The following is a 144,179-nucleotide window of genomic DNA, read 5'->3' on the forward strand; positions in this document are numbered from 1 at the left end:
AAAGTACCAGTGGAGTGGAAAAATAAGTTGCCTCTATAATGAAGCTATTATCATACATATATGATTTATGACACCAAAAGTCTTCCAAAGTTTGCGAATTGATAGATATGATCGAAATAGTATTTATCGCAGAGAGATTCCAGAGCCATTTTGAGAGACAATGAGGAAGCCAGTCACGTGATCGCGTAACGTCCTTACCCATCAACAACAATGCTAATCAAGCACACTTTGTGAGAGCCAACAATGATTACATTGGGAACATTTCTGATTCAGGACCTTATATTTTTGAGCCCGAATACAAAGAGGATGAGCATTAAGTTTTAGAAGCCGACTGCTACCTGGATGCAGGGTTATTGCGACACTAGCATTCACAGCTTTGCTAGGTGCTAAACGTACAAACTAACCATATTAAACCATAAAAACAAAAACTTACTGTAATTCTCCACTCTCGCTAGGATGTCGACCAACGGGACGCTCACATGCTATCGTTTAGATGAACATTCAATCACAATCCTGACAAAGAAAAAGTTGCCGGAACCATTGCCACCTGTGTCTTCTACCAGGTGAACCGAAGGTGCCATCAGGACCACATCATCTGCAAACAGCAGTGACGCAACCTTTATCCCCCCGAGACGTATACCCTCTCCGCCATGGCCATGACTCCGCCTAGAAATCCTGTCCATGAAAATCACAAACAGGATAGGTGACAGAGCGCAGCCCTGGCGGAGACCAACCCCCACTGGAAACGGATCCGACTTACATCCAAGCACCCGGACACAACTCTCGCTTTGGTTGTACAGAGATTGGATGGCCCTCAGCAGGGTTCCCCTCACTCCGTACTCCCTCAGCACCTCCCACAAGATCTCCCGAGGGACGCGGTCATACGCCTTCTCCAAATCCACAAAACATATGTAGACTGGATAGGCATACTCCCAGGCCCTCTCCAGGATTCCCGCAAGCGTAAAGAGTTGGTCAGTTGTTCCACGACCAGGACGGAATCCACATTGCTCCTCTTGAATCTGAGGTTCGACTATCGGCCGGACCCTCCTTTCCAGTACCTTGGCGTAAACTTTCCCAGGGAGGCTGAGTAGTGTGATACCCCTGTAATTAGCACACACCCTCTGGTCCCCCTTTTTGAAAAGGGCAACCACCACCCCAGTCTGCCACTCCCTCGGCACTGTCCCAGACTTCCACGCAATGTTGAAAAGGCGTATCAACCAAGACAGCCCATCAACACCCAGAGCCTTCAGCATTTCTGGACGGATCTCGTCAACCCCCGGAGCTTTGCCACTGTGGAGTTGTCTAACTACCTCAGTGACTTCACTCCGAGAGATCGACGTCGATCCCCCATCATCCTCAGGCCCTGCTCCTATCAGGGAGGGTGTGTCTGATGTATTTGGGTTCAGGAGTTCCTCAAAGTGCTCTTTCCAACGCCCTACGACTTCCTCACTTGAAGTCAGCAAAGTCCCATCCTTGCCGTACACAGCTTGGATGGTTCCCTGCTTCCCCCTCCTGAGGTGCCGTATGGTCTGCCAGAACAGCTTTGGTTCCGCCCGATAGTCCTTCTCCATGGATTCCCCGAATTGCTCCCACACCCTCTGCTTAGCCTCGTCCACAGCCACGGCCGCTGCCCTTCGGGCCCGTCGGTACCTTACAACTGCCTCCGGAGTCCCCTGGGATAACATACCCCGGTAGGACTCCTTCTTCAGTCGGACGGCTTCCCTGACCACCACTGTCCACCAGGGTGTTCGAGGGTTACCGCCCCTTGAGGCACCTAAGACCTTCTGGCCACAGCTCGCAGCTGCAGCTTTAGCAATAGAGGCTTTGAACATTGCCCATTCATGTTCAATGACCCCAACCTCCACAGGGATGGCAGAGAAGTCCCGCCGGAGGTGGGAGTTGAAGTCCTTCCGGACAGAGGACTCCTCCAAACGTTCCCAGTTCACCCGCACTACACGCTTGGGTTTGCCAGGTCTGTCCAGAGGTTTCCCCCGCCATCTAACCCAACTCACCACCAGATGGTGATCAGTTGACAGTTCAGCCCCTCTCTTCACCCGAGTGTCCAAAACATACGGCCTCAGATCAGCTGATACGATTACAAAATCGATCATTGATCTTTGGCCTAGGGTGCTCTGGTACCAGGTACACCTATGAGCATCCTTATGCTTGAACATGGTGTTTGTTATCGCAAGTCCGTGACTAGCACAGAAGTCCAATAACAATCCACCACTCAGGTTCAGATCAGGGAGACCGTTCCTCCCAATCACGCCAGTCCAAGTATCACTGTCATTGCCCACGTGCGCGTTGAAGTCCCCCAGCAAGACTATGGAATCCCCTGCCGGCGCCCCATACAGGACCCCATGCAAGGTATCCAAGAAGGCTGACTACTCTGAACTCCTGTTTGGTGCGTATGCACAAACAACAGTCAGAGTTTTCCCCCCTCCAACCCTACGGCGAAGGGAGGCGACCCTCTTGTCCACTGGGGTGAACTCCAACGTACAGGCACTCAGCCAGGGACTTGTGAGTATCCCCACACCCGCCTGTGCCCTCACACCCTGAGCAACTCCAGAAGTGAACAAGGTCAATCCCTTGTCCAGGAGTGTGGTTTCAGAGCCCTTGCTATGCGTAGAGGTAAGCCCCACCAGATCCAACCGGTAGCGCTCCACCTCTTGCACCAGCTCAGGCTCCTTCCCCACCAGCGTAGAGACGTTCCACGTCCCGAAAGTCAGCCTCTGCTGCCCCGAATTGGTCCGTCTGGAGCCTCCACTTTCACTGCCATCCACTTGGCAGCGCACCCAACCCCACTGGTTCCGACCGCGGGTGGTGGGCCCACGTGGCAGAGAAGATGGTGTGTCCACGTAGCTTCTTCGGGCTGTGCCCGGTCGGGCTCCGTGGCAAGCCCGGCCACCAGGCGCTCGCTGACGAGCCCTACCTCCGGGCCTAGCTCCGGAGGAGGGCCCCGGGCTTCCTCCGGGCCGGGTAACGCATCCTCTTTTAGTGTAGTTCATGGGGGGTATCGTAATCCTGATGGGGGGGGCATTCGGGTGCTACACCTTGCCCAAGGGTGACCCGGAACTATGTAAGGCAGGGGCGTTCAACTCCCTGAGGCTTAATACAAGCCCACATACCTAGTTTGAATTTAGATTTTCAGTACTAAGTAAATATATACCGCTATACAAGCTGTACACTGACTACTTTAAAGTATATCCAACTTTAATTTCTATGGTATTTTTGGGTGACTGCTTTGATTTTTGGTGATTGCTGTGATGTGGAGAAGCGGTAGGAATAGATAAGCTGTGCTTCTTCCTACTCTTCTTTGCACATGTTGAATTGTATAACTATGTTAACACGCGAATGTGCGGCAATGTAAGTTTGTATGCTATTCAAAACAAAACAAACAAATAGTATTGTCTCTTGAGAATTTATACTATAATGTATGTTATCGTGAAACGTGAGGTACTCACATTTGTGAGGTATTGCACATATACAGTGCATCTGGAAAGTATTCCCAGCGCTTCATTTTTTACACATTTTGTTATGTAACAGCCTTATTCCAAAATGGGAAAACAATTATTTTTGTCCTCAAAATTCTACATACAATACCTCATAATGACAATGCGAAAAAAAATATTTTTTTTTTTTACAAACTTTAGCGAATAAAAAAAAAAAATCACTTATACATAAGTATTCACAGTTTTTGCTCAAAACTTTGTTGATGCACCTGTGGCAGCAATGACAGTCTCAAGTATTTTTGAAGAATCAATTCCATTTTGTAATAAGGCTATATATATATATCTCCTCTCTGAGCTGCCACCTTACCGTGGTAGAGGAGTTTGCGTGTCCCAATGATCCTAGGAGCTATGTTGTCCGGGGGCTTTATGCCCCCTGGTAGGGTCTCCCAAGACAAACTGGTCCTAGGTGAGGGATCAGACAAAGAGCAGCTCGAAGACCTCAATGAGAAACAAAAACTATGGACCCAGATTTCCCTCGCCCGGACGCGGGTCACCGGGGACCCCCTCTGGAGCCAGGCCCGGAGGTGGGGCACGATGGCGAGCGCCTGGTGGCCGGGCCTGTCCCCATGGGGCCCGGCCGGGCACAGCCCGAAGAGGCAACGTGGGTTCCCCCTCCAATGGGCTCACCACCCATAGCAGGGGTCATAGAGGTCGGGTGCGATGTGAGCTGGGCGGAAGCCGAAGGCAGGGCACTTGGCGGTCCGATCCTCGGCTACAGAAGCTAGCTCTTGGGACGTGGAACGTCACCTCGCTGGGGGGGAAGGAGCCTGAGCTAGTGCGCGAGGTGGAGAAGTTCCGACTAGACATAGTCGGACTCACTTTGACGCACAGCAGGGGCTCTGGAACCAGTTCTCTCGAGAGGGGCTGGACTCTCTTCTACTCTGGCGTTGCCGGCAGTGAGAGGCGACGGGCTGGGGTGGCAATTCTTGTTGCCCCCCGGCTCAGAGCCTGCATGTTGGAGTTCAACCCGGTGGACGAGAGGGTAGCTTCCCTCCGCCATCGGGTGGGGGAACGGGTCCTGACTGTGGTTTGCGCTTACGCGCCAAACCGCAGCTCGGAGTACCCACCCTTTTTGGATTCACTCGAGGGAGTACTTGAGAGTGCTCCCCCGGGTGATTCCCTCGTTCTACTGGGGGACTTCAACGCTCATGTTGGCAGCGACAGTGAAACCTGGAAAGGCGTGATTGGGAAGAATGGCTGCCCAGATCTGAACCCGAGCGGTGTTTTGTTATTGGACTTTTGTGCCCGTCACAGATTGTCCATAACGAACACCATGTTCAAACATAAGGGTGTCCATATGTGCACTTGGCACCAGGACACCCTAGGCCGCAGTTCCATGATCGACTTTGTAGTTGTGTCGTCGGATTTGCGGCCTCATGTTTTGGACACTCGGGTGAAGAGAGGGGCGGAGCTTTCTACCGATCACCACCTGGTGGTGAGTTGGCTGCGATGGTGGGGGAGGATGCCGGACAGACCTGACAGGCCCAAACGCATTGTGAGGGTTTGCTGGGAACGTCTGGCAGGGTCTCCTGTCAGAGAGAGTTTCAATTCCCACCTCCGGAAGAACTTTGAACATGACACGAGGGAGGTGCTGGACATTGAGTCCAAATGGACCATGTTCCGCACCTCTATTGTCGAGACGGCTGATTGGAGCTGTGGCCGCAAGGTAGTTGGTGCCTGTCGTGGCGGTAATCCTAGAACCCGTTGGTGGACACCGGCGGTGAGGGATGCCGTCAAGCTGAAGAAGGAGTCCTATCGGGTTCTTTTGGCTCATAGGACTCCTGAGGCAGCGGACAGGTACCGACAGGCCAAGCGGTGTGCGGCTTCGGCGGTCGCGGAGGCAAAAACTCGGACATGGGAGGAGTTCGGGGAAGTCATGGAAAACGATCACTTTAATATCCATATGAATACCCCATCGGACCCTCAGTGCGTGGCGCTCCAAACCATAATTGATAGCTGTGGTCTTACACAAATAATACATGAACCCACGCATCGCAACGGTAATACAATAGATCTAGTGCTTGTCAGGGGTGTCACCACCTCCAAAGTTATGATACTTCCATATACTAAAGTAATGTCCGATCATTACCTTATAAAATTTGAAGTTTTGACTCTTTGTCAACAAGCTAATAATAATAATAACTGCTATAGCGGCCGCAACATTAATGCTGCCACAACGATGACTCTTGCTGACCTACTGCCTTCGGTAATGGCACCATTCCCAAATTATGTCGGCTCTATTGATAACCTCACTAACAACTTTGACGATGCCTTGCGCGAAATTATTGATAGTATAGCACCGCTAAAGCAAAAAAGGGCCCCTAAAAGGCGCACCCCATGGTTTACAGAAGAAATTAGAGCTCATAAATTATCATGTAGAAAACTGGAACGCAAATGGCGCGCGACTAAACTTGAGGTTTTCCATCAAGCATGGAGTGATAGTTTAATAACTTATAAACGCATGCTTACCTTAGCTAAAGCTAAATACTACTCAAATCTCATCCGCCTCAACAAAAACGATCCTAAATTTCTGTTTAGTACAGTAGCATCGCTAACCCAACAAGGGACTCCTCCCAGTAGCTCCACCCACTCGGCAGATGATTTTATGAATTTCTTTAATAAGAAAATTGAACTCATTAGAAAGGAGATTAAAGACAACGCATCCCAGCTACAACTGGGTTCTATTAACACAAATACGACTGTATATACGACGGACACTGCCCTCCAAAATAGTCTCTCTATTTTTGATGAAATAACATTAGAGGAATTATTACAGCGTGTAAGTGGGATAAAACAAACAACATGTTTACTTGACCCACTTCCTGGGAAACTTATCAAGGAACTGTTTGTATTATTAGGTCCATCAGTGTTAAATATTATAAACTTATCACTTTCCTCCGGCACTGTTCCCCTAGCATTCAAAAAAGCGGTTATTCATCCTCTGCTCAAAAGACCTAACCTCGATCCTGACCTCATGGTAAACTACCGACCGGTCTCCCACCTTCCGTTTATTTCTAAAATTCTCGAAAAAATTGTTGCACAGCAGCTAAATGAACACTTAGTGACTAACAATCTCTGTGAACCTTTTCAATCCGGTTTCAGGGCAAATCACTCTACGGAGACAGCCCTCGCAAAAATGACTAATGATCTATTGCTAACGATGGATTCTGATGCGTCATCTATGTTGCTGCTTCTTGATCTTAGCGCCGCTTTCGATACCGTCGATCATAATATTTTATTAGAGCGTATCAAAACACGTATTGGTATGTCAGACTTAGCCTTGTCTTGGTTTAACTCTTATCTTACTGACAGGATGCAGTGCGTCTCCCATAACAATGTGACCTCGGACTATGTCAAGGTAACGTGCGGAGTTCCCCAGGGTTCGGTTCTTGGCCCTGCACTCTTTAGTATTTACATGCTGCCGCTGGGTGACATCATACGCAAGTACGGTGTTAGCTTTCACTGTTATGCTGATGACACTCAACTCTACATGCCCCTAAAGCCGACCAACACGCCGGACTGTAGTCAGCTGGAGGCGTGTCTTAATGAAATTAAACAATGGATGTCCGCTAACTTTTTGCAACTCAACGCTAAGAAAACGGAAATGCTGATTATCGGTCCTGCTAGACACCAACATCTATTTAATAATACCACCTTAACATTTGACAACCAAACAATTAAACAAGGAGACTCGGTAAAGAATCTGGGTATTATCTTCGACCCAACTCTCTCGTTTGAGTCACACATTAAGAGTGTTACTAAAACGGCCTTCTTTCATCTCCGTAATATCGCTAAAATTCGTTCCATCTTGTCCACTAGCGACGCTGAGATCATTATTCATGCGTTCGTTACGTCTCGTCTCGATTACTGTAACGTTTTATTTTCGGGCCTCCCTATGTCTAGCATTAAAAGATTACAGTTGGTACAAAATGCGGCTGCAAGGCTTCTGACAAAAACAAGAAAGTTTGATCATATTACGCCTATACTGGCTCACTTGCACTGGCTTCCTGTGCACTTAAGATGCGACTTTAAGGTTTTACTACTTACGTATAAAATATTACACGGTTTAGCTCCAGCCTATCTCGCCGATTGTATTGTACCATATGTCCCGACAAGAAATCTGCGTTCAAAGAACTCCGGCTTATTAGTGATTCCCAGAGCCAAAAAAAAGTCTGCGGGCTATAGAGCGTTTTCTATTCGGGCTCCAGTACTCTGGAATGCCCTCCCGGTAACAGTTAGAGATGCTACCTCAGTAGAAGCATTTAAGTCCCATCTTAAAACTCATTTGTATAATCTAGCCTTTAAATAGACCCCCCCTTTTTTAGACCAGTTGATCTGCCGTTTCTTTTCTTCTCTCCTCTTCTCCCCTGTCCCTTGCGAGGGGGAGTTGCATAGGACCGGTGGCCATGGATGAAGTGCTGGCTGTCCAAAGCCGGGACCCCGGGTGGACCACTAGCCTGTGCATCGGTTGGGGACATCTCTGCGCTGCTGACCCGTCTCCGCTCGGGATGGTTTCCTGTTGGCCCCGCTGTGGACTGGACTCCCGCTGATGTGTTGGATCCACTGTGGATTGGACTTTCACAATGTTATGTCAGACCCACTCGACATCTGTTGCTTTCGGTCTCCCCTAGAGGGGGGGGGTTACCCACATATGCGGTCCTCTCCAAGGTTTCTCATAGTCATTCACCGACGTCCCACTGGGGTGAGTTTTTCCTTGCCCGTATGTGGGCTCTGTACCGAGGATGTCGTTGTGGCTTGTACAGCCCTTTGAGACACTTGTGATTTAGGGCTATATAAATAAACATTGATTGATTGATTGATTGATGGAAAACGACTTCCGGACGGCTTCGAAGCGATTCTGGACCACCATCCGCCGCCTCAGGAAGGGGAAGCAGTGCACTATCAACACCGTGTACGGTGAGGATGGTGTTCTGCTGACCTCGACTGCGGATGTTGTGGATCGGTGGGGGGAATACTTCGAAGACCTCCTCAATCCCACCAACACGTCTTCCTATGAGGAAGCAGTGCCTGGGGAATCTGTGGTGGGCTCTCCTATTTCTGGGGCTGAGGTTGCTGAGGTAGCTAAAAAGCTCCTCGGTGGCAAGGCCCCGGGGGTGGATGAGATCTGCCCGGAGTTCCTTAAGGCTCTGGATGCTGTGGGGCTGTCTTGGTTGACAAGACTCTGCAGCATCGCGGGGGCGGTACCTCTGGATTGGCAGACCGGGGTCGGTGGTTCCTCTCTTTAAGAAGGGGAACCGGAGGGTGTGTTCTAACTATCGTGGGATCACACTCCTCAATCTTCCCGGTAAGTTCTATTCAGGTGTGCTGGAGAGGAGGCTACGCCGGATAGTCGAGCCTCGGATTCAGGAGGAACAGTGTGGTTTTCATCCTGGTCGTGGAACTGTGGACCAGCTCTATACTCTCGGCAGGGTCCTTGAGGGTGCATGGGAGTTTGCCCAACCAGTCTACATGTGTTTTGTGGACTTGGAGAAGGCAGGGAAATCCTGTGGGGAGTGCTCAGAGAGTATGGGGTATCGGACTGTCTGCTTGTGGCGGTCCGCTCCCTGTATGATCAGTGCCAGAGTTTGGTCAGCATTGCCGGCAGTAAGTCGGACACGTTTCCAGTGAGAGTTGGACTCCGCCAAGGCTGCCCTTTGTCACCGATTCTGTTCATAACTTTTATGGACAGAATTTCTAGGCGCAGTCAAGGCGTTGAGGGGATCTGGTTTGGTGGCTGCAGGATTAGGTCTCTGCTTTTTGCAGATGATGTGGTCCTGATGGCTTCATCTGGCCAGGATCTTCAGCTCTCGCTGGATCGGTTCGCAGCTGAGTGTGAAGCGACTGGGATGAGAATCAGCACTTCCAAGTCCGAATCCATGGTTCTCGCCCGGAAAAGGGTGGAGTGCCATCTCCGGGTTGCGGAGGAGACCCTGCTCCAAGTGGAGGAGTTCAAGTACCTCGGAGTCTTGTTCACGAGTGAGGGAAGAGTGGATCGTGAGATCGACAGGCGGATCGGTGCGGCGTCTTCAGTAATGCGGACGCTGTATCGATCCGTTGTGGTGAAGAAGGAGCTGAGCCGGAAGGCAAAGCTCTCAATTTACCGGTCGATCTACGTTCCCATCCTCGCCTATGGTCATGAGCTTTGGGTTATGACCGAAAGGACAAGATCACGGGTACAAGCGGCCGAAATGAGTTTCCTCCGCCGGGTGGCGGGGCTCTCCCTTAGAGATAGGGTGAGAAGCTCTGCCATCCGGGGGGAGCTCAAAGTAAAGCCGCTGCTCCTCCACATCGAGAGGAGCCAGATGAGGTGGTTCGGGCATCTGGTCAGGATGCCACCCGAACGCCTCCCTAGGGAGGTGTTTAGGGCACGTCCGACCGGTAGGAGACCACGGGGAAGACCCAGGACAGGTTGGGAAGACTATGTCTCCCAACTGGCCTGGGAACGCCTCGGGATCCCCCGGGAGGAGCTGGACGAAGTGGCTGGGGAGAGGGAAGTCTGGGCTTCCCTGCTTAAGCTGCTGCCCCCGCGACCCGACCTCGGATAAGCGGAAGAAGATGGATGGATGGATATATATATATATATATATATATATATATATATATATATATATATATATATATATATATATATATATATATATATATATATATATATATATAATAAACCCAGAAATTAGCTCAGGGTCATAGGTCATTTAAATTTAAAAAAACGTTAGCCATCTGGCTTTTTGATACATGCTAGATGCAGTAAATTACTGCCTATTGGTATTGTATGCAGCTCTATATGTCAGTGTTATTAATCTCATCAGTATATTTGGCCATGTTTGCTGCATGAGACAAACATTCAGTATGTACAGCAATGTAATATGCACTCATTTCACTGAAAGCTCAACAATATGGTCCAGGACAGGTGAAGGAAAGGTGAGATGCTGGACCGCAGGTGGCGGCCACATGATACTCCTGACAGGCTGAACAAAAAATTACATCTTAAAAGTGTGTCATAGTCTAAGGTGTCTTCAGGTGGCAAAGTGTCCCCTTATTTTTTTTAAAAACCTTTAAAGTCAGAGATTACCAGTCAGTGACTGGGCTCATTGAAAACATGTTTCTTGTCATTAAGTGATGTTTCAAAGCTGGCCTTCATCGCTTCACTTTTCAACTCAACTGTTGTCACATTGTGGCGCCTCTCCTTTGCATGTCACACATACTGTAGCTCTAATGCACTGTGATCACCTCCCTCATTGCTGCCTTACTAGACCGCCTACAGTGTGCCAGAGGGGCGGGCGACACTCTGGTTTCAATAGGGACAAGATGGCGGAGAGTCAAGAATGGGGGGACAGCAGATTTAAATTTTACTCTCTCAGCTGGATGCTTTGTCACGAGCAGTGCCTCTGGTCAAATAAGTAAACATGGAAGAAAACAAATGGGCTCTCATTTATTGTCCTATACTATAAAATGATTCCTTTGGAGAGCGACAATCATTTCTTCAGGAGTAGTGACTTCAGGAGAGTTTGCATGTTTTTCAGTATAGACCAGGGGTCCCCAAACTACGGCCCGCGGGAAGTCCCAAATTTTAAAAAAATAAATAAATAAATACTTTTATTTTTTTTTATTTTTTTTTTATTTTTTAAAATCTGTCCTTTCTATTCCATTTTCTACCGCTTGTTACTCTCGGTGTCTCCTAGCTACTCAGGCAAATCATATTGTCTAAAAATGCATTTTCCCATCGATAACGTGACATCATCGCGCTCGGAATACACACACATATATATATATATATATATATATATATATATATATATATATATATATATATATATATATATATATATATATATATATATATACAGCTCCGGCCCCCGGCCAAATTTTTTTAATCCAATGCGGCCCCCGAGTCAAAAAGTTTGGGGACCCCTGTATAGACTACAATGTGAAAGAAAATACTGATATGTAAAACAAAGATTACCAATCTTTTCTATAGGTTTTAATATGTTCTCGCAAAAAATGATGTATCATTTAGAAATGAAAGAGGCTAATTAAATTAAATTAAATTAAATTAAAATAATATCTAACAGGGTATTTACTTATATCCTCCTTTATTAGGTAAACTGGAGTGAATTGTACATTGAACCATGCTAATGGACTCCAACTAGCTGATACTTATAGTAAGTGTAATTAAAATTTTAATATAAAAAATTAATGTAGTTTAATTTCACCAACTAAAATTATGAAGTATAATTTAAAGGTACAACAATGGGTTTGGTTGTTTTTTATTTAGAAAATTATTCAAGTAAATTGAAAATATATTAGATTTACTTGAATCCCTTTAAAGTTCCATCCATCCATCCATTTTCTACCGCTTATTCCCTTTGGGGTCGCGGGGGGCGCTGGAGCCTATCTCAGCTTCAATCGGGCGGAAGGCGGGGTACACCCTGGACAAGTCGCCACTTCATCGCAAACCCTTTAAAGTTAACCATGCCATATTGGGAAAATTAGGATGACCTTTATTTAAATTGTAAACATAATTTAAATCTACTTTAATTTCATCAATCAAAATAACATATTCATATTTAAAGATGAATAAATAGGTACTTTAATTGACATTTTTAGAAAATTGTTCAATCTGAATAAATTTACATTTACAAATGTTATCTTATTTTATAATTAAACTTAATTTGATTTAATGTAATTTAATTTAAAGCTTTATTGATAGTGTCTTATTATACATTTGTTTTTTATAAGTATAATTGTAACATTATTGTTCATTGAGACAATATACTTTTAAAAATCCTATTTAGCTAGGATAAAAGGGAATGGGAATGACTTAATTCAAGTTTAAAATGTCAGCCTGGTCTGAAGGCGTTTTCAATTTGCAGAACATTGTAAATAGTACTGATCACAGATAGATCAAGAAAAAAATCAATGTAAAGGCTAAAAACCAGGAACCATGACAAATTGAAGGAGCTGTGTGAAAACGCCTGACTATATTTGTGGCATTTCATGACCATGTAGTGCAAAGGAAGAGGTCTTAAAATTACAATAATCCCAGAGAGGAGAAGAACATGATGTCAGAGTTTGACGCTCGTCCCAGTTGGCCTACAAAAGTTATAATGGAAGCATTCAGAATTCCATTTGAAAATCCAACCACATGCTATAATTTGTTGATAGAAACCCAAATGCACACACCACACAGCCAGCTTCCCTGAAAGTGTGTGTGTGTGTGCGTGCATGCGTGCGTGTGTGTGTGTGTGCGTGTGTATGTGTGTGAGTGTGCGTGTGTGTGTGTGTGTGTGTGTGTGTGTGTGTGTGCGTGTGCGTGCGTGTGTGTGTTGGACGTGATGATGAGTGAAGCGTGGCAGCAGAGCACAGTGATGACTTCAGCGCTGCAATCTTAAAGAGCCCGACTGCATGATCAGCATAAGCGGCTCACAGCTGGTGTCTGCAGAAAGGGGAGGGGTCGGCCGGAGATGGCTGGGATGGTGGGTTCGCTGCCATGGCGACGGATTGGGGAGGAAGTAAACAGATGTCCACCTGCTGGTAAGACAGGCCAAGGGTGCTAAGAGCCAGGTGGACATCCATGGACACAAGCTCTAGTGAACTTAAAGGCCAACTGAAATGATTTTTTTTTATTTAAACGGGAATAGCAGATCCATTCTATGTGTCATACCTGATCATTTCGCGATATTGCCATATTTTAGCTGAAATGATTTAGTAGAGAAAATCGACGATAAAGTTTGCAACTTTTGCTCGCTGATAAAAAAAAAGCTGTGCCCCTATCGGAAGTAGCGTGACGTCACAAGCGGTAGTGCTGCTCACAATTCCCCGTTGTTTACAATGGAGCGAGAGATATTTGGAGCGAGAAAGCGACGATTACCCCATTAATTTGAGCGAGGATGAAAGATTTGTGGATGCGGAACGTTAGAGTGACGGACTAGAATGCAGTTCAAGATATATATTTTTTCGCTCTTACCGTAACTTAGGTACAAGCTGGCTCATTGGATTCCACACTCTCTCCTTTTTCTATTGTGGATCACGGATTTGTATTTTAAACTACTTCGGATACTATATCCTCTTGAAAATGAGAGTCGAGAAGGCGAAATGGACATTCAGTGACTTTTATCTCCACGACAATACATCGACGAAGCTCTTTAGCATGAGCTAACGTGATAGCATCTGTCTCAAATGCAGATAGAAACTAAATAAATAAATACCTGACTGGAAGGATAGACAGAAGTTCAACAATACTACTATCAGGAGACACCGAACCAAACACTGGACATGTAAATACACGGTTAATGTGTATTCCACGCCTGTCGAAGCCTAGCAATGCTGTTGCTAACGACGCTAACTTAGCAACGGGAGCTCGTCAGAGCTATGATAAAAACATTAGCGCTCCACCTACGCCAGCCAGCCCTCCTCTGCTCATCAACACCCGTGCTCACCTGCGTTCCAGCGATCGACGATGCGTTCGGCGGCCCGGAGACGTAGGAAGTCAAGGTGAGGTCGCCTGCGCTAGTGTCTGCTATCCAACAAAGTCCTCCTTGTTGTGTTGCTACAGCCAGCCATAATACACCGATCCCACCCACAACGTTCTTCTTTGCAGCCTCCATTGTTCATTAAACAAATTGCAAAAGATTCACCAACACAGATGTCCAGAATACTGTGGAATTATGAAATGAAAACAGAGCTTTGTGTATAGGATTTTTCGGGCTCCGAATACTTCCCTTATCCTCGTGACGTCACACGCATACGTCAGCATAATAAAACGTTTTCAAGCGGAAGTGTGGCGGGAAATTTAAAATTGCACTTTATAAGTTAACCCGGCCGTATTGGCATGTGTTGCAATGATAAGATTTCATCATTGATATATAAACTATCAGACTGCGTGGTCGGTAGTAGTGGGTTTCAGTAGGCCTTTAAACACAATATGAATGTTTTTGTTGGTAAACATGGTGGCACCAAACCAACACATCTCAAACATGATCCTAATAGTCCCTTCGTGTTTGCTCCAGGCTGACCTCATGACAGTGAAGATGATGCGCCGGGAAAGCTTCCATCTCAGCAGTCCCAACGTATTTATCATTGTCTCCCTTAAAGCCTGATTCAGCATTCTTGCGGAGTCACGCTAGCAGCGGTCTCGAGGAATCAGACGCAAGCAGCGCCGCTGGATTGAATCCCCTCAGCTAACTGGCCGGCTGGCACGAAAATGGCCAGGAAAGTGACGGCGGCGTTGTGGCATCCATCAACACTCAGTGTCAGCGAAACCTTAAAGAAAGCTCCGGAAAAGCAGCTGCTGGGAGGTTCACTTACATGCTGGCACTGACTTTAAGTAGCAGACTTTTCAAAAAATGTTTTGCAGAAAGACCTCTCACAGTTTATTGAAACCAGACTGACTAGAACTTGTTTTGTTGTAGTAGTTTTGATGCAGTTCTGCCTAGCAACATACCTCCACAAAGGCCAAATTCTATCAGCACTGTACTGACTTCAGAATCAGAATCAGAATCAGAAGTACTTTATTAATCCCCTTCCTGTGGATGAATTCTCATTAAGACCCATTCTTGCTTGGCTCTCAACGAAGACGCTCACATTTCCCTTCCTCTCCGTTATCTCGTCTCGTTTTTTCTTGTCTTAATTTTCTAAGAGCCTCTCTTTTGCACTGTTCTAAATCCAAACATGGAATTGATAAAATGGTCCCTCAACTCAATTGACAATATCTTCTTTAAGAGAAGCACAGGTCCAGGGGAACCGGCTTGTCGTGATGGGTCGTTCGCATCGATGTCAGAATTGAATCGCAAGTTGGATAACATCTCGGAGAAGCTTTCCGCATCGCAAGGTGACATTATGATCAATTTGACAGCCAGAATGGACACACACACACACACACACACACACACACACACACACACACACACACACACACACACACACACACATTATGTATGTCTGCACTTGAACAGGTTTGTGCTGAAAATTACATTTTACTGTACTTTTTACGTGCAACTATAAAGTTATATTCTATTCTGTTCTTATGTAAATATATCGTACTATTTTTCAGTAATTTTAACTACGTCTCAGCTGTCCGACAATATGTTGCCCAAAATCTAGCCTTCAATATGGACAGTCAGTAAGATAGTAACTTTTCATTTTGTGTGTCTGTAGCTTTATTGCTAATAAGCAGAGTGTGTAAATACAAGCAGTGCAATTTTTGCACCATAACCACTTTTTGACTTAAAGGTGCCATATGTATGTCATTTCATGTCATTTCATCATAAAATGGCCCTGATATGTCTAAAGGCATTAATAAATCATGTTGTTTTCAAATAGCTTTATAACTGATAACAGTAGTTCAGCCAGGATATGCTCATTTAAAATTTAGATTTACAGCCCTGAAATCTTGTTATTGTTTTCATTTCGATGCCCCGCCCTCCACCGTTAGACCAAATAGAAAGTCTGTGAGTGTGTCACATCCAGGTTGCGAGTTACGCATCGCCACCTTCATCTGGCGACTGCCACTGGTAAAGTTACTAAACATGTAAGAACTAAGTACATTTATAAGGCGTCGTTAGGATTCTCAACTTATTCATGACAAAGCCAGGAAGGAGGATTTGTATCGTGGATTCCTTTGAACGATGCAGACGATTGAAGGCGGAGAAGATTTTTTCATCAGATGCCAAATTTGCTCATTTCCTCCTTGATAGGTAAGTCAGGCATTTACATTTTCTTATTACTTGTAATAAATGGACATGGACATTTTGTGTGTAAACTATATTGTCCAATACAGTCTATGATCTTGTCTAACAAAGCTAGTATGCTCGTGCAATGAATGCCCGGTCAATGACACATCGACGGGGGAAATATATGCCGGTTAGCCTGTATGTCGATGTGTCATCCAACTGAAAGGGAAAAGTATATTTGCGACAAATAAAACCTACGTGGATATGTGTAGTGTCAGTGCCTATTTCGTTTTCAATATGCAGATATGCTGAGGAAAGGTGGTTCCAACATTAGCACGGCTAATTGTGGTTTCAATGTGCATCAAACACATATGGGGTAGTATTTGCTTGGTACAATATAATGCATTACATGTAATGATTTTCTACTTTGTGTATTGACATGGTAGTAGGCTATATGATTTATGTGTAACGTGGTTTTTGCATAACGTGGGTTGGCTCATAGAATCACACTCTGCACCGAAAGATGGTGATTGATTGATTGAGTTTAGTTTATTTCGAACATGAACACACTTACAGTATAATACATCACACATCATTTCATATCATTTCTCCTGCATCATGTCCGAAAAGGAGTAGGAAGAAGCAAAGCTTATTTAATCCTAGCCCTTTCCCACTTCAGAGCATTTACAAATACATATGTTCATTTACTGTCTTCTTTTTGGAACACAATTACATCAGTGAATGATTAATACAGCAGTTATTGCAATATATGATTAACTTAGTCATGATAAACATACTGAGATGAAGAATATCCCATTTTTCTCAGGTATTTCTCATAATTCTTCTTCCTTGTACTTTGTAAGCACAATTAATTTGAACAACCTCTTAAACTGAATCATATCAGTACATTGTTTAACTTGTGTGCTTAATCCATTCCATAATTTAATTCCACATACTGATATGCTGAAGGTCTTAAATGTTGTATGTGCATACAAATGTTTAAAGTTAGTTTTTCCTCTAAGGTTATATTTCTCCTCTTTAGTTTAGGAGAATTGTTGTACAATATTGGGTAGCAGGTTATAGTTTGCTTTGTACATAATTTTAGCTGTTTACAATTTTACCAAATCGTTGAATTTCAATATTTTTGATTCAATAAATAAAGTGCTTTTATGTTCTCTATATCCAACATTATGTATTAGTCTAACTGATCTTTTTTGTAACACGGTTAGTAAATGAAGTGCATATTTGTAGTTATTTCCCCATATTCCTGCACAATAATCAAATCAAATCAAATCAACTTTATTTATAAAGCACATTTAAAATTTACCATAGGGGTAGCCAAAGTGTTGTACAATTGCCAGGTTAAAAGATAGTACGAGAACCGAGCAAACACAACACAACACAAACAGAACACGATAAAAAAAATAAATAAATAAAATATAAAAACATAAAAACAGGTTCACAGCAAGTGTATTATGGGGCGCCATTGCAGGATGGATATCACTCAGTGTTAAAAGCCAAGAGAGATTTAAAAATAGGAAGAGAGGAGGCTTGTCTAACACTCAGAGGTAGGTCGTTCCAGAGCTTGGGAGCAGCAGCAGCGAAAGCTCTGTCACCTCTAAGCTTCAACCTTGTGTCCGGGACCGTCAGTAGCAGCTGATCGGCTGATCTTAGGGATCGGGTGGGGCAGTAAGGCTGAAGGAGGTCGGAGAGATATGTTGGCGCGAGGTTGTTTAGACATTTAAAAACAAATAAAAGGAGTAGTAATGCACAGGGAGCCAGTGAAGGGACGCTAATATAGGGGTGATGTGCTCACGTCTGCGGGTCTGTGTTAGCAGACGAGCAGCAGAGTTCTGCACGAGCTGCAGGTGGGCGAGGGAGGCCTGGCTAATGCCTACATACAGGGCATTGCAGTAGTCTAAACGAGTCGAGATAAAGGCGTGGATTAATTTCTCGAGATCATGTCCTGATAGAAGCGGTTTCAATTTCGCTATTTGGCGTAATTGATAAAAGCTTTTTTGTACGACGCTGCTGATTTGTTTAAAATCTGAGTCGAACTTTACCCCCATGTTTGTGACACAGTCGCTGAGATACGGGGTCAGAGTGCAGAGGTCAACGTTGGGGGACGGGGAGCGACTTGGACCGAACAACATAACAATAACTCAGATATGGTAACACTGGCGAGTAGTATGGAGTGATTTTTGGTCCAAAACATATTTTGCTTTGTTCATTATTGAAACATTCCTTGCCACCTTATGTTGCATATTTTTATATGAGATCTCCAGTTAATATTTTCATATATTATTACACCCAAAAATCTAGTCTCTTTTACCCTTTCAAAGTCTACTCCGTCTATTTGTATTTGTGTATGATGCTCTTTTGATGTGCGTAAATGGAAGAGAATGCGTCAGGTTGGATGCAACATGGGGTTATGCTGAACAAAATGAGGCTGTAATTTTACATTTAGCCTTGGCTTACCATCAAAGTAGGCCTATGGGATATATAATATATTATATTATATATAATTATTTCAATGGTGGTCTGTGCAGTCAAACTAGACATTTTAGAAGGTTAATGCCAACAATCTGTCCCGACTTGCTGCGTGACTTTACAAATACATTTGGCTAACTGACTTTAGTAAAATGTGGCATAATTATTTACTAAACCATCTTGCAAGAAGCATAAACAAAAGAAACCTACAGCGTAGGACTCGTCGATTGCCATTTGAAGTTCCTTGGAGTAGAATTCGGATTTGGCTGCTTATCTGGCAACCTCAGTCAGGGAGAGAGGGAGGGGACTCCAGAAGTTTGACCGTCATTGCAGTACCATTTCTGGCCACATTACTACTTATGGCACCTTTAAACACTGTACTGTAACTGTGCACTTATGCAGACTTAATATAAACTATATTAACTCTTTCAGGCATATTGTTAATTTAAACTCATTTTGGGAACTGGTTTTTGTACTGCAAATTAAAGGAGAACTGCACTTTTTTTGGAATTTGGCCTATCATTCACAATCATTATGAAAGACATGACGATGGAAGTTATTTTTTTGCCCTCTAAATATTATAAATGCGATCAAAAGTCAGCTTACAATGGAGCCTATAAAGCACTTAATAAACATCCAAACACCTCCATTGATGTTTTATATACAGTACATGATGTAAGTATATATGTAATGTAGTAATGGGCACATGTAATAACATTTAATAGTTCAGTATTTTGATCATTTTAAGCATACGCGGTGCATTAATTTAAAAAACGCATCACAACGTTTGCTTTTTTTTCTCTCCATCACTGATTACTACTCACTGCAGACTTCATAAGAGCCAACAAACATAATAAACCATCACTTACAGTACAATTTCTGCTGTCATTAGGATGCCGACTGCTGCGTTGTTCATATATTGCCATTTAAATGAAGACTGACACTAATCCTTGAAAAGAAACGGGGTGGGGACAAGGGGGTACCAAGCGTCTCTCATACTCATTTAATGCAATATAGCAGTGGTTCTTAAACTTTTTCCACCAAGTACCACCTAAGAAAACACTTGGCTGTCCAAGTACCACCATAATGACTGCAGCACACTGAGCCTAAATATTCATTCAAAACAAGGCAGAGGTTTTATTTACCACATATATTTAATATTTTAGGCCAATTTCACACAGTTTCAACAGTAACACTGTGTTTTGAATTTTTATTCAAGTGATTGTTTGGCATGCCACTAGATGGAGCCCAAGTACCATGATTGCACTGCAATATAGTAATGCTGCCTGAGGCTGAGCCAATCAGTGGCCACAATACTGAACAATGCGCTCTGATTGGTTTGGTCTCTTTTAGTAACCACTACTGCAGCAGTATTGATATGATTAGTTCATTTAGTCATTATGCTTCAAAAAGCTCAATATAGGCCAAAAATGTTGGGGAGGAAAGTCAGTGATGTGGTGAAGCCGCAATATTTGAAGCGCGATGTGCATGGCGAGAGATGACTGTACTGTTCATCCTTCCTGGTCACCATCAATGAAAACCATAACAGGAAGTGGCTGTGACATGGTTCTTGATTTCTGCATGAAAGATGTTCAGGTTGAACGTGTGTCGTAAGGACAGCCGTACATAAAGCCTCATCAGTTACCATGGAAGCCTATTCACAGTCAGGAAAAATCCTTGAGAGGATTATTGTGAGCATGATCAGCGGCAGGAAAAGCAGGAGGCAACAAAAGGATGAGGTCATGTGATGAGTAGTTAGTCAGGAAGCTTCCTGCATGATAACCTTGGTCAGCATCATTCACATGTCGGCTGAATCACAAGAGTGTGTCACACTCTTTTTCTATTTTTTTATTACATTGTTCTCCATCATTCCCAGAATGCTGAGTGAGTCAACCCAACTGTGTTAGCACGTGGGAGGTTTAAAACATGGCGGATGAGGGCTATAACAGGAGGATTGTAGGTGGGTGGCGGATACTTAAGAGGAGGATCACAAAAAAACAGTAAATCATGACCAGACTTTTTTTTTTCTTTCTGTCTGCTCTTTTAAATCACCATGAAGCAAGAAGCTTTGTCTGCCGGGAGGATTTTCTAATGAGGGGCTTTTTGGAGGAGGATGACAGGCCGCTTTGCCTGTCCTGTCCATGAGGAGGAGCGTTTCAAAGAAATGAACATGGTGCTCTCTGTGGAAACTAGTGCTACACTGCCACCCCCCTAGTCCCGAGCCCCGCTGGCATCTTGGCAGCACCATTAGGGCGTACAAGTCTGAAACTCTCATTATGTGAAGCACATTGAAAACCTCTAATTTAGGCTCCAAAATGAAACTAAACTGGGCTAAACGCACGTTGTACTCGATACTAAGACCCACCTTCATTTGTGGAGCAAATGCTCTATATCCATTATGCTTATAAATATTCAGCCTTTACAAATACACCAAAAAATATATAGACACAAGACCACAATGTATGCCACTGGGCATTGACTAGCTTTCTCTGTGTTGGGTTATTTTCAGTGTACAGTAAACTGACACTGTGATAGAAGCTGTACACTGACTACTCTAAAGAATGTCATACAAGAAAGATATCAGATATAATCACCACTGAGAATAGTAACATTAAATTATAAAAAATTGCAATACAGTATGAATAATCATAATATACTAAATAGGATGAAAGCTATCTCCTTGTCTTTATAGTCAAGTTCAGGCGTGTCATACTTATTTTCATCGTGGGCCAAATCACAGTTATGGGTGCCCCCAGAGGGCCGTAACAGTGAACAATATATGAATATAAATGTATAAGGATTACAAAATTGCCTACGCATTTGATTATTATTTTTTTTATGTACATTGTAAAAAAAAACACTTTAGATCTTACTGTTAAAAAAACTAGCAGCTCAGTCACCAGAAAATATTTGTATGAATATTTGTGAAAATATATATACATTTTGTGTGTATTTTTTGTACTGCATATTACTGCAAATAGAATTTTAAAATGGGTACCACTTTAGTTTTTACAGTAAATTCCGGCAACTGAGCTGCCGGTTTTTACTGTGAAATCCACGGTTGTTGTTTTCATACTGTATTACTGTAAATGGAAAAACGGGGCCAAAGTCTATTTTATGGTAAATTTATGGATAACTTGTTTTGAAATCATAAGTCAAGCAGCTATTTAGGAATGTATCTTTATTTGAGCAAAACACATATTTTGCAAAATATGATAATATATTATTTTGTTGCATTATTAGATAATATTAAAGTTTTAAACAAGTACAATTATATGCACTACATGTATTTTTTTATGTCAAAATGGAAAGAACAAATATATGTAGTAAGAAAATATAAATAACTTTATTAATGCATATTATTTCCAGGCTTTCGCGGGCCACATAAAATGAAGTGGTGGGCCACATTTGAGTCGGACACATGTGGTCTAGTAGCTATTTACCAAGATGGACAAAAATGTGTAAATAATGTCAAACAAGCTGTATATCATAATAATCATAATACATGGGATTTAGGTTATATTGTAAATATAACATATCAGTAATACCCTAGAAAAAAATACAATTGACCTGCAGTTATAATCTAACAAAATAGAAGTCTGTTATACTCATAAAATACCACTGTTTTGTGTCTTTCACACAATGACTACAAAACAGCAAGAAAACATCCTGTAGTATTTTATGAGTATGCTTGATGACAGAGAAGTGACGATGGAACACTGCCATCTGCTGGAGTTTCAGCGCATTGCACCAACAGCAACTATTTCCAACTCTCCAACGGACTCTGTGCCCATGCTAATGATATAAATGCAGATGAAACGTCTAATCATTTAAGGCCATCATATAATGCAATTTAATCGGATAAACTACATATTTTTAAACGTGTGTATCTATTTTCGTCACTTTGTTATTATGAGTTGCCTGACTTTGCCGTTTTAGCGCGTGCTTATTCCGAACATCCCTTTAACTTTTTTCAAAATAAAAGAGTAAGTGGATAAATAGTTTTTGGAATATAATAACATATTCATACTGGATGATTTAAAAGAGTGCATCACTCTATGGTTCACAATGTGTTCTAATATTAGGTTTAACCGAGATTTAAAAATAGTTGTGTAGCTTTTATAATGCTCTTAATTTGTAAACAAACACATACCGGATGTCTTGAGTTCAGCCTTCAGCGCGTGGGACTCACTAAAAAGCGGCCAGTGTATGTCAAGTGATGGCATGGTAGAATTCGCTTTCACACACAGACAGGTCCAGCTTCAGTTCATTTCCCACTAGTGACGGTCCACGGCGGTGTGTGAGGAGGCAATCATGTCCGTGGACGACGTGTACGTGCTGCGACCCTTCAAGCTCATCGCTCTGCTGTGCGTCTTCTTGGCTTTGTGTCTGGACTTGGTGGCTCTGCTCAGTCCAGCCTGGGTTACCGCCGACCACTTTTCTCTGTCTTTGTGGGAGTCATGCTCTCAGTCCGAGGCCAGGCAGCCTGAAGAGGACTCTTCGTGGAGCTGCTTCTCCACCCTCACTTCCGGTCAGAAATATTTCACTATTATTCTTTTGCCTACTCTTCTATCATTTCCCCTTCGTATGTGACTCCTGCGGTGTACTTTGCAGATTATTTTTTTTCACTTTCAAAGCATCCTAAATATGTAAATATTACTTTAGAAATAAATACACATACATTCTATATATACATTAGGTCTGTTACTGGAATAATTCATCAAAGTTATGTTGGTATTGCCTAATTCAAGGATTTTAATGTTTGTTGTTGACATACCAGCACACATAAGACGGCACCAAATGTAGTACTTCAACATCTATCCATCCATCCATTTTATACCGCTTGTCCCTTTCGGGGTCGCGGGGGCTTCAACATATATACCTTAAAAAATATATAAGTTCCTTTTTTTTTTTTTGTCTTCCCATATTAAATAATTATATTTATTTCTATTAAAAAAAATCCCAAATATTTTTTATTTCCTTTTATAGCTTATATTGTAGTTTCTTAGCCATAACTTAAAGAAACCTCATCACTGTAATATTGCATTATTTTTCACTTTGTTTTAACAGTTGAAGTTCCATCCCCATAATAAAACATAAATCATGTTTCTAAAACCACAAATTATTTCCATTTATTTTGATTTTGATTTTTAATGGTTTTATTTTTAATGCTGATTTATATTACATTCTTAAATGTGTTTTTTAAGGGTTGGGTATAAAATATATAAATACAAGGTTGTATATATGTATGTGTGTGTGTGTATGTGTATGTATGTATAGGTATGTAATCATACCTAATTACTATTACTACTAAACACTATTGTGTTTATTTTGAATAACACTATTTTAATGATTTATATTATTTTTAATGCTGATTTATATTGCATTCTCAAATGTGTTTTTTAAGGGTTGGATATAAAATATATACATATAAGGTTTTAGTGTTAGAGTGTCCTCCCTGTTTGGCACTCAGCATCAAGGGTTGGAATTGGGGGTTAAATCACCAAAAGTGATTCCCGGCGTGGCCACCGCTGCTGCTCACTGCTCCCCTCACCTCCCAGGGGGTGATCAAGGGTGATGGGTCAAATGCAGAGTAATTTCGCCACACCTAGTGTGTGTGGGACAATCATTGGTACTTTAACTTTAACTTAATATATATATATATATATATATATATATATATATATATATATATATATATATATATATATATATATATATATATCATACATGTACATACATACTAATAAACATATATACATACATATGTATATACATACATATATAAATATAAGGTTATATATATTCTGGGTATATCCATCCATCCATTTTCTACCGCTTATTCCCTTCGGGGTCGCGGGGGGCGCTGGAGCCTATCTCAGCTACAATCGGGCGGAAGGCGGGGTACACCCTGGACAAGTCGCCACCTCATCGCAGGGCTGTACTGGGTATGTGTATATATATATATATATATATATATATATATATATATATATATATATATATATATATATATATATATATATATATATATACATACATATATATATATATATATATATATATATATATATATATATATATATATATATATATATATATATATATATATATATATATATATATATATATATATATATATACATATATATATATATATATATATATATATATATATATATATATATATATATATATATATATATATATATATAATACTAGGGCTGTCTATTTTACAAAAACATCTTACGGTACATTAAACATAAGTTTCTTATTGCAATTTAGTCCTTAAATGAAATAGTGAACATACTAGACAACTTGTCTTTTAGTAGTAAGTAAGCAAACAAAGGCTCCTAATTTGTCTGCTGACGTATGCAGTAACATATTGTGTCATTTCTCATTCTATTGTTTTGTCAAAATTATAAAGGACAAGCTGTAAACATTGATTATTAATCTACTTGTTCATTTACTGTTAATATCTGGTTATTTTCCGTTTCAACGTGTTCTATCTACACTTCTGTTAAAATGTAATAATCACTTATTCTTATGTTGTTAGATACTTTACATTAGTTTTGGATGATACCACACATTTAGGTATCAATCTGATGCCAAGTAGTTACAGGGTCATACATTGGTCATAATTTAAGTTCTCATGTGTCCAAGGACGTATTTTCTGAGTTTATGAATATAATATGAATTTATAAGAAAAAACATTTTCTGACGATAAAACATATTGATGTTATCATAGTAGTATCGACTAGATACGCTCTTGTACTTGGTATCATTACAGTGGATGTCATGTGTAGATCCACCCATGTTTGTTTACATTGTGACGCCGGTGAGCTATCGTATCCTCCTACGGTGTGTAGTGAAGCATGCTTAGCTATTCCTTGTCCTGCAGGGATGATACTTGTAAGAAACATACTTTATTTGTCCCCATGGAGGCGAGAATTAGTGATTTAGAAGTAGCTAAAACACTGCCGACTGCAGCTGGACTTTAGCCGCTAGCTAGCTAGCCATGTCTTAAAGCATCTCTTCCTGAGGGCGTTTCAGTGTTATAGCTTCACCTTTATCGTCAGTTTTTAAGACAAAATGCGCCCATTCTCCCTTTTCTGTCTACACACTGTGTCTGCTTGTAAGTACTCCGTGATTGTGCGCTGCTGAACATGCTCCTAAAACCAGCAATGTCACGACGTGACGACGCGCCGTCATGCCTGTAAAAAAAAAAAATATATGGTGAACCGGTAATTTTCAAACAGAGTATAGTACCGTTTTTGATTCATTAGTACCGGAATACTATACTAGTTCCGGTATACTGTACAACCCCAATACATACATTATCATACACACATACATGTACATAGGGATGATACTCGAAACCGGTTTTCCCGGTTGTTCGATAAGAAAAGAACAGAGTCCTCGGACTCGCATCCCCTTTTGAGAACCGGTACCCGTTATCGAGACCACTATAGTAAAGAAAAAGAGTTGGTTCTTTATTCGAATCCCTCGGAACGAATCCCGTCCCGTGACGGGACGTCACGTAGCTCTGTCATTAGGCGCAGATAGGGAAAGCAGGAAAAACAATAGAACGCGCTCCAAGGTGTAATAAAGTTCAAAACAAAAGGTATAATCCAATGAATAACTTTACTGAGAGATTTGAGCAGGGTACAAACACATGACGAACACTTTTACGACCAACCGGAAACATAGCAACCAGGCTAGCAACGCACCTCCTTCACGGCAGCTGTCGCAACTTAAAGCAACCGCAGCACATAGTACATATATATGACATCTCCCTTTTTTAACTTTTGTTTTTCTTTCCTTGTAAACAAAACAAAATCACACTTATGTGTTGTCTGTCTAATTATAAATAATGCAGACAAGGCGTGTTGGCTGATTTCTTGACGTTTACTTTCACAGCGTGCTCATAACCTCATTCTCAGCTGCCGGTGGTGACATGCAACACTTTTCGGGGCTGCGCGCATGCTCGTCAATCCCGTTGCATGCTGGGTAGTGTAGTTGTTATTTTCCCTAGCTCATAACATCACATCTTTTCCCCTATAAAGAAAGATTTTAACTCAATAAAGTGTATTTCTTTTTTTAGCTTTAACTTTTAATTTTTTAGCATTGTAACCACATTTGCAAACAACTTTTCTCTTCATAGAATTTTCTTTCAATAAAGAAATAAAGTGCAAAAATTTCAAAGCATCATAGCAAACAGTTATGTCAAATAGCAGCAGAAGTGCACTTTTTGGAGAGCTGTATTATTTTAAGTTGTGTGCCCAAGGGACTGATTTTATTTAACACTCTATTATTATTTATACACCTATAGTGATCAAAGAGACAGGTTGTTTTTGGGTTAATGTATATATTTGTTTTTTTTTAAAATCCCACTTAATATACAGTACTTTGGGTTACAACAGTCAATATTTATTTATTTTATTTTATTTTTTTAGGGGGGTAACAGTCAATATTTATTTATTTATTAGATTTTATTTTTTTCTTATACAATAAAAGTGAGCTTTTGTTAAACCAAATATTGTGTGTTTTTTCCATATACAACAACCTATCTGGACTCGATAAGAGAATCGATAAGAGAATCGATAAGGAATCGGTTCGATAAGAGGATTCGATAATAGGCTCGAACTCGATAATTTCTTATCAAACATCATCCCTACATGTACATACATATAAACATATATATGTGTGTGTGTGTGTGTGTGTGTGTGTGTGTGTGTGTGTGTGTGTGTGTGTGTGTGTGTGTGTGTGTGTGTGTGTGTGTGTGTGTGTGTGTGTGTGTGTGTGTGTGTGTGTGTGTGTGTGTGTGTGTGTGTGTGTGTGTGTGTGTGTGTGTGTGTGTGTGTGTGTGTGTGTGTGTGATATCAGTATGAATAATACCTAAATACCGGAATACTATTGTTTTAAATGTTTTTTCTCTTTAGTTTTTACAAGCTACGTGCCATCCCTACCCCTATAAGAAAACAAAACAATGTCAATATTTCTAAAAACGAAAAAATTTTGAGTATTTTAATGATTTTCTTGATAAATTGTTTTTTTAATATTACATACTCAAAGTTGTGCTTTTTGGGTTGGATATAAAATAATTAAATATGAATTAATACAATACAATACCCTAGGTAATCAAATATTACCATACATTAAGAAAACGTTTTTTAAAATAAAAGAGAACATCCCAATTATGTCAATATTCCAAATGTGTAATAATATCACAGTAAAATATATTTAGTTTCACATTTTTAGATTAAGAGTACATATAAATTATGTCAGTATAACAAAAAATACATGTTTACATCAATTTCACATGTTTATCAGGCAATTAATCCTGATATGTCAACAGAAGGCTTCTGTATGGGCTTCTTGTTTTAGGATGCTAAAATGCTCTTAATATCACACCATTAAGCGAGAGAGCCTTAAATTATCATTACAGTCCCCGCATGATGAGAAATATTAGTTTTCTCAATATAACGTGTTAGTCCTTTTAGTGTGTCTTTTGTTATTGTAGGCTTGACGCACATTAGCAATGAGGTGTAAGACAGGACATGAGTGTGAAAAGCATCAATGATGATCTACTGTATGTAGTGACGAAGAACCAACAATCATGTGAGCAACAATATAAATATTAGGTTTTATTGTCTATTGGGAGGGAAAGGCATCCCTTCTGTGTTTGAACCCCCCATCCCGTCCCACACACACAAGAGCTGACACGTGCACATTTGCTGCAAGGTGTGAGCCCAGCAGGTTGAAAGGTCACATGACTACTTTGTTTACATTCTGCTACGTGTCATATGGTCAAGTGCGTTACTTTACAACGACCACTTTTTTTTAGCATGCAGGAAGGTAATTTAGTAATTTACAGATTTATAATGGACCAGAGTGGGTTTAATCTGCAAGATGTTTGCATGCGCACGCACACACACACTAGCCACAAAGAATGTAGAGGAAACAAGGCTTTGGCCCACGCTCTCATGTAGTGGAATGTGTGGGACTGAATGGGAGGTAGGTTTGTTGCTTTTGAGTGTCTGCAGATCTCATTAAAACAACAGTGTCGGGTTGGGGTCAGAGTTGACCAAAAGGCAGCAGCATACAGTATGTGCAAGCCCCACTCGTAAAGGCAAAAAAATAAAAGTCCCCACATTTCATTCCTTTTTAGAACTCTGTTTCCTCTCTGGCAGACACAAAAGAATAGAATGCACGTCATTGATGTTGTATTATTATGACCTTAGAAATATTAGCTGCTGGTGAGAGGGTGTGGATCAAAATTCAAATCACATGATGTGCTAAAGCTGCAAGCAAGAATACCTCCTGAAGGATAAGCCTTATTATTCAAATGCTGTGTTATCAGGGATTCCTTTCTCCCTGCCTCGTGACATATGAAGCTCACTGTTGTTCAGCTCATCCAATGCAAATGTGTCTTTAGAGCGTCTCCTTTCTCCTGACAATGACAAGTGTGGGGGGTAACCACAATACAAAGCAGGCAGGAAAGAAGGAAAGCGAGCTATCCAAACGAGAATCATCATTTCTTATGTAAATTAAAGTGCACTTTATAGACCAAGGAAGTGAAAATGAAATTAAAAAGGGGGATTGGAGAACATTTGTGAGGTCAAAGGTCATTGTATTAAAACATTCCAGAGGTGTTTGATGGGGATAAGATCAAGTTCTTCCTCATTAAACTACACCAGTTGATTTAGCCTGGAACAGAGAAGCCACTTTCCTTAAATTCTGTTCACACAGTGTTTTGTTCTGGCTAGAGATGTCCGATAATATCGGCCGATAAATGCTTTAAAATGTAATATCGGAAATTATCGGTATCGGTTTCAAAAAGTAAAATTCATGACTTTTTAAAACGCCGCTGTACGGAGCGGTACATATCCGGTAAAACACGGACGTAGGGAGCAGTACAGAGCAGTTGCGTCTTCCAGTCAGCAGCCCCTCCTCTCTCCCCTCTCCCCTCTCCCACACACAACACAAGAGTTGACGAATGCAGCATGAGATGTTTACTGGCGACGCTTGATGACCTCATCAAACCGCCGCGAACGGCGCATAACAACAACAAGAGTGTGTTGTTGCCGGTGCTGTAGCCGTGGCTAACAAGCGAGCTCGCTCGGTGACTAACTAACGACACCATGTCTATGGTTTGGGAATATTTTAACGTGTGTCTGACGGATAAAAAACTGGCAATTTGCAATGACTGCAAAAAGTTGGTTATGCGAGGAAGAACCAAGACGTCTTCCTTTAATACGAGCAATTTGATCTCCCACCTCTTCAAGATTCATAAGGAGATACACGATGAATACAAGCGGAAGATGGATGAAAAGCAAACACCGAAAGCAGCTTGCAGTGAACGGAGGTGCCCTGTCTCAACGCAGCATTTCAGAAGCTCTGGCTGACTGCTAAGCCACTTCAACCACTCACCACTAGCTTGCAGCACATTTGTGTTACTTATACAAATACGTTAGAGCAGGGCAGATTGAGCCCAGTTTATAATTTCCTGTTATACAGTATGCCAGGCAGTCTACTAAAGGAGGACTATGTTATTGTTTACTTTATTACTCTAGTATATTCTGGACTGAAGCTGTGTGCCTTCATTGTTTTTGTGGCTGTTGTTTTGAGGCATGTTTGGAAAAAAAAAAAAAAAAAAAAATGCACTTTGTGAAAGTCAAAGTATAGTATTTCCCATAGTTGTAGTGGGTATCAAGATTATCTCAGGGAGAGCATGTCCCTAATTCCAAGATGCTGTTTTGAGGCATGTTGAAAAAAATAATGCACTTTGTGACTTCAATAATAAATATGGCAGTGCCATGTTGGCACTTTTTTCCATAACTTGAGTTGAAGTTGTTCTCTTATTTTGGAAAACCTTGTTACTTTGTTTAATGCATCCAGCGGGGCATCACAACAAAATTAGGCATAATAATGTGTTAATTCCACAACTATATATATATATATCGGTATCGGTTGATATCGGAATCGGTATATAAGAGTTGGACAATATCGGAATATCGGATATCGGCAAAAAAGCCATTATCGGACATCTCTAGTTCTGGCTCAATATATCATATTATTGATTAATTTACTGATTAAGTGTTGTCCATCCATGCATTTTCTACCGCTTGTCCCTTTCGAGGGGTGCTGGAGCCTATCCCGGGCGGAAGGCGGGGTACACCCTGGACAAGTCGCCACCTCATCGCAGGGTAAATGGTAAATGGGTTTTACTTGTATAGTGCTTTTATACCTTCAAGGTATCCCCATTCACACACACATTCACACACTGATGGCGGGAGCTGCCATGCAAGGCCCTAACCACGACCCATCAGGAGCAAGGGTGAAATGTCTTGCCCAAGGACACAACGGACGTGACTAGGATGGTTGAAGCCGGGGATCAAACCAGGAACCCTCAGGTTGCTGCACGCTCTCCCAACCGGGCCAAAGCAGATGGACAACATTCACACTCACATTTTCACAATAGGGCCAATTTGGTGTTGCCACTCAACCTATCCCCAGGTGCATGTCTGTCCCCTTATTTGTGTTCATACTGCATACATCTAAACAGCATGTGCAGTTTACCCCTCACATTTCAGCAACCATTGTTAGGTCTGGGCCGATAACAAATTTTGCTCAATGATATATTGATCTACAAATTATTACTGATGCACAATATTATTGCCATTATTTTTGCCCGCACAATAAGTACAGGCATGTATCTAGTCGATGCTACTATGATTACGTCGATATTTTTTGGTATCACAACATCTTCTTTCATTTAAAAAAAAATTATATTATGTTTATAAACTCAGGAAATACATCCCTGGACACATGAGGACTTTGAATATGACCAATGTATGATCCTGTAACTACTTGGTATCGGATTGATACCCAAATTTGTGGTATCATCCAAAACTAATGTAAAGTATCAAACAGCAGAAGAATAAGTGATTATTACATTTTAACTGAAGTGTAGATATAACCTGTTAAAAGAGAAAGTAAGCAGATATTAACAGTAAATGAATAAGTAGATTAATAATTAATTGTCTACCACTTGTCCTTAATAATGTTGACAAAATAATAGAATGGAAAATGACACAATATGTTACTGCATACGTCAGCAGACAAATTAGGAGCCTTTGTTTGTTTACTTACTACTAAAAGACAAGTTGTCTGGTATGTTCACTATTTTATTTAAGGACTTAACTGCAAAAATAAACATATGTTTAATGTACCCTAAGATTTTTTGTTAAAATAAAGCCAATAATGCAATTTTTTTGTGGTCCCCTTTATTTAGAAAAGTACCGAAATAATTTTAGTACCGATAATGGTACCAAAATATTGGTATCGTTACAACACTAATATATATATATTAAATATTTGGATAGAATTTTATTCAACAAAACCAGTTTTCTTATACATAATTAGGGCTGCAACAACTAATCGATTATAAAAATAGTTGGCGATTAATTTAGTCATCGATTCGTTGGATCTATGCTATGCGCATGCGCAGAGGCAATTATTTTTTTTAATTTATTTTTCTTTATTTTTAATTTTTTTTATAAACCTTTATTTATAAACTGCAACATGTACAAACAGCTGAGAAACAATAATCAAAATAAGTATGGTGCCAGTATGCTGTTTTTTTCAATAAAATACTGGAAAGGATATAAATGTAGTTTGTCTCTTTTATCCGATCATTAATCGATTAATCGAAGTAATAATCGACAGATTAATCGATTATCAAATTAATCGTTAGTTGCAGCCCTATACATAACATAGAAAATTATAAGAGCTGTTCATCTATTTTTGGAGGAATCATAGGACTGGCACCCAATGTTATTAAAAATAATTGATTTTGAATCGACAATTGTTTTGAATCGAGAATCGATAATGAAATTAATCTTGAGGTGCCTAAAGATTCACAGCCCTACTATACCCTGCTGTTCCTTCTTCATTAGGAGTTCTACTTCATTTTAATTTCATTACACTTAATGCATTGACTGTCACGTTAATAAAGGCTTTAGTTTTAGCCCTAAATCAGCATGATATTTTATGGAAAAACTGCATATGCATAGAGAACAATGTGGGAGTCCACCAACGGCCTGTGTTCAACTTTGGAGATGGCAGACATTTATGAGGTGAAAGTGTTGACTGTAAAATGACTTCAGCGGCCACAAACCACAAGGAGTCAGCATTATGTAATATGCAATTCCACATCCAAAAAGAAATGAGACTTTTTTTATGAAGTCATCTCCATGATGTGGTGCAGGTCGTGCTTTGATGAACTAATGTTATTTATGTGTCGTCCTGCAGACTGGCAGATTGCCACCTTGGTGCTGCTGGTGGTTGGCGCCGTGGCGACCCTGGTGGCCTTTCTGGTGGGGCTCATTTCGCTGTGCCACGGCACGCAGAGAAAGCACTACCGCACGGTGGCCGTGTTCCTCTTCACTGCAGGTCAGTCTGCTCTACTTCCTGCCTGTCACATTCTTTTCTCCTCTGATTATGGAGAAACCGAGAGGCGGCAAGCACGCCCTCACCAGAACCACAAGCGTTTCCATACAGACAGGCTTTTATTCCTTCCAGAGCTCCTAAGAAACGAAGGAAAGAAGCGGCAGCTCGTTTCTTCTGTGGTGAGCAGCCCAGAGGCCCGCTCGGTCCGCGGGCCAAGAAAAAGGCAGCCGCAGAATTTTGTAGCAGAACCAACACAAGTGAAGTCACATTATAGAGGGGAAATGGTGACAACAATATCCATACTTCAATATTGTTATTAAAACACAAGGTTGTTGTTTGTGAAGGTTGGTAGAAACAGACTGGTAGCTTTGTGCTTATTTGGCTTGAGCTAAAGTTGGAACACCAACCACTTACTGTACATACTGTACAGCCACTTGACTTGTGCCACTTTCCATACTGATACTGTTGCTTTATTTGTTACATGGGACAATGCACAGTAATGAACATATACAATGTAAACGTGCCAGATTGGAACCAAAGGTTAATTGCCGTCTGTAGTCCTCAGCAGGTGATGGTAAACAACAAGGTCCATAAAAAACAGAAAAGTAAGACAGCATCAACATCAGGCATTATCAGTACAATAAAGTACACAAACTCAGATATAGTAATACAAAAATAAAAATAAAATGAAGACCCATATAAAACTGTAGGTCCTTGGTGTAAGTAGCTCTTACACGTGCACTAGAATAAACAGAATTTTTTATATTTCCAATTTGAAATGTACCCTGATGGTGCGTTCAAAGACTCATGGATGTTCTGAAACACCCAAATAATAAGGCATCTTGGAAGTCACAATTTGTTCCAGATTTTTCATTTAATTCTTTTTTCATTCACTTAATATAAAATAAAAATAACTGATACAACAAGTCATGAATGAAAAGAAGTAGAAATAAGTATAAACTTATAATACCTAATGTCTTATAATACTTATTACAGACCAACAGTTTGATTATAATGTGCATCTTAGTTGTAGTTTCCATTACCAAATAGGAAAGTGTTGATATCGCCATGTAAAATCGCTAATGCTAGTCAGTAACATGTATATGGCAAATCCAATGTAAGGCACTTTGAAAAGTGGAGCCTTACTTTTGAGCACTATCTATCAGGCATGCTTTGATGGCATGCTTTGATGACAGGAAATACACCTGTTTTCCCGCAAAGTGTTTGAGCCGGTGTTGAGTATGCAACCGAATGCGAGGTCATGCGCAACAAAGGTATCCAAATATAATACCTTTTGATTTTAGTTGAATGGAAGTCCATTTTTTTTTCAAAATATGTTGATTGAATTGTAAATTTGACTACTTAAGTCACTTAAGGTCAGCAAGTTCAGTTCAAAACTTTGGAGACAAACATTTTTGCCGCAAATTCCTAAAAACACTGGAGTGCTCCTGTTGTAAGGAGGAACTTGGACCACTGTTAACACTTTGGCAAATCCTTGCATTGACATTTTAACCTTGCTAGCAACGTGGGTACAAACTTGTGATTTACATAACTGAGGTGTTCCTCAAGGCACCCCTTTATAAGTTTTCTTCCTTTTGGCAGTTGAAAAAATTGTTGTTATGTGATTTGTGTAACTAAGGTGCTGTAGCTTGTTTACTTCAAATCCAGTCAGTAGTCTATCGTTCACCTTTTTGTGTGATATCAGTGGTGTTCCTCAAGGTTCTATTTTAAGTGCCTCTTTTTTTCATTATTTGGGCTATTCAACTGGTGGGCCGCGAATTCAGTTGAAAAAACTTGTGATAGACATATGATTAAAAACACTAATGTGCTGTCATAGGGATGATCTTTGACTAGCTTTTGTCCTCCTGTAACTCTGACAAAATAAATACAGTAGACAAAAATCCATTGTCTACTGTAGAGGACGCTGGTTCTTAGAAATATGCAAGATAAGCTCAATAGTAAAGGGACAAGTCCGCAAAAAATGGAAAAGATGTCAAATTGTTGTAATGATGGTGACAGTTTGACCCTGGAACTGATTATTTATACTTCCCATATTTCCCATGGAGTAAAAAAAAATCTAATTTGCGACATATATAGCAACCAGTGACATTTGTTCGCCGCGTGTGACACGGATGTAGCAAAAGTCAAGCGGAAATGTGTTTAATGCAAGGAATACTTTTGAATGTCATTTTTAGGGAGGTTTGTGAGGAATCTTTGTCCTTGTTTTCTCTATAAAAACATGCAGCATGAAAGGCCCAGTGTGTGCAGTGGACTTAATGGCTGCACCACTGCCTGCTAGCCATTTACTGAAAAGCATGGCAAGCCACTGTTATTCTTTCCTGCGTGTAATTGCTCCAAGAGCAGAGCAGAGCAGGAGCATGTTGGACCCCCGTTCAATGCCCCTCAGCAGGCCTGTGTGGTATTTATTTTCTGTCCAGAAATATGACCTCAGCTCGGTCTGGGCTCCATCAACACGGCCGCATTCTTGTGGGCTGCCGCTCCAATATGGGAGGAAGGAAAGGCGGGGGGGAGAAGTCGCACTGAAGTCCTCAAGATCCGCACAGCCTTTACTGAAGGAAAATGACTCACACGATGATTGAAGCTTCCTTCTGTGTCGAGGTCCAGCGTCCTTACTGTCTGCTCATATAAACACTGCGCAGGATATGCAAATACAGTATATGTTCGACCACCACCATGAAATTTTGTGGAGTAGAGACACACGCTAAAGAAAATCATTTTGGTGCAAGTCTGTATACAAATGCAGATAAGAGATGGGTGCATTTTTTTTCTTTGTTCCCCATTGCTCAAAAATATGCATTTACACCCCAGCACATTTGCAATGTTCTCATTTTTAAATAGTAAATAATGAGTTGTTTTTATAGTAACTTAAATGGAGAGTGGTTTGATGGCACTATCTGCAGAAGAAAAGGAGTGTTGCACCTTTGAATCCAAGTGAATTCACTCAATATGTTCTTGAGTGGAGATGCTTTGTTGTGTAACTGCATGTTTTTAAGTACAGTGGAACCTCAATTTACGAGCTTAATTGGTTCTTGAACAGGGTGCGTTAATCGAAAAGTTGGTAGAGTAAAGCACATTTCTCCATAAGAAACAATGTAACTATGAATATTGGGTTCCAGCCTCGACAAAAGTCCACATTTTAGTGAATTTCCGTGCACTTTGAACATTAAATATTAAACAAACATAACAAGGAGGTGATGGATCGATGTTCTCTTTATTAACAAGTCAAAAAACAACAACGGCAAACTAAACTGTCCTGTATGCGTTGCTCTGCTAACACACGCACACATAAAAAAGTCCCTTTGGTGCCCTCGGAAATTACAAAAATCCGTAACTTTAACAACCATATTGCTACAATAATAAACATTTAAAGAAGTACAATCCACTTGCATTTACATTGGCAAATAAGGAGCTGAAGAGAAAAAAGCAGACAGAGTGGGAGAGCGTAGGGGGTCGGGGGAGGGGTTGTGTGTTTGTGTGTGTGTTTTCTTATTAGGCCCCTTGTACACTACCCTGGATAACCCCGGCTAAGGTTATCCAGGGTAAATCCCGCCTAACCTTATCCTTGTCCACACACACACAATGGTTGTTTAAGACCCCCTCCCCCCCTCCGTCAGCCGGCGCAACGCGACCTAGTACGCATGCGCGGAAAATGCGCACGTCATAGTCACCTCCAGTGTTGCTTTGTGTGCAAGTTCTTAAATTTAACTTATCTGAATAATATCCAGTGTTGTGGTATTTCAATTAATTGGAATCCAGTGTGCTGTGGGGCCCTATTGTAGTGAATCACACCTGAGCCATCATAAATTAATCAAATCTTTCATGGACACGTGAAAGTAAACAATGTGATAAAGAACATTTTACAACAATCAATCTAGGGATCTAGATATCTGGTCAGGAGACTCCTCACTCTTTTGCCTTCACCTTCATTGTCCATTCCTTTTTGGTGACTTTATATACTCTGGACCTAGACTTTGAGTCCGCGACATACATGGCGGACAATAACTGATACAGTCTGCTTTGCCAGTCCAAAAGCATTTGCCGTTTTTTGTAGTCTTCACTCAACGGCCAGGTAATACAAAGCACACGCTACCTTTTTTATCACATCCACGGGAGCTCGCATTCTCGTTGTCTCTCCTTCGACAAATGGACAACGTTTTTCGGTAAGTAGAATCACAGCTGACCTGGACATTCGAAAGTTCTCTTGCTGTCTGAGAAGTGTTGTATCCCAAATAGCTGCAATCGCTTTCTCCTAAGGTATTTATGTGTGATTTCCACAAGCGTCTGTACATGTAGAAGAAGGAGAAACACAGGCATGTCTAGATGACTCGCCTTCATATTTCCAGTGGTTAGCTCCGAGTTACGAAACCGCTTAATTATGAAGCTGGCTGTGGCGCGTTCTTTCTGATGTCATTTCCTGTGTGGGGTCACAGTCTTTCTGGCATCACTTCCTCTCCGAACACAGTTTGTAAACGATCAATGAGTCCATACAAAGCTAAGAGCCGGAGATTCAAGAAATACGCGACGCACTTACCCGTGTAAAAAAATTTCCGAGGAGGGGGACCTTAAACGCTGATGTAGTGTGGCTGAAACGGGGCTTAGGCTAAATAATTATTCGTTTAAGGGGTTAAACGACTTAGTGAGGCACTGCTGAATAAGAGGTAGTCTTTTCCTCCGCTGTGAAATAAATCTGCTATGGCATCTTTTCCCAAAAAGTCCGGTCTTGTCACAATTAAAACTTGCTGTGGTACGAAGCCTACTTGGCTGATTCTTCCATATTATTTGCGAGCGCCATTAATGTACTCTTTTTCTTACGCGACACTTACTGAGTGGCCATAACAATTCATTACATTAAGCTCATGATGCGGACACGTTAGTTACTGGATGCTTTCTAATAGGCATGTGCCTTGGAGAGTTTGTATGTGTAAGTAATAGGCAACTATAACTTTCTGATACTAGTTTATATTGACAAACGTGCTGTTTTAGGCTGCAATATTTTTAAACTAAGCACACTTACTACGTTTGTCTAGCTTGTGCGCTATTGTGTGCGTAGCTGTTGTGTAGTAGCCAATAGCCTCCCATGTTTACCTTTTGCAAATGACATCACCAGAAAAGACCATCCTATGTGTGCTTATTGGAAGACATTTAGATGTTACTATCCCGTTTTACTCAAGTAAACACGCTGCAGGACTGTTTTTTGAGTTGCAAGCTGACATAATCCGATACTTGTTTGTTTGCTGATATCACGCCGATATTTAGCATTAATATAAGATCTGCCTTTTTCTGTCATTGTTTTTGATAAAATTTCATGACATCCAATGACCACACAAGTTAAATAATAGGATTATACATGGTTTCTTCACTAGGAAAGGTGTTAATTTAAGAATGTACTTGTTATTTATGGTTGGAGTTTGTATCTGTGTGCAAATGGAATACTTGCATTAAGTTTATACAAACATCTTTAAAAGTTATTTATTTAAATAATCCAATTTGTGTATGCTTTGGCATTGGAATGTACATTTTATGTAATCTACAAATGTATCTAATTTGTGTCTTTTGTCCACCCAGTTGTGCTGCAGGCCTGCGCCTTGGTCTTGTACCCCATCAAGTTCATCGACGGGACGGTCCTGCAGACGTATCACGAGTTCAACTGGGGCTACGGCCTGGGCTGGGGAGCGACCATCTTCATGCTGGGCGGAGGAGTCCTCTTCTGCTTGCGGACGGACATATACGAGGACGCCATGTACTGACCTGGCAGCCTCTCTCTCCACACACACACACACACACACACACACACACACACACACACACACACACACACACACACACACACACACAACTCTAACTGTACATAGAACTCTCTTGGTTATTTTTAGTCAGACAGCGAAGACCCTAAACTAGGCCAGGCCTGTTTGTATAGAGCCCCCTCTCACTACTGCCCCAACACCTCACTCGGTATCGGAGGGAGTTTTCTGAATGAGCACGAGTTGCTGGACCTTTCCACCGCATGGTGACCTACATGGCTGTCCATTGTCGGACAAACAGAGGACGGTCTCCTGAACATTTAAAGGCACCGCTGTGTTATTCCTGTAGCGTTTCGTCATGGCACCACTATCCTCTAACATATATTTACTAAGTGAGCTTTCATATATGCTGGATATTTATAGTTGGTCTCATATAATGTAAATGTGTAAAAAGTGTTTCTACATGAAGGACGTTCTTAAATAAATTTTTAAAAGGTGACGTTTTTGATTGTTGTATCCTGACACCTGAGGGTAAAAAAAACCAACAACTCTGACCTTTGACCTACATGTAAAAAAAGCATGAGTGCCGCCCCCACCTCTTGGCACATTTGTCATTCACTAGTACACAGTCTTGTCTTCATTTGCTGTGTTTATGTTACCGAGGCTGCATGTTTCGTGTCGCACGTCGTCAGCCTGGTGTGAAAGCTTCCACCCCTGCAGCAGCTGCTCGCAGAACCTCTGCAGCTGTGAAAACTGACCACTTGGATTTTCACACGAGAATGAAAACTCACTGGGAAGATCCCAAATGTCTTCCAGTGTGCAGTGATGCTGCATTTTAATGCAAATGGTACTCGGGGGGCTTTTTTAGCGGTTTTCTTATAACAGCAAGCTGAAACGTGAGCTGGTGGTTGCATAACAGGAACGCTCGCTGTGCAATTTTTGGGGAATTAGGAAAATAGAATTTGGCTAGGATTACTTCAAGTTCAAGTTATATTTTTATTCGGACATTTAAACATTTGACAGATAAAGAGAAGACGTGTTTAATATAGATAGTCTGAAATGGAATAAGCAGAAACTAATGCTTATTAAACCTATCCCAGTGTATTTACAAAACAAAAACAGAAAAAACTACCAATGTCTTATGCATGCAGTTGTACATTTTTTTGTTGTTCCCTTCATCACAAAATAATAGTATATGAAAAAGCTCCACCATATTAATTTGACATCCTTAGCATCGATTCTCAACATACTTTTTCATAATTGATATCTTCAAAAAATGTTGACATTGTATTGAAGTGTTACAGTCTTTTAACTCTTGGTCCAACTTATTCCATACATGAATCCCAACAAAAGACACACAATGCTACTTTGCACTTTTAAACATTTATTTCTTTAGGAATTCATAAACAGTCTAATTTTTTTTAACAATCCCTGAATATAGACTAGTAACTTGTTATTGTTTGTTATACATAAATTGTGCTGTCTTAAAGTCGACCAAATATTTAATGCTTTTGATTTAATTAAAGACCAATTTGTATGTGTCCTGTGCGCCACTTTAGAATTTATATATTTCCAAAAGTAAGAACTGCACTGAATCATACTGAGAGCTGTTTTAATATGCAATATTGGTTATTCAATTGAGTATTTCAATTCAAAAAGGGAATATTCTATAAAGCTTTACTATAGACACAGTGAGATATTTTAAGATGCATTTCTTTCTTGGTTTTTTTAATAATAATAAAGCCTACAGCGGATTTTAAGAAAATTCAGTATCTCATGCAATTTGAAAAATTGTTAATGTTTAATAATTTCAACTACGGTATTAGTTTGCGCTCTGTAGAAATATAAATATTGTTTTATCATTTTTTTATTAGTTAATTTTAATATAATTAATAGTAATTATATAGTACATGATGTCCGATAATATCGGTCTGCCGATATTATCGGCCGATAAATGTTTAAAATGTAATATCGGAATATATCGGTATCGTTTTTTTTATTATCAGTATCGTTGTTGTTTTTTTATTGTTGTTTTTTTTTTTATTAAATCCACATAAAAAACACAAGATACACTTACAATTAGTGCACCAACCCAAAAAACCTCCCTCCCCCATTTACACTCATTCACACTCATTCACACAAAAGGGTTGTTTCTTTCTGTTATTAATATTCTGGTTCCTACATTATATATCAATATATATCAATACAGTCTGCAAGGGATACAGTCCGTAAGCACACATGATAATGCGTGCTGCTGGTCCACTAATAATACTAACCTTTAACAGTTAATTTTACAAATTTTCATTAATTACTAGTTTCTATGTAACTGTTTTTATATTGTTTTACTTTCTTTTTTATTCAAGAAAATGTTTTTAATTTATTTATCTTATTTTATTTGATTCATTTTTTTAAAAAGTACCTTATCTTCACCATACCTGGTTGTCCAAATTAGGCATAATAATGTGTTAATTCCACGACTGTATATATCGGTTGATATCGGTATCGGTTGATATTGGTATCGGTAATTAAAGAGTTGGACAATATCGGCATATCGGATATCGGCAAAAAGCCATTATCGGACATCCCTATAGTACATATATAACACCATTTATTTAAACATGTCTAATATATTCACCAATTACAATAAAGTATGTGTATTTTTTGTGTTTCATTTTAAAAAGTGAAAATTTGATTATTGTATCGGTTTAGTTTATTTGCTTAATCTTTGTTCCGTTTTTCCACCACTGCAATAATACATATATTGCTTAAACAATAAAAAAAAAATGGGCTTGAATGAATGTTTCATAACTATGACGTGACCAAGAATTGCATGGTAACAATTCATGTTTTGACACTAGTTACGCTCGTCTGCCCTCTAGTGGTCAGTATATATACTGCATCATGCTTTTGAGAAATGAAAGGCCTACTGAAATGAATTTTTTCTATTTAAACGGGGATAGCAGATCTATTCTATGTGTCATACTTGATCATTTCGCGATATTGCCATATTTTTGCTGAAAGGATTTAGTATAGAACAACGACGATAAAGATTGCAACTTTTGGTATCTGATAAAAAAAAGGCTTGCCCCTACCGGAAGTAGCGTGACGTAGTCAATTGAACATATACGCAAATTTCCCTATTGTTTACAATGATGGCCGCATGAAGTGAGAGAGATTCGGACCGAGAAAGCGACAATTTCCCCATTAATGTGAGCGAGGATGAAAGATTTGTGGATGAGTAAAGTGCAAGTGAAGGACTAGTGGGGAGTTGAAGCTATTCAGATAGGGAAGATGCTGTGAGAGCCGGGGGTGACCTGATATTCAGCTGGGAATGACTACAACAGTAAATAAACACAAGACATATATATACTCTATTAGCCACAACACAGCCAGGCTTATATTTAATATGCCACAAATTAATCCTGCATAAAAACACCTGCGTGTTTGTTACGCTACCTCCTAGCTCCTCTGCTAGCTCCTAGCTCCATAGAACACGCCAATACAATTCAAACACCTGATCAACACACACAATCACTCAGCCCAAAAGACCGTTCACCTAACCCAAGGTTCATAAAGCTTATATATTTTAAAAAAGTTACGTACATACGCAAAAAAAAGTTGCGCACATACGGTCAAGCGATCAAATGTTTAGAAGCCAAAGCTGCATACTCACAGTAGCACGTCTGCGTCTTTGTCATCCAAATCAAAGTAATCCTGGTAAGAGTCTGTGTTGTCCCAGTTCTCTACAGGCGTCTGTGTATCGAAGTCAAAAGTCCTCCTGGTTAGAGTCTCTGTTATCCGAGTTCTTCCATCTTGACTGCATCTTTCGGGAATGTAAACAAAGAAGCGCCGGCTGTGTACTGTTGTTGCTGACTACGTTCGAAAAATACGTCCATTTCGCACCGACAACTTTCGTCTTTGCTTGCTCAGCTTCCTTCTCCATAATGCAATGAACATGATTGCAACAGATTCACGAACACAGATGTCCAGAATACTGTGGAATTATGAAATGAAAACAGAGCTTTTTCGTATTGGCTTCAATGTGGAAGGCATACCCGTGTTCGCCGGGCTACGTCACGCGCATACGTCATCCTCAGAGGCGTTTCGAACCGGAAGTTTAGCGGCAAATTTAAAATGTCACTTTATAAGTTAACCCGGCCGTATTGGCATGTGTTATAATGTTAAGATTTCATCATTGATATATAAACTATCAGACTGCGTGGTCGGTAGTAGTGGGTTTCAGTAGGCCTTGAAGGTAGCATGTTAGCCAGTGCTTCGTTTGTTTGATTGTATTTTTAAAGTTATTTTTCCGGCAGGAAGATACGAGTTTCAACAAATATTCAGTGATATTAACAGCTGATTTATGTCATACTTGCCAATAGGGATGTCCGATAATGGCTTTTTGCCGATATCCGATATTCCGATATTGTCCAACTCTTTAATTATCGATACCGATATCAACCGATACCGATATCAACCGATATATACAGTCGTGGAATTAACACATTCTTATGTCTAATTTGGACAACCAGGTATGGTGAAGATAAGGTACTTTTAAAAAAAATATATAAAATAAAATAAGATAAATAAATTAAAAACATTTTCTTGAATAAAAAAGAAAGTAAAACAATATAAAAACAGTTACATAGAAACTAGTAATTAATGAAAATGAGTAACATTAACTGTTAAAGGTTAGTACTATTAGTGGACCAGCAGCACGCACAATCATGTGTGCTTACGGACTGTATCCCTGCAGACTGTATTGATATATATTGATATATAATGTAGAAACCAGAATATTAATAACAGAAAGAAACAACCCTTTTGTATGAATGAGGAGGGAGTTTGTTTGGGTTGGTGCATTAATTGTAAGTGTATCTTGTGTTTTTTATGTTGATTTAATTAAAAAAAAAATTTTTTTAAAAACAAAACGATACCGATAATTAAAAAAACGATACCGATAATTTCCGATATTACATTTTAACGCATTTATCCCTACTTGCCAACCTTGAGACCTCCAAATTCGGGAGATTGGGGGGGTTTGAGGTGGGCGGGGTCGGGGTGGGCGGGGCCGGGGGCGGGGTTAAGGAGGGGGGAGTATATTTATAGCTAGAATTCACTGAAATTTAAGTATTTCTTATATATATATATATATATATATATATATATATATATATATATATATATATATATATATATATATATATATATATGTATATATATATATATATATATATATACATATATATATATATATATATATATATATATATATATTGTCACGACTTGGTCCTTGGCGTGGATTGTTTTTCCGTGGTGCGAAGCAACTTAACTGGACATGACGTGCAGGTGAGGACATGTTTTAATATTTAAACTCAAAAGGCTCAAAAGGGTATAAACAAAAGGCGCTCACAGAGGAGGTAACAAACTTGGCTATGAAACAAAAGACATGCACTTGGGCATAAAAACTATAAACATTAAATCAAAACTTACTTGGCATGAGATGAAACAAGAACTATGGTAAACAGGTGCAGAGCATAAATTTGTGTGGAGAAGGTGTGATGTCGCCAGGACGAACAACAGAAACAGAAAAGCTTATATAGTGACATGATAAGTGAAAACAGGTGCGTGACTAACCGTGAACAGGTGCGTGACATGACAATGTGAACCAGGTGAAACTAATGGTTGCTATGGTGACAAACAAAACAAGGAAGTGAAACCAGGAACTAAGGAAGTGTCCAAAAAACAAAACAGCACATGGCCAAACAAAAACATGAACACAGACATGACATATATATATATATATATATATATATATATATATATATATATATATATATATATATATATATATATATATATATATATATATATGAAATAAATACTTGACTTTCAGTGAATTCTAGCTAAATATATATATATATATATGTATTATATATATATATATATATATATATATATATATATATATATATATATATGTATTATATATATATATATATATATATATATATATATATATATATATATATATATATATATATATATATATATATATATAAAATACATATATATATATATTTATATATATATATATATATATATATATATATATATATATATATATATATATATATATATATATATATATATATATATATATATATATATATATATATATATATATATATATAAATAAAATAAATACTTGAATTTCAGTGTTCATTTATTTACACATATACTCACATAACACTCCTCTCTACTCATTGTTGTATTTGAAAGTGCAATGCTTTGCAGCCAGTAGCACAGCCTTTGAAGGAGCATAGGTATGGGCAGTGTAATATTCTGGGTTGGAGTCAATAACCAGGCGAGGTGACGAAGTTACGTCTCTTTACTTCATACTTCAGAACCGACTCCCACACTTGCATTAAAGATGTGCTATTTGGATTTACACTGTATGAAAAAACATTTGAAAAGGAATTTTAAGATATCCACAACCCGAATACATACATTTTATGTATTAGGGTTGTGGATATCTTTGTCATCCATGGATCTTTTCCGGTTTCAGACTGTTGCGTTAACAAGATGTGGGAATTTTTACTTCTCCAAATGACTACAGTTCTTTATTGTCGTGATAATACGACTTTGCCCGTATTTGAACATGTTTTTCTTAATACGAATACAATTTCATTTTAAGACATATAAAGTGTTTAAAACGTTTATTAGACATTGATTCATGTATTCGGATTAGAGCGCTTTATTCTTCACGCCTATGAATCTTTTCCGGGTTTAGACTTTTGTGTTTACGTTTGTTTGGAAATTTTCAATTTCACCTTTACTTTATTCTCCTGATATTAACATTCCTCCCCGGTGTATGTTATCATTTTTCTTAATACTAATACAGTTTAATGGCAAGACATCTCAAATTGATTACATACATGTTTATTAGAGTTTATTAAATAAGATATAATGTGTTTTATCATTTTTTTGGTCAAATTAGCATTAAGATATATAATTTCGAATATAGAGCTTCTATACATAGTGGTATATTAACCATATTTAAACTTAAAAAAAACATCTATATGTGGCATGTACATTGGGTGCTGGCTGTATACATGTCTATAATATTTTGATTATAGGACATCTCTAATAAATCAACTAGAATTTTTTTTATAAGGACATGGTTATTTCAACACAAACAAGCAGCTTTAAGTACTTTGATCACAGCAGGTTAAAAATTGAAGATATTTGACTCCTGCTACAAGCATAATTTACATAAAAAGAGATGGGTTTTTTTTCCAAGGTGTAATAAATCTTTCGTAGAACATTCCAGCCCCTGGGGACAGTAACCAGTCGGGCCCTGCGACCTTTCACCCTGCAGGGACAGATTCCAGTTACTGAGCCTGGGGGACGATGAAAAACTCTGCAGGGGAGAAATAAAAAAAAACAACTAATAAATCTACTATGCAGGTGATGCACACCGACATACTGTATATGATGTCCGTTGGGATACATGGTGGTTGTCTTCGAGCATGCATTTCTAGTAGTTGTAGACTAACACAAGCAGGGGATATCCTGCATCTCGCCTGAACAGAAGAAAGTATGGATGACGTTGATGCTGAGTCAGCGTGTGTGCAAACCTGGAAGTGCTGCAGGTCTTCTTGCGGTCTTCACAAGCAGGCGTCCTCATAGATGTCAGCATGCAGCGACGTGTTGTGCAAAGTAACACCTGAGCTATACATTACCAGCGCTCCTTCTATCTTCTATCAAGTGTGGCTCCACCAAAATTACACATTAACCTGAAACATGTCTCTTACCTTGCTATCATGTTTTTTTGGGGGTTTTTTTTGTCCTCTTGCAATCTCCACAGTGCTCCACTTTCCACAAGGATTGGGAAAAACAAGCCAAATGATAAAGAAAAGCAGCAACTGTGCTCCACTAAAAACATTTTGTTATATTTTGTTATAAACAAGTAAATAAAAGAATAGACGCATGCATGCATGTTGACAGTAACAATGCATTGATAAATGTGGGAAGCAGACAGGTGGTTACACAGCAGGTGACCTCGGTGCTAGGAATCAAACATCATGCAACAGATGTAAATATTCCCAAGGTAAAAGCAATGTAAAAGAAAAAAGACTCTGAAATCAGTTGAAGTGCATCATAAATTAAATGTAAAATATTATTATGACTGAATTAGACAAGACGAGGGAGAAAGAAAGAAAAAAGTGTTTATTTTGACATGAGGGCAACGGGCACATTTATATTTTCACAAATGCCCTTTTTCCCTACTAGTTGCATCAGGGTTTCTGCAGGAATCCATCCATCCATCCATTTCTACCGCTTGTCCCTTTTTTGGGGTTGTGGGGGGTGCTGGAGCCTATCTCAGCTGCATTCGGGCGGAAGGCAGGGTACACCCTGGACGAGTCGCCACCTCATCACAGGGCCAACACTCTCACATTCACACACTAGGGCCAATTTAGTGTTGCCAATCAACCTATCCCCAGGTGCATGTCTTTGGAGGTGGGAGGAAGCCGGAGTACCCGGAGGGAACCCACGCAGTCACGGGGAGAACATGCAAACTCTGCACAGAAAGATCCAGAGCCCGGGATTGAACTCAGGACCTTCGTATTGTGAGGCAGATGCACTAACCCCTCTCCCACCGTGCTGCCCTCTGCAGGAATCAGTCAATCTAATTTAGTGCAACCTAAAACCCTTTTAATGCCCATGTCGTACTGTAGATCGTTGTGTAATATTAGGGGGTTTCTAAGTTTTTTGCCTCAGGGGCAATATTGGGTTAAAACGGGGGTCAGCAACCCGTGGCTCTCGAGCCGCATGCGGCTCTTTAGTGCCGCCCTAGTGGGTCCAAGGAGCATTTTTTTTTAAGTATTGAAAATTGGAAAAGATGGGGGGTAAATTATTCTTTTGTTTTAGTTTGTTTTTTGTTTGAGGACAAAAATGAAACAAACCTTCCCAATTGTTAGAAAGCCCACTGTTTAACATGTTTGTGTGTATGCTTCACTGAGGAGAGTATTTGGTGAACATCGTTTTGTCCTACTAATTTCGGCGGTTCTTGAACTCACCATAGTGTGGACTGTGACGCAACAGTTTGTTTACATGTAAAATCTTCCACTCCTTCTTTGTCTCATTTTGTCCACCAAACGTTTTATGCTGTGCGTGAATGCACAAAGGTGCACTTTGTTGATGTTATTGACTTGTGTGGAGTGCTAATCAGGCATATTTGGTCAGTGCATGACTGCAAGCTAATCAATGCTAACATGCTATTTAGGCTAGCTGTATGTACATATTGCATCATTATGCCTCATTTGTAGGTATATTTGAGCAAATTTTATTTACTTAAATTGTATCCTATTTGTATATAATTTTGTTTTGCCTCGTCTCATGACACATTATCTGTATGTAATATTGACTGCATTTCAGTTTGTGTGCCATGTTGTTCCAGACCACAGCAAACATTACCTCGCTTCTCAAAGATTGTAATAAATCTATTCAAAGAAGATAGTTTGCTGTTTCCTTTAACTTGGACACACACATCTATAACTTTGGCCATTAAAAGCCAATATTTTCCAGGAGTTATCTCAACTTCTGAGTAGCCTCTGATTTACTAATGGTTTCTAATGTTGTAAAAAGGTGTAAAATAAATATTACATTTCAAAATTTCTGTCAACGAAGATTTGCTTCAGCCTGCGATACATAGTCATTTTGATAGTAGGCTATTATAGCTAACATAGGCACTTATATAATGTGTTGCCTTCATTATAACACTTATATACGGCTTTTCATTTTTTGCGGCTCCAGACAGATTATTTTTTGGTATTTTTGGTCAAATATGACTTTTTCAGCATTTTGGGTTGCCAACCCCTGGGTTAAAAGAATTTGGCCGAGTAAATATTAAACATCTTGAAGTGAAGTTTTTTTTCCCCAATTTAAAAAACACTGGTTTGTTTTGTTGTTGTTTTTATTGCCAATTGCAATCGTATGAATTGTTAAAGCCTCTGGCCATCATATTATTGCTTTATAAAGCCATTAAAGGCGTTAATCTGGGCAAAATCCATTTAAAGATGTTTAATGCTTTTTAATGACCCGCGGGAACCCTGTGCATGTTTATAAGATACAGCCAATTGGACAGGTGTGTTTATTTTTTAACAATTGCACGTATTTGTGTGTGTAAGGTAGCTCCTCTTCTCCTGAGTCGCTGCATGCAACAAGGTGAAAATGTGGTCCAAACATGCACCTCTGATTGTTTCCTGTGCTATTATTAGTCTGACAAATACACCACATGGTGGCGCTGTTATTAAACCCCGAAATTTGACCCCAATAAATTGGATTGACTTGAAATGTCTCACGCAGCTCAACAGTGCTAAAAAAAACACCCACTGCGACTTTAGGGCATGTGTATATATATATATATATATATATATATATATATATATATATATATATATATATATATATATATATATATATATATATATATATATATATATATATATATATATATATATATATATATATATATATATATATATATATATATATACGTGTTTTAAGCGCACATTAACATAGATTCAACACACTGTAGTGTTGTTCATAAATGGCACTAGCATGGACACGCTACTCACTCTACATTGCAGTTTCAAAGTAAAAACATAAAACAACTATATTATTGTAAGCATTTATGATTGCTAGCGATTGGCGCTCTACTGTAGTTGCGATTAGCTCTGTAGTTGTCAGCTACCGATTTGCGGAGCAGTTGCCAGCTAACGATAACGCTCTAGTTGCCAGATAGTGATTAGCGCGTCAGTTGCCAGCTAGCGATTAGCGTGTCAGTTGCCAGCAAGTGGTTCGTGCTATAGTTGTCAAGCAGCGATTAGTGTGCTAGTTGCTAGCGATTAGCATTCTAGTTGTCACGGCCCGAGCGCACCTCAGTGCGCATTCATGCGTGCGCTGCGCTGAGCGCACCTCCGGGAGTGCGCCGGGCGCGAGTCAGTCCGGCTACAGCAAGCAGCTGCAATCAATCACCAGCAATCAGCGCACCTGTCACTGATCCGAGGACCTGCTTTCATAAGCCTGCACAACCTGCTATCCCGGGCCAGAACGTAGTTTCCTGTTTTGTACAGTAAGCCAACTCGTATCAAGCTCTATGCTCTCCCTCTCTGTGTTTTCTCCTCCTCCGTGTTTCATTGTGCGTTGTCCTGTGTCGTGTCGTTCCAGCAGCAAACCTCCGTTCCCGTGTCACGAGCTGTGTGTCTCGTCTTCCCGCGTTCCCTCTGCTAATTCACACACACAGTCGCACCATACACTTTTGGATTAGTCACACTTCATTCTCTTGTTCATTAATATTATTATTTATATATATATATATATATATATATATATATATATATATATATATATATATATATATATATATATATATATATATATATATATATATATATATATATATATATATATAGCAGTGGCGTGCGGTGAGGTTAATGTCAGGTGAGGCACGGACTTCATCACAGTCAGATTTACAAACATATGAACCCTAAAGAGTATCTTATTCACCATTTGATTGGCAGCAGTTAACGGGTTATGTTTAAAAGCTCATACCAGCATTCTTCCCTGCTTGGCACTCAGCATCAAGGGTTGGAATTGGGGGTTAAATCACCAAAAATTATTCCCAGGCACGGCTCCGCTGCTGCCCACTGCTCCCCTCACCTCCCAGGGGGTGAACAAGGGGATGGGTCAAATGCAGAGGACAAATTTCACCACACCTAGTGTGTGTGTGACAATCATTGCTACTTTAACTTAACTTTAACTTTACACTTACAAATTGTAGCACACAAAAAAGCACATTTAATTAAAAAAAAAACGTTATTATGGTTTTACCTTTACTTATAAGTGCGGGGACAGTGGTGTTCCTGTTGGAAGAGTCGTGAATGAATGAAATATGAAATCCGCGCTGCATTCTGCAGGTGTACCTAATGTTGTGTCCCTGTTCACGGCTCCTCCGGCGCGCCGCGCGAGCATTGTTGTTTTTGCACTTTTTGGCTTCTTGTTAAGTGACTTTTTTTGGGTGGATTCGGTCTTGCACGTGGAGGGTTTGGGTGTGGGCTTTGGTTGGTGTGGCGCTCCCGTCGGGCGGTGCATTCTGCGGTGGAGGTGCTTGGCACCAGGAGGCGGGGTTATGAGACGAGCCTCCAGTTTTATGATCGCTCAGCACAAGAAATACGTTACACACATACAGTTGTTGACAAAATACACTGTACATTATATACCTCAGCTAACTAAACTATGGAAATGTATAATATAATTCATATAGCAATACGGTCTCACTGCACAGCAGGCCAGCAGTTAGCCGAGTCATTGCGCACAATCCATGTTGAGGCACAACTGGGTGACGTGCCTCAACTGGCTGCTGATCACCGCACCGTCTCTTCTCAGTATTTGAACGGCAAATGTGAAAATAAAAATAAAAATAATCTAAAACTGGTGAAGTTAAATGGAAAATAGCTTTAGTATAATCACTGGATACATATAACAATTTAATTAATTTTTTTTCTTTTTACTTTTTTTTTTCTTTCTTTTCTTTCTTTCCACTTTCTTTCTAGTGACTGCACGCCACTGATATATAGTGTATATATATAAATAAATAGAACTTAAACAACGCCCCTCCTGTCTGTGCCGTCTCCTTCCTCCTGTACACATAACACTAGTTTCCAGATAGCGATTAGTGCTTTAGTTGCCAGCTAGTGATTAGTGCACCAGTTGCCAGCTAACGATTAACGCTCCTGTTGTCAGCGTGGCAGTTGCCGGCTAGCGAATAGGGCGCCAGTTTCCAGCTAGCAATTAGTGCTGTAGTTGTCAGCTCGCGATTAGCGCTACAGTTGCCAGCTAGTGATTAGGGCTCTAGTTGACAGCTAGCGATTAGTGTGGCAGTTGCCAGCGAGCGTATAGGGCACCAGTTGCGAGCTAGAAATTAGCGCTATTTACTTTGCACACTAGTTGCCAGCTAATTGCTGAGTAGTGCACCAGTTGCCAGCCAGCGATTAGCACGCTATTTTCCAGCTAGCTATTAGTGGCACTACTGCTAATATTTGCACAATAACAAGATATTTTTATAACCATTTCAATACATAACAAAAAGTAGAGGGTCCCCACACCCTTGCTCCCTCATATTGGGGGTCCTTGACCTGGACAACGTTGAAGACTCTTGCTGTAGGGTGTTTTTTCCAATTAGCTTGTAATTTGTAACACACCTTAAGGGGACTGATAAGAACTCGTTTGTAAAGTTTGAGCAAGATTGGGTGGAAAACCACGAATGACATCAAGCAAAATACATTTGCAGTTGCAACAAGTAACAGAGACTCATGGGGTTTAATTTGAAATTGTATTATTTACATGGTGAAACACATGATTAGAAAATGTTTTTTTTTTTGCATTATGATATTCCTTTTACATGTTGTATGTCCTCAGGTCTTGGTCAAAAAAGTGTCATCGTGGAAAGACAATTGACAAAGGAAAATTAATTATAAGAAGCACACTTACAGAGAACATGTCAGTGTTTTTTGTGGGTTTTTTTCATGTCTTGTACCTTTTTAATATGTCCGTAACATGTCTTGTCACTCCACTTACTCCAGAAGCTTCCCTCTGCACAATATGTGTGCAACTTACAGCGAACTTTGAAGCAGTTTCTTTCTTCGCCAGAAGTAGGAAAAGTCTGGCTTGTAAGCATGGTGGAAATCCGCTCCTAATAACAGAAATAATGAATATTTTAATAAAATTATGTTCAGGTGAGCTTTTTAAGACAAATGGGATATTAGTATTATTTGTTATGGTTATTTCATTTTCTATTGTTGTTGTATATATTTTTGTTAAACCATGCGTCCATTCCTTTTTTTATAATGCTTAACATTAGGGTCATGGGTAAGCTGGAGGCTATCCCAGCTATATATACATATATACACATGTATATACTACACACACGCACACACACACACAAATTTATATATATATATATATATATATATATATATATATATATATATACACACATGTATATATATACGCACACACACACTTATAGTGAATTAGTGCATATAAACTTTTGTTCAATTAAATTTAAAAAGGTAACTTTTTATTTAGAATATATTATATTTGGTATAATCCCTCATGGAAATGATAAATTCTAGTAAAAAAAAATAAAAAATCTAATTTTATTCAATTAAATAAAACATTGTTACTTTTTATATATAACATATTATACTCTTTACAATTTACAAACTCTCATGGAAATTTTAAATGTAGAAATAAACAATCTATATCCGTCAAATTGTATTAATTAAATTTAAAATTGTGACTTTTTACAAATTATATATATATTTTATACTTATTATAGTAATTTCCTCATGGAAATTAGAAATTCAGCAATATAAAAAAACATATATTCTGGCAAAAAAACGAATATATAAATATACATACATACAACAGTACATACATACATACATACATACATACATACATACATACATACATACATACATACATTTAAATATCAAATTTGATCAATTAAATAGATTTGTTTTACTTTTTATGTATGTTATACTCATCACAATCCCTCGTGTAAATGATAAAGCTAGTTAAAAATAAATAAATAAATAAAATGTTATTCAATTAAATAAAAAAAGGTTACTTTTTAAAATTAATTGTATTTTAAGGACTCAAAACACACACACAAAAATGTATATTTTAATATTATTTATTTGTTTATTTATATTTATAACTGCAAACTAATAGCTTATTCTTATTCTAATAAAAATATGTTAAATATACATTTTGGTACAGTGCATTTGGAAAGTATTCACAGCGCTTCATTTTTTCTACATTTTGTTATGTTACAGCCTTATTCCAAAATTGAATACATTCATTTTTGTCCTCAAAATTCTTCAGCCAATACCCCATAATAACGATGTGAATTTGTTATGTTTTTTTTTATTTTAAAAAATGTATTCAAAATAAAAACAAATAATTAAAAAAAACACTCATAAGTATTCACAGCATTTGCTCAATACTTTGTTGATGCACCTTTGACAGCAATTACAGCCTCAAGCCTTTTGGAATACAATGCCACAAGCTTGGCACACCTATCTTTGGGCAGTTTCACCCATTCCACTTTGCCCATTTCTCTTTTGAGCACCGCTCAAGCTCCATTAGATTGGATGGGAAGCATTGGTTTTCATCCAGGATGTCTCTGTATATTGCCACATACATCTTTCCCTCTATCCTGACTAGTCTCCTGCCACTGAAAAACATCCCTGCCATGCCACCATCATGCTTCACTGTCGGGATGGTAACGGCCTGGTGATGAGCGGTGCCTGGTTTCCTCCAAACATGATGCCTGGCATTCACGCCAAAGAGTACAATTTTTGTCTCATCAGACCAGAGAATTTTGTTTCACACAGCTGGGTTTGGCTCCAGCACCCACCGTGACCGCGAAAGGGACAAGCGGTAGAAAATGGATGGATGGATGGTCTGAGAGTCTTTCAGGTGCATTTTGGCAAACTTTTTACTAAGACATGGCTTCCATCTTGCCACTATACAATACAGGCCTGATTGGTGGTTTGCTGCAGAGATGGTTGTCCTTCTGGAAGGTTCTACTTTCTCCACAGAGGAATGCTGTAGCTCTGACAGAGTAACCATGGGGTTCTTGGTCACCTCCCCGTCTAGACTAAGATGAATGCAGCAATGTACAGAGACATCCTGGATGAAAACCAACGCTTCCCATCCAACCTGATAGAGCTTGAGAGGTGCTGCAAAGAGGAATGGGCGAAACTGCCCAAAGATAGGTGTGCCAAGCTTGTTTAAAGATTAAGATTAAAGTACCAATGATTGTCACACACACACTAGATGTGGTGAAATTTGTCCTCTGCATTTGTCCCATCCCCTTGGGGAGCAGTGGGCAGCAGCGGCGCCGCGCCCGGGAATCATTTTGGTGATTTAACCCCCAACTCCAACCCTTTGTTGCTAAGTGCCAAGCAGGGAGGTTATGGGTCCCATTTTTATAGTCTTTGGTATGACTCGGCTGGGATTTGAACTCCAACCTACCGATCTGGCATCAAATTAAACAATACTCAAGGCTCTTGAGCAAAGGGTCTGAATACTTATGTACATGTGATTTTGTTTCTTAATTTTAATACATTTGCAAAAAAAAAAATTTCAAATCGTCATATTGGGGTATTTATTGTGTGGAGATTTTTTAGGAAAAAAAAGATTTGTTTTTCTTCCATGTTTTAATAAGGCTGTGACATAACAAAATATGGGAAAAGTGAAGCACCATGAATACTTTCCGTATGCACTATATTTTAAGTAAATAGTCCTAAAAATGATCTTCCTGCCGTTTTGTGGCTACTACTGCTACAGTATAAAATGATTTTTCCCAGCCGGTGGCGCTGTCCTCTGTCATCTACTGTAAAGTAATCCCATTCAAAACAAGCTGGTGTGAGGAGGTCAGAGGGCATGATGGCAGCATGGTGCTTTACTTTGGATATTAACATACCGATTCATATTTCCCGCCAGGATTCACTCTGGTGTGTTCCAACTCATATTCCAGGCAGTGTTCAGGAACTTTTCCATGAGGTTTATTCCAGGTCAACTTGAGTGGAGTGTGTGAAAGCAGGTGTGGCTTGTCGGCAGGATCAGGCTTCACTAACAAAGACACAACGATGATATCGACGAGGCAATAAAGCACATGAACACAACACAAGAATAGGATCAGAAAATGTTGTCGTGTTACCATAGTTTTGGATTTGTATGGAAATATATGTAGGCTTCAAGGGGCCTTTGGGTGAGGAGCCGTTGACACATAAATTGACATCAGTAAATAGTGGGAGAGGTCTTTTTGTGAAGTTGCATCCACTTCTAACTCCATTTGTAGCGATGTAATCAGGACACTCTTCTGTCTTCTCCAGTTCTGTGTGCCTATCAAGGTCAACATTAGCTTTTATAAATGATGTATTAATGACATACATACAAAATATAATCTTTGATCACTTCTATTTCACAAATTGTCCAGGTATTTTAGGCATTTTAAATCACAAAATTGTACTAATCATAACGTTTCCGATTTATTGTTGGAAATAATTAAGCCATTATTAAGCAACATGCTGCTATATTTGCAATCCGTTAATTTACGATTTACACAACGTGCCAACTTCACTGATTTTGTACATACATACATACATTTAAATATCAACTAAGATCAATTAAATATATTTGTTTTACTTTTTATATATGTTATACTCATCACAATCCCTCATGTAAATGATCAAGCTAGTTAAAAATAAAGAAATAAATGAATAACATTTTATTCAATTAAATTAAAAATAGTTACTTTTTAAAAATTAATTGTATTTTAAGGCCTCAAAACACACAAGCAATATTGATATTTTTTATTTGTTTATTTATATTTATAACCGCAAACTAATAGCTTAAAAGTATTCTAATGAAAATACACTACCGTTCAAAAGTTTGGGGTCACCCAAACAATTTTGTGGAATAGCCTTCATTTCTAAGAACAAGAATAGACTGTCAAGTTTCAGATGAAAGTTCTCTTTTTCTGGCCATTTTGAGCGTTTAATTGACCCCACAAATGTGATGCTCCAGAAACTCAATCTGCTCAAAGGAAGGTCAGTTTTGTAGCTTCTGTAACGAGCTAAACTGTTTTCAGATGTGTGAACATGATTGCACAAGGGTTTTCTAATCATCAATTAGCCTTCTGAGCCAATGAGCAAACACATTGTACCATTAGAACACTGGAGTGATAGAAATGGGCCTCTATACACCTATTAAAGATTAAAGTACCAATGTGTCCTCTGCATTTGACCCATCCCCTTGGGGAGCAGTGGGCAGCGGCGCCGCGCCCAGGAATCATTTTGGTGATTTAAACCCCAACTCCAACCCTTTGTTGCTGAGTGCCAAGCAGGGAGGTTATGGGTCCCATTTTTATAGTCTTTGGTATGACTCGGCTGGGATTTGAACTCCAACCTACCGATCTCAGGGCGGACACTCTAACCACTAGGCCACTGAGATGCTATGTAGATATTGCACCAAAAACCAGACATTTGCAGCTAGAATAGTCATTTACCACATTAGCAATGTATAGAGTGTATTTCTTTAAAGTTAAGACTAGTTTAAAGTTATCTTAATTGAAAAGTACAGTGCTTTTCCTTAAAAAATAAGGACATTTCAATGTGACCCCAAACTTTTGAACGGTAATGTATATTAAATATACATTTTTGTACAGTGCATCCAGAAAGTATTCACAGCGCTTAATTGTTTCCACATTTTGTTATGTTACAGCCTTATTCCAAAATCGTATACGTTCATTTTTGTCCTCAAAATTCTTCAGCCAATACCCCATAATAACGATGTGAATGTGTTATGTTTTTTTTAATTTTGAAAAATGTAATAAAATAAAAATAAATAATTGAAAAAACACTCCTCAGTATTCATAGCATTTGCTCAATACTTTGTTGATGCAACATGCTGCTATATTTGTCTTGACTAATCGCTGTACAGTAAATGTTTACTTTCACTATCGTATGTAAGGTGTACTGTGATTTTAAAGATAACATTGACAACGCCGCTCTTTTTCTAAAAGACAAAGTCTAAGACAAAACAATATTTTTTTGTAAAATCATGTTCAAAAGCATACACCCGTGAAATCATATTTCAGTCATCAAAGAAGTCCTTTAGTGCCCCCTGTTGGGTTGCTTCGAAAATTGCTTGTATTCAGACACGTGACTTCTTCCCGGAAGTGAAAAAAAGTGGTGGTCAACCAAGCTAAGATGCAAGCAGCGCGCAAACTATACAAAATAGGCTTAAATCTTCCTGCAAAAAGCAGATACGAGCAAAAAAAAATCAAACCATGCAATGGAAGAGATCCCTATACTTTAACAGAAAAAGATTGGTCGAGTGATATCGAGGATTACGTTGTCCTTGGTCAAACGAGTGTGCTCCAGACGGCATTCTACACCACAAAACAGATGGAAACTTGGAAAAGCATGGAGGTCTACAACTTCTTTGTGTTTGGCTGGGTCAAGGAAATTAGTATCAAGATTCTCCCGATTAAATATGCATCGTTTTTGCATTTCATGTTTGTTGCTGTTGCAGGCGCCGTTTACGTGTAGCTAAAGGCTAAATGGCACCGAGTCCCCATTGAGAACTGCTCTTGACCATTACGCGTATTCATTGGGCGGGACGTGAGCCTGACGTGACGTCGGAAACATCCCAGCAATAAGACGCCCTCTTTTTTTCCCGATTCCACAATCAGGATTTCAATTTTTTAAATATTATTTTATTATAATAAAGTTATCTTTAAAAAATATACATATACAATAATATTTTTATTTTAGGAACAATTATGTATAAAATAATTACTAGTACTATTAACTTATGTATGTTCTTAAATATGTTATCGTGAAAAAATACTATATAATAAACTTATTTTAGAGTCAATGCAGTGTGTTTAGACATATACAAACATAGTATTCACAATTCGCTTTTTATGTTTTATTGAACTTTTATATTTTAAAAAAAATAGTCTCATATTAGTCAATGCATCATATAAAATCTATATAAATTAGTATTCACTATTAACTTTGTGTTTTCGAATGTGTCATCATAATAAAAGTATCTTTAAAAAAATACATATCAATCAATCAATCAATCAATGTTTATTTATATAGCCCTAAATCACAAGTGTCTCAAAGGGCTGTAATAGTTATATGTTATGTTAATATGTTATCTTGAAAAAATACTATATAATAAACTTATTTTAGAGTCAATGCAGTGTGTTTAGACATATACAAACATAGTATTCACAATTCACTTTTTATGTTTTATTGAATTTTTATATAAAACTTTTTTTTTTCAAAAATACTATATAATAGTCTCATATTAGAGTCAATGCATCATATAAAATCTATATAAATTAGTATTCACTAATAACTTTGTGTTTTCGAATGTGTCATCATAATAAAATTATCTTTAAAAAAATACATATAATAGTTATATGTTATGTTAATATGTTATCTTGAAAAAATATTATTTAATAAACTTATTTTGGAATCAATGCAGTGTGTTTAGACATATACAAACATAGTATTCACAATTCACTTTTTATGTTTTATTGAATTTTTATATACTTTTTTTTTCAAAAATACTATATAATAGTCTCATATTAGAGTCAATGCATCATATAAAATCTATATAAATTAGTATTCACTATTAACTTTGTGTTTTCGAATGTATCATCATAATAAAATTATCTTTAAAAAAATACATATAATAGTTTTATATTAGGATTAAACCAGCAGGCACAAGACATTTACATTAATGTTGATTATACATCCATCCATACATCCATCCATCCATTTTTCTACCGCTTGTCCCTTTCGGGGTCACGGGGAGTGCTGGAGCCTATCTCAGCTGCATTCGGGAGGAAGGCGGGGTACACCCTGGACAAGTTGCCACCTCATCACATGGCCAACACAGATAGACAGACAATTCACACTCACATTCACACACTAGGGCCAATTTAGTGTTGCCAATCAACCTATCCCCAGGTGCATGTCTTGGGAGGTGGGGGGAAGCCGGAGTACCCGGGAGGGAACCCACGCAGTCACGGGGAGAACATGCAAACTCCACACAGAAAGATCCCGAGCCCGGGATTGAACTCAGGACCTTCGTATTGTGAGGCACATGCACTAACCCCTGTTGCACCGTGCTGCCCGATTATACATACATGTCATTTAAAACTGACTTTGAAGTAACATTGCACAATAGTTGTATTTGTAAATTGAGACAACGTTGATGTCTAACGTGGGACGGCGTGGCGAAGTCGGTAGAGTGGCCGTGCCAGCAATCGGAGGGTTGCTGGTTCCTAGGGTTCAATCCCCACCTTCTACCATCCTAGTCATGTCTGTTGTGTCCTTGGGCAAGACACTTCACCCTTGCTCCTGATGGCTGCTGGTTAGTGCCTTGCATGGCAGCTCCCGCCATCAGTGTGTGAATGTGTGTGTGAATGGGTGAATGTGGAAATACTGTCAAAGTGCTTTGAGTACCTTGAAGGTAGAAAAGCGCTATACAAGTATAACCCATTTATCATTTATTTATTTAACGTTGGACCCACATTGTTCGTTGGGAAATGACCAAATTTCAATGGTCAAATCAACATCACAACCTGACATTGAATAAACATAGTCAAAAAGCATGTTGTTCCAATGTTGTATTTGTGTTGTAGAATATTTTTTGGGAAATTACTTAAATTCAATGGTCAAATAAACGTCAGAACCCAACATTGATTCAACGTCGTCAAAAAGCATGTTGCTTCAATGTTATGTTTGAGTTGCTCAACGCAAGGACCTAATTCAACAAGTTCTCAACATTGTTTTAATGTCTTGTGCCTGCTGGGAATGCAGTATATATTATGTACCATAAAATAGTATTAACTATAGTTTTTTTTATGTTTTATAATTTTATTATCACATTTCACTTCCAGTCAATTGGAGAAGATGCACAGAAAAAGGCTCCGCTTTTGCTACCGGGATTTTTTGATACATTTGAAGATTTTGTTGACCACTGAATAGTGATCGCAGCCACAGAAGAGTTACCTGCCATCTTCGAACAGATTTTGGTCCGGTGAGAGGCATTGATTCGCTTAAATAAGGCGAGTTGGAAGAGCCGTTAGCCTCAAGCCAACGACCCCCACCGCAAATCAAAGCGGTTGCCCTGCAACCAGAAGCTACGGCTAGTTTTTTAAAGCTGTTTTAAAGTGCTTCCGACGACACAGAGTGATTGACAGGTTGACACCTCAAATTGATCTCTGAATGGCGCAAAGTACAAATTGTTTGAATAAACAAGTTAAACGTTCCGCAAGTCGCTAAAGAAGCAACTGCCGTTAGAGAGCTGGTATGAGAGGCACTGACGTCAGTCAGCTGCTAAAAGCAAAACTCAAATCCCAAAACCTTTGGTGTCAGCTGAACCAAATGAGTCTCTGGACACAGGACAAGATGGGAAGCAAGACTTGATGCTACAACAAATAGTTGATGACATATAAAATGCAAGATTAGATCACAAGGTACAGAGAGTAATATTAGAACACAAAGAAGAACTAGAAAGAGTAACAAGAGAACTTAAGGAATACCTGAGAAAAGCAACATCAGAATACAAAGAAGGTCTGAGAAATTTGCAGAGAAAAAAACTGAGTCTGCAAACTCAGAATAATAAAACAAGAAGGAATTTTCAGGAATTGTGTCAAAAGGTGGAGATTTTTCAAGATAAAATGATTGCAATGTAACGAGACAACAACGTGCTGATTCATATCATAGATTAAATGAATCAGGATAAATGAATGAATGATATCATCATAACAGGGCACCAAATTAAACCAAGATCCTACGCGAAAGCTGTGACTAATGAAGGAGAACCAGATGGCATGGATGTTGCCTCAGCAGAAGAGCAAGTGGTCAATTTTTTGCATTTAAAGGAAATTTAAGTCGACATTGATACCATCAAAACATGCATCCCACTGAATGGAAGAAACAACAATACCACTCCAGTCATCCTCCAAAATTGGAGGACATGATTCCAGAACCAGTTTCAACTGAGAACTTCAATGACGCATTAGCTATAAATCCCAACCCAATGTTCCTCACGAAAGTGACAAGAGGAAATAGTTTTTATAATAGTTAAAGGAACTGTTTACCCCCAATAGTGACAATAAGGTTTCAGAAGTTGCGTATTGGACTCACCAGTAATAAAGATATAACTGTAAGCTGCTTGGAGATGTGATGTTTCTTTTCCATGTACAGATCATATTCTCCATGTTATAAAACACACACCTAAAATTCTTCACTCCACTGCCCTGCAGACCTGTTAAAAAAGCAGCGATGACCCTTAAATGAGCATCTACGCCAACATCGTGTTGATCACACTAACCTGTGCTTTGAGAATTCTGCACCAGTTCTGTGTAGTTAGCGCTCCGCACCCAAGTGTTATTAGTGCAGTGTCCACCCAGCAAGGTGTACACTCTCACCCGGATGTCGTTCATCAGATCAAACTGGTCACTGTACGTCCTGTGGATTGTCTTAATAACCTGGGGGAAAAGAGCAGCTTCAAAGAAAACTCCCATGCAACAAGTCCTCCATCTGTTATTGTTACTCACAGTCCAACTTTGTACACGTATGTTGTGGTACTCCAACTGGTAACGTATAGGACATTCCTGCATATCAATTAAACTGGCTGGGAGACTCCATGTAATCTCCAGATATCCCAGATGTCCACGATCTATGAGTTGAATCTCCTCAGGCGGATCAACTATCAAAAAAAATGACATTTAGATGCTTGCAGATGAAAGAATGTGTTAGGTAACCAACCTTGAATTCCACTGCAATACACCTCCATCATGCAGAATGTTAAAAGCAGTATCTCTTTACTAGCAGTCAGCATTTTTACCTGCATACATCTGAAAAACACCAATTTACACACATGTGAATATTCCTGAAAAAAAAAAAGTCTCTAACATACTTACATGAGTGTGTCAAGTGAGCAAATGAGATTCAAGCTTGCTGGGTGGAGTTGTTGACTTCTTTCTAAATGGCAGGAGGGAGGGATGAATCCTCATCAATCCTCCTTTAGAAAAGGGAGAGTCTGTTGTTACTAAGGTAACCACCACGAGGGGTTACGCTAATTACACAGGCTATTGTGATAATAACAACAAACAAACATATTGGAGAGGAGCAGCCAAAAACTAAACATTGGATTCACAGACTACTCTAAAGAAAATCCAAGAATAATCTATATAATAATCCAAAAATTTAACTTCATTAATAGAGCACTTTTCATAACACAGGCAAGTTGCAACACAAAGTGCTTTCTTTACACAAGCAAAAACAAAAGATGAGCACGCACACTACATTACAACCCTTGGCAAACAGTATGAAATCATTTTAGAGGAAGTTTATTCAGTTTTTTTATTTTGTAGATAACAGACATGAGAGAGAACAGAACGGGGATCCCTACTTATAGATATGCATTTTGTTTTCAATTAACTGGTCCTATAGTACTTTGTTATTTTGCAATACTAAGATATTTGCAAGCTATCCTAAGTATTTGTATGATTATAATGGTATCATTATTAATGTTTTATTTCAAAATGTACAATTTCAAAGGTACAATGAGGAGGGTGGCTCTGCCACTGCCATTTATAAACTACAACACAGGCTGTTGGATCAATGGCAATGTCAAGCAGTCAACACTTTACTGAAATAGCACATTTTTAAACAGGCAAGTTGCAACACAAAATGCTTTACACAAATCTAAAAGAAAAAAGATCCACACATACAGTGCATATTTACACGCATGCATGCACACGCACACGCCGCACTTTTGACAATAATAAGACATGCCATGTCACTGAGGATTGAGCAATAAACCACCTTTTTAACTAAAAATTAATATCCTCTAAAAAATAACAACTTTTTAAATACATGTTTTAATATATGTATACTATATATGTAGTATAAATATACACAAAATACTGCAATTTTATAGATCTATGGATATGTACTGTATATGAATATACACACACACACACACATACATATATATATGTATATATATATACATACAGTATATATATATACATACAGTATATATATATATATATATATATATATATATATATATATATATATATATATATATATATATATATATATATATATATATATATACAGTATATACTATTTAATTTGTATAAATATATAATATCATTTAAATAATTAATTAATGAACAAATAAAAACATAAAATAGTAAGTTGAAAGAGAAGCAATTAATAAAATTAAATCACAACCCCATACGCAGTACTTCTGTGGAACCCCTAATGGGTCGCGGAACCCCTGTTGAAGACCTCGGACCTAAGTGTGTAACGTGTATTTTAGACACACAAGAGAGGCAAAATGTTACACAAAAAACCCCAAATAGATTGAGCAAAGAATTTATTTTGTCAGTGTCATATTTTTTGTAAGAAACAGCAGGGATTTATACAGATGATATTTACAGAGCATTTGTCATTATTACATGCACACATGTACTATTTCTTTAAAAAGGCGTAAATATACAGCACATAATTGTAACCCCCTGGCAGTGTCTGTCTGCTGTTGTGATTCTTCTTCTTTTGTTTTTACTGTGAGTCACTCATCAGAATGAGTTCATGAACATAACACTTCCACATTGAGCACCTCACAGCTGTTGATGTGCAGCAGTGAATGATGAAAATGCTAACAAAATAAAATCAAGGAGTTTTCTTTTTTCTAATCTTCACTACTTGCTGGAGCTTGTTCACTTTAGTGTATACTAATTTTATGGCAGGCCGCAACAAATAAATGAGTGTCTGGTAAAACCAATCCTCGAGCATGTTTGAGGTCCTAGAACTGCATGTGTGATATTAGCGGTAAAACAAATCAGCAAACTTACATTTTACACCTTTATTGCCGCACACAGACATATTGAAGGCCTTTTTGTTTATTAAACCAAAATCAATCCAATATAAAATAATGTATGCTAACCCGGCAGGCACAAGACATCGATACTTTGTTGATTATGCATACATGTTTTTTTAAACTGAAAAATAGTTGTATTTATAAATTGAGACAACGTTGATGTCCAACATTGGATCCACGTTGTTGGTTGAGAAATGACCAAATTTCAATGGTCAAATCAACGTCTCAACCTGACATTGAATAAACATTGTCAAAAAGCATGTTGTTTCAACGTTGTATTTGTGTTGTAGAATATTGATTGGGAAATGACCAAAATTCAATGGTCAAATCAACATCAGAAACCAACATTGATTAAACTTTGTCAAAAAGCATGTTGTTCTAATGTTATGTTGGAGTTGCTCAACGTCAGGACCTAATTCAACAAGTTCTCAACGTTGTTTTAATGTCTTGTGCCTGCTAGGAAGCTGTTAAATATATATATTTTTAAAAATCACAGATTTTATCTTGGTGCTATAAAGCAGGTAAAACATTAGTTTTCTTTTAACATAGTCAACATTTTAACTTTTGACTCATAACCTATTTTTTTCATTTCAGAGTGGGCTTGATAATGTTTTGATGCGTTTATATCTATTTTCTAGTCATGATATACATATGTCAGCAAATGGAATGGGCTGAACATTGAGTAACCAGTCGGTTCCCATCTCTGGCAAGCAGTGATTGTTATCAGCAGTGTCAACCTTATCAGCAATGCTGATTTGTGGGGGATTTGTGGAAGTCAAAGCATGTGACATCTGAGGTAGTCTGCACATTGGATTCATTTCTTTTCTCTCCCTCTTCATCTAATTACATTTTGTTGTTCACTAAGATTGCTAACATGAATGCAACCTTTGATTGTTGCATAAAGAAATTTGTAAATGCTGATTAAATAAAACATCAAAAAGGACAAGATATGGACAATTTTTATACATTATACGTAAAATGCAAATTAAAGGTAAAAATGTTTTAACGCAACATTTTTTCTAATGATGTGAGTCAAATAATTAGAGGAAGCAGACAAAGTAGTACATTCAAATATGAGCTGGAGAAAAGTGTAAATAAAGAACTTCAGAATTAAATATTGCTGTTAAAAAAATGTTTCAATAACAGTAATTCAAAACAAACTATTAAAAATAGAAGAACATGACATTTCAATTCTAAAGGGACAATTAGGTTGCAAAGAGGCACGTATTCAAATTAGATAGGCTCACTTGTACTCATAATGCATTTTAAAATGATGCTTTCTTACTTGTGTATTTGTGAATCGTACTCGAACTATGTCCTATCACTCAACCACCAAAAATAACAGGCCTGTTGTTCAAAAGAACATCGCCTAAACGGTGTAACCTGCAATTGTGCAGAAGTTATTCACGTAAGCTCCCATGGAGTTTCCAACTTTGAATCATTCCAAAGATTTTGCAATGGAGGTAATTTCCACGTAAAACTAGTCATCATGTAAGCAGCACTAGAGGTACCCGAATCCAAATCCACACGTCACTAAAAGGAAACAAGGCAGACCGTGTAATTACCTAAATCAAAGGCATACTTGGGCCTTTTTACAAAACATGCCGTATAATTAGCCAGGTTGAGTGACAGCATCACAACAGTGTTCAGTCACACACTACAGGAGGTAACACTGTATTTTTGCTCTAATGGGAGGGCGTGAGGGAAGAATAAAAAATGTACTACCGACCTGATAGGTCAGGAAGAGATGATACAGTATTATCTGCTCACAGATGCTACCTGGTGGTTGTTTGAGCACGCTGCAGCCAGTGCTGGATAGTGCCACTTATTGATGATTCAGCTACAAACAGGATTCTCACAGAAAAAAAATGAAGTGTTGCCTACCGTAATCACCCAAAGTTGTGTATTTAAGATGCAAACATGAGGACACCCCTCACATTTCAGCTCAAGGGACAATACTATGTAACAATTGAGTGGAAATGGGAGACCCATTGATATCGAGCACTGCCTTAATTCTTTTGGGCATAGAGCTGCAAAGGCCGTCTATATAGGTTGCACGCAGGCTACTCTAAAGTTGTCTCAAGATAAATTGGTTATGAGCTCTCATGACAGTTTGGATTTTATTATAAGTTTCCTGTAATATATTCCTTATTTCCATTTTCCCTTTGTTTTCCTCACCTGTTCCAATCAGATGAAAAGGGTGTACCCGGCTGTCAATCAAGAAGCTTCCTATGCCAGCCCCTTTTCTTCTGTGCTCTTCCCTGCAGCACTATTTTTGTTATGTGTTCCCTAACTAAATATTTTTACCTGCACTTTGCCTGTTGTCTCTGCATTCTGGGCCCAGACCAAGAACACCCATATTAGCAGAACTGTCCCTTGGCAGGATCGAATACACATGTTGGGGTGTACTCAACTTTGTGAGATACTGAAACTATATGAAGGGAAGGGAGAAACATATCACAAACATTTGGCAGTAAAAACCCAGTAAATGTTATAAGAAAACTGCATTGTGGCAACAATCATGATCAGTCACACAAATAACACATAGGTAGAAAAACAACTCACTGAGACGGCGCATGCAGCACAGCCAAATTGTGCTTTTTGAAAGCATCCAAAGCAAAAAAAACAAAAAAAACCCACCCAAACTGACTTGTGTCTAGTGTGGCAAAGTATAAAAAGTGTAGAAAAATGTAAATAAATGTAAAAAAATGCTGTTAAACCAACCCCCAGTGGGCTACATGTCATCACAGTGGTCATATACGGTAAGATTTGTACACCAGTTCGGAAAAGGTTGGCAATGGCATGACTTCAACACCAACTGCGGTCGTCATGCATTTGAAAGGCAAAGTTTGATAACAGTAGAGCGCTCAGCTTGGCAGAGAAGTTAGCTGTGTGGAGTAAAAAGGGTGCACAGTCGGGACCTGGCGCAAAGAGAACTGCTCGTGGGCGGGCACTTGTGGGGGCTCACTGAGCACCGAAAGAGGGACCCACTGACTTGTCCAAATTAGTCCCAGTGGTGCACCCAAGTAGGAAGAAATCAAAACTGTGATGGACAGGAGCGCGTCTGACATCATACACAGCGAGAGAATTTCACCTTCCACTGTTTCAGTCAGGCACACAAGCAGACGCCTAAAGACCCATGGGCCACCGGGTCAAGAGAGGGTTTTCTCATGGGGGTGGAGGTGGGGGTTAAGCAGCTGACAGTTGCGTGGGCTTCATGGCGGGGAGATCCAGCAGAGCCTGCACGGTCTCGCCCACCTTCACCAGGCCACGCTCTTCCAGGATGTGATGGGGAAGACACAGCTTGTCCTGCCGGAGCAGACCACCAGGCCAACCATAAAAATTTGAATCATATTTTGTCATTATATTTGATCGATTCGTGCAATGCTGCAATTGCTACTGTCCTGTATACTAGAATAGAATAGAATAGAATGGAATAGAAAGTACTTTATTGATCCCTGGGGGAAATTCAGCACCACAGTTCGCGCACAATAAACACTGAACACCTAGGTATTTTTTACATGTGAATAATATAAAAACAATATTCTATGTAGTGTTGCTGCTACTGGATCCTTCATTTCAATGAGGGCACACAAATAAATGTAATTGAATCTATTGCAGAAACCAGTTTGTGATTGGCTCGTTTTGGAAAATAAAGGTTGACCCTAAATGAGCAAAATGCTGCAAGACAATGGACACCTTGCTCTTCAAGGTGTTTTGTGCACCTTGGTTTGATGGACTTATTCATGGAAATTGAGATAGATGTGGCCCAAAAAGGCTAAAAGCAAAATAATCTGGAGAATTACTTTCACATGTGGTCAAAGATATTTGGCCTAAAATATGCATGAATCAGCGAAAAAGACGAGATTCTGTATGTTATTACCTGTGGGACTCCCATTTTCTTACAGGCATCCAAGAAGTTCTCCACATTCCTACGACATTTAGCCATGCTGAGCTTCGGCTGGTCAGGGCAATAAACAGAAAAAGGATCAACACAAATATACAAAGAGCATTATTATGACAGGTTTTATGAATTAAAAAAAAAAGCTCCTCACCACTGCAGGTGACGGCACATGGATGCTGGCCACAGAGCGAGGACAAATGTGATTGGCTAAATGACAGAGAACCACTCCGTCCATCAGGGCGCCCCCAACATCGTCGGGAAGCAACACCTTCAGTCTGGACTCAATGTTCTGCACGAGAGCGTTTTAAGACATTTCAAATAGTTGTACGCTTTCACAATATATTGCTAAAGTAAGAAGTGTGTCAAAAATGTTACAATATGTTTATTATTGGGCTGTTACATGCTGTTCTGGTTTTCCACCGAAACAGTTAATTTTGCACTAAATCATAATTGATTCAGTTTTACATGAATGGAATTACTCAGTGTTCCCAGTGATTGTGAGTAATTAAAACAATGCAAGCTATTAGCCATCATGGCCTGTTCGTTAATTGTCCAGCACAACACTTAACAGTCCATCTAGGATTTGACTGGCTTTTTTGTGTGATTGTTGCAGCCTAAAATGCCTGAATTCAGTTCAGGAATTTGTTATTAATGTTTTGAAGTGTTCCTTGTATCTTTAATGTCATGGCCTGTCACACCAGGTCGTGCCTTATTTTGAGTTTGTTAGTGTTTTTCTGTATGTAGTGTTTTAGTTCCTGTCTTGTGCTCTTATTTTGGTGGCATTCCTGCAGCGACTTTACTTCGACCTTTTGAGCGCTGCCATACACGCTTGTTTACTGTTCAATTAAGATTATTTAAATGGGGCGGCTGTTTCGTTTTCTTGTTGAGACTTTGTTTGTCATCTTTGATTGTTTATATACAGATGTTTATCTGTCTCTGCTCCACACTTTTCGTAAGTCTTTGCTGTCCTCCAGCATTCTGATTGTTTTGCATAGCTTTCCTTGTGCTTTGGTGCCTGTCCTAACAACACTTGTCCATTGTTTATTTGAGCCTCAGATTATTTCTTTCTGCATCAATTATAGCCGTCATGCGACCCGAGCGTTACATTTAACCTAAACAAAGCTCAGGATTGTAGCAAAAAATTAGAGATGTCCGATAATATCGGCCTGCCAATATTATCGGCCGATAAATGCGTTAAAATGTAATATCGGAAATTATCGGTATCGTTTTTTTTATTATCGGTATCGGTTTTTTATTTTTATTTTTTTTTATTAAATCAACATAAAAAACACAAGATACACTTACAATTAGTGCACCAACCCAAAAAACCTCCCTCCCCCATTTACACTCATTCACACAAAAGGGTTGTTTCTTTCTGTTATTAATATTTTAGTTCCTACCATATATATCAATATATATCAATACAGTCTGCAAGGGATACAGTCCGTAAGCACACATGATTGTGCGTGCTGCTGGTCCACTAATAGTATTAACCTTTAACAGTAAATTTTACTCATTTTCATTAATTACTAGTTTCTATGTAACTGTTTTTATATTGTTTTACTTTCTTTTTTATTCAAGAAAATGTTTTTAATTTATTTATCTTATTTTATTAATTTTTTTAAAAAGTACCTTATCTTCACCATACCTATTGTCCAAATTAGGCATAATAATGTGTTAATTCCATGACTGCATATATCGGTTGATATCGGTATCGGTTGATATCGGTATCGGTAATTAAAGAGTTGGACAATCTCGGAATATCGGATATCGGCAAAAAGCCATTATCGGACATCCCTACAAAAAATTTAATAAAAATACTGTATTGACGTTTTACTTTTTTTATACCACTTAAAAGTAGACAATAGATGACAGTAAAAGTACATAGTCAGAGCTCATTGTCAAATTACTGACCTGTGTAAATGAATTTAAGGCTTCCTTATTGTCCGCTGTCTGCTCTGTCGTCCACAAATGCAGACATTCTCAATGTTATGTTACGCTTAAAAGCATTTGTCCATCTTTTTTTTTTTTTTTTTCCAAATATTTTTATTGAATTTTGCAGACAATACAGCATGATGGATCATGGCAACAGCAAATTGGAGTATCTGCACAATTTTTCAATATATAACATAATAAACCCCATTCCTTACAATACCCACCCACTTAATGCATTTGTCCATCTTAAACGTTCATTTATATTCCAACACATTTACCCCCGCAGGTTAAGAGCGTTTGTCAACTGTTGCGAGTGATCTATAGCGGTAATTCTTGTTGGTAACTGAGACATGATGAGAGATTATCATCACACTTCAACATCTCTAACAGGTAAAGGCTGCTTCCTTGCTCGATCAGCATTGCAATTGAAAACATGTTCTTAATAAAATCATTGTTGAATAAATACAATACATGTATTGTAATGCCACTGTGTTGGTCAGGGGTCCCCAAACTTTTTGACTCGGGGGCCGCATTGGGTTAAAACAATTTGGCCGGGGGCCGGGCTGTATATGTATATATATATATATATATATATATATATATATATATATATATATATATATATATATATATATATATATATATATATATATATATATATATATATATATATATATATATATATATACATATATATATATATATATATATATATATAGCGCACTTTCCGCGGGCGCGATGATGTCACGTTATCGATGAGAAAAATGCATTTTTGGACAATATGATTTGCCTCAGCGGCTAGGAGACACCGTGAGTAGCAAGCGGTACAAAGTAGATAAGAAAAATAATAATAATTTAAATTTAAAAAAAAAAAAAAAACATTTTTTTTATCTTTTTTTTTTATACTTGGGACTTCCCGCGGGCCTGATTTTGGACTCTAGCGGGCCGGATTCGGCCCGCGGGCCGTAGTTTGGGGACCCCTGGTGTTGGTACTGTAAATGTGTATATGTTTATATACTACCTTACCCAGAAGGGTTAGCGCTATAGAAATAGGTCTGAGGAAAGACGACAATAGTGCCGTTTGAGCAATAAAAGCTATGTTTACACTGCAGGGTCGATGTCCAATTCTGATTTTTTTGTTAAATCCAATCTTTTTATGTGGCCATTCATATTACCAAAAAAGGGATTTTATTTGTAAATGCAATCCGACGTGCATGCGGACATGACATCGCACGCACTGCAGCGTTTTCGGAAGTAAAAATGGCTTCAGCTCCAGTTGGTCTCAGTACTGGCGCATTCGTGGCAATTTCAAGGGTTTTGTGCAATCAAAGTCAACATTTTCTGAAATGAATTATTGCGTGTAGAAGATTAAGAAGGAAGTATTTTGGCTTTTGCAGTTTTGCAGGATACTTGCTTTGATGTCTCCTAGAAGAGCATGTCTGTGGGCCAGCAGTTGGAGAGAGGAATGGTGGAACTTTCACGTGAGTTCATAAAACATATTTTCACCTGTTTTCTGCTATGTTGTCAAGTGTTTATTTTGTAACCGTCTATTTTGCCGAATGATTGTGACGCTCATCGCTTTTTGATGACGTTCTGTTTGGATGAATGCAACCTCAGCACAGGAGCATTCATATTGAGGACGCATCACATATACATCCAATTTATTTCCACATACGAAAGAGGCATGGGTGGGATGTGGAACATTCATAATTGCCCTGTTTGCACTGACATGAAAAAATCCGAAACAGGTCGCATATGGGCAAAAAAAATCGGAATTGACCTGCAGTGTGAATGAAGCATAAGAATTAATATATTGTTACAGGTTACTGTACCTGCTTAATCTACACAATAAACAACAAGTTTTAATTAGACATTTGACGTGCGCCTTTGAGCACTGCTTAGACTTAAATTTGATTGGCAAATAAAACGATGATTGGCCAAAATAAACAGGGAAGTTGCGGGCATTGGGCAAATTTGCGAGGTCATGGATTATTCTTGGGGATTGGTAGAATTTTTGTGAATTGGCGCAATTAATTCCTGGAGCGACTGGTTTAAGGTGTTGGAAAGCGAGGATTACGCAACGTACTGTCACACAGCTACAATAACCACTTTCATCCATATCACGGCACCAAAGAAACAGTGGTCATGCCGCAAAGTCCAGTGCTGCACTCGAACCAGGGCGCACAAATCCCTACTGATAGGGCGTAATTTAAGCAGTGCTTGCCAATGAGCGAAATGCAATCACTGCCTGTGAACTCATTGACCAGCACAACACTGGTTTACACAACGTATAGTCGCACGACCGTGCTAACTGGCGTCCATTAGTTAGTAGGGACTACATTTAGTGCAAAATATTATTATATTGACATGTGGTATGGTTTATTTGTGCTTAACAAGTTCCATTAAAGAACATGACGTGATTACACAATGCTCATTAAGGAACATGACGTGATTACACAATGCTAAAGTTGCAAAACTTCTAGGACATTTTCCACACTTGTGTTGCTCACCACTGGATGTGTTGTACTTAATAGTATGTTAGAAATGATCTACGACCATTTGGAATGGCTTCACTTGCACAACATTCTCCTGAATTTGGCTTGTGAGTGACGCAATTTGAGAAAACCAAAAAAGACGACAACTTTTTAATGAAAGCGTGTTGTGGGACAACCTGTCGTAGGAGGCCTATCTGCTCAATCTCTTCTCTTAAATGCTCCATCTTTCTCCTCATGGTGAAGCTGGGCTCCGTCGAGCTGAACTCCTGATGACCTCCTCGGGTGAAGGCTGCCGGCATAAATAACGGGTTAAGTCAGGAGTTATAAAAAACCTTGCCAGCAATAAAACTGTGTTTTCTGGCAAAGGCTTTCAAATAAACAGTTCTAAATCAGGATTGTTAAAGTACAAACAAGGTTGATCAAACAAATAATCCCACTGTTGTTAACTGGAAAGTGTTGGGTTGGGTAATTTTCCTGCAGAAACCTCCACCCTTGCAGGGAACGCCACCTAGGCATGATTTCATGACCCAAGCATGTGTAGGAAAATAATATATTCCCAACTAAAATGTTCTTAGTACATCAAGTACAGCAACTGCGTTACCTGATCGTGGCTTGAGTCCAAAAACGGTGAGAGTGCTGCTGAAATCAGAGTTACGCAAGCTCTCCTGCAGATAAAACATGTGAAGTCAGACACTAATTAGAGCTTCATCATAATGACAAAGTTGTAGAAAATGTTACAATTGAGAGGCCAGTCCCTGACTAACACACACCTCACAGTTGTCATTTCCGCAGCAGCTTTTCCGAGCACTCTGGCATTTGTACTGTCAAAACAGACATACAGTATGTGAAATATGATATACCTATTATTGTCGAAAAACATTACTTATCCTGTTTGTACGTAGCAAGATAACAAAAAAGAAGGTTACATTTGTATACTTTTCTTGACATTACAGAAACGTTTTCAGTGTTCAGTGAATAACGCATGAATCCTGATGACTAGAGTTGGCCTGTGGCATAGACACTCTATACCAGTGGTCTCAGACCAGCGGGCCATTTGCGGTCCGCAGGCCCACATTTTGTGGCCCTCGTGCACCCTCAGCGGCTAATAGTTAGATACATTAGCATGAATTCCACTACAGACACATACAAAAACGGTGCAAACACAAAAATGACAGCACCACAAACACACATTGGGCAACACAAAGGCAACTTCCTGTAAGCAAGCTGAAGTGTGTCTGACCATCTTGTGGGGAACTCAACAATGTCAAAATATAATATTTTCACATTCAATTTAAAATTTATAATGACTTAAGGCCTAATATAGATGAGGGTCACTAAAGCTGCTGGTAGAAGTATTTACCAAATGTAGTCTTGTGGTCTGAAGGGAATACTTTTTATAGCCTCGCCCAGACTAGCACCAGCGGCCCAATGGTAAATTGAGTTTGAGACTCCTGGTCAATAAAGTTGTTTAAGGGCAACAACTACTGGAGGGGCATATGATCATGGGCTGGTCTTTTGTAAAGATTTTGAAGATATAAACCCATCAGTTATAAAATAGGACGTCATAAAATCAAAGAAAAATTAATTTTGCTGTCAAAGTTTAGTAATAAAGTTGTTTGAATTAAACTAGGAATGTGAAACACTAAAAACACATTTGACACATTTGGCAGTAAATAGGCCATATACCGCTATACAAGTTGTACACTGACTACTCTTAAGTATATCCAAGTTTATTTTGGGTAGTGTGTGAACATGTAATCAAAACCTTGCTGAAAGTTTGACAGCTGTGCTCTTGTGAGAGGAAGAAGATATATTTTATGAGCGACTGTGAGTGAAGCGTATCATGTTTTCATTCAACCTTTTGTTGATGAGACAAGACAGAATAACACTAAAATAACTTCACTAATTTTCATGCAAGGACAAGTTAGAACAGACTTGGAAACCATGTCAGGTGGTGTTTCTTGGAAGTACCTTGAGATAATCTTTTCTCAGGTATTTGTTCCTCTTACGATCTTCATTTTGATTGAGAACAGGCGGGACCAATGGCCATTTGGACTCAGAGTCCGATTGATCTGTTTTCAGGTTGCCGTCGAAAGAGCAGGACGACGAGGGCTGGGTGAAAAAAGAGGACATGTAAGGGTGTAGACGCATGCCTGTCTGCACAAGTCACACACACGTAAAGTATACAAACACACACACGTAAAGTATACAAACACACACATGTATAATAAGTAGGTTGTTTTAAAAAGAAAGGAGTTGTACCTGTCCACTAAGTACTGATGTGTCACTTCTTCCCTCATCCAAGGAAGCACTGTAATAAAAACATAGGGGTTTGCCTCTATGCACTTTAATATCACTAAGCAACCAACATAAATAAACTGTGCGTGATAAAATTCAATTATCCATTTTTGACAGCTTCTTGGGCGAACTAGAGCCTATCCCAGCTGACGTTGGTTACCGGTCAATCGCAAGTCACTGCATGTAATCCGGCCTGTGTGTGTGTGTGTGTATATATATATATATATATATATATATATATATATATGTTACAGTATATATATATATATATATATATATATATATATATATATATATATATATATATATATATATATATATATATATATATATATATATATATATATGTGCTTGTTGATTTTTGTTGATATGTTGATTGGAGCTGAGATAGGCTCCAGCACCCCCCGCAACCCCGAAAGGGACAAGCGGTAGAAAATGAATGGATAGATGTGGGTTTTTTATAGTATCCACAAACTTCAATGGGCCGGTTGTACTATGTGTGACCATGTTTGTTGAATTTTTGAACTGGTTGATTTCTTTTTTTTTCTGCACCATGACTAGGGAAGGTTGTTTGGATTGGGTCATAAAAATGAATGCTGTGCTTCGTTTACTAGGAAGTATAATTAATGGCAAAGTGACTTCCTTTAGCCACCCGATGGCGACAAAATGTTGGTGATCAGACCACTGAATATTTATATACGATATAGATTGTTTATTTAACTCGTGCCGCCTCGCGGGCCAAAGAGAAGATGCCGGCAGAGCCGTGGTTTGGATACTCCTGAATTAGAGCATGGGTTTCCAAAGTACGGGCAGCAGCTAGTTTTTTATTAGCCTGTGACACATTTTAAGACAAAATAAACACACCCCAAATTAAAACACTACACGAAAAAGCCTAAGGACAAATCCATCCAGCCATCCATTTTCTACTGCTTGTCCCTTTCGATTCGCGGGGGGTGCTGGAGCCTATCTCAGCTGCATTCGGGTGGAAGGCGAGGTACACCCTGGACAAGTCGCCATTTCATCGCAGGGCCAACACAGATAGACAATACAACATTCACACTCACAAACTGGCTTAAATTCTCCCAAAAATCTGACCTGAAAACAAAAATGGCCAATAACTAGGGTTGTGCCGATTGATCGGCCACCGATCAATATCGGACGATTTTCATGAAAAAGTATGTGATCGCCATTGACGATTAATGCCTTTCAATGGAGATCACAAAAGCCGATCCCCTCTGGCTAATATTGTATTTATTTTGAGTCTCACGGTTGACAAGGTAGCAGCTAATTGTGGAGTAGGGTTGCCAACCGTCCCTTGAAGAACGAAATCGTCCCGTATTTAGAAACGAAAGTATGCGTACCGTACTGAGCTGTCAAGGGACGCACTTTGTCCCGACTTTTTTTACCGTGAACATTTTAAAAAGTGTTTAAAATATCAATAGATTATTTAGAACGACAACAACTTCATAACAGTCTGCTACAGTCTAAGCCAATGGATGCCAGAGTGACTGATCGCTCACCTGTCAAACTTAGTGGCCCTCGCTTTTCTTGTGTCACTCAACAATGCTGCTTTTGTTGTTAGTATAATAATGTTTTTTCTCGAAACACTAGTTGTGTATCAAATTTTTTTAACATAAACATAATGTGTCCAGCTTAATAATAGATTTATAATAATATTTGCTTCCAGGCTTGGGTATTTTTTTTAAGTGTTTAATTCTGACATTAATCTTCTATTTAATGATAAGCTATAGCACACAGCCAATAACCACACTGTTTGTGAGGAGAGCTCATTCATAAATAAAGCACAATTGAAATGTTATATTAATAAAACACTAATATCTCACTTCTCTTTTTGTCAAAGTATAGTTCTCATACAGATCAAAATGTTGGAGACCTGCACTATCATAAAGCTGCACTCTGAATTTATAATGGGAGAAACTGCTGTTATAGTAAGATGTAAATGTTTTCTGTTGATTTTGTTATTTTACATAAAAAGGTATTTATTGAACAATTTGTTTCCCATGTATTCGTATTACTCCAAAAAAAATTCCGCTTGCAGTCAAATTATATGTGTGTCATAATGAGTCATCAGGTAATGTAATCCACAAAGGTTGAATGGAAGCAACCCTGAAACATCTTCAAACAACAAGAGTTCCATTCAAGCTTTGGGGACAGTATAAAACTTCTTTAACACAAACAAAAACTGCCAAAATAAATTGGATAGACAAGCCCTGCAAGGTGTCCTTTATTATATATATATTTTTTTTTTGGTGGAGACACTCCTCTAAATAATAATTACAGCCGTTACGGCAAATAAACTGCATTTCTTAGTACCTTATGTATCATTATCAAGTATTAGGACGAGGCTAAACATGTTACACACTAAGAACAAGCAGGAACAGGCATGCTAGCAAAGCTAGCTATCTGCTAAACTAGCTTGAAACAACCGAAGAAACAAGTGCTTAGTAAAGTTTAGGAAGTGTAGATGGAAGCACGTTGCAGCTAAACGCAAGCAGCTATTAACAGAAAATTAACAAGTAGATTAATACGAGTCTAGAGATAATATAACAACAGCTGTTGGTGTGTCAGCATTGTTACAGCCAGAAGTACACAACAAGTAAGGGGGGGCGGATCCATCCATAAATCGTTAGTGTCAACCTTAAGTGTAATAATCTGTTCCCTGTGTTCTTGTTTTTTGTATGTGCTTGTTTGTCTCATTAGCTGGTGTGAATTTCTTTTTGGAGATTAATAAATGTTCTATCTATCTATCTATCTATCTATCTATCTATCTACCTGTCTGCCCCTGTGTCTTGCCCTGGTTTCCTCCAATCACCCCTCTCCTCGTGTGTCTAGTCCAGGTGTATTCAGTTGGCCAATTTAGGGCCTGATTTACTAGGATCTAAATAGCAAGCGCTAAACAACAGCATGTGCAAACAATAAAATAGCGTGTACTATTATTGAGCGCGTTGCGTGTGATCTACTAAAACTGCGTGTACAATTCATACCTGGTGCAGACCGCCTTATTTATATGAGGATTTTGGCGTGTACTATGCGGCCAGGGCTTTCACCACGGAGACACTCACGTCATTTACTGCACTTTCATGTTATCATGTGGATTTTGCTGTTTTCAAACAAGCAGCAGACATGTTTTATGGGCATTTCAGAAACCAGCGGTCCTGACTCCTGCGGTGCATCTATAATGGAACCCACTTTTTTTTCCCAGTGCGCTCTTGGGAGTTGGTTGCGCCACTGACTGTTGAGTAAAATTGGCTCAGATCCGAGCCGAGGATCTCGTTGAGGTTTGTGCAGCCCTTTGAGGCATTTGTGATCAAGGGCTATATAAATCAACTTTGACTGATTGATTGATAAAATCATGATTTTATTGAGGTTTGGGGGACCCCCATAAAACCTCCTCAGCCCCAAGCCTCCCCTTAGGTTAAAGTGGCCCTGGTCGTTACTGAGCATGTGCAGGACATTAATTACAGTATATACTGCATCAACGCACCTGCGAGGCTGAAGAGGAGGCCTGGCTTTGCTGCTGGAGCTCCCAGAGTGACTTAGGAACCTGCACACACAAGCAAATAAAGTACATTAAAGTGTAATAACAACACGTGACATGCATTTACATGTAATATTCAGAAGCAAATACAATCTGTTCTTTTTTTGTATGGCACAATGTTATCTTTAATTGCAGCTATCCACGTGGCGAATGGCTCAAAAGAAAGCCTCTTTGTCTACCTGTGCGCCCGACCTGTCACTCTGCGACGATGGATGAGACTTTCAGCTCTGCAAATTAAGGAGCGTCGTCTAGAAGCGAAATGTGAGAGCAGGAGGAAGGGAAAGAGAAGATGAAGGCCAAACTGCTGCCAAGTGATATAAAGCTGATAAGAATTTGATTTGTTAGTGCTTAGCAGAGGTGGAAAAGGATCGGCGGGAAGTACGCTATACTGTACGCATGACGACGTGTCACGGAGAATGCACATGTCCTACCTGTTCTGCTGCTCCTGCTGCAGAAGTTGAACTGCAATCTTCCTCAGATCCAGCACCTCCTTCAGCTCGTCATCCTCCTCCTCAAGGAGCTGCTCCTTGTCTGAGCTATAAAATAACCACAAAGGATGCAAAGGAGAACAGTGTCTTAGTTTATTTAAATAGTATAATATTAATAATAAAGACTAAGCCTAAGTAAAACTTTATATAGCACTTATTTACCACCACCGTCTCTTGCCTCACCTTTGACTGTACCTGACTAATATAAGGGCCATTCTACCCAATCAATGCTATCACAAAATAAAATGTGTAAATGCATGATAAAACTACTGTATATCTTTTTTTAATCTAGTAAGTGCATATTTAATAAATACTATTAAAATAAATAAACACAACATAAATATAGGTAAAATTAATACAAGTAATTATTATTATACTATTTAAATTAACTAAGATGTATGTATGTATGTATTGTCTTGTATTTTTTTTTTTTTTTAATAACAACATTTTAAATGCCTAAATATAACTTTATATAGCACCTATTTACCACCACCGTCTTTTGCCTCACCTTTGCCTGTCCCTGACTAATATATAGGCCATTCTATACCCAATCAATGCTATCACAAAATAATATGTGTAAATACATGATAAAATTACTGTATATATTTTTTAAATCAAGTTAAGTGCATATTTAATAAATACCAATAGGATCAATAAATACAACATACATAAAGGTAAAAATAATACAAGTAATTGAAAACAAATAAAAAATACAAGACAATACATATTTGAAAAATACAATTTTAAAAATTTGCTTTCACACAAGCTTCCAATATAAAATATAATCTTTTAAAGGGGAACTGCACTTGTTTGGGCGTTTTGCTTATCATCCACAATCCCTATGTGAGACAAGAATACGCATGTATTTTTCTCTTTCTTTTAAATCGCAAAAAAAGGCTAAAAAGAGTTGGGTAACAATGCAGGGAATGGGAATTCGATTTATTCTGCCTAAGAAGCGCTTGAAAAAAGATCCCAAAACCTCTATTTTGTATACACACTGTAAGTATATATGTAATGTAGTAACAGGCACATTCATATTACCATGTAATATTTACATTATGTTGCTGATTTTTAAGGGGAAGTGCACTTTTTGGGGAATTTTGCCTATCATTCACAATCCTTATGTAAGACAAGAATACATATGCTTTTCTTTTTTTAATGCATTCTAAATAGTAAATACATAATATCATAAGCCTGCGTACAATAGAGCCTATTGTAGTCGCTGTATTCCACCTATCAAAACCTTTAAAAAAACATCCAAACACCTCCATTAAGGTTTTACAGTATATATATATGCTGTAGGTCAGAGGTGTCCAAATATTTTCCAGCAAGGGCCACATAGAGAAAAATTGAAGGATGCGAGGGCCACTTTTATAAATTTTGTATATGAAAAATACTCAAACCAAAACAATGTAGGTGAACATATGCTAACATTTTGAAAAACACTTCTACATCTTAGCTTTGTGTTATACATAACAAAGCAATAAAATCATTCATGATTATTTTAATAATGATTTCATTTGTATTTATGTTAACTGTGCTCTAAAGTAAGCTTGTATTTACTAATATTGCTATTAGACCGTCAACTGAAACGCTTTTGAGGGCTTTAGTACACTCAAAAACATATCATGTGTCACACATGGAAATCATCAAAGACCTCATACAGTAAGACGCTCAGGTTGTTGGCCATTTTGGTTTACAGCTCCCATTTTTGGGGGATTTGGTCCCGTTGAATTTTTCATTGTTTTTTTTGTTCTAATTTGACTGATTTAGTTTTTTGTTGTAATTTGGGGCCTGTTTAGTTTGTCTATACAACATGTCGCGGGCCAATAAAAATTGTGTTGTGGGCCGCAAATGGCCCCCGGCCCTACTGAAACACTCTTATAAACACTACTGAAATGCTCTTACATATACTACTGAAACACTCTTATAAACACTACTGAAACACTCTTATAAACACTACTGAAATACTCTTACATACACTACTGAAACACTCTTATAAACACTGCTGAAACACTCTTATAAACACTACTGAAATACTCTTACATACACTACTGAAATACTCTTACATACACTACTGAAACACTCTTACATACACTACTGAAACACTCTTATAAACACTACTGAAATACTCTTACATACACTACTGAAACACTCTTATAAACACTACTGAAACACTCTTATAAACACTACTGAAACACTCTTACATACACTACTGGAACACTCTTATAAACACTACTGAAATGTTTTTGTCTCACGCACATACACACACACACACCTGGAATTATTTTTCACTAGTATGTATAAACGGATTTCACCTGTGTGTGTGTGTGCTTTTTACACGTGTGTGTGTAAGGGACAACAATTTCAGTAGTATGTGTGCAAAGATTTCAGTTATGTGTATGAGCGCATCTTACCATTGTGTATACGAGCATTTTACCACTATGTGTAAGAGCATCTTACTAGTGTGTGTGTAATCCCCGCCCCTTTTCAGACAAGTTTATTTTTATTTTTTTTAAAGCCAAGTTGTGGACAAAATGTCTGCCGACAAGCAGCTTAACCGCGGCGGGAGCTCCACTTCATAATTTGAGGGCTTCAGCGGAGAATATCAGAACACTTTCAATGCAACAAGGGTCGGGCTTCCGCCATGGGTCTCCGCCGCAGGACGCGGCACCTGAGCGGCCACACAGCGGTGCCTTTCTCCTCCCGACAGCCAAGCAGCCTCGAGCACTCGTTCCATTGCGAGTTTGCACCGCACACATGCAACGTTTCAGTTCATGGACATCGGGGCAAAAGGAGGAAAAGGTAGTTAGACATTATTTATTTCTAAATGATTGTTGAATCACACGAAATGTAAGACAACATGGCATTGTAGTGAGCTACAATGGTAACATGTCGAAATGTGAGTCACGTCGTGTTACGTCAGTAGCTAATCATATACTAATGATAATGGATTGCATTTATTAAGCGCTTATCATCGACTAGATAAGGGGTCCCCAAACTACGGCCCGCGGGCCGGTTACGGCCCTCCAAAGTCCAACATCCGGCCCGCTGGGAAAAACAATTTTTTTGTATTATTATTTTCAATCTGTCTTTTCTAATATAATCCATTTTTTGGTGTTCCCTAGCCGCTCAGGCAAATCATATTGTCTACAAATGCATTTCCCTGTATGACTTATATTGTCTTAGCTGTTTTCATGTGATCTGATTGTTACATTCTTATTTCAGAGTCACCACACAGCTGCATGACCATTTCAACAAGGACGGAATAAACAACCTCTGGATTCATGGAACTTCTTTGCACACAAATATATTAATTGGAATATTCAATAATTGTCCCTTACACACACGTGTAAAAAGCACACACACACACAGGTGAAATCCGTTTATACATACTAGTGAAAAATAATTCCGTGTGTGTGTGTGTGTGTGTGTGTGTGTGTGTGTGTGTGTGTGTGTGTGTGTGTGTGTGTGTGTGTGTGTGTGTGTGTGTGTGTGTGTGTGTGTGTGTGTGTGTGTGCGTGAGACAAAAACATTTCAGTAGTGTTTATAAGAGTGTTCCAGTAGTGTATGTAAGAGTGTTCCAGTAGTGTTTATAAGAGTGTTTCAGTAGTGTTTATAAGAGTGTTTCAGTAGTGTTTATAAGAGTGTTTCAGTAGTGTATGTAAGAGTATTTCAGTAGTGTTTATTAGAGTGTTTCAGTAGTGTATGTAAGAGTGTTTCAGTAGTGTATGTAAGAGTGTTTCAGTAGTGTATGTAAAAGTATTTCAGTAGTGTTTATAAGAGTGTTTCAGTAGTGTTTATAAGAGTGTTTCAGTAGTGTATGTAAGAGTATTTCAGTAGTGTTTATAAGAGTGTTTCAGTAGTGTTTATACGAGTGTTTCAGTAGTATATGTAAGAGCATTTCAGTAGTGTTTATAAGAGTGTTTCAGTAGGGTGTGTGAGAGAAAAAGATTTCAGTTGTTTATGTGAGAGCATTTCAGTAGTATATGTAAGAGCATTTCAGTAGTGTTTATAAGAGTGTTTCAGTAGGGTGTGTGAGAGAAAAAGATTTCAGTTGTTTATGTGAGAGCATTTCAGTAGTGTATGTAAGAGCATTTCAGTAGTGTATGTAAGAGGTCATTCTGAATAATGTCCCTAACGGCCCCTCATAAGAAGCAGAGCTTATTTAATTCTACCCCATTTCCTTTACATAGCAGTTGCTAAAACTTTTGTTCACTTCCTGTTCTCAATTTATTCACAATATACTCCATAAATAATAACATTAAAAATAAACAAATAATTATTAGTGAAGTAAGTTATATTTCATGAGAGGTGAGATAAATAAGATTATCTAGAAAATGAATGGATGGATGAAATAAATTCAGAATGTTTATCATGGTTCTTCTTCTTTGTACTTTGTAAACACTTTAAGTTTGAAGAGTTTCTTGAAGTGGATTATATTTTAGTACATTGTTTGATTTATTTGCTTAATCCATTCCATAATTTAATTCCACATACTGATATACTGAAGGTCTTAAGTGTTGTACGTGCATACAAACGTTTAAAATTCAATTTTTTCTAACATTATATTTCTCCTCTTTTTGTTGAGAAGAATTGTTGTATATTCTTGGGTAGTAGATTGTAGTTTGCTTTGTGCATAATTCACTATGTCGTGGAATTTCAGTATTTTCAATTCAATGAATAAAGGGTTTGTATGTTCTCTATATCCAACATTATGTATTATTCTAACTGATCTTTTTTGTAACACCATTAATGAATGACGTGTACTTTTGTAGTTATTTCCCCATATTTCTGCACAATAACTCAGATATGGTAACACTAGCGAGCAGTAGAGAATATGGAGTGATTTTTGGTACAGAACATGTTTTGCTTTATTAATTATTGACGTGTTTCTTGCCACTTTATGTTGTATATTTTTCATATGAGATTTCCAGTTCACTTTATCATCAATTTATTAAAGTCATATTTATAATTACTTTTAATATTTATTTTGCTCATTTTAAGCATACGCGGTGCATTAATTTTAAAAAACGCATCACAACGTTTGATTTTGTTTTTAACAACATCACTGATTACTATTCACTGCAGACTTCATTAGAGCCAACAAACAAAATAAAACAGCACTTACTCTATAATGTCTGCTCTCAGTAGGATGCCGATTGATACAATCTTGTTAATGTCCCGTTTAGATAAAAAATTACTTATAATCCTCACCAAGAAAAGTGGGGTGTAACCATGCAAGTTTTCTTGTCGTTCTTGCCATTCTTGGATCTAAATTGGCTGTCAAAGTTGACCAACTTGTCAGAATACGTCCTCATTCTTCTACTATCCTTGTGAGAGACATGATTTATGATCTACAATAAACTTCCACCAGCAAGGAAGCAGTTTACCACTCGATCATGTCAACAAGGCACACAAGCGTGTGATCACAGCGCCACTAAAAATAGTTTGCCTGTGTTAGCGCTTATAATAACAATATCACTAATACTTGGTTAATATTCAAGTCACGAAATGTAAATGGAGTATTGTTGACGTTTTTTATTTATTGGGTTTTATGGGCAGAATAAAGGACCTCCAAATTGCTCCAATGTAAGCAGACTTTTATTTAGGTTTAGTTACAAGTTGGAATGCATTAAAAAAAAGACATCCGTCGTCATGTCTTTCATGATGATTGTGAACGGAAAAATTCCAAAAAAGTGCAATTCCCCTTAAGCATTACCGAAACTTCTTTCCTGGGCGCCATACTTGCCAACCTTGAGACCTCCGATTTCGGGAGGTGGGGGTGGGAGGCGTGGTCGGGCGGGGGCGTGGTTGGGAGTGGGGGGCGGTTGGGGGCGTGTTTAAGAGGGGAGGAGTATATTTACAGCTAGAATTCACCAAGTCAAGTATTTCATATATTTATATATATATATATATATATATATATATATATATATATATATATATATATATATATATATATATATATATATATATATATATATATATATATATATATATATATATATATATATATTTACATCCTGAAAATATGCAAACAAAACTGTGTTTAGATAATTGATACTTCAAACTTGCATAAATAAATCTTAAGGAATATAACATAACTTGGCTTCTGAGAGCTTCAAAATGTAATGAATAAAATGCTAAAGTTGTTGATAAACAAGCAATTATTTTAATAATTAAATATGGTCATTTTAAATGAATTATTATGATCATTTAAAATTAATTATTTCAAATATGTTTATTTTAATGTATAATTCTATGGCTGGATGTAATAAGGATTCAGAAAAAATACAAATAAAAATACAATTAATTTTGATGTTTTTTGCAAAATATAGTAAAAATGTATTTAGTTTTTTTTTTTTAAAATTAATAAATATATGTATTTTTAGGTAAGATAAACATAATAATACAATTTATCTCTAGTCTGGATGATTTAGTTCTTGTCACCCTGTTGTCCTCCCGTCTCTTCCCCAAGGATGGCTCCATGAGCTGGGTAAATGCCTGGAGATGCCCTATACGTCAACAACACGGTCGGCGGCCCGTCGGTGCGCAGCTCGTACATCGCCACCCTCTACTTCACCCTCAGCAGCCTGACCAGCGTCGGCTTTGGCAACGTGTGCGCCAACACGGACGCCGAGAAGATCTTCTCCATCTGCACCATGCTCATCGGCGGTATGCCGGACGCCTCGTATGGAATAACGTGATTGGGCAGGCACGCTGTTTATATTGTGGGAAAGCGGACGTGAAAAAAGGCTGTCCTCACTCAGGTCCGCATGGAGCTGGAAGCCACGCCCCCTCCAGCTCCGGCTGAAAATCGGGAGATTTTCGGCAGAATATTTGTCCCGGGAGGTTTTCGGGAGAGGCGCTGAATTTCGGGGGTCTCCCATAAAATTCGGGAGGGTTGGCGAGTATGCTGGGCGCGTTGAATTCACAGAGCTGCGTTCCATTTGTTGAGAGCCATATTGTTTCAGATTGGTAGTATGTGGATTTTTTAAGTTGGCCAACTTTCTGGCTTGGTGCCACAACCATCTACAATAAAGATGAGATGTATGATTTATAATCCAGGATTAATTTACACTAACTAAAAGGCAATATAGAAGAAGCAGAAGCAGCTCAAGTTCCTTCTTCTTCTTCTTTAGTTAATGGCGGGTTGTAACCAACATTATTAACAGCTCGAGCTAGCTAGTAGCGACTAGCTGGCTACAAACAATGTCGCTTTAGCTTGGTTATTATACAGGTGACGGCATGTAAATGGAACATTGTTAGCATTTTTTGAATGTTTTTCGAAGGCTTTACAGGCAGAATAGATCGTATACCCATTACCTGCATTTTTAGTCGCCTCGTACTGGCAGTTTTTGTTTTGTTTTGTTTTTTTCACAATTAACACACATAAAAAGGAAAGACATACGTATGCATTCTTGTCACGCATAGGGATTGTGCAACTCCCCTCCTCCTATTTTTAGTCCAGTTACTCCATTGAATCTTCTTAATTTTAGTAATTTTTGTATAAAAATGAATGTTGATATTTCTATTTGGCTGGAACGGATTATTTTGATTTGCATTATTTCTTAAGGGAAAATAGGCTTCGGTATTTGTACTATTAGCTTTCAATGGGGCTCTTTTGGAAACCAAACATAAAACAAATTAACAATATACTTGTCAAATAAAATACTGATCAAATTTTTTTTTTTAAATATATATATATATAAAAAAGCACAAAAATAATGGAAGATACAATTTCCTTTTGTCTGTCATATGTAACAAGTATACAACTATTTTGCAACACATTTTGGAAATACATGTATATATATATTTTTTCATTTAATGCCCTTACTGTACTATGTTCAAATTCCATAACAGTTTCTTACCCTGACTCCTCTTTCCAGCTCTCTTTGTCTTTGCTTGAATGAGATAAGTTAAGAACTTTTTCCAGTTCCTGAAACACACAATGGAAGCTCCTAAAATTACAGTGGACTTTCATGTTTGTCAGTAGTAGTAGTAGATGAAAATAATGTCATATTTTGCTTACCTTAATACACGACACATGACAGTTCTGCTGTCCGTCACACTCTGACAGAGCAGGATCCTCATCGGGGTTGGGTTCTATAAAGTCATACAGATCCTGATCTGATAGAGGGAGGAAGCAGCCGCGATGACCACATTAACCATCACATGTATTTTTTTTTTATAAGGCACTTCAGTCAATAATCCCCCTGTCGCTGTTATTGCGTTCAAAGTGGGGGTAATCGGATACTTATTGTTGGTAACCTTTGCAAGAGTCCATTTTGGAAAGGAGTGAGAGGGCGTCGGCGCGGGCTGTTTCAGACACCTGAGAATGGAGGCTGACGGTGTCGTCATCTGAAGGCTACAAGGGGAGATGATATGTGAGCTAGTAGGTAAATACTGTATGAATGTCACCTTGAAATTATTCATTTGTATCACAATTGTGTCATATTGTGTTCATATATACAATGCATCCGATAGGATTGACAGCGCTTCACTTTTTCCACATTTTGTTATGTTACAGCCTTATTCCAAAATGCAATAAATACATTTTTGTCCTCAAAGTACAGTACCCCGTAATGACAATGTCAAAATGTTTGTTTTAATTTTGAAAATGTATCCAAAAAAAACAACAGCTAAGAGATCACATGTACATAAGTGTTCACAGCATTTTCTCAATACTTTGTTGATGCACCTTTGGCAGCAACTACAGCCTCAAGGCTTTTTGAATACGGTGTCACAAGCTTGGCACACCTATCTTTGGGCAGTTTCGCCCATTCCTTTTTGCAGCATCTCTCAAGCTCCATCAGGTTGGATGGGAAGCGTTGGTTTTCATCCAGGATGTCTCTGTACATTGCTGCATTCATCGTTCTCTCTATCCTGTCTAGTCTCCCAGTTTCTGCCACAAACATCCCCACAGCATGATGCTGCCACCACCATGCTTCACTGTAGGGATGGTATTGGCCTGGTGATGAGCGGTGCCTGGCATTCACGCCGAAGAGTTAAATCTTTGTCTCATCAGATCAGAGAATTTTGTTTCTCAAAAAATGATTTGAGAGTCTTTATTTATTTATTTTTTACTAAAAATCGGCTTCCGTCTGGCCACAGTACCATACAGGCCTGATTGGTGGTATGCTGCAGAGATGGTTGTCCTTCTGGGAGGTTCTCCACTCTCCACAGAGGAATGCTGTAGCTCTGACAGAGTGACTATCGGATTATTGGTCACCTCCCTGACTAGACTAAGATGAATGCAGCAATATACAGAGACATCCTGGATGAAAACCAACGCTTCCCATCCAACCTGATGGAGCTTGAGAGGTGCTGCAAAGAGGAATGGGCGAAACTGACAAAAATAGGTGTGCCAAGCTTGTGGCATCGTATTCAAAAAGACTTGAGGCTGTAATTGCTGCCAAAGCTGCATCAACAAAGTATTCAGCAAAGGCTGTGAATATTTATGTACATATGTTTTCTTAGTTTATTTTTAATAAATTTGCAAATATAAAATTATGCATTATGGTGTATTGTGTGTAGAATTTTGAGGACAAAAATTATCTTATTCAATTTTGGAATAAGGCTGTAACATAACAAAATATGGAAAAAGTGAAGCGCTGTAAATGCTGACCGGATGCACTGTATCTTTTATGTACAGTCACTGGGCTGTACAATCTAATGAAATTCAACACAATAGCTTATTTCACTTACAAAGAGAATAATGTGACTACAACTATAAGAGAGAAGTGTTAATTATTGTGGTTGTAGATTCATATTGAGGGCTGTTTTTATAGCTATTTGCCTTATGGACCATTCCACCGAATCAGTGCTATCTGCTTGTTGTAAGTGTAATTTTGTATTTTTTTTAACTCTAAATCTGATAATATACATATTGGACCTATTCAAAATGTGTATTGTTGTATCTCAGGCAACTTTATTTTATATCTCTACAAGGTTCATATGCCAAAAATTTTTAGTAACAGTAAATGATAAATGGGTTATACTTGTATAGCGCTTTTCTACCTTCAAGGTACTCAAAGCGCTTTGACAGTATTTCCACATTCACCCATTCACATACTGATGGCAGGAGCTGCCATGCAAGGCGCTAACCAGCAGCCATCAGGAGCAAGGGTGAAGTGTCTTGCCCAAGGACACAACGGACGTGACTAGGATGGTAGAAGGTGGGGATTGAACCCCAGTAACCAGCAACCCTCCGATTGCTGGCACCGCCACTCTACCAACTTCGCCACGCCGTCCCTGTAGTGTGTTGTTAGCATAAAAATGGCAAATACATAAAGTATAGTCACATGGAATTTATGTTAATAGCATGTTGACACTAAACACATTAGAGTAAATAAAAAACAGTGTTGGAGCCTATCTATATTATTTATTTATTAATTGTTTTGACAATGAAATCAAATAATGCCAATAATGATGTTGATGAATTATTGGATGTTTTAGATGAATTGTGATTGACTGATTGTTTTCAGCTGCTCACGCTCCTCCTGGTGAGCCACTTCCTCCTCCTATAATTAAGAAGACAGGATAGCTGGCTGCCCTTTTTGTCTGTCTATCATGTTGAAGGAGTGAGGAATGAAACTGTTTATTTACCGCTAAACAAGTTATTTTGATTATGTTGAAATCAACCACGGAGAATATGTTTTGTTTGTGAAAAAAAAATTATGATCATTTGGAATCTTGACATATCTCCGCGAGTGCTTATTAAGGAATTTACTGAGTCATAAACCTCCTCCTCAGGACTACTCTGCTATCTTTATTTTTATTTTTTCGAACTTTTTTGGAACGCAAGAGTAGCCGTAACAAAAAGTGTTTTGAAAACAAACAAATAACATAGAAAAATGTGTTTCAACAAGTAACACAAATATGTGAAAAAATATTTCAAGGATTTAAATTATTATAGTTAATGGGAAAGCAACATTTTAGGGGGCGGGGACAGGCAAAAAACACTAGGGGGTTTCCATCCATCCATCCATCCATTTTCTACCGCTTGTCCCTTTTGGGGTCGCACCAATTTGTTTAAATTAATCTTCTTCAAATATGCAATCAGATCAATGTGCAGGACACTTTGATGATATAATATATCTATATCACAATTAATTTTATTACATTTTATTTCCTGCCACGGGTGGAACAGCCCTTACATACTGTAGCTACTTGAGATACAATGCAGTGCAGTTTTATACCATTAAAAACTACAATCTTAACAATACCTACTGTACAGTATATAACAGTGTCAGTCAAAACTGAGAAATGTTATACAGTAGGGATGTGCCGTATGTGGTCGCCATTGCCGATTCATGCCTTTACATTTTATTTTCACAAACACAATCCCTTCTGGCTGACACTGTATTTATTTTTAGTACCCCGGCTGACCAGCGGCTAGCAGCTAATTAAATGTCTTCATACACCGTGTGGAGCCACTCTACTAAGTTAATAATAATCACCTCCATTATGGCAAACATACTGCATGTCTTTGTATCTTACATTTCATTTTCACTGGAGAACGAGGCTAAACATGTTAGACACTGTGAGCTAGCCAGGAGCAGGCAAGATATCTTTAAACAACACCAAGAAATAGGTGCTTAATAAAGTTACGGAAGTTTAGATGGAACCACGTTGCAGCAGAAAGTAAGCAGCTATTAACAGGAAATTAACAAGTCGATTGATAAGAGTATAGAGAGATGATAATACAACATCAACTGGTACGTAAGAGGAGGGCAGATCGATCCATAAATTGGTGGTGTCGATACCAGTATCAGTAAATGATCGATTTTAGAGTCAGTGGTTAGTCAATAGTTTTCCATCCATCCCTCCATTTTCTACCGCTTGTCCCTTTTGGGGTCGCGGGGGGTGCTGGAACCTATCTCAGCTGCATTCGGGCGGAAGGCGGGGTACACCCTGGACAAGTCGCCACCTCATCACAGGACCAACACAGATAGACGGACAACATTCACTCTCACATTCACACACTAGGGCCTATTTAGTGTTGCCAATCAACCTATCCCCAGGTGCATGTCTTTGGAGGTGGGGGGAAGCCGGAGTACCCGGAGGGAACCCACGCAGTCACAGGGAGAACATGCAAACTCCACACAGAAAGATCCTGAGCCTGGGATTGAACTCAGGACCTTCGTATTGTGAGGCACATGCACTAACCCCTGTTCCACCATGCTGCCCAGTCAATAGTTTTATTTTCTCAAAATAACTTTTTTGTTTTTGTTTTGTTTACAAACTCAGGCACTTTGAGGGCAAAAACCAAACAATTTAAATGAGCAGTAGATGGTGGTTTTTGTTTTGTTAAGGTATTGATTAATTAGTTTTGCTCAAAACATTTTATGTAATAAAAGAGAATAAAGTAATAATAATAATTATATTAATAATAATTTTGTGATATTGTTCAACTGTCAATACGGTGTAACTCCTCAAAATGTAAAATGAATGATTCCAGCTATGTATTTAATTGACCTCTGACCTCTGTTGTAGACAGCCTCTTGTCACCATTGTCACTCCCAATTCCAGAGTCGGGCCCATGGTTCTTACTCGGATAAAAGTCTTCCATGCTTAAAACATTTGGGAGAAAAATGACATCATTCGGTGGAGATAGGACATGAAGTCATGTATTTATTGTTTAGTAGTACCTGTCTGTTAGCGGCTGAGGAAGACAGCGTTTGCTGAGGGAGGGAAGGTCCAGGGTGTCTGGCTTCTTATCTAACCTGCATGCTTGGATGTTCAGGTACTTAAAAATGTGCACTTTGCCTTTGAGGCAAATCTGGAACACACAAAACCCGTATGCATTCATCTGTCCGCTAGAGGGAGCCATTGGACTTAATAGAGACTAACCTGTGCTGGAGGAGACTGCATAGGATTGTTCTCTAGGATGATGTGCTGCAGTTGCCTGAGTTTCCTGTAAACTGCTGGAATCTCTGTGATCTTATTGCAGGAGAAGTCGAGGCGAATGAGAGGCAGGTCGGCTAATTCTGTAAGCACAAAAGTTGTTTTTGTGTAACGATGTACTGTATGTATAATAGATGCAACCGGTCATGTAGCTGCAGTGTGTGGGGATCACTTTTTAATTTTTTTATTTCTATTTACAGAACTACCACAAAATTACGCATATTGCTAAATCTATACCTCTCTGGTAGTGTCAATCAATCAAAACTGTCTGATTACAGTGTATAGTCATAATTAACTCAAACACTGACTTGATCTCCCGCCCTAATAAGTTCTCCTCAAGTCAAATTTTGTGAAAAAGAACAATTTCTCTCACTATAGACTCAATGTGTCCAACTTAAGGCCCGAGGGCCAGATATGGCCTGCCACAATGCGCCAGACTTTAGACGGCTCAGTTCTCTCTCCAGCGCTGTTATTGCTATTGTTTATATTTACTCCTTTTTGTAGAAAAAATGCTAATCATGAATTCTAGTCACCTCACTTTATTCAGACATCTTTAGAATAAAATAATCTGGGAGGACTCTTCCCTGCAAAAAAATAGGGTCCCAAAATGTCATAATAATGAACTAAAGCAGTACAGTAATTTAAAAATTAGCTCTGAATATGTGCTTGTTCTACCATCTCGTGTCTACTTTTAAGTCTGTGCGGTATAAAACGAATAAAAAATCAATACAGTTTTTGTTTTCCAATTTTTGTTGAAATCCTGGGCTTTTTGAGGTTAAGGTTACAAAAAACACTTTGATACTTTGAAACAAACATTTATAGCAAATTCATAAAATCAAAAGCTGATTCAATGGTTTTGAAAAAGAACAATGCAACTTTTTTGAAAACATTGCCGCAAATTCAGGCATTTTAGACCGCAACGATCACAAAATAGAAAGCGAAATCCTTCAGGGGACTGAATAATATTGTTAATCACCGCACTTTACTCAGCGGGGGGAGGTGTGTTGTTAGAAAGACCCGACTGCCTACTGTGGTGCAACAAAGTTTTAATTTTGAAGGCCTGGCTTTACTTTACGGGATATAGAATCTGCTTTTGCTGCTCCGGCAAAACCAAAGATATATTATTTTAATGAGAAAGGGCTAGGTGCCGGGAAAGAAGGAAAAATGCGCTGGTTTCCCAGAGAAAATTAGTTCAAAGGTATGGTCAAGAGTGATGCACTCACCTTCAGGAAGCATCTGCAGACAGTTTTTCCTGATGTTCAGTTCTCGTAAGGCTTGCAGACGCCCCACCTGGACAGGCAGCACCTGTATCTCATTACAGCTGACATCCTGCAGGAGGAAATGGAACGAAGGTGAAGCATTGAAGCAGACAAACAGTATTGGTTTACCAAGCTCAGACAGAAAAGCTGCCTACTAGTTCCATCAGTTCTTTGGCTTTGCCGATCTCTTCAGGGATGGACACCAGCTTATTGTTGCTCACGAGCAGAACTTTGAGGGGGAGGTTGAACAGGTGCTTGGGCAAAACGGAAATTAGATTCCGGCTGAAAAAACAGAAAAAGGTACAAAATACATTTAGAAAAAGCTTAAGGCTTGATCTACCAAGATCCAAGTAACACGCGCTAAATGGTGTGTGCAAACTATGAAATTGTGTATACTATCAGTGGCCGTGTGATCAACTAAGACTGTGTGTACAATTAATAACAAGTGAAAAAGTGGTGTAGGCCTTCCTATTTAAATGAGGATTTGGCGTGTATACCAGCTGTCACCATGAGACACTCATTTCCCTCTACATTTACGGCATCATTTGGTCCAACCTGTGCACTTTGTTATGTTGTTAACATTAAGAACACAAATAAAATATTTATTGGCAAACTTTTTACTACTTTACCAATCTCGAGAACAGACCTACTCTAAGCTCACTGGAGGTTCGCTCTGGAAGGCGATGGGGTGTTGTGATGGTCCATGTAGAATGATCCAAAGGCGAGGAAATGCATATTGCAAGAATTGTTTTCATTAAAAAACAAAAACATTAAAAAAACACACCAACATGAATCAATGGAATTTGTTTTAATCAGCCCCGCATGTCACCGTAGCTTTAAAATTATAAAATGTCAGTGCCAAATAGACAATTTGATTAATATTTTCATTTCTGACAGTCCAAATATGTTGACACACATCTAGAGGGAATATTCTCTCTCTCTATTTTTGTGTAGTCACCTCCTTTATTGCAGCCATTTTATGCCTAACTGTGCCAGTTTACGCAAATATTTCAAACGTGCTAAGTATAGATAGACGCAAAACAGCGGCCGCAGAAAAGTTTTAGTCTTAAAAAAATCACATTTTGAGTGTTAAATTATTGTATATACTTGCATCTCCTGCTCCCAGTGTTGTTGGCATTCTGATAATCGGCATATATTCTGCATACATGAAAACTAACACACTATCTATTTTACTCATTTAAGAGACACAATCCTATCAACTTTACACGTGTTTTGATACACACAAATCTTTAGCCCAGTGCATAAACTACATTTTTACAAAATACCAGCAAAAAAGTGGACCCTGTTTATAAACCCTAATTGTTTTGTATCATTATACAAAGTGTGGTGTGAGCACCTGATGTCAAGATAACTCAGCATCTGCAGGTTGATGATGGCTTCTGGGATGCACTTGATACAGTTGTGATAGAGGTTGAGGGATTCAAGCGGGGCGAAGAGACAGACTTCTGGCGGGACTTCTGAAAGACGATTCTTGGACAGATCTGCGGAGAAGACACAAAATATGCAATGGGACACCTGGTCTTCATGACGCATTAAGAAAGTGAAAATAGGAAATATACCAAGGTGGTTGAAACATTGGTGGCTTATTGAAATGTCTCAGGGAATTTTAGAGAGAACATTTGTTGATTGTGTTGCACTCTTGCTAACAAAAAGGGTCATAAAATGTCCAAAAATAAAAGGAATTACTATGTTGACCCAGTCTTTACAATACATTAATTTATCTGCAGCGACCCACCACACATAAATATCGACCGCCACAATTACATTTGGCGGCACCAGTTACACTGCACAAAGGAACAGGATCTAGCTGTGAACAACAATAAAAACAAAAAGTTAACACATAAAGATCACACAATGTAACATACTTTTTCTAATGCGCCACACGGACATAAAAAACAACGCATACACAAAACTACATACTGCAAGGCATGCTGGGTAACACACTGTATTCTTTTATGATAAAGAGGTTCATTTAGCCTACTAATGTGTATTTATAAATAGTTGATTTATATAGGCTAGTAAGGTAAAGTTTTGTACCTGACAAGTGTCAACAGGGACGAGGGAGCCTACCAACTATCCCACACCTGGGACACAGTCCTGCAGGGCCGCCCCCGGCCGTTTGGTGGACATCCGGACGACAGGGGGCGCCCCGCCCTACCCCCGACGCACACCAGGGGACACCGCCATCCCACCACCTCAGGTGGGATGGAACAATCCATATAACACGTCACAGATGACGTCACACTAACATCACGTGACACCTCTGAGGAAGGCTGCAGAAGCAAGATAGCCGAAACTTGTCAGGTACAAAACTTTACCTTACTAGCCTATATAAATCAACTATTTATAAATACACTGTATTCTTTCCCAAAATGCTACACTTTATTTAGCATTTTGATTTGAAATGTTTAGGTCTTATACAGCAGTGGTCCCCAACCCCCGGGTTGGTACCGATTGGTACCGGGCTGCACAAGAAATTAAAAAAAAAACCAAAAAAAAGTTGGGTTTTTTTTGTTGTTTTTTTATTGTATCGATTATCGCTTTCCGCCAGTGTTTTGTTTTGTTTATATTTGCCGCGTCAAATTTCCGTCCCCGTTTATTGCGTTTTTATTTTGATTCGCCAAAAGTTTTATCAATGACAACTACTGCCTCAGTTTGCACTCGGACAAATTTACCGCGAGGGGCTGTCAAAATAAAGACTTCATAGTAAACACTAGGGCTGTAAATCTTTGGGTGTCCCACGATTCGATTCAAAATCGATTCTAGGGGTCACGATTCGATTCAAAATCGATTTTTTTTTTCAATTCAACACGATTCTCGATTCAAAAACGACTTTTTTTCTTTCTTTTTTTTTATTTAATTTTTTTTTTTTTTTAATGAAAACAATACACAACAGTACCATTATAATGCAATACAATTTAATTTTGGAGTTCTGAACTTGTAATTTCTTGCAGTGTTTATTAAGTGGTAATATGTCACATTTGTCCCAATTAACTTTATACCCTGATAAACAGCCATATTCAGTGATGACGTTATTGATATAAAGAAGAGAGGAGTTAACATGTGACAGGTAGAGAATTATGTCGTCACAATACATCGATAGCTTACTATACTGAGAGCCAATTTTTATACCATGAATATTATTTTCACTTCTTATTTTTGCAGCTAAGGGTTCAATAACCAAATTAAATAATAATCCAGATGCAGGACATCCCTGTTTTACTCCTCTTTTTAACAAAAAAGGTTCTGAAATATGATTATTGGTTTTGACTGATGCCATGGGCCTTGTATAAAGCATCTTAATCCATTGTATGAAATTATCTCCAAATCCAAATTTACGTAATGTGCAAAACATAAATGAGCAGTTTATGCGGTCGAATGCCTTCTCCGCATCAACAGTACATACTGCTGTGGGATAAGGGAGACTTCTAGCATAGTAAATAACATTAAACAATTTCCTTGTATTGTCTGAAGATTGTCAACCTTGCATGAAGCCAGTTTGGTCAGTATGAATTAATTTTCCAATTACATTTGATAATCGTGTGGCTAAGATTTTTGCCAAGATTCAAAAGGATTCTCTATTCATTCAATACATAGGATTTCAGCAGGATCTACCCCAGTCTGCTGACATGCAAGCAGAGTAGTAGATTTTTGTAAAAAGCTTTTATAATTGTAGAGGACAATGTTTTATCAACTGATTGCAATAATGTACATTTGTTTTAACTATTAAATGAACCAAAAATATGACTTATTTTATCTTTGTGAAAATATTGGACACAGTGTGTTGTCAAGTTTATGAGATGCGATGCAAGTGTAAGCCACTCTGACACTATTGTTCTTTTTTTTTTTTTTTAATAAATGTCTAATGATAATGTCAATGAGGGATTTTTAATAACTGCTATGTTGAAATTGAAACTAATATTGATACTGTTGTTGATAATATTCATTTTTGTTTCACTACTTTTGGTTTGTTCTGTGTCGTGTTTGTGTCTCCTCTCAATTGCTCTGTTTATTGCAGTTCTGAGTGTTGCTGGGTCGGGTTTGGTTTTGGAATTGGATTGCACACTGCGATGAAGCGGCGACTTGTCCAGGGTGTACCCCGCCTTCCGCCCGATTGTAGCTGAGATAGGCTCCAGCGCCCCCCGCGACCCCGAAGGGAATAGGCGGTAGAAAATGGATGGATGGATGTTATGGTATTGCTGTGTATTGTTTTGTTGTATTGATTAATAAAAATAAAAAATTTTAAAAAAAAAATTTTTTTTAATTTAAAAATTTTAAAAATCGATTTTTTTAAAATGAGAATCGATTCTGAATCGCACAACGTGAGAATCGCGATTCGAATTCGAATCGATTTTTTCCCACACCCCTAGTAAACACTATGGTGAGTGTAAAGTCAACATTTTTAACTCCAGTAAATTAGTTATTTTAGTCTTTGTGAGTCCATGGAAACTTCACTTTTATCTCCCGCTGGATCCACACCGTTCGAGGATGGAGACAGGTTAGCTGTTAGCTTCAAGCTAATCAACACCCTAGCAGACTCCTCCACCCCAAAAACATACTTTGCAGGTCAAAAAACAGGGCAATTGTTTGCCTTTTGAAGTGTTAATGTGCGAGGAGTGTTCAAAAGGAGTCTCTTGAAGAAGTGGCTGACAAGTTAGCATCGCTGACAGTGACGTCATCACCGTCATTGTTTACTGAAGCAGAGATGGTGACTGAGCGTTATGATAAACACGCACATGCGTCGCCAGGCTCTGCTTTTTATCGATAGATTTATCAGATTTAATTTTTTATTATCTATAGCAGGGGTGTCAAAAGTGTGCCCCGGAGGCCATTTGCGGCCCACAGCTAATGTATTAAAGGCCCACGGCACATTCTAAAAATACTATAAAAATAAACAAAAACATAACAAAAGTGAAATAAAAAAGCTTAAAGGTGAAATGTAATTTAGAAAAAGTTGCAATGTTGACTAATAAAACAAAGCTGTTTTTTTTCTTTCAAACTGTCATTGCACAAAACATAATATTGAATCAAAATCAATGTTATTATGAATTATTGACCTATCCAAGGTTTCCATTACTTCACATCAAATATTTGAAAAATATTTTTGGTGGAAGATTTTGCATATTTTGTGTTTGCCATTAAAAACATAGTTTTGTTTGACAAAAAAGGGCAGAAAACAAACAAACAAAAAAACAACATAAAAAAACGAAAACATTTTTAAATGAGTGATAGATCTGAAGTTGATGTAGACTCCAGAGATTTAAGTGTTAAATATAAAATGTATGTATGCCCTGGCACACCATTATCATCATTTCATGACCGAAGCAAAACACTTTTTACACTTTTATACTGAAATAAATACACCTACAACTTATTAAATAAAAACATAGAAAAAACTACCAGCAGCGATAAAGTTCAGATCCATGAAGGAAAGAAGAAAGTGAATGAATGTTTATAACTGAATATATTTACATATGTATACAAATTTGTTTTCTTTTTTTTTTAATGAATTAAGTAACGTTTATGACAACCTTTTTCCAAAACACAATATAGAATGTGAGATATAACAGGATAATGCATACGTTTATAATTTCTTTTCAAAACGCTTACAAAAAAGTGGGACCCCAAAAATGTACTGTGGGACCCCATTTGTATGACTTGATGGGGTCAACAGAGGAGAAAAAATGCTTTATTTAAATAAATATATTATTTATAAAGCAAGTTCGAGTATCATTGGCAAATTTTCACCTAGTCTTGGCACGCATATACATGTGTCCTCTTTTTGGGATTTCAGAATATGGTCAGCCTAGGTTAATCAATACCTTCATCCCTATGGTATGTAATGTGGGCATACAGGTGACAGGCATGCTCTCTGTGTAGTAGTCAAAGACCACAGACTACTAGACAGACAGATCAATACATTACTCAGTGAGAGAGAAGCATGTCATCATTGAACACCGGTCTAAGATTACGATCGTCTTTTGCCAGTCAATGGATCAGTATTAGCATTCCCTTTATTGATCCAGGAGTACGTGATATTAATGGTTCAAAATAATGGCATGGGATTGGTTCAAGTACTGTAAATCATTTCTTGTCAGAGATGTACTTAATATGTCCCAGTAATCTGTAATCTGCAACTGTATCCATGGGAGTTAAGATGATGATTTGCATTTCTGCATCTGGATGTCTCACTCGCTTCCGCTAATAAACACAAACATTATTGTTCTAATCTAAACCGTAGAGGACACAAGGGGACACAGGGGAGTGATATATGCGAGGGCCTACCTTTGGACACCTATTGATTGTGCAAATGAGTGTGTGAATGTGTGTGTAGCTGATCCTATCGCCTACCCTATCTCTGCAGGCCGACATGTTCATTAGCGATGTGCGTGAGGAGCTGCACAGCCACAGATAAACATGCGGTAAAAGTCAACATAAATGCACCTCCATCAAGTAATACATGCGGCTACTTATAGCTGCTGTGACTTTTTACACAATAGGACTAAAGTAATTGGAATCACTGTAAAATGTATGGAAATGGGATCTTCTGGATTATAGCAGGGGCAGCATGGTGAGCAGGGGTTAGTGCGTAAGAAGGTCCTGGGTTTGATCCCCGGGCTCGGGGTCTTTCTGTGTGGAGTTTGCATGTTCTCCCTGGGTACTCTGGCTTCCTCCCACTTCCAAAGACATGCACCTGGGGATAGGTTGATTTGCAACACTAAATTGGCCAAAGTGGGTGAATGTTGTCTGTCTATCTGTGTTGGTCCTGCGATGAGGTGGTGACTTGCCCAGGGTGTACCCCGCCTTCCGCCCGATTGCAGCTGAGTTTCTAACACTTTTGTTCACTTCCTGTTCTCATTTCATCAACAATATACTCCATAGGGAATAACATTAAAAATGATCATAATAATTAGTGAAGTACCGTAAGTTATATTTCATATGGTGCGATGAATATGATTATCAATAAAATCAGACTGTTTATCATGGTTCTTCTTCTTTGTACTTTGTAAACACTTTAAGTTTGAAGAGTTTCTTGTATTGGATCATATTAGTACATTTTTAGATTTATTTGCTTAATCCATTCCATAATCTAATTTCACATACTGATATACTAAAGGTCTTAAGTGTTGTATGTGCATACAAATATTTTAAATTAATTATTTCTCTAAGGTTATATTTCTTCTCTTATGTTGAGAAGAATTATATGAGATATGTATATGGCGGCGCATGGGAATGCAGCGGCTATGCTAACGCTCTTGGGAGTGTAGAGCGATTTGGCAAAAAACACCCGTCATTTCTGTCAATTTCATGGCTGGCTCAAAGCGTGAACACTCTGTGATCACATACGACCGACAGACAATTCTGGATGTGGATGGATCGGGCCGTTATAGACTGAAAGATGCATGTACGGTGGACCTCCTCGCTAGCATGGGAATACTTCGTGGGCTACATCGAGCGGCCTTTGTAGCAGCGGAGTCAAGTGCTAGCGGTGACCGCCAATGGAGACGACATAAGTGGTGCGAGCGGAAGCAGAAGCGGGGATGCCAAGCTGGGCTAACAACAAAGAGAAAAGCTAACCAAAGAAGCGTGGAGTCTCCGGGTAAGAAGCCATTTAAACTAGAACTAGCCGGCGTCAGGCTGGATAATCCCTGCACACATAGCAATTCTCTTAGAATAAAACACAACTTGTAGTGGATGTCCCTTATGGGCATCCGTAGTTGTGTATGTATGTTCGGGGCATGCGCAGTTGGTTCAGTAAAGTCTACACCACTGAAGTGGACAGCCGTGTGTGTGTGTCACTGATTTCTACATGGTGTCAGAAGTGTCTAAACAACCGCGCCAAGTTATTAAATGTGTCAGAGAGGACATATAAAGACTTATGCCGACGGCGAAAGGTAGTGTTTTTGTTTTAATAGTATGACTTAATTAGTTCGTTCCCAAGTTAGCTATCACAATGAGTGAAGGCAATGCACCGGCGCTTCCCGCCCATGGAGACAACTTTCAAGTTAGCCCGCCAGAAAAGATCGACTGCGGAGACGGGAAGAAATGGCCGAGATGGAGCAAAAGATTCGAGAGGTATCGAGTGACGTCAGGACTGGACAAGAAAGGGGACGCTTTCCAGGTCAACACGCTGATGTACTTCATGGGAGAGGATGCGGAGGACATTTTGGATGCTTCTCCATTGACATCGGATCAAAAACAGAACTATGCTGCGGTGATAAAAACTTTCAGTGATTATTTTGTTGGGAGACACAATGTCATATTCGAGCGCGCGCAGTTTAATGTACGGAAACAGGAGCCTGGTGAGTCGGCAGATATCTTTATAACAGCAATACATAAACTGGCTGAACACTGTAACTTTGGAGTGCTTCGGGAGGAGTTAATACGTGACCGCATAGTAGTAGGGATAAGGAATATCGCTCTGTCAGAAAAGTTACAAATTGATGCTGATTTAACTTTACAAAAAGCTATAAGCCAGGTTAAACAGTCAGAGGTGGTTAAACAGCAACAGGCTGTGATGCGGGGTGAGTCTCCACAGGCAGAGGAGAGGAGAGAGGTTGATGCTATCTCACGTCCATTTAGAAGACAGGAAATGCAGGGACACAAACAACACGGCCAGGCGAGATCAAGACAAACAGACTGTAAGTAGTTCAGAGAGATGTCAGAAATGTGGAAGGGGCCCCCATAACTGGAAGGAGTGCCCAGCTAACAATGCGGAATGCAGGAAGTGCCGCAAACGAGGACATTTTTCCGCTGTGTGTCGTTCCATGCAGCCTGTGCATGAAGTACAGGACGAACTGCAACAGGATTCCCTCTTTATGGGTGAGCTAAGAGGGCAAAACTCAGGCTGGCACACGGACATTGAACTTAATGGAGAGGTAATCTCCTTCAAAATTGACACAGGTGCAGCGGTCACCGCGATCCCCACCAATCTGTATAAATACAGCAGAGATGGCCCCTTGATGCAAACAACCAAGAGACTATATGGCCCCAATAACATTGTACTACAAGTTGTGGGGCAGGTAAAATGTCAGCTTAAGAGTAAAAATGGAACAGTCACCCAGCCGTGTTCGTGGTGGACTTATTGGTCAGACCCCTACTAGGCCTTCCAGCTGTAGAGGCCCTGCGGCTGGTGGAGCGAGTAGATGAAGTAGAGGATCCAGGGGAAACATTTAAAAACAGGTTTCCCACAGTGTTTGCTGGTCTAGGTAGGCTCGATGGGGACTACAGCATTCGATTGAAGGAGTATGCGAGGCCCTATGCACTCACGACACCACGCAGGGTGCCGATTCCTCTGACAGAGAAAGTAAAGGAGGAGTTAGAGAGGATGGAAAAGATGGGGGTCATTTCGAGGGTAGAAAGGCCAACAGCATGGTGTGCAGGCATGGTGCCCGTAGTTAAACCTAATGGGAAAATCAGAATCTGTGTGGATCTGACCAGACTTAATGAGGCAGTATGTAGGGAGAGGCACATATTGCCATCAGTAGAGCAGTCACTGGCACAGTTAGACGGAGCAAAGGTATTCACCAAGCTGGATGCCCGGTCTGGTTTTTGGCAGATTCCCTTGGCAGAAGAAAGCAAAGAACTTACAACATTTGTAACCCCCTATGGCCGCTTTTGTTTCAATGTCCTACCATTTGGAATTAGCTCAGGGCCAGAACACTTTCAACGCCGCATGTCGCAGCTCTTAGAAGGACTGACATGGGTTGTTTGTCATGCTGACGACATATTGGTGTGTGGGGTGGACCGGGAACAGCATGATGAGAGGCTGACAGCGGTGCTCTCCAGACTTCAGGATGCTGGGCTCACCCTAAATGAAAAATGTGCATTCGCACAGCCAGAGTTAGTGTTTGTGGGACACAAAATCAGTGGCGAGGGCATAGCACCGGACCCTGAAAAAGTCAGAGCAATCACAGATATGTCTACTCCGCAAAATGTAGCAGATGTGAGAAGGTTTCTAGGCATGGCAACATACGTGGGTAAATTTTTGCCTTTTTTCACAGACATAACCAAACCGTTACGAGACTTGTTAGCAAAAGAGAGTGAGTGGGTATGGGGAGAAGTGCAACAGGCCGCATTTGAAAAAGTGAAAAGGGAGCTTGCCTCAGATAGGGTGCTGGCACAGTACAGGCCAGGTGCCAAAACAAGAGTGTCCGCAGACGCTTCTTCTTTTGGGCTCGGGGCAGTTCTCACTCAGATGCAAGAGAACAAAGAGTGGCGACCAATAGCATACATATCACGCAGTCTCTCTGATGCTGAAGAGAGATATGCACAGGTAGAAAAGAAGGCGCTTGCAGTTACATGGGCATGCGAAAGGCTCAGCTCATACCTAATAGGCCTGCAGTTCACCCTAGAAACAGACCACAAGCCACTGTTAGCTCTGTTAGGAACAAAGGCACTGGATGACCTACCTCCGAGAATCCAGCGCTTTCGCCTCAGGCTCCTCAGGTACTCATATCAAATAGTACATGTCCCAGGGAAAGCATTGATAACGGCAGATGCGTTATCACGCGCACCCATCGTGCGCACACTCACAGAAGATGAAAGGGAGCTAGAAGGGGAGGTGAAGGTGTTTGTGGAATCAGTGCAACAGTGCCTACCTGCATCTAAGGCAAAACTACAACAGATTAGAGATGCACAAGAGCAGGACTCCATATGCAGACGGCTTAGAGAGCTATGCAAAAGGGGGTGGCCCAGACAGGAAGAGCTTCCAGAGCAGCTAAAGCCCTACTGGACGTACCAGGGCGAACTATACTGTGCAGGAGGACTTTTAATGAAAGGTCAGAGGATTGTGATTCCTGAGACTATGCAGGCAGAAATGCTGGCCCGTCTGCATGAAGGTCATATGGGTATATCTAAATGCAAAGCAAGAGCAGAGCAGTCAGTGTGGTGGGTGGGCATAACGAGTCAAATCACTAAAATGGTGGCACAGTGTGTAACATGTATTAAAAGCCAATCACAGCATCCTGAGCCCATGATCCCATCAGCACTGCCCCAGCGCCCCTGGCAAAAGGTGGGGGTGGATATGTTTTACCTGAAAGGCAGCTCATACCTGTTAGCAGTGGACTATTATTCGAGATACATTGACATTGAGAAAACCCCATTTACCACATCTAAGGGGATTATCAATACACTTAAAGCCATGTTCTGCAGGCACGGAGTCCCAGAGGAGCTACGGAGTGACAATGGTCCACAGTTCTCATCAGCAGAGTTCACAGCCTTCGCCAGAGATTATGACTTTTCGCACGTGACTAGTAGCCCTTACTTCAGCCAGAGTAACGGAGAGGCGGAGAGGGCTGTCAAGACGGTAAAATTGCTGTTACTTAAGAATGAGGAGGACCCATACAGGGCAATGTTAGCATATAGAGTCACACCATTGCACCATGGACTGTCACCAAGCGAGCTCCTGATGGGAAGGCGTCTCCGCTCGCCGCTGCCACAAGCGCCATCCAACCTCAAACCACAGCGGCCTAGAACAAAGGCCTTCAAGAAAAAGGACTATCAGCTGAAATGCACACAGGCTCAGAACTTTGACAGCAGACACCGGACCACATAAAAGCCCGAGCTGAGGCCTGGACAGTCAGTATGGATATCTCCCTCAAAACAAACAGCTACAGTGATCAGGAAGGCCGACACGCCACGCTCCTATGTGGTCGACACTGGAGCAGAGGAGGTGAGGAGAAACAGGGCTCACCTTCAGGCTCTCCCTGAGCCACAGCTCCAGCCACAGTTGGCCCCACAAGAGCCACCAACCCCACAAAAGGAACACAGAACAGAGAGGGAAGCAACACCAGGTACACCAATCGGAGAGCAGGTAACCCAGACACCGAAAGCAAGAGATGCTCCAAGACGGCAGGTGGCTTAAAGACTATGTCTCGTGAAAGGACAGGACATAACGAAACACATCTTGTGTAATGAAAAAAAAAAAAAAAAAGGCAATTACTGTTTGACTGTAAGTTGGCAACACTGTTGTTGTTTTGTGTTGTTGTTGTTGTTGTTGTTGTTTTCTTTCTCAGGGAGAAAAGAGGATGGTAAGGAATTTGTTATGCAATTCTCATACATAATGCCTTTATAGGGTGTTAGACTGATTCGTTATAAATGGTGATGCTTATTTATAAATACATTGCAATGATTGTTCATTCCTTGTTGTACATTGGAGAAGGGGAGATGTAGTGGATGTCCCTTATGGGCATCCGTAGTTGTGTATGTATGTTCGGGGCATGCGCAGTTGGTTCAGTAAAGTCTACACCACTGAAGTGGACAGCCGTGTGTGTGTGTCACTGATTTCTACACAACTCACATAATGTTTTTTCTTTTGTGACCGTGTCAGAGGCAGACATACATTGTACTGAGGTAGCTAACTATGATGCGTTCAGTTTATCGCAACATCAAGCAAACAATCTGAATATCCCCGTCGTATCAATTCCTAGATATGGTCGAAACTATTTAAAGTGCAATACGCATAATAAACGCAACATTATTAATATTGCTACTTCGGATAATTTCAACAAACAATCCTCAAAACAGCCCACTACCTATAATATGGGCTTTTTAAACATAAGATCATTATCTTCCAAAACGCTATTAGTTAATGAAGTCATTAGAGATAACAAACTTGACGTCGTTGGTCTCGCCGAGACCTGGCTCAAACCAGACGATTTTTTTGCGCTAAATGAGGCATCTCCTCCTGGCTATACCAATACACATGTTGCCCGACCTCTTAAAAGGGGAGGGGGTGTCGCACTAATATACAATGAAAACTATAATCTTACACCTAACCTGAATAATAAATATAACTCGTTTGAGGTGCTCACTTTGAGGTTTGTCACACCGCTGCCTCTCCACCTGGCTGTTATCTACCGCCCCCCTGGGCCCTATTCGGACTTCATCAGTGAATTCTCAGAGTTTGTTGCTGATCTAGTGAAGCACGCCGACAATATAATCATAATGGGGGACTTTAATATCCATATGAATACCCCATCGGACCCTCCATGCGTGGCGCTCCAGACTATAATTGATAGCTGTGGTCTTACACAAATAATAAATTAACCCACGCATCGCAACGGTAATACGATAGATCTAGTGCTTGTCAGGGGTGTCACCACCTCTAAAGTTACGATACTCCCGTACACTAAAGTAATGTCCGATCATTACCTTATAAAATTCGAAGTTCTGACTCATTGTCAACAAATTAATAATAATAATAATAACTACTATAGCAGCCGCAACATTAATGCTGCCACAACGACGACTCTTACTGACCTACTGCCTTCGGTAATGGCACCATTCCCAAATTATGTGGGCTCTATTGATAACCTCACTAACAACTTTAATGACGCCCTGCGCGACACCATTGATATTGTAGCACCGCTAAAGCTAAAAAGGGCCCCTAAAAGGCGTACCCCATGGTTTACAGAAGAAACTAAAGCCCAGAAATTATCATGTAGAAAGCTGGAACGCAAATGGCGTGCGACTAAACTTCAGGTTTTCCATCAAGCATGGTGTGATAGTTTAATAACTTATAAACGCATGCTTACCTCAGCTAAAGCTAAATATTACTCAAATCTCATCCACCTCAACAAAAAGGATCCTAAATTTCTGTTTAGTACAGTAGCATCGCTAACCCAACAAGGGACTTCTCCCAGTAGCTCCACCCACTCAGCAGATGACTTTATGAATTTCTTTAATAAGAAAATTGAAGTCATTAGAAAAGAGATTAAAGACAATGCATCTCAGCTACAACTGGGTTCTATTAACACAGATACGACTGTATATACGACGGATACCGCCCTCCAAAATAGTTTCTCTCTCTTTGATGAAATAACATTGGAGGAATTGTCAAAATGTGTAAATGGGACAAAACAAACAACATGTTTACTTGACCCAATTCCTGGGAAACTTATCAAGGAGCTTTTTGTATTACTAGGTCCATCAGTGTTAAATATTATAAACTTATCACTTTCCTCTGGCACTGTTCCCCTAGCATTCAAAAAAGCGGTTATTCATCCTCTACTCAAAAGACCTAACCTCGATCCTGATCTCCTGGTAAACTACCGGCCGGTGTCCCACCTTCCGTTTATCTCGAAAATCCTCGAAAAAATTGTAGCACAGCAGCTAAATGAACACTTAGCGTCTAACAATCTCTGTGAACCTTTTCAGTCCGGTTTCAGGGCAAATCACTCTACGGAGACAGCCCTCGCAAAAATGACTAATGATCTATTGCTAACGATGGATTCTGATGCTTCATCTATGTTGCTGCTTCTTGATCTTAGCGCCGCTTTCGATACTGTTGATCATAATATTTTATTAGAGCGTATCAAAACGCGTATTGGGATGACAGACTTAGCCTTGTCTTGGTTTAACTCTTATCTTACTGACAGGATGCAGTGTGTCTCCCATAACAATGTGACCTCGGACTATGTTAAGGTAACGTGCGGAGTTCCCCAGGGTTCGGTTCTTGGCCCTGCACTCTTTAGTATTTACATGCTGCCGCTAGGTGACATCATACGCAAATACGGTGTTAGCTTTCACTGTTATGCTGATGACACCCAACTCTACATGCCCCTAAAGCTGACCAACACGCCGGATTGTAGTCAGCTGGAGGCGTGTCTTAATGAAATTAAACAATGGATGTCCGCTAACTTTTTGCAACTCAACGCTAAGAAAACGGAAATGCTGATTATCGGTCCTGCTCAACACCGACATCTATTTAATAATACCACCTTAACATTTGACAACCAAACAATTAAACAAGGTGACTCTGTAAAGAATCTGGGTATTATCTTCGACCCAACTCTCTCGTTTGAGTCGCACATTAAGAGTGTTACTAAAACGGCCTTCTTTCATCTCCGTAATATCGCTAAAATTCGTCCCATTTTGTCCACAAGCGATGCTGAGATCATTATCCATGCGTTCGTTACATCTCGTCTCGATTACTGTAACGTTTTATTTTCGGGCCTCCCTATGTCTAGCATTAAAAGATTACAGATGGTACAAAATGCGGCTGCTAGACTTTTGACAAAAACAAGAAAGTTTGATCATATTACGCCTATACTGGCTCACTTGCACTGGCTTCCTGTGCACCTAAGATGCGACTTTAAGGTTTTACTACTTACGTATAAAATACTACACGGTCAAGCTCCTGCCTATCTTGACGATTGTATTGTACCATATGTCCCGGCAAGAAATCTGCGTTCAAAGAACTCCGGCTTATTAGTGATTCCCAGAGCCCAAAAAAAGTCTGCGGGCTATAGAGCGTTTTCTATTCGGGCTCCAATACTATGGAATGCCCTCCCGGTAAAAGTTAGAGATGCTACCTCAATAGAAGCATTTAAGTCTCATCTTAAAACTCATTTGTATACTCTAGCCTTTAAATAGACTCCCTTTTTAGACCAGTTGATCTGCCGTTTCTTTTCTTTTCTTTTCTACTCTGCTCCAAACCCGGGGTGGACCGCTAGCCTGTCCATCAGATGGGGACATCCCTACGCTGCTGACTCGTCTCCACTCGGGATGGTTCCTGCTGGCCCCACTATGGACTGGACTTTCGCTGATGTGTTGGACTTTCACAATATTATGTCAGACCCACTCGACATCCATTGCTTTCGGTCTCCCCTAGAGGGGGGGGGGTTACCCACATATGCGGTCCTCTCCAAGGTTTCTCATAGTCATTCACATTGACGTCCCACTGGGGTGAGTTTTCCTTGCCCGTATGTGGGCTCTGTACCGAGGATGTCGTTGTGGCTTGTGCAGCCCTTTGAGACACTTGTGATTTAGGGCTATATAAATAAACATTGATTGATTGATTGATTGAAGAATTGTCCAATATTTGGACACAGAGAAATGTTATTGTCAGAGTACTTGTATGCACATAATTTATTTATTTTTTGAAAACTTGTCAACAGTTGTATGTAAAGTCATGTCAGGGTTTATTTTAAAGTGAAATTTGCCAACAACAGTCAGAGTCTCCTCACTCATCTTTGCACTGGCATTTGTATTGACCTGATCACTGACCGAATAACAACCTGTTCCCCATTTCTGGTAACCATCCACTGTTAAGGTAAAGTAGTAGTACGGTCAAAATACATTGTGTAATTAATCTGTGTTTATGAATGATTAACGCAATATCTTTCTGTGATTAACCACTTGACTTACCTCGTTATTTTTGACAGCTCTCATTAGAACCGAGTGTAATTTAAAATGAGGGTTTTATTATTTGGAGTGCAACTGCACACTATAGTTTGTATGCAAAAGTGCAGTATTTTGTCTGCTGAAAAATAAAAAACATAAAAAAAACTTCTTAGTACGGTACACTGCAGGACTATATAATCATAGAACCATAATTCACATAAGAAATGGAAATAATAACTGATTATTGCTTCCAAAAAATAATTCTCCATTAGGGCACACTATATAGGCAGCATGGTTATTCTCAATACCCAGTAATAGGAAATTTAATCTTACAACCACTCACGACTCGATTCAAGTCATGTGACAATTTGAATTAGAATCAAATCTTGATTCACCATGATTCTCAATTCAACCCGATTCTCACAGTATATTATGTGGTATAAATATGATGATAAAACCGTTTCAAAACAGGTTACAGGATACAAAAGCAAAACTACTTGACGTATGAAGTGCAAGTGAGTAGGCATGGAGATGGGCTAAAAACTATTCTAAAAAATTGATTCTTAAAAAAAATGTGTCTTTGAAAATTATGAATTGATTTAGAATTGTATTAAATAAGAATCACGATTCGGATGTAAATTTATTTTTTGGAGCATGCCTAGTCATTAATGCTGGCATGGAAATAAAAAACTTTAAACATTTGAATTATTTTTAGGAAAATTATAGTCATGTATATTGGTTAATAAATATACTTTTCATATTCGTAACTGAATTGTGTGAATGACAATCACATGGACAAAGATAAGACCTTCTGGAGGAAAGTTCTGTGGTGAGATGAAACAAAAATTTAGCTGTTTGGCCACAATAACCAGCATTATGTTTGGAGGAGAAAAGATGAGGTCTTTAATCCAAGGAACACCATACCTACCGTCAAGCATGGTGATGGTAGTATTATGCTCTGGGCTTGTTTTGCAGCCAATGGAACTGGTGCTTTACAGAGAGTAAATGGGACAATGAAAAAGGAGGATTACCTCCAAAGTCTTCAGGACAACCTAAAATCATCAGCCTGGACGTTGGGTCTTGGGCGCAGTTGGGTGTTCCAACAGGACAATGACCCCAAACACACATCAAAAGTGGTAAAGGAATGGCTAAATCACGCTAAAATTAAAGTTTTAGAATGGCCTTCCCAAAGTCTTGACTTAAATGTGTGGACAATGCTGAAGAAACAAGTCTATGTCAGAAAATTTGTAGATGGCTACCAAAAGCGCCTTATTGCAGTGAAACTTGCCAAGGGACATGTAACCAAATATTAACATTGCTTTATGTATATACTTTTGACCCAGCAGATTTGGTCACATTTTCATTAGACTCATAATAAATTCATAAAAGAACCAAACTTCATGAATGTTTTTTGTGACCAACAAGTATGTGCTCCAATCACTCTATCACAAAAAAATAAGATTTGTAGAAATTATTGGAAACTCAAGACAGCCATGACATTATGTTCTTTACAAGTGTATGTAAACTTTTGACCACGACTGTGTATATATATATATATATATATATATATATAAATTAATTATTTTATTTAATTTTAATGCAGATTTTGAATTGGACACTGTGCATGAGTACCTAATGAAAATTATATATATATATATATATATATATATATATATATATATATATATATATATATATATATATATATATATATATATATATATATATATATATATATATATATATATATATATATATATATATATATATAAATTAATTATTTTATTTAATTTTAATGCAGATTTTGACACTGTGCATGAGTACCTAATGAAGTGTAATTTTTTTATTGGACCATGATATTTTGTAGAAATAAAATTAAACAGAAAATAACAGCAAAATAGGAAAACTAGAGCAAAAAGTCAAAATGTGAAAAGAAAAAAACTTGAGTGTTGATACAAATAAATAACTGACTCAAAACATTGTCTTTAAATATTGTATGCTTTGATTGTGTAAACAGTTTGGACGCCCATGCGCATCGTAGACATATTCAAAGCTAGAAAGCAGAAGTGATAAGCCCACACGAGACCGTCAGCAATTGGCAGGCATCAGCCGCTGAGAGGTAAAAAGGAACACATATTATCGCTTTGAAAAGACCAAAGCTGAGGTCAAAGGGTGTAATCACTTTCCATTAAGAGCACATGCTCAAGCTTGGATGCTGTAACCCAGCTGTATTTGGGCAAAAACCCCACCCAGAAGCCCCACAACTGGGGATTCCTCCCTACTCGGTTGATGGTTGTGAAGGAGGGAGGGAGGGAGGCAGGCGTATCCATCCCCCGTCTCCCTCCTCCAACCTAGACCGTACGCCATCTGCGGCCCACGCAGTGGGCCTCTCTTCCACATGCTGGCTAGTGTCTGCTCACAGCAAGACTCCACTCTGCTGCACCTTTAATGCCAAAATCATCAATCCGTTCATTTGTCTTGGTGCTGCAGATGATGTCTGATAGCCTTGTGTGCTAGTAGTGACACAGCAAAGTCTAAAATAGATATTCTGTTGAGCACCGCTGTCCCTCTCTAAAATACATTACACAGGATGTAACACCTCTCAGTATGATGCATAACAATTCTACATATTACAATTAATTTTAAAACAATTTATCTAAACAATGTAAGGGTATTAATTTCAGTAATTCCTACAAATAAAGGCGCTACCTGTTTGACTTTGCTTATGAACACATTAGAGCAATTGGTCTGCCAGAGAATAAGAAGACAAATTATATATACATATTGCAATATATATTGCGAGTAATCAGACCCATCAGTATTTTTTTTTTATGACTAGTAGTTGGGAGGCTTTTGCAGACTCTGACATGAAAATGCACAAATGAAAGCATATATAGTCATCTCTCACCACAATGCGGTTCAAATATTGCAGCTTCACTGTTCAATGTTTTTTAACCAAATCTTTTTTTTTAGCATCTTTTACAATTTTTGGGGGCCTGAATGAAGAAGCAATTCAAGCATAAACTGGCTAAATAAACTAAAAATATAAATACTACAATAGCATTGGCCACTGGAGGAGACCAAACCAGTCAGAGTGCACATCATAAAAGGGAAATTAGGCATTCAACACCCTTTTTTCCTTAATCATTAAATGTTGGATTTGTGTTAAAAATTCAAAAATCATCTAATTATAAGGTTCATGCAATTTGGGGTGAGCTTGCACGCAGTTTTGGATGCCTCTGTTTGCAGACTTTTGCAGTCTGGTTACGTTGTGATGTCACCGTGAGGTGGATGCACTTATTTAGACTTTGAGTCAAGCCCCTCCCCCTCTGCTTCAGGCAATGAGGAAACACAGAAAAAAGTAAGATAAAGTATTATTTTCATCTAATCGTGGCATGTACATCATACTTGCCAACCCTCCCGTTTTTAGCGGGAGAATCCCGATATTCAGCGCCTCTCCCGACAACCTCCCGGCAGAGATTTTCTCCCGACAAACTCCCGGAGCTGGAGGCCACGCCCCCTCCAATCAATGCAGACTTGAGACTGAGTGGGGACAGCCTCTTCTCACGTCCGCTTTCCCACAAAATAAACAGCTTGCCTGCCCAAAGACGTCATAACATCTAGGGCTTTTATAGAGTGCACAACTGCGCACACAACAAGGAGACGAAGCAGAAGAACGAGGAAATTACAGACATGGCGGCCGAAATGATATACTCATCATGAACGGAGAAGTTAAACAGGACAATACTGCCATCTAATGGATAGCCACTGGAACACTGAAATTCAAGTTGTTGTTTTTTTTCTATGTAAATAAAATAAAAATAAAAATATATATATATAGCTAGAATTCACTGAAAGTCAAGTATTTCATACATATATATATATATATATATATATATATATATATATATATATATATATATATATATATATATATATATATGAAATACTCGAGTTGGTGAATTTTAGCTGTAAATAACCACGCCCCCAACCACGCCCATGCCCCCGCCCCCAAACACCCCCCCCACCCCCACCCCCTTCCGATATTGGAGGTCTCAAGGTTGGCAAGTATGATGTACATAATAACACTGATGTTGCAGTGACATAAATGCTGCTAAACCAGATTTTTTATGCAATCTGAATCGATCGTAGAGTGTACAGGTGTACCTAATTTTCTGACCAGGTGAATCTATATAAAGTTTACGAAGTTTTTTTTTGACCATGTCTGGGGGAAAAAATGGGGTGACGACTTCAAGATATACAGTATATTTAAACAGTATACATTTTTTAAAGCAAACTTATGATACTTTTCGAGAGGTTGGGGTGTGGTTTCATTTGCAATCTGGGAAAGCCTCCACAATCGAACATCTTGCAGATAGACTAAAACAAATCTAAATGCACGCAAAATTTACACAAAAACATATCCAATACATATTATTTGGAGCACAGGGAAGTGTTTGAATGTAAATTAAAATCATCATATGTCTCCTTTAAAGAAACACTTACAAATTACCACTGAGGAAGACAAAACTATTTAACCACCCAAATAACAATATGGCTCTTAACAATATTTAATGTTTCTTCTGCAAAGGAATGTATATTGTCTGTCTGTTTATTTATTCATCTTTTTTTTTTTTTTTTATCAAATATTTCAGTGTGTGTATCAGTACTTTTTGAGCACATTCAACAGTACCGTGATAATAATGATAATTGTGGTCACAATAACCGTGATATGAAATGTGAATATGTTTACATCCCTGCGAGATGCCATTAAAAGCTTGAGTTCCATAGCGAATAGCTTTGCATATGTTGACCTGATTGTGTGAAATGTTGACTCCATTAATAATAAATGCCTGCAAGTTGATGTACTATGATGCCATATGGGGACGGCGTGGTGAAGTTGGTAGAGTGGCCGTGCCAGCAATCGGAGGGTTGCTGATTACTGGGGTTCAATCCCCACCTTCTACCATCCTAGTCACGTCCGTTGTGTCCTTGGGCAAGACACTTCACCCTTGCTCCTGATGGCTGCGGTATAGCGCCTTGCATGGCAGCTCCCGCCATCAGTGTGTGAATGTGTGTGTGAATGGGTGAATGTGGAAATACTGTCAAAGCGCTTTGAGTACCTTGAAGGTAGAAAAGCGCTATACAAGTATAACCCATTTATCATTTATCATTTATATGCATGGGAAACTATATAAACTGTTAAATATAATGGTTGCCTCTTTAAATTACTGCACTCCTCTAGTAAAGTTTCCGATATCTAACAGTGTAATCATTAATGTGATATAGCTTTGCTTTCGTGTACAAGGACATTTTGTCTGAAAGCATAACATCACAGCGCAAGAATTACGATTTCCTGGCTACTCTCACATGGCTGCGATGACGCCACAACAGCATAGTTAGAGTTTGAGGTAACCGGTAGTTTACTTGGACTGAAATGTGTCTCTTATTTAGCCAGTCAGCCTGCATTGTGCTTGGACAACAAACAGTATGTACACTGGTTGATGATTACATGCAAGAATGTTGGGACTTTGTGTCTCAGTGCAGAATGTCCTTTATGAGATGTCTTGGAAAACCGAGCACAGGAATGTGATAAAAACGACTTTAGGAGGGCTTTGCAGGTCACACACAAGCACATGAAATGTTTTTGTTTGCTTTGCGACCTGGATAAACCAAATGGCGACATAATTTTACCCTTGCTGGTTAAGGACCTAATGGTGCAGAAAAATCACATGATTCCACAAATGAACCTTTATGTCTTCTTGGTGAGCGGTTGCAGAATACAAGCCTTATCTTTGGCAAGACCACTTACTGTTCAAGAAGAACTGCAATGAATACCAATCAACCACTACCTATCCTTTCATTAACTAGGCATTTGAGCCCAATGCACACGAGAGAGCAGCTGATGCTCCTGCTGTGACTTGAGAATGCTACACACACCTTAGCAAGCCTTTGTGGGTCCCTTCAGGGGTGAGCTAATGCTGGCATATGAACCTGAACATCTGGTTGCTCCCCAGACCCTCGCCATGGGACAGCAGATCGCAGTCATTTCTCATGGGAAAACAAAGCGAGTGTAGAAAAAGTGCTAGTGGCACACTGCAAACAAACACCCTTGTGTGAGCAGCCTTCTTTGCTTTCCTCACAAGACCACTCATCAGTCAGATGACACTCAGCCAGACTATGATCTGGGCAGGAACAACCCACACCACATTTCCTTTTATTTAGCTCCAAAAAGCTCATTTTATTCATACTTGTAAAAGTTGTTGACAGTATTAAGAAGATGTTTTCTTTCAAGGCAGGTTTCTTCACATTGGGTTAGGGTTAGGTGTGAATGAAGGGAGAAAGTGGTTAAAAAAAAAAAAAAAAAAGACATTGCCATATACATGCTACTGATTATCATTAGTGATTCTACATGGCAATTTCGACAGCTACAAACTGTGTATTGAAAACTGCAACTATCATTACAATCAAACAGCAGGTGTGTAATAAGTGCAATACTTAACGTATAAACACTTTGTAGAGTGCAACATAAGACTAGACTGGCACATTTAGCTTCATGGCAAAGAGTATTTCCTGACTACGGCAACACACCATCTATACACCACTGAAATCTAACATTTTGGAAAAGCAACTGCATGCAAAGTCTACTTTGCAAATGAAACTAATAAACTCAAAAATGCAATAAAAAAAACAAGATATAACTTCATAGTGCAGTTATTATTATTATTATTAGAATCATCTTATTTTGAAGTGTTACATTAAAAACGGGATTTTATTACTAAACATTTACCTTTTAATTACTTACACAAGTTATTCAAGTTAAGTACCGGCAACGGTTCCCATGTACTGGGAATTGGCACAGTTTTGATTTAAACGTGAAAGGTACCCATTGCTGGTGAACAAGCTTCTTCCTGGTTCATTGTAAGGGAGTAAAATATGGCTGGTGCTATTATGATTCTGGATTGAGGGAAAGCTGCATTGATGCTATTGGAGGAAATACAGTCCTTTATCTGCTCCTCGTCAACATATAAGAGGTTCTATATTGGCCTTTGCACAACTAATTGGAGACTACAAGTGTAATTGTGAAGTGTGAATATTTGTTTGTTTATATGTAGTCTAGAAAGTACCTCAAATCAGCTGGGATAGGCTCCAGCCAACCGGTGACCCTTGATGCATTAGTTATACACACATGCAAAAAAATGCATAATTGCCACCTTCTGGGGACAATGGCTTCGCACTAGGGTGGTACTGCTTTGGTACACTTTTGACACTTTAAAGGTCGTTTTAAAGTTTGGGAACTGTGCAAAAGTCTTGGGTTACAACTTATCATGAGCTTTTTTTGTCACTATTTTTTTTTTACATGGAAGCCATTTTGGCGTACTTAAAAAAGTGACTAGTGGGACAGATACAATGAATTAATGTGCCAGGGATAGAACTCAATACATTTTGCTTAAAGTCTGAATAAAAGTGCATATACAGAAATTAATATATCTCAAAACCATAGCTGCACTGCATCATATATGAACCAGGAAGTAGCCTGCTAACAAAAAAAAAAAGAAAAAAATGTCACAGTGGTGCATGGTTGCTGTTAGCGTGATCCCAGGATGCAGATGAGGTCAGCAATGTGCAGGTGGAAGGTCTTTTAATAAGGTATCAGGCAGTGGAGGCAAGACACACAGGTTGTGCAGGAACTCAGAAATACAGACGGATCAGGACAAAAAATTAACACAAATATGACGCCCTGCACTTTTTTACAACAACTTGGTTCCTAGCATAAACACTCTATGCAATGATTTAGGACCACAACAACTATATGGGAGGCAACATGATCAGCTATGACACCATGCTCAAGTAAATGTTTATGTGCACTATATATCATTTCAATAACAAGTCACATTTTGATTCTTGATTAGCAACTTACACAATCAAACCCTAGTAATATCAAACATTAAATAGGCTCACAAAAAGCCTAGAGTCGATACTGTACCTGGCCTTAGCAGAGGTTTATGTTTTACTGACTGACCTTCTAGTTATACTGTATATTCTCAATATGCGCAGTAACCCACTTCTGCATAGTACCGTGAACGCAATCTTTTGACCAATAAAACTATACGGTTACCTTTGATTCAATAATAACCCATGAGACATAAATGAACTCAACCCTGATATTGTAGGCATAAACTTATGGTTGCAGATGTGGAGGACAAAACTATTGCAGATATGACATATGGTATCAAAATAAATCCTCTGGGGATGCAGCCCCTTAAAAAAAAAGTAATTGTCCTCATAGTGCATCTCATGGCATATGGCATATGGACATATCAGTGCAGACCACGCAGACACTGGCAGCATGATTAATAACAGCTCCATCTTCACCAGACTCATTGGAATATAATTGAATCATTACAGATGTGTGTCCTCAATATAGAAAAATATAGTATTCTATAGAAAACCTCATTTACAAACAGCAAAACGAGGTAGGAAAATGACTATAGTATCTCCCCCCTTTCTGCATGCTCGCACTAAGCATAAAGCACGCAGAGGGTGTGAGGCTGCCAGGACCGTGAACGCATCTTTTGTCTGCTTGTGATCAAATGGATGCACCACAGTAAAACATACCGCATGTCTACGTTTCACAGCAATAGGATTCATTTGTACTCTCTTCCAGTGGGATTTGCATCGACACCCACGCTGCACACTGGCTGACTATAAGGGTGCGCCTGCTGCCGTCTCATTCATGCATCTCAAGGGGGGTGGGTTCGGAGAGGGGGCTTCGCCCAAAAACGACCAAACTCGCTGTACAAACGAACGTCCACAACATCCGACCCACCTGCTTGTGTTGTGTCCGTGAGGTCGTAGCTCACCCCCGGGTACTCCCTCAGCTTCCTCCCGCTCAGGTTGAGTATCCCCGAGCACACGGCATCCTCCAGAGCTCTCTCCAGGCTGCGGGCCGTGTGGTGCTGCTGCTGCTGGTGGTACTGGTGGTGGTGCTGATGGTGCTGATGGTGCTGATGCTGCTGCTGCTGCTGCTGCTGGTACTGGTTGTTACCCGGGCTCCAGTGAGGTGAGTAGTGGTGGTTCTGGAGAGCCGTGACAGCTCCCACACCTCCTTGACTGGACGCCATTTTCGTTTAAAACACACACACACACACACACACAACAAAAAGAGGAATTTAGAGCCAGGGTAATAACGGCAGCAGCGGCGCACAGCGGCAGATCCTCCGCCCATGCGCGTGCATACAGTCACGGGGGCAGACGCGAGGGGGCGGGCCTCCGAGGTGGAGCCTGGAGGTGCTGATGGTGATACTATGGTGGCCATTTTAGGCATCAACACCGCTGCTCTGATGATTAATAGTCGATTCCATGCAGGCGGGCAGCCGGGGCCCTTTAAGAAACCGACAGTTCTTACTTATGATGCCCGAATAATAGAAACTGACAATACATCCTAGAAAATGTGCTGTATTTGCATTATTATTGTGCAAATCAAATACATAATGCAAGAAAAATTATTCATCAGTTTGTTTTATTTTTTTATTTTTATTTGTTATTTTTTTAAATTATTAAATCAACATAAAAACACAGGATACAGTTACAGTTTGTGCACCAACCCAAAAACCCTCCCTCCTGATTCACCAGTTGTATTGTAGTTGGTGTTTGTTGTTGGGCATGGGGTGGATAGATCGATCCAACTATTGATACCAAGGGTGGTAGCGGTATCGGACCGATACTAGCATGATGACATCGATATAATAGGCCTTTCGCGCTAAACCCATCGTCGCCGCCCCATATACACACACGCTTGCACTAAAAACCTAAAAACTTGATAACAGCGTTTTAAAACACGTTAAAAACAAAAATGTGTGGTTTAACTTTTTGAAGACGGGATTAAAATATCTAAATAAACCCCCTTAAATAATTTCGTTTAGATTTTTACAAAACATGGCAACAAATTCCATATAAAGTGGAATATGACTTTAAATGAATATATATATATATATATATATATATATATATATATATATATATATATATATATATATATATATATATATATATATATATATATATATATATATATATATATATATATTTGATAACATATATATATATAGCCTTTTATTATTTACTTCATATGATCTGTCAATTTTTCCTTTACTTCAGAGTGGAAAGTATAGGGACAAACAGCAGAAAATGGATGGATGGATGGATGTTATAGGATTATCATCAGTGGGTAATACCAATTATAATAATACATCATCATTGTTGTTATATTAATATAAGTGCATCTCTTGTGGGTTAAGCCTACCCCTGTCTTTAAAAACTATAGTGACACCCCTGTTTCCAATTTTAATCAAGTGTCCTTGACTGCACCACAGTTATGTGCAATGAGATGCTAAAGTGAAACTTGTACATACCTTTGTCCTGTGCTGCCACAGATAGATTTATTATATTGTTACCTTCCTTCTATCACTTCATCCTTGTTCCAAAATGTTGGTGCTGTGTGTGAAAACTTTAAGGTGTGTTTTGATGATTTTATGATGTCTGTGTTTGTTTAGAGAAACATAAATTGTTGTTGTGAACATAAACATTAAGTGCGTATATATTAGATGCATATATTCCCCTCTGTCTTGAGTCGCTTCGCTCATGCAAAATGAAACACCATGTAGATTACAGTAAAAATGAATGGTAATTGTTATTATTTGAACTCAATCCACATTAACAACCTTATTAAAAATGTTAATTGTTCAACAGCAATAATATATTGAACCTCAGGGGAACAGGTTCTTGGACGCAGGGGGGCTTTGGGTTTAAATTTTTTGAAAGAGAGGCAATATATATATATATATATATATATATATATATATATATATATATATATATATATATATATATATATATATATATATATATATACTTTTCTGCCCACTTTTATCTCTCGCTGATGTGTTAGACTTTCACAATATTATGTCAGACCCACTCGACATCCATTGCTTTCGGTCTCCCCTAGAGGGGGGGGGGTTACCCACATATGCGGTCCTCTCCAAGGTTTCTCATAGTCATTCACATTGACGTCCCACTGGGGTGAGTTTTCCTTGCCCGTATGTGGGCTCTGTACCGAGGATGTCGTTGTGGCTTGTACAGCCCTTTGAGACACTTGTGATTTAGGGCTATATAAATAAACATTGATTGATTGATTGATTGATATATATATATATATATATATATATATATATATATATATATATACTTTTCTGCCCACTTTTATCTCTCGCTGATGTGTTAGACTTTCACAATATTATGTCAGACCCACTCGACATCCATTGCTTTCGGTCTCCCCTAGAGGGGGGGGGGGGGGGGGGGTTACCCACATATGCGGTCCTCTCCAAGGTTTCTCATAGTCATTCACATTGACGTCCCACTGGGGTGAGTTTTCCTTGCCCGTATGTGGGCTCTGTACCGAGGATGTCGTTGTGGCTTGTACAGCCCTTTGAGACACTTGTGATTTAGGGCTATATAAATAAACATTGATTGATTGATTGATTGATATATATATATATATATATATATATATATATATATATATATATATATATATATATATATATATATATATATATATATATATATATATATATATAGTTTTACAATAACAAGTTTTTAAAAAGTGGGGTCATCTATAATTGGAGTAAATACAATAGTAGCCAGTATATAGTATCTTACATGTAGCAACGTCCAAACACCCAAAACACAAAAATGATCCAAAAGCGAAAACAGACAAATACGATAAAACAAATGTGATCGGAAAATACTGCAAATTATTAATATCGCAATCACAAGAACACTGCATGATCAAAAACAAATGCAAAAGAAATATGCTGCAAATGCCAAAAACCCACCCAAAACTTCAAAACAATTGCATGAGAAAAAAGCCACAAATTCACACAAAACAGGGATGTCCGTCTTTAAATACATGAACAGTAAGCCCAAAAGAAAGTTGGCTAACTTTTGAGGCGGCAAAATAAAAAAAGGATAATTTTTTCTTTATGTCTTTGTTAAATACTTAGCCGTCATATTGCATTTGTATGATTGCATTATTATTAATGTGTAGCATTTCCCTGTTATATTTGTTATACAGTGTTTGTGTGTTGTGGATCATCTGTGTTTGGACTGTTCGGCGTTGCTTGGAGTAGTTTGCCCACTTTTCTGCCCACTTTTATCTCACTGGTAGCTATTTGAGGATTTTACTTAAAATAGAGTTTTTAAAAAAATCCCCCTTAGATGAATTTATAACCTCAAACAGTATTAAGTATGAAAAACAAAAATAATATTTCATGGGCAGTAATTCAAAATTAAGTCAACTGATATTATACTGTATGGACCATTCCATTGGTGCCATTGGTGTGTCCTGGAAAGTTATGAATGTTTGTTTGTTTATCTGTGTTGGCCCTGCAATTTTTTTTGAATTACTAATGTGACTATAGTGTCATCATACTTTTAGCATAAATGCAATTGTTCTGAAAAAATGTGCTGCTTCATAAAAAAAATGGTATTCTGACATAAGTAATGATGACATTTAAGAAAATGTCCGAAATAAGTCCTGGAACAAGTGTGTTTGTAGGTTTTATTATTATTTATATACGGTATGAGCTTGTCAAAGCACTTATTGTTGATACTCATTCTGTCACCATACAGTTTAAACAAACAACCTGCCATGCATTTCAGGTTAATTATGGTTTACCATTTCTGTTTTGGTTTGTTTGCTATTATGTAAATTAATGCAAAAAATATCCACAATATAGCAACGGTTTTTTTTAGCTTGGTTATGCTTGCTATGGTTATTTTGTTGGGTAGCCAATTTGTTTGGGTTGCACATTTTCTCATAACACCATGTGGCTATATTTTATGTGTTTGCTAATTCTAGGCTAAAGCCTCACTCCTGTTACCTTCAGTCCTGTTACTCAAATGAGTCATTTTCAGCTTACGAACCTTGTACACAAATTAAATAAAATGATCAGATATGGGTCATTACACACTTTGAGTTGTTAATTGTGTAATTATTATTATACTAGAGTTGAAAAATGACAGAAATATAAGTTTATTTTGATAGTTACAATCAAATGGCAAAGGTTATTGTGGTAGGACCCACAATTTTAAAATTGCCACTGGTCTGCCATGTTTTAATCTCTTTATTTCAATCTTATTATATGAAATGTATGATTACAGTGTATACCCTGTCTTGTGGTAACATAATAAATGAGGGAAACAACTGTTCAGCTGTTTTATTTTTTAGAGTAACTGTAAAGAAGTGAAATGATGCTAAAGCTCAGGGGTGTCCAAAGTGCGGCCGGGGCATCTCAAGTTTTGTTGGCCACATATTGTCGAAATAAAATAAAAAACTAAAATACAATACAAATGTAAGAAAAAAAGAGCAAAAACAAGTAATTTAATGAGAAAAACCTGAAATTGTGATAATAATAACTAATAATCATATTCTTAGCCGCCTATAACACAAAGATGTAACAGTTATCAATCAATCATCAATCAAAGTTTATTTATATAGCTCTTAATCACAAGTGTCTCAAAGGGCTGCACAAGCCACAACTCAGATCCCACATCAGGGCAAGAAAAAACTCAACGCGATGGGATACAATAAGAAACCTTGGAGGGGACCGCAGATGTGGGTGCAATGGACGTCGAGTGGATCTAGTTAATAGTGAGAGTCCAGGGGATCATCTTGAGTGGAGACAAGTCAGCAGCGCAGAGACGTCCCCAACTGATGCACAGATGAGAGGTCTACTTTGAACAGCTAGCGGATCATTTGTGGTCACCTATTAACCTCACCACGCAGGAGAGGGGGGCAGAGCAGAAAAGAGACGGCAGATCAACTGGTCTAAAAGTAGAAGCATTTAAGGCCCATCTTAAAACTCATTTGTATATTCTAACCTTTAAATAGACCCCCTTTTTAGACCAGTTGATCTGCCGTCTCTTTTCTTTTCTGTTCTGCCCCCCCTCTCCTGGTTATCAGGTGACCACAGTTGAGGCGCTAGCTGTTCAAAGTCGGGACCCGGGGTGGACCACTCCTCTGTGCATCAGTTGGGGACGTCTCTGCGCTGCTGACTTGTCTCCATTCAAGATGATCACCTGCTAGCCCCACTATGGACTGGACTCTCACATTATTAACTAGATCCACTCGGCATCTATTGCACCCGTCGCCCGGGAGGACCCCACATCAAGGTTTCGCATTACGCCCATTGGGTTGACTTTTTTCTTGCCCTGATGTGTTGTTGTGGATTGTGCAGCCCTTTGAGACACTTGTGATTAAGGGCTATATAAATAAACTTTGATTGATGATTGATTGAGGTGTTGGCGTGGCTTGGTTGGTAGAGCGGCCATGCCAGCAACTTCTGGATTCAAGGTTCAATCCCCGCCATCCAAGTCACTGCCAATGTGTCCTTGGGCAAGACAGTTTTTTCAGTTTTTCTATTTTTTTTTCTTCCTATACTTTCTGATCTCTCTCTCTCTGTCCACTACCTGCTGTACATATCCCACCAAGTCAGTCCTACACTGTTCCAATGTCCATTTCTCTGATGATGCAATTGTTGATGACGGAAGTGTTGATACCAACCAACCCTAAACCCCCCACCCCACTCCATATCCCACAACCCGGATTGTAAATAATGTAAATAATTCATTGTATATACTCTGATGATTATCTTGTGTGATGACTGTATTATGAAAATAGTATATATCTGTATAATTAATCAATTTAAGTGGACCCTGACTTAAACAAGTTGAAAAACTTATTCGGGTGTTACCATTTAGTGGTCAATTGTACGGAATATGTACTTCACTGTACAATCTACTAATAAAAGTTTCAATCAATCAATCAAAAACCCACCTGCTCCCAGTGCCACACAGACTGGTCTAATGTAGCATAAATATGTAGATAAAGGGTTTCACTATGTCAAGCGCTTTGAGTCTAGAGAAAAGCGCTATATAAATATAATTCATTTAATTTCACACAAAGTTTTATTGTTAAAGAATTATGGCGTTTGTGTTTAGGTTTTTTTTTTTTTTTTTTTTTTACCAAATATACAAACACGCATGTTTTAAATTGGCCCTTGGTGGAAAAAGTCTGGACACCACTGCTATGGATGAATACATAGTAGAAATAAGGACTGACTTCAACTGACTGTCATGGAATAGATATGGTAACGATAAAAAAGGTTATAAAAGACATTTCAGAACCTCTGACATATATCACCAATGTATCATTTTTAACCGGAAAATTCCCAGACAAAATGAAAATTGCAAAAGTCGTACCAATCTATTAGAATGGAGACGTACACCAGTTTACTAACTACAGACCAGTTTCATTACTTCCACAATTCTCCAAAATCATGGAAAAATTATTCAATAGTCGATTAGATTTATTTATTAACAAAAGTGGGACGCTCGTGGAGAACCAATATGGATTTTGAGCAAATATTTCAACATCAATACCATTAATTAAAATAACAAAGGAAATTACCAATGCAATAGATGGTAAAGAATGTGCGGCAGCAGTATTCATGGACTTAACAAAAGCATTTGATACAATTAATCATGATATTTTAATACAAAAATTAGAACGATATGGCATCAGAGGTTTGGTATTGAACTGGGTAAGAGGCTATTTAACCAACAGGAAGCAATATGTGAAGATGGGTGAAAATATGTCAACACGGCTAGATATATCCTGTGGTGTGCCGCAGGGATCAATACTGGGACCAAAATTGTTTAATCTTTATACAAACGACATTTGTAAAGTTACAAAGGACTTAAAGTTAGTTTTATTTGCAGATGATACAACTGCTTTCTGTTCAGGAGAGAACACACAGAAGATAATACAAATAATAACAGAAGAAATGAACAAATTAAAAAGATGGTTTGACAAAAACAGACTATCTTTGAATCTCAGTAAAACTAAAATAATGCTATTTGGTAATAGTAGGAAAGAGCATCATACGCAAATACAAATAGACGGAGTAGACATCGAAAGGGTAAAAGAAACCAGATTTTTGGGAGTATTAATAGGTGATAAAATGAACTGGAAATCTCATATACAAAACATACAACATAAGGTAGCAAAAAACATTTCAATAATGAATAAAACAAAACACGTCCTGGGCCAAAAATCACTTCATATTCTCTACTGCTCACTAGTTTTACCATATCTGACTTATTGTGCAGAAATATGGGGAAATAACTACAAATGTGCGCTACATTCGTTAACCATGTTACAAAAAAGATCAGTTAGAATAATACATAATGTTGGATATAGAGAACATACTTATTTATTCAGTCAAAAATATTAAAGTTTGGTGATTTGGTAAAATTGCAAACAGCTAAAATGATGTACAAAGCAATCTATAACCTGCTACCAAAGAATGTACAACATTTCTTCTCAACTAAAGAGGAGAAATATAACCTTAGAGGAAAAAATAATTTAAAACATTTATATGCACGTACAACACTTAAAACTTTTAGCATAACAGTATGTGGAATTAAATTATGGAATGGATTAAGTAAAGAAGTTAAAAATTGTACTGACATGATCCAGTTTAAGAGGTTGTTTAAATTAATAGTGCTTACAAAGTACAAAGAAGAAGAATTATGAGAAAAACTTCCAACCTTATTGAAAATATTCTTCATCTCAGTATGTTAATAATGACTGAATTAATTAATTACATATTACAAACTGTTGTATATACTAATTCATAGATGTTATTTTATTATATAAAAAGGTCAGTAAATGATTTTATATAATTGTAAATGCTTTGAAGTGGGAAAGGGGTAGGATTAAATAAGCTTTGCTTCTTCCTACTCCTTTTCGGGCATGATGTAAATGAAATGATATGAAATTGTGTGATGTATTATGATGTAAATGTGTTCATGTTCGAAATAAACTAAAAGAAAGAAAAGAAAGAAAGTGAAAGAGCCGCCTCATGAATATGTATGATGCTCACCGCTGAACCCCCAGTCGTCTGCTGTGCTGTGCGCGTATCCCGCTATGTGCTAGCATGTTGTTGTCATAGTTATTGTCGCCAAACGTCGCTGCCAGAATGGTGAAGCAGTAACGATAAACACATTGTAAGTTGCACTTTTGGATTAAACAATGTGTATATATGCATGTTTGCTGTGCATGCATTGTGCTTTTAATAACGTCTATCGATGCTTGCTAGGCGTTGCTAAAGAGCATCCAGCGTTCATACTGATGTGCTAGCTAGCTGCTTCTCTCAGTTTCGGTTTTTTTGCTAGTTTGAATTTACGTTTCGTCAGCTTTAATGTGCTTTTGTTGGGGCAAATGTTTGCAGCCAAAGTGTTCATTTCGTACATAGATGTAGAGCTAAACTAACTGTTATTGTTAGCTTAGTGACGCTAGCATAATGTAGCGTCTACATATTAGAAAGAGCCAGGCCCTTTAAATCAACGGGCTTGTGCTAAAAGTCGAGTTTGCTAACTTTTCACCTCGGATATTCGCAAATGTTAGTGTTTTACACCAGCAACGGTATAGTTAAGCTCTTTTGGAGGAATTATTACGTTGTGGTTTGTTTCCCCCCACATACACATGTCCCCCATTATAATGGCAAATATGGCAAGTGGATGCTGCAATTCGGTTGAGGAGTGGGGGTCTGTTATTTAGTGGTACTCCCATGATAGGGGCTTAACGCAAGAGGAGAAAAATGATTACAGGCAATGATGCATTGGAAGGACAAGGATTTATTGAAATATTCAGGTAAGGTTGCATGGAAAGATACAGGCAAGGAAGGATGCAGTCGAAGGAAGGACACAGGCAAGGGATCATGCAGGATACTAACAGGAGTCATTTCAATACCTGCTAGTTCTTTTGAAAGGCTGTAAAAATGGGAATACATGATATGCGGATTGCTGCTGCTCAAGTCCTGACTAGAATTAGGAAATATGACCACCATGAGGCAGCACAGTGGAAGAGGGGTTAGTGCGTCTGCCTCACAATACGAAGGTCCTGGGTTCGATCTTGCGCTCGGGATCTTTCTGTGTGGAGTTTGCATGTTCTCCCCGTGACTGCGTGGGTTCCCTCCGGGTACTCCGGCTTCCTCCCACCTCCAAAGACATGCACCTGGAGATAGGCTGATTGACAACATTAAGTTGGCCCTGGTGTGTGAATGTTGTCTGTCTGTCTGTGTTTGCCCTGCGATGAGGGGGCGACTTGTCCAGGGTGTACCCCGCCTACCGCCCGAATGCAGCTGATATAGGGTCCCGCGACCCCGAAAGGGACAAGCGGTAGAAAATGGATGGATGGATGGATAGTCCACCCCTCATCGCAGGGCCAATACAGATAGACAGACATTTTTCAAAGCAAAAAATATAACAAAAACACCATTGGCTAGCTTGTGTTAGTGGTTTAACAGCACACATTTGTTTTACAATTGTCTATATTTGTTCACAGTTACCAAATTTATGTAATACAAGTTTTTACTAGACTAATTAAAATAATTGGTGTTTACGGCGGTCACTTACCCTGTCTCGTTCACATGTACGCACAGGGAGCTTTGTGCACACATACAAAAGCAGTCCCAGAGAAGCAACAAACAATTTGCGGTTATTTTGTTATGATAGATTATACATTAAATGATAGCTAATGCTAAATATCCAAATTGCTATTATTAGCTAACAATATCCAAAGTGAATGCGCTTGCATGTATTATTTACATACATAATCATGTTATTAATACATTGGAAAGTTAGCGCCTTATTGCGCCTGTTGATGATGGTGATTTGTGCTGTGCAAGAGATGAGTTTATCTCTTATTGCAGTTCAAAAATGGCTGACAGAAAGGGAAGCACTGTCGCTCCAGTCAAAACACTGTCAAGGAGAGAAAAAGAAGTACTCAAGAAAAAGGTAAAATATTGTATAGTCTTGTAAAAGGCGATTTGAAATTGTTGTGAGTCACTGTATCCATAAATGTATATTTTATATTCCAGGAACAAGAAAAGGCAGCAGTGGTCTTTGAAGAATTTTTAGCATCATTTGAGCCCAGCCAGAAAAGTGGAGTGAAAACGTTTGTTCGCGGAGGCATTGTGAATGCAACAAAAGGTCAGAAGCTTAAACTTGCTTGACTTAAAGGGGAACTGCCCTTTATTTGAATGTTGCTTATTGTTCACAATCATTATGAGAGACATGACAATGGATGTTTTTTTTATTTTATTTGCATTCTAAATATTAGATAAATGCTATGAAAAGTTTGCTTACAAAAGAGCCAATGGGAGCTGCGCAATTCCATCTATTAAGCCCTTAAAAAAACTTCCAAACACCTCCATTGAGGTTTTATATACATGGTGTAAGTACTGTATATATGTAATGTAGTAATGGGCACATTTATATTAATATTTACGTATTTTGATCATTTTAAGCATACACGGCGCATTAATTTTAAAAACGCGTCACGTTTGCTTTTTTTTTTTCTTCGTCACTGATTATTACTCACTGCAGACTTCATGAAAGCCAACAAACATAATAAAACATCACTTACTGTGCAACGTCTGCTGTCATTAGGATGCCGACTGCTGAGATGTTCGTATATTCCCAGTCAGGTGAAGAATAACTCATAATCCTCACGGAAAAAACAAGTGTCTTTTCGTGTCGTCTTCGCCAGTTTCGGTTCCTAAATGGCTGTCAAAGTTTACCTACTTGTCGAAATACCTACTCAGACGTCTTCTCTCCAGGTGAGATGCATGATTTATGATCTAGAATAAACTTACAGGGAGCAAGGAAGCGAGAAAGCAGAAGACCACACGATGTAAACATGGGGACACACGGAAGTGATCATGGCGCCGCTATAAATAGTTTGTCTGTGTTAGCGTTTATAATAAACAATATCACTAATACTTGGTTAATATTCAAAATGTAAATGGAGTATTGTTGGCGGTTTTTGAATGGTTATTTATTGGATTTTATGGGCGAAAGAGAGGAGCTCCCATTGGCTCTGCTGTAAGCGGTCTTTTATTTACAAGTTAGAATGCATAAATAAAAATCCATCCGTCATGTCTTTCATAATTGTGAAGGATACGCAAAATTCAAAATAAAAAATGCAGTTTCCCTTTAAAGGGGCCCTAGTCGGCAAAACCAACTTTTCTAACCTAATGGTACAGTGCCTGCTTATGTGTATTTTGGATCCCCTTAAGTTCGAAAGTTTGAAGTCAAACCGTGGCTGTTGCAGAGATATTTATTAAACAATCTTGCTTTCCTTCATACTTCCGCCAAATGTGACGTTTGGAATTTATAATAAATAATAATAATGGATTCGATTTTATATCGCGCTTTTCTATTGTTAGATATGCTCAAAGCGCTCACAGAGAAGTGGTCACACCTGGTGGTGGTAAGCTACATTTGTAGCCACAGCTGCCCTGGGATAGACTGACGGAAGCGAGGCTGCCAGTTTGCGCCTACGGCCCCTCCGACCACCACCAATTTGCTCTGTACTGTGACATTTTCTGCCCTATCTCGTCAGCTGCTATCTCCATATACGGTATATTTTTACTCAGAGCACTTAGCGCGAGTCCATCATTGTAGTCTGCGCTGTTGTCAATAATCTTCTTGTTTTTCACTGTCCTTTTGTTGTGGGGCAGACTGGCTCGTACATGCACATGCATCCTCTGCTGTTGACATTTCTAATACAAAGTAGCGTATAGTTCGAACTTATATCTGTCAGTAGACTCGCTATGGAAGCGCAAAAAACTGCCAACAAAGATGGCAATCGAAGTGGAGCCACGTAATTAAGACCGCCCACAAAACGGCACATCCTGAAGAGACGGTCAGAAAATGGCTTGAAAACGGTCTGTAAAACATTATTTATGCAAAATGTTGACCCAAGAACCACCATTACATGTTATGTAGACTTTTAATGTAGAAAAAAAATCATAATATGACCCCTTTTAAAACCTTTTTTTCTTGAAAAAATATGCATAAACTGGATGCCTTTCGACATGGAAACAAAAGTAAATATAATATTTCAATGCAACTATGAAAAAGAGTTAACTCATTTGTTGCAAGGTAACATTTGGAGTCACTTAGCGTCTGTGATTACATTTTTACTAGTTGACATAGCTTACATTAAAACAACATTAAAAGTAGCTTTGATAACTGATTTAACAAAAACACTCCAATGAGGCTAGATTACCGGCACTGTGCTTTTGGTGGGTTAGACTGACCAAATCAAGCGCTCCTTTTCTTCGAATGCCGTGAGCTCGCTGTGAACTAGACCTGGGCTGATAACAAATTTTGCCGGAAGATATATTGCCTCACAAATTATTGCCAATAAATGAAATTATTGGCAAAAAGACCAAAGTAATCAAAACATATAATAAATAATAATGCAAGTAAGTAGCCCTTTCAAGCCCAATAAACTTTTTATTTTTCATTAGTATTTTTTACCATTTTAATTGAAAAGTCAATAATTGGGATTATCCTAAATAAATAAGTAAACAATAAAAATAAAATGGACTAAATTTCTGTTTGCAAAAAAGGCACTTCAAGATTGAATACATAAATATTGAACATCTTGAAGTGCAGTTCGTCCGTGTTGATAGGCTAACCTTGCTAATTCGGCGGGGAGCGTTGTTAAGGGCGTGGTTAATAGGATAGTAGTATATTTACAGCTAGAATTCACTAACTCAAGTATTTCATATATATATATATATATACAGGGCCGGCCCGTGGCATAGGCCGTATAGGCAAATGCTAAGGGCGCCGTCCATCAGGGGGGGCCACGCCAGTGCCATAAATGTTGGAGGGGAAAAAAAAAAAAAAAAAGTTGGTACTATTATTTCTAAATACATAAAATAATCCCACGTTAACTAAAATGCAAAGTAAAGCCTATTTAATAGAAATATCCTGTATCATGACTCTTTTTGGACGTCACCACATAAAAAAAATCAACACAAGATGTCAAAACGGCCAAAACTGTCAGGTGCCCAGGGGAGAAAAGAAGGGGAGAAACGAAAAAAAGACAGAGGTAGCAGGTAGGTAACGTTAGCCTACATTAAATTATTTGTCTGTTACAGAATGTGATAGTAACCTGTCTTTTTAGCATTAAGCTAATGTTACATGATTCGGCAATTGCTAATCAATAAATAGCTAGTTCTGTTTTAACGTCGGGTTAATATTGTGGAGGGGGCTAAATTGTTATGGAAAATAATAATGTAACGTTAGGTAATTACGTAATTACAGTACAGTACAGTACTCCCTGGTGTACAGAAATTTGTAAGTCATTCTAGTTAATGCAATATTAAAAAGCACAAATAGAGAACTCTGTAGGATCCCCTTTTTTTGTAATATAGTTGTTAAAGTCATACTGGTTTGATATCTTGTTTTGTGCAGTGCCTTATTTATATTGTATTTTTAATTTATTTTATGCAACTTGTTGACACGTTTTATTTTGTGTTTATGTATGTAAAAAATATTGTATTTCATATATTCATTTTTTATTTTTTGTATTCATTTATTTATCCATATTTTTTTAAATCTTGTTAACTATTCTGATTGTTAATTTGCTTTCTTTAAGTAAAAAAAAAGGTCAAAGACAAAGCTATTCGGTTTCTTGTGAGTATATACACTTCACTGCCGATGTGGGGGGGCGCCACCTAAAATCTTGCCTAGGGCGCCAGATTGGTTAGGGCCGGGCCTGTATATATATATGTATGTATGAAATACTTGACTTTCAGTGAATTCTAGCTATATACACTACCGTTCAAAAGTCCTTATTTTTCAATGAAGATAACTTTAAACTAGTCTTAACTTTAAAGAAATACACTCTATACATTGCTAATGTGGTAAATGACTATTCTAGCTGCAAATGTCTGGTTTTTGGTGCAATATCTACATAGGTGTATAGAGGCCCATTTCCAGCAACTATCACTCCAGTGTTCTAATGGTACAATGTGTTTGCTCATTGGCTCAGAAGGCTAATTGATGATTAGAAAACCCTTGTGCAATCATGTTCACACATCTGAAAACAGTTTAGCTTGTTACAGAAGCTACAAAACTGACCTTCCTTTGAGCAGATTGAGTTTCTGGAGCATCACATTTGTGGGGTCAATTAAACGCTCAAAATGGCCAGAAAAAGAGAACTTTCATGTGAAACTTGACAGTCTATTCTTGTTCTTAGAAATGAAGGCTATTCCACAAAATTGTTTGGGTGACCCCAAACTTTTGAACGGTAGTGTATATATATATATATATATATATATATATATATATATATATATATATATATATATATATATATATATATATATATATATATATATATATATATATATATATATATTTTATTATACATATAAATAAAATAAATACTTGAATTTCAGTGTTCCGGAGGCTATCCAGTAGATGGCAGTACTTCTCCGTTCATGACTGAGTATATCATTTCGGCCACCGTGTTCAATGGAGAAGTCTGTTCTACAAAATGTACAGGCAACATAATTACATACCCCTTCCCCTTCGAACTGTCCTGGATGAACTGAAATTCTTGTTTCCATTTGTTTTGGAACTTGCAAGCGTATTTCTTCATCTTGCTCGTCAACGGCGTCGCCATGTCTGTAGCTTCCTCGTTCTTCTGCTTCGTCTCCTTGTTGTGTGCGCAGTTGTGCACTCTACTCTCTAAAAGCCGTAGATGTTATGACGTCATTGGGCAGGCAAGCTGTTTGTGGGAAAGCGGACGTGAGAACAGGCTGTCCCCACTCAGGTCCGCATTGAGCTGGAGGGGGCGTGGCCTCCAGCTCCGGCTGAATACCGGGAGTTTGTCGGGAGAAAATTTCTGTCGGGAGGTTATCGGGAGAGGCGCTGAATACCGGGAGTCTCCCGGTAAAACCAGGAGGGTTGGCAAGTATGGTATTAACCGTCAGGAGTTTTACAGCGGTTAACATTATAATCTTTTATGTTTATGTAGTATAAAGGCGTCTAGCAGCCCGTAACAACGCTTACACATGGCGGTTACAACGCTGGCAAACTTATCAAGTTAATTTTCATTCATCGTTAAGTTATTGACTTATCGAATCTCGGCCCAGGTCTACGTGTGGGACTTCTTCACTAAATAATCTTTTACGTGCTACTTGAACCAAATGATCTGCAAACATTCTGCGAGAAGGGAAAAAACATTTTGCTGTAACACATCAAACCTTATTAGCCACTGAAAACGCCAACAAAGCTATTACTGTGTTTTGAAAGCTTTCGAAGATGTACGTTGCTCCAAAGCCGGCCACAAAGAAAGGCCTGGGTAGCTTGTTCCTGTTGCTGCAGCGTTTAAAAACTATATTATGATATGTTCAAACAACTGACTCCCCTTTACAACCATCCATCCAGTTTCTACTGTGGTTATTATTTGCACTTGAGTTCAATGTCAATCAATCAAAGTTTATTTATATAAGTGCTGCACAAGCCACAACGACATCCTCGGCTCAGATCCCACATTAACCTTTGTTTTCTTTTTGCAGAAGAGAAAGCAGCAGAACTCACAAAAAGTAAACTTTATCGACCTGCCACAAAGTTTGTTCCTCCTTCTGAGGATGTCTATTCAGAGAGCAAAAAGTCTGTAAGTGTCGACTCAAACAGCTTTCTTCTATTTATTTGAAATGTGCTCGCATCACAGACTGCTTTTTTGATGATTTGCAGGCTTTTAAAAAAAAGGTGGATGACAAGAAGAAGAGCAACTTGGAGCTGTTTAAAGACGAACTGAAGCTGTGAGTCTGCACACGTTGGTCATAGGATGTTTCACTTCGACCCTTTACTTTGTTGTTTACAATGCTTCTCATGTGGGACAATATAGCATACAGGAGGAGCGTGAGGAAAGATACAAAAGGGAGCATAATGAACCAGGTGGAGGATATGGAAGTGTGGACTCACCATTTTTAGGACGACCAAGTAAGAGGCCTTTTATTATATGAACACACGTAGTGGGATGTTAGCGGTACAAGAAGTGAAAATAGAACAGTGTAAACTTGGTTCCCGCTTTGCAGCAGTTAATTTTTCATTTCAAATACCGTATTTTTCGGATTATAAATCGCTCCGGATTATACGTCGCACCGGCCAAAAATGTATAGTAAAGAAGGAAAAAAACATATATACGTCGCACTCGAGTATAAGTCGCATTTTTGGGGGAAATTTATTTGATAAAATCCAACACCAAGAATAGACATTTGAAAGGCAATTTAAAATGAATAAAGAATATAGTGAACAACAGGCTGAATAAGTGTACGTTATATGACGCATAAATAACCAACTGAGAATGTGCCTGGTATGTTAACGTAACATATTATGGTAAGAGTCATTCAAATAACTATAACATATAGAACATGCTATACGTTTACCAAACAATCTGTCACTCCTGATCGCTAAATCCGATGAAATCGTCTTCCTTGTCGCTCCTGGTATGCGCCGCTCCCTTTCTTTCTGCTGCTCGATCGCCGTTTTCTGCTGCATATTTCACTACGTCCAGCTTGTAATCTGCAGTATATGATTTCCTTTTCGGTGCCATTTTTGTTCTGCCCTTCTCAGTTTTTATAAGTTACCGCCAATGTTGCAGCAGTGGGCTGTGTAGCAGTAGCAGTCAGCATCCCATGACCCACAATGCACTTCTGCCGTGACGCACAATGCACTTCTGCCATGACCCGCCCCCGCCGAATTCTTAGTGGTTGACGTGTGTGTGACGATTGCTGACATTTGCTTCGTCTCTTACGCGAATTAGATAAATAATATTATTTCATATTTTACGGTAATGTGTTAATAATTTCACACAAGTCGCTCCGGAGTATATGTCGCACCCCCGGCCAAACTATGAAAAAAACTGCGACTTATAATCCGAAAAATATGGTACACATAATAACATAAATTGAATCAACCCTGCTAACTTTTGCCCATATTTCGTTTCTACAGCGTTTTACGACGACCCAACAGTGCCAACCACCACTAATCTCTACCTAAGCTGCATCAGTCCAAAAGTAAGACAAAGACACGCAGTTGACTTTGATGGATTGATCACGACAGCATTGTAGCACACAAGCACTCTGATTGGTGTTTTTTTCCAGATGAATGAGGAGATCCTTTGCAAAGAGTTTGGTAAGTATGGTCCTCTGGCCAGCGTGAAGATCATGTGGCCCCGCACGGACCTGGAACGCTGCAGGACGTCCAACAGAGCCTTTGTGGCCTTCATGACACGGAAAGATGCAGAGCGAGCTTTGGCGGCACTTGATGGTACGTTGTCCTTTTCCTCCATTCTTCTCAAGGCCCACTTGGTGGTGTCCTGTACTGATGGTTCATTTGGGCTTGTAGGTAAAATGATTATGGGCTTAAAAATGAAGCTTGGATGGGGCAAACCAGCTCGAATTCCACCTCAGCCGCTGTACACTCCGTCAGGGCTGAGGGCCGCACCGCCACCCCAGTCTGGTCTTCCTTTTAACGCCCAGCCTAGGGATCGCTTACGAAATGACTTCACCAAACCACTGGCCCTGTCCAAAGGAGCGATTGACAAGGTAACTTCCTGCTCTATGGCCTTTTTGCACAAGCAGATTTACTATTGAATATGTATTTACATTATTTCAAAGCCCCGCACTTCCATTAGTTAAGCCTGCACAATATCATAAAATGTAATACAAATGTTTGTGTTTGAATCAACACTATCAGAAAGGTATCACTTATAGCAGAACTATATTTGTAAAGGCAGACACACAGCTTTTGGATTGGATGCTATAAACTGTGCAGGTGTACTTAATGTAACGGACAGTTATTTTATATGTTAGCTTCAAGCTATAGAGGCAAAATTGTATTTTTGTCAGCTCAGTGTGTACAATTGCTTGATTAAAATGCCTGTACAATTACTACATAATCAAAGGGCAAGAGGATACACGTATGATATGATAATAGAATTACCTTTAGTGTTGCTGTATTGTAATGTAGTGAAGTAATAAACTTTGTTGCCCTTTCCCCCTCCATTTTCCCTACCTATGATTGCCATCATGCTTTTCTATGCTGTGTGTATCCTGCAGTGTTTCATTTGTACAAATACTCACATTTGTTCATATTTTCACTATTTGGTTTGACTTCACAAACAGACTCTGTCCGAAGCCGTAGTCAAAGTGGTTATCCCGAGCGAAAGGTACACACACTCTTCCTCCTACGACTGAGCAGCTGTTAGAACACAAGTGATAGGAGCGAGGCAGGTGCTCTCACATATTTATGAAAGATAAATGATAGGTAGGCAATAACCATCCTCATTAGTTCTCATTATACTGTTAACTTTGGACATACTGCAACATTCAAACCACATAGTGTATTCCATCAAATAATGGCCTCGGCTCAAACAGATGTTTTACTACCATGTTGTGCCTGTAGGTGGCTGTAGTTACCTTTACTATGACTAATACTAGCAGATGATACAGTAGACGTCTTTATCGCAACACACACTGCCTGCATAGCAGATATCTGTTAAGATAAAGGTGGAGTTCAGAGAAAATACAGCAGTCTGGATCAAAACATGATTTAGATTTAGTTACCTTAGCTAAATAACACAATTTCTGTTGACAAGAGTGTGCAAACACAACCAAGTAGTGCCCCAAATGACGCTATGACATCATATATGCAATATTAAACAATATGCAACACATGCAACATAAACATTTACGAGGAAAACCACATACACTCATGTGAAAAACATAACAAAATAGTGCAAACGTGCATCTGAAATCTAATGCATATTATATCACAATGTGTGATATTTTAATTAAGTATCTTTATTTGAAGAACAAATAATACCAAATACAATACACACCATGCCTTTCCACTTCTAGAACCGGGTACTCTTTGCAGTTGAGTATAAATAAATTAAGAAATACATTGTTTGTTCTTTTTTAACATTTTAGGTTTCAAAGAAGTGTCATTTGTAGTTTGCATGAATTATACACTCAAATCAAAATATTTGAGACACTGCAATACTAATCAGGCTTGTGCAAAACTCTAAATTGAATTGAGGTTGCAAACAGAAAGTAGAAGTGCAATTCAGTTTCAAATTGAAGGAAGTGCAATTAAAATTCCATTAAATTCCAATTGATATTTTTGCTGTATTCCAGAATCAGTTAGTTTATAACATAGTGAATGTTTTTAATTGACAATTAAGAATAAAAGTATATGATATAAAACAATTTTATTTGAAGCATTGTTGCTTACAAATAATGGAAAATACTTTTAATTACAGTGCATCCATAAAGCATTTACAGCACCATATGTTTCCACATTTTGTTATGTTACAGCCTTATTCCAAAATGGAATACATTCATTTTTGTCCTCAAAATTCTACACACAATACTCCATAATGCCAATGTGAAGTTTTCGATTTTGCAAATTTATAAAAAATAGAAACCACATGTACATAAGTATGCACAGCCATTGCTCAATATTTTGTTGATGCACCTTTAGCAAGCAATTACAGCCTCAAGTCTTTTTGAATACAATGCCACAGGCTTGACACACCTATCTTTGGGCAGTTTCGCCCATTTCTCTTTGCAGCACCTCTTAACATCAGATTGGATGAGAAGTGTTGGTTTTCATCCAGGATGTCTCTGTATATTTACCTCTATCCCGATGAGTCTCCCAGTTCCTGCTGTGGAAAAACATCCCCTCAGCATGATACTGCCACCACAATACTTAACTGTAGGGATGGTATTGGCCTGGTAATGAGCGATGCCTTGTTTCCTCTAGGAACCAATGCAACTGGATATCCGGTTCAAGAAGTGGCCGGTTTGGCTACATCGGTTACATCCCGCTCAATCGATAACATTTAGCTGTGAATCATTACGTTAATCGTGTGTAAACCCATAAGCCGGTTATCGCGCTGAACTAGAAATTAGTTTACAGGTTTTTTCCTTCACAAAGACACGAGCCATGGTTGACCGTGAAAGGAGTCACGCACTTGTTACCTTGCTTACGTAACTGGAGACGAGAATAGACGTAGATACATGGACTGGGTGTTGCGCGAGACGAGCAATTAGTAGACCGTTAATCTTTAAAATAACATGAGCGTCATGGCTTCCTGCCAAATAATTACCTGCAAGATACGTAACGTCAACACTGCTCCATGCTGTCAATATTAGAACAACCCGGAGGCTCAGACAGATTCCCAGTTTGTCTTTATTTGGCAAAATGCAACATTCTCATACAACGGCCCCAATGTCTGTCCCCCGGTCTTTTTTCCGGCAACATTCAAACGACCTTCAACTTCACAACACACGTCACTTCCCATCATTGTCTCATGTCCCGCCCAGCCAAGCCATTGGCTAGAACCCGTAGGCGTCTGTAATGACACTGACTTGACTCGTGGAAAACCAATATATTTGAAATGTGTTTGCCTCTTTACTCTTTTATTTATAATCTGAAAGGAACTGAGATCTTTACTAAATGGAGATTTAGAACAGGAATAAAGGAATGAAGTAATTCAATTAAAGGTGTTAGTTTATGGAACAATCTTGACAGTGAAATAAAACAATCTAAGTCTCTGACTGTATTAAAATATTTGAAAATCATAATGATGAAAAGTTAGGACTTGGAGTAAATTATTGTTTCCATGTTTAGCTATTTTGTTGTATGTTATTAAATAAATTAAAAAATAAAAAAAAATAAAAAAATTATATATATATATATATATATATATATATATATATATATATATATATATATATATATATATATATATATATATATATACATTAAGATTAAAGTACCAATGATTGTCACACACACACTAGATGTGGTGAAATTTGTCCTCTGCATTTGTCCCATCCCCTTGGGGAGCAGTGGGCAGCAGCGGCGCCGCACCCGGGAATCATTTTGGTGATTTAACCCCCAACTCCAACCCTTTGTTGCTGAGTGCCAAGCAGGGAGGTTATGGGTCCCATTTTTATAGTCTTTGGTATGACTCGGCTGGGATTTGAACTCCAACCTACACTCTAACCATATATATATATATATATATATATATATATACTGTATATATATATATATATATATATATATACACTGTATATATATAGCGCCCTAGTCTTCTGAATTAACACTGGAAGCATGTCACATTTATAGAATGTGTTGTTTTTTTTATATTTGAAAATGAATGCGTTTATGGCTGTGTTCATTCATCAGTTTATAGTTATTCTCATAATATTCAACTGATCAGTTGTCTTAGAAAATGTTTGGCATCTCATCCGAGTAGTTTTCATCAGTTCATGCTCCTAGACTAATCTTGGACAGATCTAGTCTGAGCGCTTGGTGCCAAGGTTCTAACTTTTTATCCTCTAACATGAGGAGTGTATGCACAGAATGAATGCTTATGTTCTTTTGTATGGTAAAAAATAATGTGTATCAACAAATGTGAACCATAGAATTAAATCATTCATACACCGTATTAAATCGTAATGAATCATTCATACACTAAATCAAATCGCATCGAATCTTTCCGTTTTAGAAATTAATCGTTTAATTGCATCAAACCCATGTATCATGATGCAAATCGAATAGTCCATCACAAAGAGATTTACATCCCTAATTTCCTCCAAACATGACGCCTGGCATTCACGCCAAAGAGTATAATATTTTTCTAATCAGACCAGGGAATTTTGTTTCTCATGGTCTGAGAGTCTTTCAGGCGCATTTTGGCATACGTTTATGAAGGAATGGCTTCCGTCTGGCCACTATACCATACAGCAGTGGTCCCCAACCTTTTTGTAGCTGGGGACCGGTCAACGCTTGAAAATTTGTCCCACGGACCGGGGGGGGGGGGGGATTTTTATTTTTTATTTTTTTTTTCATTAAGAAACACAATCATGTGTGCTTACGGACTGTATCCCTGCAGACTTTATTGATATATAATGTATATATTGTGTTTTTTATGTTGATTTAATAAAAATAATTTTTTTAAATTTTTTATTTCTTGCGCGGCCCGGTACCAATCGGTCCGCGGACCGGTACCGGGACGGTACCGGTGGTTGGGGACCACTGCCATACAGGCCTGATTGGTGGATTGCTGCAGAGATGGTTGTCCTTTTGGAAGGTTCTTCTCTCTCCAAAGAGGAATGCTGTAGCTCTGACAGAGTGACCATCTGGTTCTTGGTCACCTCCATGACTAGATTAAGATGAATGCAGCAATGTACAGAGACATCCTGGATGAAAACTTCCCATCCAACCTGATAGAGCTTGAGAGGTGCTGCAAAGAGGAATGTGCGTAACTGCCCAAAGATAGGTGTGCCAAGCTTGTGGCATCGTATTCAAAAAGATTTGAGGCTGTAATTGTTGCTAAAGATGCATCAACAAAGTACTGAGCAAGGCTGTGAATACTTATGTACATGTGTTTTTAAAATAAAATTATTTTTTAATACATTTGTAAAAGTTAAAAAAAAAACTTTCATATTGTCATTATGAGGTATTGTGTTTAGAGTTTTGAGGAAAAAAATTAATTTATTTCATTTTGAAAAAAGGCTGTAACAAAGTATGGAAAAAGTTGAGCACGGTGAATACTTTCCGGACGCACTGTAGCAGAATGCTTATATATATATATATATATATATATATATATATATATATATATATATATATATATATATATATATATATATATATATATATATATATATATATATATAAAAATATATATATATATAGATATATATATATATATATATATATATATATAATTTTTATTTTTATTTTTTTTGGTTTTCTATTATTTGGGAACCGCTGGATAGCCTTGGTTGAATTATGTTAATTCAATGTGATAGAGGACTATCCCTAATGCCTCTCAGATGACAAAAGTCTAGAGGTGAAAAGAAAAGATTTGAACATGAAAAATAAATATCAAACACTAAAAAAATGAGGGGGAAAAAATCAATATGAAAAATGAAAATAATTAATTTAAAATAATTATCTGGGAAAATCTTCATTACTTTTAACCTAACATTTTGAATTCACCTATTTTTATTTTAAACACACTTTATTTTTCCAGAAGTCAACAACAAAACCTGATTTTTCAGTTTGAAATTGTATTTTTTTCCCAAGTACAAAACATTTGCCCCATAATATAGCTCCTTTAGGCCAAAATCTTTGTTAAACATGACCAATTCTTGCTCTTACTTGGCTTTAAGGAATTGCCTTGCAATGCAATTAACTTAATTCCACTTCCTGTAATTCTAATTTACATCTTGGGGGTGAAGCTAATTTAATTCAAATTGCAGTTATTCAAATGAATTGAATTTGGATTTTTGCACACGCCTAATATCAATACAGCTGAAAGGCAGTAGATTAGATCCATGAAATTAAAAACCTCTTTTTAAGAGATTTTTGCAAGGTCTTGCCAGGATTAGGAGAATGACTAAGCAGTTCCAGTGTACTGCTCTTTGAATTATTCGTTTGACCTCTTTCACACAGCTAAGACTATGAGTTTGTCCTGTGTGCTGCAGAGGTCAGTGACTATGCACTTCCTGTGCAACTTCGTGTCCTTTTAGACAAATATTTACGTTCCTCATTTTCAAACTGTAAATGCTTTGACAAGGACTGATGGCGTTAAGAGCAAAGTGCTAGGCTGCAGTTTGCACGGGTCACGAGCTCTGTATAAAGAGGTATTAAGAGGTGTGTTTCCCCCTTCCTCACCCAATGCTGGAGCTGAGACAGAGAGAACATTGAGGCTATGGCGTGAATAAATCGTCATCTGATGGTCTCTATTTTGCCCTGCGCCCACAGAAATCTGTTGGTCCTCATCCATCGAATGATAGAGTTTGTGGTGCGTGAAGGTCCGATGTTTGAAGCCATAATAATGAACAAAGAAATAAGCAACCCGGATTACAGGTACAAATCACTGTCTTTAATGTGACATGTATTCACCCTGAAAGCTATTTCACTTCTCCTTTCTTTTGTCTCAGGTTCCTTTTTGAAAATAAAAGTCAAAATCATGTTTACTATCGCTGGAAGCTATTTTCCATTCTTCAGGTATGTATGAAATTTTACAATACACAATTCACACCTCTTCACGGTTATTGTCTTTGGAGTTTGCAGTAGGGATCGACAGATTATCGGCCGGGCAGAATATCGGTGCCGATATTTGGCATTGTGACGTATATCGTAATTGTCCTTCTTTTATTGGTAACGAACGATATTTTTTCCTTCTTTTTTTTTTTTTTTTTACTACAACAGAAGTACATCAGCAGATACAATACATATATATAATACGAGTATTCATATAAACAACAATTATGATAAGTAGAGAGTAAGTTAGTAGTAATAATGAGTGCTCCTTTCTGTTAAGCTGCGGCAGACGGTCACACTCTTTTTCTCCTTTAGTGCTGATCGCCGACAGCACGTCTTCTCTGTTAACAAGAACTTGTCAGAACTTCTATTTTTTGCCAAGAATGACAGTTTTTGTCCTTCTTTCGGGGGGTTTCTTCCTTCTTTTCTTTTTCTGTTTTTTTGCGTTTTCGCTACCGCAGCGATCGCACAACAAGCCTGCGTCCTCAACACTCATGAAAAAGAGCGCAGCAAAATTTTTTGTTATGTGATTTAATCGAATAACACGAAAAGGACAAATGGACATGAAGATGACAGTAAATATATCTCTGGCAAAAATCCAAACGTTGTGTAAATTAAGAAATAGGAGACTTACTGTATATAATGCGGGTTAGGCTACATTAAGGATCTCAGAGTTAGTTTTACTTAAATGTTTGCCATATTTGGAAATCATATCATTTAGAAATAATTGGTGTAAATTGTTTTACAAATTGAGAACAGGAAGTGAACATAGTATGTGATAGTAATTGCTAAGAAGTGGAAAAGAAGTAGGATTACATAAGATTAATTTGCTTCTTTCTACTACTTTTCAGACATGTTGTAAAGAGAAATGAAAATATGTAAAATATGTGATGTATCATATTGAAACTGTATGCATGTTCAAAATAAATTTAAACCGACCAATAATTCAGGGTTCCTCACAAGTAAACTTTACAATCCATAAACTGCTATAAACTTGTATACAATTGATTATTGTGATGTAGAAAAATCCCAAAATTCTTCCCAAATTTTTCCCAGAGATTGTCCGTACTTTGAAATCCAAACGTTGACGCTTTTCTTAGACACACGTAATTAAGGTGTTTGTAAAATCCCCTGATGTTGTTTGGTGCTAAATTAACCACAACATTAGCGCCGCATAAAACATGTCGCTACTGGTCCGACGTTTTCTAAAAAATCCTGTTAAAAACAACAACTTGAAGCTTTGTCCAACATTGTACTGTTTATGTTTATGTAAATGTGAGATGTGAGTGTAAATATTTCATGACTGTCACGCTTCAAATAAAAACAAATACATGGTTCGTGTTAATGAGCCATTTACAATTTTAATCATCATTTGCATTTTTTAACTCACTTTTTATGTTTCCTACTAAGTTATTCCTCTCTCACACCGCATCCATTGTAATCAATTATACAAATGAGGCAATAACATCACATATCAAGTTCTAGCAATTTTTTACGACAGCTGAGGCGTAGGCAACACCTGAAGATCAAGAGAGATCAGAATAGATTTAGGACAGTAAGGACGGAAATGTAGAAGAGATCCAAATTAGGAACACAGATGCAGAGGATGAGACAGAAGAGCCAGCAGAGAAACCTGTGGAGATG

At 38.7% G+C, this 144,179-nt stretch overlaps 4 protein-coding genes across 10 annotated transcripts in view; 2 read left to right on the forward strand and 2 right to left on the reverse strand.

Annotated features, from left to right (window-relative positions):
- The first annotated feature begins 22,839 nt into the window (after positions 1-22,839).
- Positions 22,840-39,403, forward strand: LOC133650465 (transmembrane protein 47-like). Of its 4 annotated transcripts, none has more exons than XM_062047724.1 (4): positions 22,840-23,204; positions 32,990-33,130; positions 38,714-38,913; positions 38,956-39,403. In XM_062047724.1, the coding sequence occupies exons 1-3, from the start codon at positions 22,988-22,990 to the stop codon at positions 38,893-38,895; spliced, it is 540 nt and encodes a 179-aa protein (XP_061903708.1). In that variant the 5' UTR covers positions 22,840-22,987; the 3' UTR covers positions 38,896-38,913; positions 38,956-39,403. The 4 variants fall into 4 exon arrangements, with proteins under 4 accessions (XP_061903708.1, XP_061903710.1, XP_061903709.1 ...); XM_062047726.1 differs by having other exon boundaries at positions 38,962-39,403; XM_062047725.1 differs by having other exon boundaries at positions 38,966-39,403.
- Positions 39,404-52,310: 12,907 nt separating this feature from the next.
- On the reverse strand, positions 52,311-66,866 carry il13ra2 (interleukin 13 receptor, alpha 2). The gene is made up of 9 exons (XM_062047731.1): positions 66,769-66,866; positions 62,489-62,589; positions 62,334-62,422; positions 62,123-62,274; positions 61,897-62,053; positions 61,710-61,830; positions 55,691-55,875; positions 55,454-55,602; positions 52,311-52,648 (listed from the first exon to the last, which is right to left on the reverse strand). Exons 3-9 carry the CDS (start codon positions 62,416-62,418, stop codon positions 52,457-52,459), a joined length of 1,041 nt encoding a protein of 346 aa, XP_061903715.1. The 5' UTR covers positions 62,419-62,422; positions 62,489-62,589; positions 66,769-66,866; the 3' UTR covers positions 52,311-52,456.
- lrch2 (leucine-rich repeats and calponin homology (CH) domain containing 2) lies at positions 63,916-118,675 on the reverse strand. 3 transcript variants are annotated; one of them, XM_062047728.1, is made up of 22 exons: positions 118,291-118,675; positions 94,669-94,813; positions 93,467-93,593; positions 93,276-93,381; positions 91,999-92,135; positions 91,797-91,927; positions 91,631-91,718; positions 87,415-87,511; positions 87,176-87,273; positions 87,015-87,082; positions 79,084-79,188; positions 78,832-78,900; positions 78,599-78,658; positions 75,058-75,106; positions 74,767-74,907; positions 73,566-73,616; positions 73,397-73,460; positions 72,972-73,084; positions 68,517-68,654; positions 68,345-68,422; positions 67,556-67,770; positions 63,916-66,892 (listed from the first exon to the last, which is right to left on the reverse strand). In XM_062047728.1, the coding sequence occupies exons 1-21, from the start codon at positions 118,583-118,585 to the stop codon at positions 67,651-67,653; spliced, it is 2,280 nt and encodes a 759-aa protein (XP_061903712.1). In that variant the 5' UTR covers positions 118,586-118,675; the 3' UTR covers positions 63,916-66,892; positions 67,556-67,650. The 3 variants fall into 3 exon arrangements, with proteins under 3 accessions (XP_061903712.1, XP_061903713.1, XP_061903714.1); XM_062047729.1 differs by lacking the exon at positions 63,916-66,892 and having other exon boundaries at positions 67,630-67,770; positions 87,176-87,249; XM_062047730.1 differs by lacking the exons at positions 63,916-66,892; positions 78,832-78,900 and having other exon boundaries at positions 67,630-67,770.
- A 7,763-nt stretch (positions 118,676-126,438) lies between these two features.
- Positions 126,439-144,179, forward strand: part of zgc:163098 (uncharacterized protein LOC100037380 homolog) — a 34,483-nt gene continuing 16,742 nt past the window's right edge. For both annotated transcript variants that reach the window (XM_062047734.1, XM_062047733.1), the window contains exons 1-12: positions 126,439-126,593; positions 128,300-128,384; positions 128,468-128,579; positions 133,976-134,073; positions 134,154-134,221; positions 134,308-134,402; positions 135,414-135,478; positions 135,566-135,731; positions 135,810-136,009; positions 136,589-136,632; positions 142,254-142,358; positions 142,433-142,499. In XM_062047734.1, coding sequence (XP_061903718.1) covers positions 128,307-128,384; positions 128,468-128,579; positions 133,976-134,073; positions 134,154-134,221; positions 134,308-134,402; positions 135,414-135,478; positions 135,566-135,731; positions 135,810-136,009; positions 136,589-136,632; positions 142,254-142,358; positions 142,433-142,499 — 1,098 coding nt within the window. In that variant the 5' untranslated portion in view covers positions 126,439-126,593; positions 128,300-128,306. The remainder of the gene's footprint in view (positions 126,594-128,299; positions 128,385-128,467; positions 128,580-133,975; positions 134,074-134,153; positions 134,222-134,307; positions 134,403-135,413; positions 135,479-135,565; positions 135,732-135,809; positions 136,010-136,588; positions 136,633-142,253; positions 142,359-142,432; positions 142,500-144,179) is intronic.

Source organism: Entelurus aequoreus, linkage group LG05 (genome assembly GCF_033978785.1).
Source record: "Entelurus aequoreus isolate RoL-2023_Sb linkage group LG05, RoL_Eaeq_v1.1, whole genome shotgun sequence".
Taxonomy (NCBI): Eukaryota; Metazoa; Chordata; class Actinopteri; order Syngnathiformes; family Syngnathidae; genus Entelurus; species Entelurus aequoreus.

Coding starts and splice junctions, on each gene's coding strand:
- LOC133650465 (XM_062047723.1), top strand. CDS start 22,988: ATGTCCGTGGACGACGTGTACGTGCTGCGACCCTTCAAGCTCATCGCT. Junction 23,205..32,989: donor CTTCTCCACCCTCACTTCCG/GTCAGAAATATT, acceptor GTCGTCCTGCAG/ACTGGCAGATTGCCACCTTG. Junction 33,131..38,713: donor CGTGTTCCTCTTCACTGCAG/GTCAGTCTGCTC, acceptor TTGTCCACCCAG/TTGTGCTGCAGGCCTGCGCC.
- il13ra2 (XM_062047731.1), bottom strand. CDS start 62,418: ATGCAGGTAAAAATGCTGACTGCTAGTAAAGAGATACTGCTTTTAACA. Junction 62,054..62,122: donor TACGTGTACAAAGTTGGACT/GTGAGTAACAAT, acceptor CTTTTCCCCCAG/GTTATTAAGACAATCCACAG. Junction 55,603..55,690: donor CATACAAATCCAAAACTATG/GTAACACGACAA, acceptor TGTCTTTGTTAG/TGAAGCCTGATCCTGCCGAC.
- lrch2 (XM_062047728.1), bottom strand. CDS start 118,585: ATGGCGTCCAGTCAAGGAGGTGTGGGAGCTGTCACGGCTCTCCAGAAC. Junction 94,814..118,290: donor CACGGACACAACACAAGCAG/GTGGGTCGGATG, acceptor TCTTCTCCGCAG/ATCTGTCCAAGAATCGTCTT. Junction 87,083..87,175: donor GTCATGTGTCGTGTATTAAG/GTAAGCAAAATA, acceptor TGTGTGTTTCAG/GAACTGGAAAAAGTTCTTAA.